The sequence below is a fragment of the Scyliorhinus torazame genome, chromosome 21 (assembly GCF_047496885.1).
Source record: "Scyliorhinus torazame isolate Kashiwa2021f chromosome 21, sScyTor2.1, whole genome shotgun sequence".
Lineage (NCBI taxonomy): Eukaryota > Metazoa > Chordata > Chondrichthyes > Carcharhiniformes > Scyliorhinidae > Scyliorhinus > Scyliorhinus torazame.
The window spans coordinates 90,830,087-90,974,265 of NC_092727.1; the positions used below are offsets into that span (position 1 = coordinate 90,830,087).

Here is a 144,179-nt window from a genome sequence, read left to right on the forward strand (position 1 = left end):
AGTGCAATTGCCAGCGGCTCTATGGCTAATGTGAACAACAGTGGGGAGAGGGGGCATCCCTGTCTCGTTCCCTGATGCAGCCAGAAATAATCCGATGTTATCATAGAATTTACAGTGCAGAAGGAGGCCATTTGGCCCATCGAGTCTGCACCGGCTCTTGGAAAGAGCAACCTACCCAAGGTCCACACCCCCACCTTATCCCCATAACCCAGTAACCTCACCTAACACTAAGGGCAATTTTGGACACTAAGGGCAATTTAGCATGGCCAATCCACCTAACCTGCACATCTTTGGACTGTGAGAGGAAGCCGGAGCACCCGGAGGAAACCCACGCACACACGGGGAGAATGTGCAGACTCCGCACAGACAGTGACCCAAGCCGGGAATCGAACCTGGGACCCTGGAGCTGTGAAGCAATTGTGCTATCCACAATGCTACCGTGCTGCCCAATGTTGTCCTATTTATCCTTACGCTTGCAACAGGAGCCTGATACAGCAACCTGACCCAATCAATAAAGCCCTGCCCAAATCAGAACCATCGCAGTACCTCCCACAGATATTCCCATTCTACCTGATCAAAAGCCTTTTCTGCATCCATTGCGGCCACTACCTCCACCTCCCTACCTTCCGGGGGCATCGTGATCACATTTAACAACCTTCTTACATTGGTCACCAACTGCCTTCCCTTAACAAACCCTGTCTGGTCCTCCCCAATAACGTCCGGCACACAATCCTCAATCCAAGAGGACAACATTTTGACCAGCAGTTTGGCATCCACATTCAATAGGGATATCGGCCTGTAGGACCCACACAGCTCAGGGTTCTTGTCCCGCTTCAAGATCAACAAAATCGTGGCCTGTGACATCGTCGGGAGAAGCACCCCACGCTCCCTTGTCTCATTGAATGTCTTCATCAACAGCAGCCCCAATATCCCAGAGAACTTTTTATAGAACCCCGCTGGGTACCCGTCCGGCCCTGGGGCCTTACCTGACTGCATGGCCTTCTGCCCCTCAGCTATCTCTTCGATCCCAATCGGTGCCCCCAGCCCTTCTACCAGCTCCCCATCCACCTTCTGGAAATTCAGCCCCCCCGAGAAAGTGCCTCATCCCCTCCGGCCCAGCTGAGGGTTCCGATCCAAACAGTCTACAATAACACTCCTGGAATGCCTTATTCACCCCTGCTGAGTCTCCCACCAGGCTCCCATACCCATCCTTTACTTTCCCTATCTCCCTGGCAGCCTCCCTCTTTCTAAGCTGCTGTGCAAGCATTCTGCTTGCTTTCTCTCCATGCTCATAAATCGCCCCCCTCGCCTTTCTCAGCTGCTCTACCGCCCTCCCTGTGGCTAACAAGCCGGACTCCGCCTGTAGCCTCTGCCGTTCCCTTGAAAGCCCTACCTCTAGGGTCTCCGCATACCTCCTGGCGACCTGTAGTATCTCCTTTACCAGTCGATCCGTCTCTGCCCTGTCTACCTTCTCCCTATTGACCCGTATCGAGATCAGCTCCCCTCTAATCACCGCCTTCAATGCTTCCCAGACCACCGCTGCCAAAATATCCCCTGTGTCGTTGACTTCCAGGTAGTTCTGAATACATTTCCTCAGCCGCCCGCACACCACTTTGTCAGCTAAAAGTCCCATGTCTAACCTCCAGTGCAAGCGCTGGTGACTGTCTTTACTAACCTGTAGGCCAACCCAGTGCGGGGCATGGTCTGAGATTGTGATCGCCGAGTACCCCGTGTCCACCACCCCCGTCAGTAGAGCCCTGCTCAGAATAAAGAAATCAATCCGGGAGTACACTTTATGCAGGTGTGAGTAGAAGGAGAACTCCTTCACTCTCGGCTGCCCAAATGTCCATGGGTCTACCCCCCCCCCCCCCCCCCCACCCCCCCATCTGCTCCATGAACCCTTTTAGTTCCTTTGCCATTGCTGGCACCCTGCCCATTTTTGAGTTTGAACGGTCTAAACCAGGATCAATAACTGTACTGAAGTCCCCTCCCATGACCAACCTGTGCGAATCCAGGTCCGGTATCTTCTCCAGCATCCCCTTTATAAACTCCACATCGTCCCAGTTTGACGCATATACATTTACTAGTACCACCTGCACCCCCTCCAGTTTCCCACTGACCATTATGTACCGGCCTCCCACATCCGTAACTATTCTTCCCGCCTCAAACACCACTCGCTTGTTGATCAGGATCGTGGCCCCTCTAGTCTTCGAGTCCAGTCTCGAGTGAAAAACCTGTCTGACCCATCACTTCCTTAATCTGATCTGGTCAGCTACTCTAAGGTGCGTCTCCTGTAGCATTACCACGTCCACCTCCAGTCCTCTCAAATGCGCGAACACGCGTGCCCTCTTGACCGACCCATTTAGCCCTCGTACATTCCAGGTGATCAACCTAGTTGGGGGGGGGGGGCTCATCAGTCCCCCCCACTTCGCTGATCAGCCATCACATTTCTTGGTCCAGTCTCCAGCCCGTGCCCCACACCTCTACCGGCCCGCCCCCAGGCAGCCTCCGCCCCCAACCTCCTCTCTGTCCGTCAGCAAAAGTCCCTCCCTCATCAGCAGAACATTTCCCCCCCACCCCTAATAACAGCACAATGTAAATCGACTCCTTCGATAAGCCTAACATCTACTCACCCTCCACTGTGCTTCCGTGAGCTAGCCTGCCCAGCTAGCTTGGTGGCCCCCACCCCTGGCGCCAGACATTCTCTTACCTATTGTTCCCCCCCCACCGGCTCATACACACATATTCAAATGAAAAACAATCTCAACACAATTGCCCGACAAAAAAAAACGCTAATCAAAGAAAAGATCAAGCAAAAGATCCAGCATCTAACAAACACACCTCCATCCCCCAACAGTGCAAATGCAAACATTAACTCACCCAGCTCTGCAACTGGTCCCAAATCAATACAGAAGGCATTCCAAATAACATCAACAAAATGAAAAACGAGAAACTTTTTTAAACATAAACATTGCAGCAAAGTTCAAAGTTCTCAGTCCGCCACCAGTCCTTTCCTTTTCGTGAAGTCCAGCACTTACTCAGGCGACTCGAAATAAAAATGTTGTTCCTCGTACACGGCCCAGAGACGGGCGGATACAGCAGCCTGAACTTCACCTTTTTCTGAAAAAGGGTCGACCTTATCTGGTTGAACCCCGCTTTTCTCCTGGCCACCTCTGCACTCAGGTCCTGATAGATCCGCAGGATGCTGTTCTCCCAGTTACAGTTCCGTTTCTGCTTGGCCTACTGTAAAATACGCTCCTTGTCCAAATAGCTGTGGAATCTCACCGCCATTCCCCTGGGGGGGGTCTCCCATTCACGGTTCCTCACGAGTGCTCTGTGAGCCCTGTCCACCTCCAAGGGTCGGGGGAATGCCCATCCCCCAGCAGCTTCCCGAACATGCCCGCTATGTGTGCCCCAGCAGCCGCTCCTTCAGACCCCTCCGGGAGTCCAACGTTTCTCACATTTTGCCGGCGGGACCTATTTGCTAGGTCCTCCACCTTCTTCAGGAGCCTTTTCTGTTGGTCTCTCAGCAGCCCCACTTCCATCTCCACCGCAGTTTGCTGTTCCTCCTGCTTAGCCAGCGCCTTCTCTCCTTTCTGGATCGCCCGATCTTGGGCATCCAATCTAACCTCCAGCCGCGCAATTGACTTGTTAATCGGGTCCAAGCAGTCCTGCTTTTGTTTGGCGAAGCCCTCCTGGATAACTTGCATCAGCTGCCCCGTTGACCGCTGGGTCGACAAGCCAGGGCTCCGGTCATCCGCCATGCTGTCTCCTGCTGCAGCTTCAGCCCAAGCCTTCTCTGTTCATCTGTTTCTGCCTTTGTGAGCGCTTCTAGTCCGCTTCTCCATGCACCGATGTGGGAATCAGTACACAATTGTCTCTATCATCGATTTTCCAGTTCAAGTCCGGTACAAAATCGGGGGAAAGGTCCAAAGTCCGACCCGAGCGGGAGTCACCAAATGTGCGACTTACTCCTTCATAGCCGCCACCGGGAGTCGGAGAGCAGGGTTTTACCTGGGGCTTTATGGATAATTGTAATACTCTGAGATAGATGGGTAACTGCGGTGCAGTTCTCACAGTTGGCATGCTGCATTACTGCACATCATGCTTTAGTGAAGGATGTTTTCATAGTTCAAAATCTCATGGTATTAGTGAACACACTGCCCTGTACAGCTTCACAAAGTGGAGGACCAAAGGGAGGTAGGTGAAGAGGAGATAGTGACTGCAGAAAGACTGAGGCTGACGGAGGTGCATGAAAGGGACCAGAAAGAAAAATATGAAAGTGAGCAGGTGAGCAAGAGTGGATAAAAAGAGAATTAGGGAAAAACATGCTGTTGAATTGAAAGGAGTTAATGTTTCAATTCAACATTTAATATCAGGATACGTTACTGTATTTTGCTTGTCCCCCCTCCCCATCTTAGGATCCGATGCCTCAGGATGCTGCAGATGTACCGAGTCAGGAGAATAAACAGTGTCTGTTAAAGCTGTAAGTCCCCATTCTTAGGTGTTCCATTTACTAGCATAATGAACAAAGGGGCTCGCAACTGTGTGTACATGATTGTTCTTTTGATTATAACTGTATTCCATTTGATAACATTCATTTAATCAACTCTGAGATGTTATTCATGCGCCCTGTGTGAAAGTGTGCTCATGGGTTTGGCCATCACGTCCACACGAGTAAGGATGGGCTGAAAGCTCAATAAAATGGACCACTCCATGCTTCTCGACAGTGACCACAGACTTTCTGGCAGGTCTTCCAATACACCAGGCATTTCAGTCTGCATGGCCATGAGTATTTTCCTTTATATCTCTCCCTCAAAGTCCTTACTGGGTACTCTGCAGAACATGTGTGTGATCCTGACCTCCCAGCACACGGGCTCTCCCCCAATTCTGGCTACAGGCTAACCTTGCCCAGTGTCTTAATGTTTGCAGAACCGTAGTGGCTGTGAGTCTGAGATCAAATGGCGGTGTTTCTTCATCATCAGGATCTTCCTGCTCCCCTACCTCCCTCCCTTCATGTCCACATTGCAGTTCATGGCTCCCTGAAAGAAGAAAGACACACGTGTGAGGTTGTGGTGAGGGTTGATGGTGGGAGAGCAAACAGTAAAGACACCTTCTGCAGCTTGTAAATCAGGAGAGATGGTGAGATGATGAGAAAGTGTGATGTGAAAAGGAGGTTTGAGCATGAGGATATCTTCTTCTTTGCTGAGTCTCAGCTCTGCTGCTGCTCAAGGCCTCAATCATGGCCACGCCAGTCATGGTGAACACCATCTCCTCCGTGGAGGTTAGGGCCTGCAGCCTCACATGTCCTCTTACTTCTTGCCTCTGGCACCACCTTGTTCTACAGGAGAGCTGGAAGTGTGGCAGTGAATGGGCGCAACATCTTCGTTTGAAGTGGTTGTCATGGTGAAGGGCTGGCAGTGTGTGCAAGCTGTGAAGTGCGGCTGTTGGGCTTGTAGCAATGCTAGGTTTGTGAGGGTGAGGTGAAAGCGATGAAGGTTAGGTACAAGCGCTGGCTGATAGAGATTTTTGGAAACTGAGTGAGGGGGCTGTGATGCACTGAACAGTGCGTGAGGCTGATGGTGCACTCCTGGGCTATGCATTTGACAATACATTTACTTGACCATTCGGGTGAAGTCATTCAGTTTCTTGTCGCACATATCCAGGTTCTCAGAGCTGAACTTCTGGCATTGACAGTCGCAGTTATTTGTTCCCACTGCCTTCAGAAGGTTTGACTGAAGTGCCTCTTAATACCCTGTGGAAAGGTAACATCTATCCTTCCTACGCTTCCTCCACCAAAGCTCCAATGCTGTGGTGGTATGCATGCACACATAAATGTACATAGTTGTATAAATGTATAGTGGCATAGGACTATCGGTATGACCTCCGGCCAGCAGGTGGCGTCAGACATCCATCACATGATTGGAGTGACCTGCAATTGGTAGTAGGACGTACAACTGGACAGTAGCTCCAGGAGAATTCAAGTAACTTTGTCTGTATAGTAATCTGTTAGTTATCTTTCCATGTGTTTGCCAATAAATCAGCGTTCAGTTAAACCACCAGATGTTCTGGGCGGGATTCTCTGATCTGAGGCTAAGTGTTGACGCCGTCGTAAACGCCGTCGCGTTCTCGACGGCGTCAACATGGCCTCAGGAGCAGCGATTCTGACCCCTACAGGGGCCAGCCAGCGACTCACGTCGCTCCAGCTGCCGATCCTCGGCGTCAGACGGGCGCCGCAGGTCTGCGCGTGTGCAGTGGGACTGGTGCCAATGCGTTACCTCATACTCAATTCCCATGATTCCCTTTCCAAACGCATGCAGGCACTCAATTTAATAATAATCTTTATTGTCACAAATAGACTTACATTAACATTGCAATGAAGGTTACTGTGAAAATCCCCTCGTCGCCACACTCCAGCGCCTGTTCGGGTACACTGTGGGAGAATTCAGAATGTCCAATTCACCGAACAACAAGTCTTTTGGGACGAAATTGGAGGAAACCTACGCAGAAATGGGGAGAACGTTCGGACTCCGCACTGACAGTACCCAAGCCGGGAATCGAGCCTGGGACTCTGGCGCTGTGAAGCAACAGTGCTAACCACTGTGCTACTTTGCCGAGTGCTGGCTGCCAGCTATAATAATCTAAATGAGAAAACAGCACAATGTTTACATGCTGCTTGCATTGGAAACAATCAACAAGGATTAGTCGTGCATTGTGATCACTGTGACTGTTTATTGGGCCTCTTCAAATTTTGCAGTCAAACTGTCTTAGTGATGTCAATCAAAGGATAAATTTTGGCCAGGACACTGAGGAAGACTCCTGTGTTGCTCTTCAAATAGTGCCATAAGACCTTTTGTATCCGCCTGAGTGGAAACCTTGATTTAATGGGTGCGGTTTAACAAAATGAAACAGAGTCCCATGTAGAGGGAGTTTAGCCAGGCTGGCAGAGCAAGAAGGGCCCCACTATTAAATGGGACTCTGCTTCCTTTCGGGGCCCTGCCGAGACCACACTTAGTCCATTTTGGCGCTGAGTGGAGCAGGGGCTCTTCTCGCTAATGCAGAATGAGATTGGTGGCGCCTCGATCTCTAGACCCCCCCCCCACCGCAGCCTTCGGACCCCGCAAGGCCCCAACCTGCCAATGAGGGGGTCCTCAATTTCCCGCATCCCACCTCATAGGGCAGGGCAACCCCCGGACCCGATCCCCAGTGCGGGCAAAATGCCCCCCAGCAGTGCCAAGGTGCCCAGGTGGCATCAGCAGTGCAGGGTACCACCTTGACCAGAGGCTGGCCACCCAGGGGCTGCGATCGCTTGGGAGACCCCCACACATGCCGTTCCACCTAGTCCACGTTGGTGGAAACCAGTGCTGAACACCGCTCGATCGGGGTCTCCGAGGCACGGTGGTTAGATCCCACGCCTTGGATAAATCCGGCGAGACCATATTCAAGTGAGACTGATGGGCGGGACCCAGATCACAACGCCTCATGAGATCCCGTTAGATCTCACGAGGTATAACGAGCCGGGCAAATCCCCATCGCGTTCCCAGTCAGGCACGGCATTTGATCACGCCCAATATCTCACCCGAAAGACAGCACTACCGGCAGTACAAGCTCTCCCTCAGTGCTTCACTGGAGCTCAGCGAGGTTTTTGTGCTCATGTCACTGGAGTAGGTCTTGCACCACCTAACCTTTTGGTGCTACTAATTGAGCCACGGCTGACTGAGTTAACAGTGCCTAACAGGGCTAAGGTCATAGAATCATAGAACACCTAGAGTGCAGAAGGAGGCCATTTGCCCATCAAGTTTGCACCAACCTTCTGAAAGAGCACTCCATCCAGGCCCACTCCCCTGTCCTACCCCCATAATCCCACTTAATGTTTAGATACCAATCCACCTACACAGCACATCTTTGGACTATGGAGGAAACGGGAGCACCCAGAGGAAACCCACACAGACACCAGGAGAAAGTGCAAACTCCACACAGATAGTCATCCAGGGTCAGAATCGAACCCAGGTCCTGGCACCGTGAGGCAGCAGTGCTAACTACTGTGCCACCGTGCCACCATTACTCCATTACTGGGGAAAGGAAGCTGTGCAGCACAATTGGTAAAACATTTCTGTTGAGTTTGTGGCTTTGCTCATCAATGTCAAGAGGAATGAAACATGTTTTACCGCTTTGGACCCAGGGAACGGAGAGACTCATAGCACTGCTGCCTCACGCCGTCAAGGACACGGTTCAATCCTGGCCCCGGGTCACTGTCCATGTGCAGTTTGCACATTCTCGCCGTGTTTGCGTGGGTCTCACCCCCACAAACCCAAAGGTGAGTAGGGTAGGTGGTTCGGCCAGGCTAAATTGCCTTTAATTGGAAAAAAACTGAATTGGGTACTTCAAATTTATATTTACAAAATGATTGAACCTCCCCAGGCTTCACAGGTAGAGAATTCTCTGACTGAAGAAAGTACTCCTCATCTTGGCCCTAAATAGCCTACTCTTTATTGTGAGACTGTATCCTCTGATTCTAACCTTCCCCCACCCGCCTCCCAGAAACCAAGGGAAATACCCTTCCTGCATCAACCTTATTGACCCTGCAAGAATTTTGTGCACGTCAATGAGATCGCCTCTCATTTCTCTAAACTCCAGAGATACAGGCCCACTCCCTCAACCTTGCCTCATGGAACACTCTCTGGGATTAGTCTGGTGAATCTTCATTGCACTCCCTCTATGGCCATATGGCAATACATTCTTCCTTAGGTAAGGAGTCCAAAACTGTACACAATACTCCAGGTGTTGTATCACCATCCATGTAACTGCAGCAAGACTTCCTTATTTCTGCACTCAAATCCCTTGCAATAAAGGCGAACACACTATTTACCATCCGAATTATTTCTTGCACCAAGTCACTTCAAACTGCAAATTACAACTGCCCCCACCTTTGGCTCTCCAGTTGCATTGTAATCTCTTCGCCTGTTGATTTGTTAAACCACATCTCCACTTTGATACCCTTTCACCTCTCCCAAAACACTCTTCATTTCCTCCAGTGCAGGTGACGCATCTATTGCTCAGTAACCTTAATCGAGCTAATCATACCTTGTTGATCCTAAATATCCTCTGCCAATCTCTGCCAAACTATGGACGAATGTGGAATCTTCGTGGAGAACATACTTAGCCATATTTTCGTTCCTTCGCTGTCAATTGCCCACTTAAACAATTTATAAGGAGCTCTTGTCACAAGGTAGAGATTAATTTTAAAAAATAAATTTAGAGTACCCAATTATTAATTTTTTCCAATTAATGGGCAATTTAGCGTGGCCAATCCACTAACCAGCACATCTTTGGGTTGTGGGGGTGAAACCCAAGCAGACACGGGGAGAATATGCAAACTCCACACGGACAGTGACCCAGGGCCGGGATTCAAACCCAGGTCCTCAGCGCCGTAGTCCCAGTGCTAACCACTGCGCCACTATGCTGCCCAGAGATTCATTTAAAATGTTTCTGCAGCTTCCTTCCTCTCACCAAACAACTCCATAGAATTCCTACAGTGCAGGAGGAGGCCTTTGGTGCATCGAGTCTGCACCGACCTCTGAAAAAACACTCCACCTAGGCCCACTCCCCCCGCCCTAACCCCACCTAACCTGCACATCTTTGGACTGTGGGAAGAAACAGGATCACCCAGAGGAAACCCATGTAGACACGCAGATAATGTGCAAACCCCACACAGACACCAAGGCTGGAATCGAAGCCAGTTCCCTGGCGCTGTGAGGCAGCAGTGCGGACCAGCGTGTTGCCCCACTCCTGAGGTTGCCCCTACCCAACACTGAACTCACCTCTTTCTAGTGCCTTTTTCACTACCTGTGCCTATCACGGCATGTGTGGGGGTCTCCAAGCGATTGCAGCCCCCTGGGTGGTCAGCCTCTGGTCAAGGTGGTACCCTGCACTGCTGATGCCACCTGGGCACCTTGGCACTGCTGGGGGGCATTTTGCCCGCACTGGGGATCGGGTCCGGGGGTTGCCCTGCCCTATGAGGTGGGATGCGGGAAATTGAGGACCCCCTCATTGGCAGGTTGGGGCCTTGTGGGGTCTGAAGGCTGCGGTGGGGGGGGGGGGTGGGGGGGGGGGGGGGGGTGGGGGGGGTCTAGAGTTCAGGGTGCCACCGATCTCATTCTGCATTAGCGAGGAGAGCCCCTGCTCCACTCAGCGTCCAAAATGGACTAAGTGTGGTCTCGGCAGGGCCCCGAAAGGAAGCAGAGTCCCATTTAATAGTGGGGCCCTTCTTGGCTCTGCCAGCCTGGCTAAACTCCCTCTACATGGGACTCTGTTTCATTTTGTTAAACCATTAAATCAAGGTTTCCATTCAGTGGATACAAAAGATCTTATGGCACTATTTTGAAGAGCAACAGAGGAGTCTTCCTCAGTGTCCTGGCCAAAATTTAACCTTTGATTGACATCACTAAGACAGTTTGACTGCAAAATTTGAAGAGGCCCAATAAACAGTCGCAGTGATCACAATGCACGACTAATCCTTGTCGAGTGTTTCCAATGCAAGCAGCATGTAAACCTTGTGCTGTTTTCTCATTTAGATTATTATAGCTGGCAGCCAGCACTCGGCAAAGTAGCACAGTGGTTAGCACTGTTGCTTCACAGCGCCAGAATCCCAGGCTTGATTCCCGGCTTGGGTCACTGTCAGTGCGGAGTCCGAACGTTCTCCCCATTTCTGCGTAGGTTTCCTCCAATTTCGTTCCCAAAAGACTTGTTGTTCGGTGAATTGGACATTCTGAATTCTCCCTCAGTGTACCCGAACAGGCGCTGGAGTGTGGCGACGAGGGGATTTTCACAGTAACTTCATTGCTAAGTCTATTTGTGAAAATAAGATTATTATTAATTTAGTGCCTGCATGCGTTTGGAAAGGGAATCATGGGAATTGAGTATGAGGTAACGCATTGGCACCAGTCCCACTTCACATGCGCAGACCCGCGGCGCCCATCTGACGCCGAGGATCGGCAGCTGGAGCGGCGTGAGTCGCTGGCTGGCCCCCTGTAGGGGTCAGAATCGCTGGCTCCTCAGGCCATGTTGTCGCCGTCGAGAAACGCAACGGTGTTTACGACGGCGTCAACACTTAGCCTCAGGATCAGAGAATCCCGCCCAGAACATCTGGTTGTTTAACTGGAACGCTGATTTATTGGCAAACACATGGAAAGATAACTAACAGATTACTATGCAGACAAAGTTACTTGAATTCTCCTGGAGGTAACTGCCCAGGTGTACGTCCTACTACCAATTGGCAGGTCACTCCAATCATGTGATGGATGTCTGACACCACCTGCTGGCCGGAGGTCATACCGATAGTCCTATGCCACTATACATTTATACAACTATGTACATTTATGTGTGCATGCATACCACCACAGTATTGGAGGCTTTGGTGGAGGAAGCGTAGGAAGGATTGACTGTTACCTTTCCACAGGGTATTAAGAGGCCTTCAGTCAAACCTTCTGAAGGCAGTGGGAACAAATAACTGCGACTGTCAATGCCAGAAGTTCAGCTCTGAGAACCTGGATATGTGCGACAAGAAACTGAATGACTTCACCCGAATGGTCAAGTAAATGTATTGTCAAATGCATAGCCCAGGAGTGCACCATCAGCCTCACGCACTGTTCAGTGCATCACAGCCCCCTCACTCAGTTTCCAAAAATCTCTATCAGCCAGCGCTTGTACCTAACCTTCATCGCTTCACCTCACCCTCACAAACCTAGCATGCTACAAGCCCAACAGCCGCACTTCACAGCTTGCACACACTGCCAGCCCTTCACCATGGCAACCACTTCAAACGAAGATGTTGCGCCACATTCACTGCCACACTGCCAGCTCTCCTGTAGAACAAGGTGGTGCCAGAGGCAGCAGGAGGTAAGAAGTAAGAGGACATGTGAGGCTGCAGGCCCTAACCTCCATGGAGGAGATGGTGTTCACCATGACTGGAGCGGCCATGACTGAGGTATGAAGCAGCAGCAGAGCTTTTTAAAAATATATGTTTATTTAAAATGTTCAACAAAAATTTTCAACCATTCAAACCCCCCCCCCACCCCCCCCCCCCACCCCCGCCGTAACAAAAAAGAAAAGAAAAGTAACAGAACATGACATAAACATATCAATGCAACAAGGGGCTGTTTAGCACAGGGCTAAATTGCTGGCTTTGGAAGCAGACCAAGGCAGGCCAGCAGCACGGTTCAATTCCTGTAACAGCCTCCCCGAACAAGTGCTGGAATGTGGCGACTAGGGGCTTTTCACAGTAACGTCATTTGAAGCCTACTTGTTGCAATAAGCAATTTTCATTTTCATTTTTCAGAACTTGTACAATGGGTACCTCCAACTATGTTGCACACATTGACTTTCCCATATGTTTCTGTTTTTCCTTTTTCAAGTGCCCCTACGAAAACCACCTTCCCCGCTCACCCATATACCCCCCCCGAGAGAAACACCCCCCCTCCCCTCCCTGGGTTGCTGCTGCTGCTGACCGACCTCCATCTAACGCTCCGCGAGATAGTCTAGGAACGATTGCCACCGCTTGAAGAACCCCTGCGCAGACCCTCTCAAGGCAAACTTTATCCCCGCCAGCTTGATGAACCCTGCCATGTCATTTATCCAGGCTTCCACACTGGGGGGCTTCGCGTCTTTCCATAGTAGCAAAATCCTCCGCCGGGCTACCAGGGACGCAAAGGCCAGGATACCGACCTCTTTCGCTTCCTGCACTCCCGGCTTGTCCTCCACCCCAAATAATACCAGCCCCCAATTTGGCTTGACCTGGACTTTCACCACCTTGGACATAGTCTTCGCAAAACCCCTCCAGAACCCATCCAGTGCCGGGCACGACCAGAACATATGGGCGTGATTTGCTGGGCTTCCTGAGCACCTCCCACATCTGTCCTCCACCCCAAAGAACCTACTCAGCCTCGCCCCTGTCATATGCGCTCTGTGAATAACCTTAAACTGTATCAGGCTAAGCCTGGCACATGAGGAAGAGGAATTAACCCTACTCAGGGCATCAGCCCACAGTCCCTCTTCAATCTCCTCCCCCAACTCCTCCTCCCATTTTCCCTTCAGCTCCTCTACCAAAGCCTCCTCCTCTTCTTTCATCTCCTGATATATCGCCGACACCTTGCCCTCTCCGACCCATACACCCAAAATCACCCTGTCCTGAATCCCCTGTGCCGGGAGCAACGGGAATTCCCTCACCTGTCGCCTCACAAACGCCCTCACTTGCATGTACCTGAAAGCGTTTCCCGGGGGTAGCCCAAACGTCTCCTCCAGCGCCCCTAGGCTCGCAAACGTCCCATCGATGAACAGGTCCCCCATTCTTCTAATCCCTGCCCGATACCAGCTCTGAAACCCCCCGTCCATCCTTCCTGGGACAAACCGATGGTTATCTCTGATCGGGGACCACACCGAGGCTCCCATCGCACCCCTGTGTCGTCTCCACTGACCCAGATCTTTAGCGTTGCCGCCACCACCGGACTCGTGGTATACCTTGTTGGCGGGAGCGGCAGCGGTGCCGTCACCAGCGCCCCCAGGCTCTTTCCTTTGCAGGACGCCATCTCCAACCTCTTCCATGCCATCCCCCCTCCCTCCATCGCCCACTTACGGATCATCGCCACGTTGGCTGCCCAATAGTAGCCACCCAGATTCGGCAACGCCAGCCCTCCTCTGTCCCTACTACGCTCCAGAAACCCCCTCCTAACCCTCAGGGTCTTGTTTGCCCACACAAAACCCATAAAGCTCCTGCCTTCCCTCTTACAAAAGGCCTTGGTGATCATAATAGGAAGGCACTGGAACACAAAAAGAAACCTCGGGAGGACCATCATTTTAATCGACTGTACCCTGCCCGCTCGCGAGAGTGGCAACATATCCCATCGTTTGAAGTCCTCCTCCATCTGCTCCACCAGCCACGTCAAATTAAGTTTATGCAGGGTCCCCCAACTCCTAGCTACTTGGATCCCCAAGTACCGAAAGCTCCTTTCCGCCCTCCTCAATGGTAGGTCGTCTATCCCTCTTCCCTGGTCCCCTGGATGCACCACGAAGAGCTCACTTTTCCCTACATTGAGCTTATAGCCCGAGAAGTCCCCAAACTCCCTGAGGATCTGCATGACCTCCACCATCCCCTCCACTGGATCCGCCACATACAGCAACAGGTCGTCTGCATACAGCGACACTCGATGCTCCTCTCCCCCTCGGACCACCCCCCTCCATTTCCTGGACTCCCTTAATGCCATGGCCAAAGGTTCAATTGCTAATGCAAACAACAGGGGGGACAGGGGGCACCCCTCCCTCGTCCCTCGATACAGCCGAAAATACTCCGACCTCCGCCGATTCGTAACCACACTCGCCATCGGGGCTCTATATAGGAGCTTAACCCAACTGATAAACCCCTCCCCAAGCCCAAAGCTCTGCAACACTTCCCAGAGATACTCCCACTCTACTCGGTCAAAGACCTTCTCCGCGTCCATAGCTGCCACTATCTCCACCTCTCCCTCCACCGATGGCATCATAATCACGTTTAGGAGCCTCCGCACATTGGTGTTTAGCTGCCTGCCTTTACAAATCCCGTCTGGTCCTCGTGAATCACCCCCGGGACACAGTCCTCAATCCTCGTAGCCAGCACTTTTGCCAGCAACTTAGCATCCACATTAAGGAGCGAAATCGGCCTATACGACCCACATTGCAGTAGGTCCTTCTCCCGCTTCAGAATCAAAGAGATCATCGCCCCGGACATTGTCGAGGGCAGGGTCCCCCCTCCCTTGCCTCATTGAAAGTCCTCACCAGCAACGGGGCTAACAGGTCTGCGTACTTCCTGTAAAACTCAACCGGGAACCCATCTGGTCCCGGGGCCTTCCCCGCCTGCATGCTCCCCAGTCCTTTAATCAGCTCCTCCAACCCAATTGCACCCTCAAACCAGCCACCTCCTGCTCCTCCACCCTCGGGAACCTCAGTTGGTCCAGAAATCGTCGCATCCCCTCTTCCCCCGCTGGGGGCTGAGATCTGTACAGCTCCTCATAGAAGGCTTAAATGCCTCATTTACTTTCACCGCACTCCGCATCGTAGTTCCCCTGCCATCCTTGATTCCACCTATCTCCCTCGCTGCCATCCTCTTACGGAGCTGATGTGCCAGCATCCGGCTCGCCTTCTCCCCATACTCATACATCGCCCCCTGTGCTTTCCTCCACTGTGCCTCTGCCTTCCTGTGGTCAACAGGTCGAATTCCGTCTGGAGACTTCGCCTCTCCCTGAGTAGTCCCTCTTCAGGGGCCTCTGCATATCTCCTGTCCACCCCTAAAATCTCCCACACTAACCTCTCCCTTTCCCTGCCCTCTCTCTTCTCCCTGTGAGCCCTGATGGAGATGAACTCTCCCCTGACCACCGCCTTCAGCGCCTCCCATACTACCCCCACCTGCACCTCCCTGTTGTCGTTCGCCTCCAAATACCTTTCAATGCACCCCCGTACCCGCTCGCACAACTCCTCATCTGCCAGTAATCCCACATCCAAACGCCACAGTGGGCGTTGGTCCCTCTCCTCTCCCAACTCCAGTTCCACCCAGTGCAGGGCGTGGTCTGAGATGGCTATGGCTGAATACTCTGTTCCCTCCACCTTCGGGATCAGCGCCCTGCTCAGAACAAAAAAATCTATCTGGGAGTAGGCTTTGTGTACGTGGGAGAAAAAAGAAAATTCCCTGGCCAGGGGCCTGGCAAATCTCCACGGATCCACTCCCCCCATCTGGTCCATAAACCCCCTAAGCACCTTGGCCGCAGCCGGCCTCTTCCCCGTCCTAGATCTGGAACGATCTAATGCTGGGTCCAACACCGTGTTAAAATCCCCCCCCCCCATTATCAAGCTTCCTACCTCCAGGTCCGGAATGCGCCCCAACATACGCTTCATAAATCCAGCACCGTCCCAGTTCGGGGCATATACGTTTACTAACACCCCCTGCAGCCTTCTGCTCACCATCACGTATCGACCTCCATTGTCCACTACTATATTCTTGGCTTCAAACGACACCCGCTTCCCCACCAGTATTGCCACCCCTCTATTCTTCGCATCCAGCCCCGAATGGAACACCTGTCCTACCCATCCCTTTCTTAACCTGACCTGGTCCGCCACCTTCAAATGTGTCTCCTGAAGCATGACCACTTCTGCCTTCAGTCCCCTTAAGTGCGCGAACACTCGGGCCCTCTTAACCGGCCCATTCAAGCCCCTCACATTCCATGTTATCAGCCGGAGTTGTCATTCGTCTCAAGAGGCTTGGAATATAAAAGCAGGGATGTACTTCTGAAGCTTTATAAAGCATTAGTTAGGCCCCATTTAGAATACTGTGAGCAATTCTGGGCCCCACACCTCAGGAAGGACATACTGACACTGGAGCGGGTCCAGCGGAGATTCACATGGATGATCCCAGGAATGGTAGGCCTAACATCCGATGAACGTCTGAGGATCCTGGGATTATATTCATTGGAGTTTAGGAGGTTGAGGGGAGATCTAATAGAAACTTACAAGATAATGAATGGCTTAGATAGGGTGGATGTAGGGAAGTTGTTTCCATTAGCAGGGGAGACTAGGACCCGGGGGCACAACCTTAGAATAAAAGGGAGTCACTTTAGAACAGAGATGAGGAGAAATTTCTTCAGCCAGAGAGTGGTGGGTCTGTGGAATTCATTGCCACAGAGGGCGGTGGAGGCCGGGACGTTGAGTGTCTTTAAGACAGAAGTTGATAAATTCTTGATTTCTCAAGGAATTAAGGGCTATGGAGAGAGAGCGGGTAAATGGAGTTGAAATCAGCCATGATTGAATGGTGGAGTGGACTCGATGGGCTGAATGGCCTTACTTCCGCTCCTATGTCTTATGGTCTTAAGACAAAGGACATTTTGGTCCTGAAAAAGAGCAACAGATTTTGCATAAACTAGTCCCATTGTACCTCACCTGAGCGTGTAACCTGAAGAGGAAGTTCACTCAGTAACTAATGTGTAACTCCCATGGGTTGGATCACATTGCACGTTCTGAATGGAAAGAGCAAATAGCTGACCAAAGTGGCTGCCTGTCTGGAAGAGAAAATTGCAGAAAGCGATCATTTGCAATTCCATGGTGTTATCTGAAAACGAGACACATTTTCAATCTAGGCCGGTGTTTATCCAGTTTTCCCCAACCTTTCCATCTCTCGCCCAGCTTTTGAGAGCGTTCTCACAAGCCTTCTCTTTGACATGGCCTTTGCTTCCCCATTTTAGCCCTAACCCTACTTCTTGTCCCACTCACTAATATGTAAATCGTTATGTAAACCATTTGCCTTGTGGGAACTTTGCCTGCTAAAGTTGACATCTGTCTGGCATTATTTCACAATGGGAATTATTCCGTACAATGAAAACAAAAAAAAAATGCTTGATTTTAACAGAGAGGGCCGTAATGGTAAACTCACAAAAGCTCTAAAAATCTTAACTTTGAAATTCCAGATGGCTGGGCGAACAAATCGCTTGTTTTCTTCAAGGGGACTGAAAGGTTTGAAATATGTCTGCTCCGAGAGCTCATGAACTGCAAAAAGAGTTAACCTGCAATTGTTTTTGAGAAACACAATTGACACCAATCCTTCCTCAAATACACCCCAGAAACAACAGGGCAACTGGTGTTTTCACATTCCAATATCCTTGCGATAGAGCTGGGAAAGTGAACATGATCAAAGTGCTTTGGCAGACCTGCTTTTCTTTCTGCATTGATTAGGCGGGCGCCTGTTGCTTTCGAGTGCATCTAGCTGCAATGGGTAATGGATGAGTGAATGCTAATGAAAACTAGCCAGAGCAGCTCCCCACAGATAAGGTTTCCTATTAGACTGACCCATTAGTGGATGGCTGATTCTGTTAAAATTGTGATGGGAAAAGAACAAATGGCTTAGTTTCCCAGTGCCAACACCCTACCACCACCACCCCCCCCCCCCTTCCCCCCCCCACCACCACCAAATCAAATTACAGTAGCAATTCTTCATCTCCTCCTTGTAGAAAAATGCATTAGTTAAGCTTTATGATAGCATAACTTAGTCTCTTGAGGAAATAATATTCCCCCCCAAAAAATGCATTGTGAAAGAATTCTGGGGCAGCCTCACAACCGGAAAGTAATGAATTAAATTTTGGAACTTTCTGCCCCTTGAGTCTACTTAGCTCAGTCAACTGACTCTGATTTGGCTCGGCTTATATGGAGGAAATCCCCATGTGGCCACAAGATTCAGAGGAAAGAATAGCACCGTGCACACTGCCCACTCGTTCAACCAACTGTTGTCCGACCAAAGAAAAATCATACTGAAGGCACAGGGTGAGGGGGAGAGAGATTATTAGCATGGATTGATGATCTCTTAACTGGTAATTAATTTTTATCGTGATTAGAACAACACTAATTCACATTTATGTGATCCTTTTAAACATAGCAAAACGTCCAAAGGCAATTTGCAAGAGCATTATCAAACAAAAATTCGACACTGCACCACATGGGCCGATATCAGGCAGGTGACATAAAGCTTTGTGGAAGTGGTATGTTTTAATGAGGGTCTTACATAGAAACACAGAAATATAGAGAAGATTAAGGTTCAGAAGGAAGTCTTTTGGCTGCGTCTGTGCAGGGTGAAAAAGATTTAGGTCAGGATTTTCCAGCCACATTGTGGCGTGAAATTTGTCGGCCCAGTCAAAAGTCTCTTGACCTTCGGCGGGACCGGATAATCCCAGCCGGGGCTGGAGAATCCCACCTTTCATCAGCATATTCCTACCTTCCATGTCTTGGCCCATAGCTTTGCAGGTTAGGGCACCTCTACTGCACATTGAAGTAATGGGTGCGATCTAACAAAACGGGAGCGGAGTCCCGTAACCAGCGCGTTTACCTGGGTGTTTTCTGGCGCTCGCAGTGCCGAGAAACACCATGCTATCTACTGGGATTCTGGTTCTATTTGGGCCTCAGTGGGGAATGCCCTGCCTAGGACGCACTTAATCCTATTTCCTGCACTGAGGAGCACCGTTCGCCGGAACTCCTCAGGGCCGGAGGACATTGGGATGCCATTTTTTAATTATGTAAGTCCCGACCACCCCCCCCCCCCTCCCAAAATCCACAATCCACCTTTAATAGGTTACTTGGGCACCTCCTTACGCCACTGCATCCATACAGGGCACCCCCAGGCCCGATCCCCATCACGGGAAAGATGCCAGCTTGGCACCTTGGCACCACCAGCCTGGCACTGCCCCTGCCAGCTGGCAATTACAGGCTGACACCCAGGTGGCAGTGCCAAGGTGCCAAGGTTGCACCAGCAGTGCCATGATGCTACCCAACCCAGAAGGCAAGCACCTGGGGGTCTTTGATTGCCTGGGAGACCCCCATGAGTGCTGCTCCGTCTGGTCCACGCTTGTGGAGACCAGCGCTGAACGTCGCTCACCCGAGGTCTCCAAAGTGAAGGGGTTAGTTCCCAATGCCTTTGGGAGTGCATATTAGACTCTAATGTGCAGATTGGCAAAATAGTGATCTGCCCACAATGGACAGGATTCAGATTGCGACGTGTTGTGAGATTGCATTAGATTTGCGAGGCGTGGTGCGCCGGGCAGATCCCAGAAGAAGGATCTCCCGGCCAGGCCGCTCCGCCTTGCAGGCGCAATGCGGCGGGGAGATTGAGCCCTTCTTTTCTTAGTTTCTGCCTCTACCATCATTCCACCCAATGAATTCTAGACTCCACCACTTCCTACTCTTTGATCCTTTGACCAATTATTTTGAATATCTGTAAGAAGTCTGACAACACCAGGTTAAAGTCCAACAGGTTTGTTTCAAACACTAGCTTTCGGAGCACTGCTCCTTCCTCAGGTGAATGAAGAGGTAGGTTCCAGAAACATATATATAGACAAATTCAAAGATGCATGACAATGCTTAGAATGCGAGCATTTGCAGTTAATTAAGTGTTTACATATCCAGAGATAGGGTAACCCCAGGTTAAAGAGGTGTGAATTGTCTCAAGCCAGGACAGTTGGTCGGGTTTTGCAAGCCCAGGCCAGATGGCGGGGGGTGAATGTAATGTGACATGAATCCCAGGTCCCGGTTGAGGCCGCACTCATATGTGCGGAACTTGGCTATAAGTTTCTGCTCGGCGATTCTGCGTTGTTACCCGGAGATCAGAGGCTGAATGCCCCTGACTGCTGAAGTGTTCCCCGACTGGAAGGGAACATTCCTGCCTGGTGATTGTCCCCTTAATATCTGTCCCCTTTTAAATATCTGTCCCCTAGTTAATGACCTCTCTGTTAACAGAAATAACCGATTTTCCTATCTGTCCTATTTAGGCCCCTCATACTTTTACACACCTGAATTAAATTTCTGATTAGCCTCCTCAAGTCTAAAGAAAACAATGTCAGCCTATTTAATTCTCCCTCCCAGAAACAATTCTCCATTCCTGGCAACATCTTTGTAAATCTCCTCTGTGCCTTCCCTACAGTGCTTTTGAATCCTAGCTTTTATTGCAAAGACCTTACAATATATGAGTAAAGAAGTCTTCCTACAATTGTATAGGGCCTTAATGAGACCTTCTGGAATACGATGTACATTTTGGTCTCCTTACCTAAGGAAAGCGGTATTTGCCCAGAGGGAGTGCAGCAAAGGTTCACTGGACTGATTCCTGGAATGAGGGGATTGTCCTAGGAGGAGCAATTGAGTACACCAAGCCTCCCTTATTTACAGTTCAGAGGAATGAGACATGTTGAAACATATACAATCCTTAAGGATGTATAAAACAGCACTGATATTGAGGGGGTGCTCCCCCTGGCCAGCGTGTCTGGAACCAGGGGTCACAGTCTCAGGATAAAGGAAAAAAACACTTTGGGTTGAGAGTTGTGAAGCTTTGGAATTCTCTGCTGTAGCGAACTGTAGCTGCTCATTTTTTGAGTGTATTCAAGTCAGAGATTGATAAATCTTTTGATACTTCGAGGATCAAGGGAGTTGAGGACAGTGAAAGAAATTGTAATGGAGGTAAAAGATCCTGCTGCATTACAGAGCAGGAGCTTGGAGCTGTTCCGATTCATTACATTCTAATGTTCCTGACCAGTATCCAGTGCCACATGTCAGAAGGTGTGTGTGGAGTTCAGGTGAAGACAGGTTTGAGTAATCTGCTGACATTTCTGTCCATCTGTATTCATGAAGAATGGCCTCCTGGATGATGTACTGGGGGGTGATTGGTGCTGCTGTCCTCCTGGATGATGTACTGGCGGGTGATTGGTGCTGCTGAGCTGGACTTTATTATGTAGCAGTGCCTTGGGGGGAAGAGAGAGAAAAGCATCAGCAGGAGAGATGAAAGGAAAGCCTTCCTGTGTGGAAGGTGCCTTCTCAATGCATTATTTTCCCCATCTTTTGGGTTTCTTTACCTCCATGTCATCCTCTGAGTAGCAGAGTTCCTCATTTTAATTGGTGTTGCTGTGTAGCGAGTTGGCATTAATTGGTTTACAAATGACACTATCATATCTTCCAGAAACCAACAAGAATCCACTTTTGTCTTTTTCCTTTACTCCCATGTCTCATGAAAACATTGATTCATGCTCGGTTATAGTTCAATGGGCAGCTCCCTCACGGGTGCACTGTGCAGCTATGAAAGTATTTTTTTGGTAGCTGTGCAGAGCATTTCCCTTTCAAATGTTTTTCATTAAAACAACGTTTGGTGCCTTTTGAAATGCACTTCTAATAGACAAATTTATTTTCTGTTCTCTACAGCTTGACATCAGAATATACTGCACTGTTCTCTACAGCAAACTACTGTAATGGTGAAGTGAATCGTATGCACTGTGGCAACAAATGTTACTTGTTTCTTGAGGCGCCACAGTTACAGTAAGAACAATTACTCACCACATACTGCTCACCAGACATCAAATACCTGCAACAGAATGCAAGTGTTCCTTATGGATGCTCACTGCTGTGGAAGCTTTGAGCTTCAAACTACATCAGGGTGTTTGGTCAAACTACAACATGGTGGGACAATGTACTGAGATTCAGCTTGCTGCTAGTATTACTACCCAATGATTGTCTGCCGCATAGACAGAAGGGCATGTTGACAGACTGCTCAGAAGCATGGGGCAAGGCTGGAGTAGGCAGGGGCACAACACTGTCATCTCCTTGGGGGATGGCACATAAATTAGATTCAGTTTCCTCTGCTCAAACTGTAACAAAAGTGTCAGAAACGAATCAGAACCAGCACACCATCAGATCTGACCGAGCTGGTTGTAGAGGAGAAGAACAAAGGAAATAGGAGTGGGAGTAGGCTGTATGATCCCTCAGGACTGCTCTGGCATTCTGTAAAATCATGGCTGATATTCTATCTCAAATTTACCATACTGCCCGATCCTGCATCCCTTAATTCCCAAGCCAACAATGATTTGGAGGTGGTGGTTGTAGTGTTGGGTGTTCTGATGTACAGATGAACCAACACGGTTGTATTTGGTACAACGCTGTTTTATTTCAACTTGTTATTTACAGTTCTGTCTTGATACTCTGCACGTGGTGACTCCCTGTGTGTGTTGTTTATCAGGTCCTGTCCTTGTCCTGGTCTCCAGATCTACTGGCCACCAGGTGTCGTGTTTCTTCTCTTATACTGTCTTTGTCCCTGTCTATGATTGATTGTTGTGTTGTGTGTGCTGATTTGTCTGTTGGTGTGTCTATCATGATGTGTGTGTTTGAATATCATGACATCCCCCTTTTTTACAAAATTATGTGCCTACGTGGTTATAAATACGAATGTGTCGTGAGTGCATCTAAAAGTGTGTGTGCGTGATATTTACAGCAGGTGCATGTGGCGTAACTATATACATGGGGCGATGTCGGGTGTGTCATGCTAACGAGGTTGTACCATAACAAAACAGGAAGACGAAAAACTTTGAAGTGTGGTCCGGTCAAACGATATCTGGAATGATAAAACAGTAACATGTTACAATACAATAGTGTTTCAACTTTAACGGGTGAACAGTCTCATAAGTCCAATCTAGTAGGTGTGCGACGAATTCGGGTTGACCGTCTCAAGGGTGGGTCGAGAACCACCGGCTGAGGTGCGAGCCTGGCCACGGGTGGCGATGGAAGGGGCATGATCTGTGGCAGCTCCACGAAGTCATCCTCGGGAACAGTGGAGGACCCGGCGTGTGTGCACTGTTCGGTTGCGAGCGTGGAAGGTGGCGAAGGGCTCGCCGATTGCGGCGACGCACTGATCCATCCGGCATGCGTACCAGGAACGAGCGGGGAGCCACACGTCGGAGAACTTCGGCAGGTGCTGACCAGCCACCATTTGGCAGATGAATGTGGACTTTATCCCCGGAGGACAGGGGGGGAAGATCAATCGCCCTTGTATCGTACAGACTCTTCTGGCGATCACGCTGCAGTTGCATCTTGTGCAGTACCTTAGCATGGTCCGTTGCTGGTGTCAGGATGGAAGGCACAGTTGTCCTGAGGGTGCGACCCATCAGTAGCTGTGCTGGCGAGAGACCCGTGGCTAGCGGGGCCGATCGATAGGCCAGCAGGGCGAGGTGAAAGTCCAATCCGGCAGGAGCAGCCTTGCAGAGGAGCCGCTTGGCAATGTGAACGCCCTTTTCCGCCTTTCCATTTGGCTGTGGATGTAGAGGGCTGGATGTTACGTGTGTGAAACCATATGATGCGGCAAAGGACGACCATTCACGGCTGGCGAAACAGGGCCCATTGTCCGACATGACAGTCATCGGAATGCCGTGGCGAGCAAAGGTGTCCTTGCAGGCCCTGATGACTGCAGAAAACGTCAGATCGTGTAGGGGTATGACTTCTGGGTAATTGGAGAAGTAGTCTATGATGATAATGTAGTCCATGCCAAGCGCGTGAAATAGGTCGACACCCACCTTCGCCCAGGGGGACGTCACCAGCTCATGGGTCAGAAGCGTCTCAGGAGGTTGCGCCGGCTGAAACCTCTGGCAGGTTGTGCAATTGAGTACCATGTTGGCAATATCATCATTAATGCCCGGCCAATATACCGCCTCTCGGGCCCTCCGTCTGCACTTCTCGACTCCCAAGTGGCCTTCGTGTATTTGATTGAGAATCATCTGGCGCATACTGTGCGGAATGACGATCCTGTCTAGCTTCAGAAGGATCCCATCAATGGTGGTTAGGTCATCTCGCACATTATAGAACTGCGGGCACTGCCCTTTGTGCCAACCTTCCGTCATGGGGCGCATCACTCGCTGTAGAAAGGGGTCGGCCACTGTCTCTGCACGTATGCGGGCCAGACTGGGGTCGTTAGCCGGCAGATTTGCCGCTGTCAAAGCCACGTCTGCCTCAACTTGACATACGATCCCCTCCGCATCTGGTGGTGTACTCACTGCTCGGGATAGGGTATCCGCCACGATGAGGTCCTTCCCTGGAGTGTAGATCAGTTGGAAATCATACCTCCTGAGTTTAAGTAAGATGCGCTGGAGGCGAGGGGTCATGTCGTTCAGGTCCTTGTTTATTATGTTGACCAGGGGGCGGTGGTCAGTTTCGACCGTGAATCGTGGAAGACCATATGCATAATCGGGGAACTTGTCCAAACCAGTTAGCAAGCCCAGGCATTCTTTTTCAATTTGCGCGTAGCGCATTTCCGTAGGGGTCATGGCCCGTGATGCATAGGCAACCGGGGCCCATGACGACGTGTCATCCCTCTGCAGGAGCACTGCTCCAATACCAGATTGGCTGGCATCAGTTGAGATTTTGGTGGGACGAGACGTGTCGAAGAACGCCAACACTGGTGCCGTGGCCAGTTTGTGTTTGAGCTTCTCCCATTCCAGCTGGTGTGCATGTTGCCACTGGAACTCTGTAGATTTCTTTACGAGATGGCGCAGAGCCGTTGTGTGGGAAGCAAGGTTGGGAATGAATTTCCCGAGGAAGTTGACCATGCCAAGGAATCGTAGGACAGCCTTCTTGTCGGCCGGCCGGGGCATGGCTGTGATGGCGCTCACCTTGTCCGCATCGGAACGGACCCCTGATCGGGAGATGTGGTCCCCCAGGAACTTCAATTCGGTCTGGCCAAAGGCACATTTGGCACGGTTGAGGCGCAGGCCATTGTTTCGTATGCGGGCGAAAACGCGTTGGAGACGATGTATGTGCTCCTGCGGAGTGGTGGACCAGATGATGATATCGTCCACATATACGCGTACCCCTTCGATGCCTTCCATCATCTGCTCCATTATTCTGTGGAAGACCTCGGATACCGAGATGATGCCAAATGGCATCCGGTTGTAGCAGAATCTGCCAAAAGGGGTGTTAAAAGTACATAGCTTTCGGCTGGACGGGTCCAATTGGATCTGCCAAAATCCTTTGGAAGCATCCAGTTTGGTGAATATTTTGGCTTGGGCCATCTCACTGGTGATTTCCTCTCGTTTAGGTATGGGATAGTGTTCCCGCATAATGTTATTATTTAGGTCTTTGGGGTCTATACAGATGCGGAGCTCGCCAGAGGGCTTCTTGACACACACCATGGAGCTGACCCATGGCGTGGGCTCCGTGACCCTGGATAGGACCCCTTGGTCCTGGAGATCCTGCAGCTGCAACTTGAGGCGGTCTTTAAGTGGCGCAGGAACCCTGCGAGGTGCGTGAACGACCGGGATGGCGTCCGGTTTGAGGCGAATTTTGTATGTGTATGGCAGTGTCCCCATGCCTTCAAATACCTCCTGGTTGTGAGCAAGGCGGGATTGGAGATTTGCGTTGAAGTCAGCATCCAGGAAGTCGGATGTGTCGTCTGGAGAGAGAGACATAATTCGCTGTACAAGGTGAAGAGCCTTGCATGCCCAGGAATCGTAGTACAGCTTTCTTGTCGGCCGGCCGGGGCATGGCTGTGATGGCGCTTACCTTGTCCGCATCGGGACGGACCCCTGATCGGGAGATGTGGTCCCCCAGGAACTTCAATTCGGTCTGGCCAAAGGCACATTTGGCACGGTTGAGGCGCAGGCCATTGTTTCGTATGCGGGCGAAATGTACTCGTTGGCTCGCATGTACAGTTCAAATCGCTGCGTGAAAAGCTTCCAATTGGTGCCAAGGTTCCCAGCGACTTGCAACGGCTGCGGTTTGTTGGTGATGTCCATATCTCAAGATGGCAGGTTTGTCGGCAGGTATCGATCCACTCCTGTACCATGTAGTGTTGGGTGTTCTGATGTACAGATGAACCAACAAGGTTGTATTTGGTACAACGCTGTTTTATTTCAACTTGTTATTTACAGTTCTGTCTTGATACTCTGCACGTGGTGACTCCCTGTGTGTGTTGTTTATCAGGTCCTGCCCTTGTCCTGGTCTCCAGATCTACTGGCCACCAGGTGTCGTATTTCTTCTCTTATACTGTCTCTGTCCTTGTCTATGATTGGTTGTCGTGTTGTGTGTTCTGATTTGTCTGTTGGTGTGTCTATCATGATGTGTGTGTTTGAATATCATGACAGTGGTGAGGCTGCAGTATTCGCTGACTCTGCTGCCTATTTATAGGAAATGTGATGTTGTTTCCCATTCAGGCAAAAGGGTCATCTGTCACATGTTTGATACATTGCAGATTGTTTGATGTCCCCACATGTGGCAATTTAGACATACATTAGAGTGAATGTTGTGCTGCCATTAACTGCCAGTGGTTATGTTCTCTCGATGGAAAATTCAGCTTCTGGTATAGGGCATAACTATCTCTTAAATGATTGGCTACAAAGAGAGAGCTCCTTGCATAGATTGAAGTAAATGCTCCTCTGCTTTGGTAGTCAGGTTCTACGGTAATGGTAACTGTTGTCCATTTGGCCCCAGTACCTCCAGCATGGACTCCTTCCTTTACCTTCTTCCTTTTCTCCCTCCAAATAGCAAATTTGAAGGTGTTCCCATGGTGGAAATTTGAATTGAAGGAACTAAAAAAAGAAAGTACAAACTCTTGGCACAAAATCTATCAAAATGAAGGTCTGTCAAAACCAAACATCCAAAAATAACCGTGAACTGCAATGGATAATGAAGTGCAGATTCAAACACTGCAGTGAAAACAAGCTGGAGTCTCACTTTAAATGCTGACTTCCTGTCAGCATGAGACATCCAAATAAGTGGCTGAGATGTATGCAGTGTGAACTCCTGGCATGAATCCTGCAAAATGTATTTACACTGGATTATAATATTTCAATTAAGCACATGTCTGCTGTTTGTGAAAGCTTACTGTCTCCACATCCTGCTGGACTGAAAGTTCTTCAATCATGGGTGGTGACTGACCTACTCGAAGAAGCCCCCTACCCACTGAATGTATACTACCACGAGTGGTGTAAAAGCATACAAAAATATCTCGAGTATTTCATCCCAATTTTATGTCTCAGCCTCCAGTGGTTAAAGGTGGGTTGTCTCGTGTACTTATCTTAGTCTTCCTTGTACACACAACCAAAAGGTGGGCTTTCCAAAAAGTGTCCTGAACTGTAACCCCAACAAATTTTTTTTAATCAATGTGTACCTTTTGACAATACACCATCTGTCAATTGTGTACTGTGATAATGAGCATCAGCCAGTCATTTGACTCCCTTTTGATTTGATAGAGCTGTTCTCTGACTTAAACTTGTCACTGACAGCAGCTTAATGACTCTCTTTAATAAATTCCCGATGCAAAACATCTTCAAGCTTAACAGGATTCAATTAAAGTGACAGAATCGAGAGAGTATATAAACAGATTTACACAACTTCAAAATCTTTTTTACTTGTTAATATCCTTTCCCCTTATCAGGTTATTCTTTACATCACAAACGTATCTTAAATTCTGCTTGGAAACTGCTGGGGCATGGAGATCTACTATCTCACTCTTTCTCACGTTACACAATTAGTAAGGGATTTGGAGGACCAAAGATCTCAGGTGAAAAATGCGCCATGTGTTGTGGCACTAACCAGGCAATGACCATCTCCCCGGCAAGAGAGAATCTAACCATCATCCCTTGAAATGTCATTGCATTACCATCTTGAATCCCCCACTATATCATCCTGGGGATTATCATTGACCAGAAACTGAACAGGACTAACCATATAATTACTGTGACTACCAGAGCAGGTTAGAGGCTAGGAGTCCTATGGCGAATAATTCACTTCCTGACTCCCCAAACCATGTCCACCACCTACAAGGTACAAGTCAAAAGTGTGATAAAATACTCTCCACTTGCCTGGATGAGTGCAGTTCAAACAACACTCAAGAAGGACAAAGCAACCCGTTTGATTGGCGCCCCTTCCACAAGCATTCACTGCCTCCACCACTCATGCATAGTGGCAGCAGTGTGTAGCATCTTCAAGATGCACTGCAGGAACTCACCAAGACTCCAACCATCACTGTCACCTCGAAGGACAAGGACAGTAGATGCATGGGAGCACCTGAAGGTTCCTCTCCAAGCCACTCACCATCCTGACTTGGAAATACCTCACTGTTCCTTCACTGTCACTGGGACAAAGTCCTGGAACTCCCTCCTTAGCAGCACTGAGGGTACACCGACACCATAAATACTGCAGAAGTTCAAGAAGGCAGCTCACCACGACTTTAGGGGTGGGGAAAACTGCTGGCCTAACCAGTGACACCCACATCCACATGAATGGACATTAAAAAAAAAAAATGGTGGAGAAGTGACCTTATCAAAAGTTATATATTATATGGACTTTTTACTGAAAGGCTACAAGAGAATGCAGGATCAAAGCTTGAAAAAGTAAATTCGGGATTGATGTCAGAAAATTCATCATACAAAAAGTGACCAATACAAGAAACAGATTTGTGATAAGGATTGTGGAGACAATAATCCTGGAAACCTTCAAGAGATTTGCTGCTGAGGTCGGGAGCAATCTTTCTGGTCTTCTCTTCTTTCTTTGGTCAAGATCAGTGAAATATCTTTTCTTGTAGAATCTTCTGGGCAGTATTTAATGGAGCGTGTCTTGACTATCGGCTGGGAAGTTTGAAGAAGCTCCGTGTAGCCTCCTTTGGGGAGGGCCCACTGAATTAAGTGCCACTCAAACACTTGGAAAGCCATCAGCGGGTCTTCACCTGGGTCTAGGGCCCTGGTGGCAGAGGCCCAACCTACCAAGAGCTGCTGGCCAATCAGAGGCCAGGAACTCTATTAAATGGCAGTGCCACTGGGGAGGCAGTGGCGGCTGATGTTGCAGCATCTACAAGGTGCCAAGGATTGTGGATGGACCCAAGAACACAGGTGAGTGATGGCACTAGCAGGGGGTTTGTGGAGTAGCGGTCACAATGGAGGGGGGGGGGGAGAAGGTCAGCAGCAGGTCAGGGTGGCTCTTAGTGGCTTCCCCTCTTCCGAAGGCTGAGCCCCTAGATCGGGTACTGTCTTTGAACGCGGCATCACACATACACCCCTCCCCACCCTGGACGTTGCAAGTAAACACTCCAGAGTTTGTTTGTCGTGCCCCCTACATGGCAAACTCCCTCCCCACTCCCCCACCCCAACCCCCTCCTCTCCCACCACAATCCCCACACGATTAATACCAGTGGCGGCAGGATGAGGCACTTAAGTGGGCCTGAATTGTTCCCTGTCACCAAACTAATCGCGGAGGAGAGCATTAAATTCTGCCTCCAGAAACTAAGAAGAACTGAAATTTGTCACTGTTAGTTGTGGGAAAGGGGATTAATGGTCATATTATGGCGAGCCCAGTGAAGTCAATGAAAGAAAGATCTGTCATGGTGTAAAGTGAATTCATGATCAGCCCATTTTGAGCTACCAGAATTTTACAAGACAAAAACAAGCCATTTAATCCATCAGGTCTTCTCCACAAAGTCTAATCCACTTCTGTGCTTATTCTTCATGCCCTTTATTATTCCTTATTTTCAATTAACTGTCTAAAATTCTTTGAAAATGATTCACAGAATCACAGAATTATTACAGTGCAAAAGGAGGCCATTTGGCCCAACATGTTCTCTCTGGCTCTCTGAATGATCAATTTGCTTACTGTCATTCTCCCTCCTTTTCTCTTTAATGCTGCGCATTCTTCCTTTCCAGGTAATCAGTCTAATTCCACTTCGTAAGCTTTGAGTGAACGTGCCTCCGCTACACTCCCAGGATTGATGGATACTGCTTCCGTCATGTGAGGTTTCACCATCAGCAGGGAACAAGTCAAAAGAAAATGTGGAAAAAGAAACGATTTGCAGATTGTGAAGGAGGTGCATGAAAAAGTCTAGGGCAGCACGGTGGCGCAGTGGGTTAGCCCTGCTGCCTCATGGCACCGAGGTCCCAGGTTCGATCCCGGCTCTGGGTCACTGTCCGTGTGGAGTTTGCACATTCTCCCCGTATTTGCGTGGGTTTCGCCCCCACAACCCAAATATGTGCAGGTTAGGTGGATTGGCCACGCCAAATTGCCCCTTACTTGGAAAAAATTAATTGGGTACTCTAAATTTATTTAAAAAAAGAAAAAGTCCAAGAAAAATCATAGGCCTGGATTTTCCGGGTTTTCCACCGTGGAGGCAGCTCGACATTAGCGGCTGGAGTGATTTTCCAGTCCCGTCGAAGTCAATGGTGCTCGCCGGTCCCCGTCGCCGGGGAACACACCGCAAGGTGGGACCAGAAGATCTCACTCAGTGAAATGAGAGAAGGTTGTTTGTCAATTCCATTCTCTTCCCCTGTATTCAAGATCTCCCAGCCCGAACATTTAGCTCTATTTTTCATCTATCTCACCGGGTTGACATTATTATAGACATTCATCACTCTTTATGTAGGGCAGCCGGTAATTATGCATTCAGAAATAAAATGCATAAAAAGCCCAGATGGCCCATTGAGCCTGCTCCACACCATGGTCACTACAACAATTTGCCTCCCTCATTTGCCCCCCAAACACTGCTGGCCTTGGGCGACTGTCTGTGTGGAGTTTGCACTTTCTCCACTTGTCTGCGTGGGTTTCCTCCCACAGTTCAAAGATGTGCAGGTTAGGTGGCGTGGTGAGGTTACAGGGATGGGGTAGGGGAGTGGGCCTGATGACTAGGGTCATATCACCGTGACACAGAGGCACATGTTTCACCTCTCCTGATCTTACGGCCTCCTTTGTGAGCTGTACCCTTGAGGTTCAGTGTACGGGAGGCTGAGGCATATGGGATAGGGGCCAGCGGCAGCTCAAAGGTGAAGAGAACACACATTGACAATTATTCGAATGAGTGACGCTGGCCCTGGAGATTGAGGGAGACATCCTCATTCCCTATGAGAAACAGGCATGATTGATGTGTTCAGTCACAAAGCACATGGAGGTAGACTTGGACTGAGCAGAAACCTATCTGTGCAGGAATCAGGTTTTCAGTTCAGAATTGCAGGAACACAGCTCACCAGAACAAGGAGTCATAAAAAGTGGGTGTTATTAGAGAGGCTTATTTGCAGAGGCGAAAGTTATTATAAGGGCTTAACAACCATGCCCATGCTGTGCAACTAGGGTTTCTTAACTTTTCTAACCCTGCCGTTACATCTTGCTGCACCCCCAACATCGACAGTGGAGGTGGAGGCAGCTTGCTGTCTGCCATGTTCTGTTGTCTGTGATGACTGCGGCAGGCATCCTCTGGAGGGCTGAGGCTAGGGGAGCCCCGGATTGCTTTTGGGGTCCTGTTTGTGGCAGTGCCACCCTCCTCGACCTGTAGAACTGGAGCTGACTTGGTAACAGGAAGAGGGGATTTGGAGGGGCAGGACTGTCCCGGAGTCACCTGGGTGGATGGACCAATGCAGGGCACCAGATGGTCCTCCATATAGGTGCCTAGGTGCCCCTGGCTTCCTATGGCTGGAGGGGCAGTTGCAGCGAGGCCGAGAAGCCCCTCCATCCTCTGGCGTTGGCACTGTTGGATGCCAGCAAGTGCCTGCACCATGGAGTACATGCCCTGAAGTAGTGCAGGATGAAAGTATTGGACTAATGTTTCCATGGCGGCCACCACCCTGTGTTGACTGCGGTGCAGTGGAGTGTCAACACAATCACCTCAAACATAAGCAGATGGACTCCTCAATGCAACCTTTCAATCCGAGGTGTGTACTAAGGATCGCTTCCTGATTTTCCCGAGTTTGTCTTTGGAGGTCCAGCAACTAAAGCACCACCGAGTCCAGAGGCTCGTCACCTGACTGCGACTCAGCAGATTCCTGCTCTCCAACAATCCAACAAATAGGGAATGTCGGCTCCCTGGGATTATCTCTGCCTCCACCTGCTGTGGATCTGGAAGTGTGATGTGGTTACCAGATTGATACCCCAAGGCTGTTCTAAAACCAGGTTCCACCAAGGTGTGTGTCTCCATGCTGGTTGAGGGGGTGGGTGAGTGCTCTGACGGATCTTCAATGTCGGGGTCTATAAATCCACTTTCTGCATTGTTCTCGGGGCTGGAGTTGAAGACCTCGCTGGTGGACCTCCTGAGCCGCCTCTTAGATATGCCTGCAACAGAAAGGAGATATCATGAGTGCACAGCATGGACCTTTAGAAACAGGAGGCATGATTCCCAGCATTGTTATCTGGTGGATGGTGCAGTGCTGGACCCTCACTTGGTTTATCTCTGCTGACCTCACTCTCAGGACAGGAGCGGTCGACGCTCTCCCCACCAGCTGGATGGCTCTGTCCTCGAAGTTCGCGAGGACGTTCAGCTCTGGCATCCTTCCACTTATCTGGGATCTCTCCTCTTATTGTGAGACAACTTATATTACATAAAAACAGATGGAGAGAGCGTAAGCAGGACGCGTGCCAGGGCAGATGATAAGGTTTCCTGGCATGTGCGGATGGTGAATGGGAGAAGTGAGGTGATGAGGGCACAACCCACAGGGGAGGTGAAGGTGTGTGTGGGAGAGCGAGTGGTGGTGTCCCTTGAGCTGGCAGTGAGTGAGATCTCTGTGGACGTGTGTTGGGAGTGTGAGTGTGTGAGCTGAGAGTGATCAGAAGAGTGACTTACCCTGTCAGAACGGAGGAGGTCATTCATCCTCTTCCTTCACTAAATGGCTGTCCTCTTCTGCAAGGTGTTGGCGCTGAGCACTGCTGCTGCCCCCCCTCCCCCCCACCCCCCCATGCTGGGTTTATTAGCTTGCTGATTTGGTTTTCTGACTGAGGGCTGGAAGTACACATCACGGCGGGTCTCCACCACATCGAGCAGCCTCTCCAGGGAGGTGTCGGGGATCTTTGGGGCAGATCTCCTGGTGACCTGTGAAGTGTGTACGCTAGGGCAGTCTTTAAATGTGGCACCCTGATTATTGCAGCATCGAGATGATGACATGGCGGGCGAATCACAGACCGTCCACCAGCCGTACAGCATGGAATCCATGCATTAACGCTTTGTTGTCTACGTGACGCACTCTATGGTGGGAAAAGCCACCATTGCCGTCACCGATTTTCCTACCATTGGCTTTTTGCCACGGACTGTGTTTTTGTGTAAAGACATTTACCTTTCTAATGATTCAGCTTCTGCCCCAGCCAAAAGTATTCAACATGATCCCACTTCTACTTCTAAAACATGATACATTGAGAATTGTGATGAATATATAAATTGTTATATCTCATATATATAGGCAGTGTGTCTACTAAAGCTGCAATTAAGGTGAGTTAATTATTGATTTTAATCACTTACCTGGTTACTGAGGAAGGGCTAATGGAATCGTGCTTTGATTGCTTGAGATTCCCTGGAGTGCAGATAATTTATGAGGGATTGTATTTAGTCCTAGCTAAGCAGGTCGTGGAACTTAATGGCATACAGAAAATGTACTTAATGGGAGCAGCCAGGTCTGTCCGCAGTTTTGAGTTTGTTACAGGGTTTTAAGTTGAACAGCTGTATTGTCAAAAATGAGCAGAAGTGTACTGGATCTGCTCTTGGAAGGAATTCTTTCCAAGAGTCTCTGCACAGGTAAACAAGTAACCTGTTTTGTAAACTTTATTTATCAGTGACATTTGAACTGTTGTTTAATCGGAATTAGTGGCAGGTGTAGATAGTAAGTTCAAGTTTTTCCTTTTATTTAAGAACATTTAACTGATAATTGTAAAGCTATTTCTTTGATGTAAATTAATGTTTACTTTAACATAAAAGTTGCTTATTGGTCAGAGCTATCACTCCTGTGGTGAAGTATTCTTTCCTCACAGTTTTACAAACTGAAAAATTGCTTGACGTTCTCGTCTGGTATCCTAATAAACGTTGGGGTCTGTCCTAACAGAATCAGTATGACACCAAGCCCAAATGGCAACTTCAGAGACTCACTACTCTGGAGATAGGAGTGCGGCCTAACTTCCAGTCTATTATTATCAAAACGCATGCGTCCTGGTCTTGCTTAACCTGTTAAACTGCAATAATTTATCAATTGGGCAGGTTATCTAGACCTTTGATTCTTTTATCAGCTTCTATCATGTCACCGCGAAGTCTATGCTGCTCTAAAATAAATAAACCAATGTCCTTTAGTCTGTGTAATTATCAGCTCTACATTTAGTCCCCTACCCATGTTTATAGTGATCATTTCCTTTCGTAGTATCCTGTCTTATTTTAAAACGATATTCAGGATTTATTTTAGCTAAGCCATTTAATATTTTCTATATTTGCGGCGCGATTCATCCACAAAATTCCAAGGTGTCATTTTGGGCGAGTTTGACGGGGTGTTTCGCATTGGTGAGATCGCGGCCTGTATTCACCCGCACTTAGTCCCAAAAATGAGCACCCATGTAAATCTTGCCATGCCTGGCTCCCTCGGCGTCTTATTCACTCAGATGCTCGGCACTAACAAGGGGGAGCTGCTTTTAAACGTTCTCTGAGCACCCACTCTCAGTCATGAGGATGGCAGCGCGGAGGCCTACTCCTCGCTTTGGTGATGCAGACCTGGCCAGGCTTCTCAATGCAGTGGATGAGAGGAGGGGCGCCCCGTTTCCCCGAGGGTATCAGAGAACCAGAAGCAGGATGAATAATGCCACCTGGGAGGCAGTGGCAGCTACAGTAAATGTGGGCAGCATGACCAGAAGGACCACCATCCAATGTCGGAAGATGACGAATGACCCCCAGTGAGCAGCCAGAATAACTTATCACTTCTCTCATGGTATCAGTCATGCCTGCCACCCTTCAATTTCCCAACCCTCCCTCCCTCCCGCCCCGCTCTTCTCCCCAAATTCACTGCTTGACACCTCGCACATCCCATCTTCAAGCTTGTACCCCAGAGTCCCCTGGCACCCACCAGCACAACCTCTTCATGTCCAAGTGCGGTGCCCACACATGCCACCTACGATACACCCCCCGACATATCAAGCGTGCAGCTCACAATGCCCTTCTTTGTTCCAGCAGGAGAAGATAGCCCATAATAAGAAGAAAAGGGCGGATGGGAGGGTTGGGATGTCAGAGATCTGAGTCCTCACCTCTTATGAGGAACAGGCCCTGGATATCGCAGGGTTGCCCAAGGAGAGAGCAGAGACTAACAGCCAGGTCGGCCTGCGCTAGAAAGGTGAGGATCTATTGTCCCTTCACCCAGGTGACCTGAGTAGTTGATGTCTGACAGAATTATTCTTCCTATTCACTGACCACATGTCCATTATCTTGAAGGATGAAGCCGGGCCATCTGGAGTAATGACCCCCCCCAATCCCCCCGACACCCAAAAGAACGCCTCAAAGGAGAGCTCTGAGGAGAACACCATTGAGGTGTCACAGCTGTCACCCCACCTTCCACCAGCGCAGAGACACACACACCTCAGTGGGAAATGTTAGTGGACAGGCTGCGGGGCCTGATGAGCAATCTGATGAGCACCACACAGTTGCTGATGCACATCTGATGCAGGCAGGAAGATCCAAGGGAGACAACAGTCGGAGGTCTGCTGGATCCCAGGATTCAGCTGGGTCCCAGCCAGGTGCCGAGCATTTGGACAAGGTTCTCCCAGAGCTGATGCAGATGATAGGCCACAGCCGTGACATTCAGGAGGGAGTGTCAGCGACATTCTAGCAACTGCAAGGCCGATCGGAGCAGTCACAAACCCTTCGGCTGCAGGAGATGGTGCTGGCACCAAGGCCAACACTGTTCGGGTGGCGACCACAGTGGACCTTGATATCATGTCCCAGTCGATGAGGAACATGTCCCAGACACAGTTGGTCATTGTCAAGGCTCTCCAGTGCATGGCTGAGTCACTGAGGAGAATCATTGAAGGCGTCACCACGATGGAGCTCACTCCAGCAGACTCTCCATCCCATGGAGTCACCCAGGGCCCTATTGGCACCCTCAGAGGGGGAGAAACGCTGGGGCTCACTCTGAGGACTTCCACCAAGGAAGTCTCCGGTTCTTCTGAATACCCCCCCCCCACCCCCCCCCACCCCCATCCCTCCTGGCGGCAGCACATCTCAAGGGCAGCAGGCAGAACAGGGTGGCACGGAGAAGTCTGTGACACCGCTAAGTCGTCCGGGGCCCTCCAGCTCCAGGCCCTTCAGAAGATGTCCACCAAGGGGATCAAAGGCCACAGGGTGTGGAAAGCAGCAGACTGCCTCCATCTCTGATGCGCATCCAGGGGACACACCTTTACACAGCGCTAGATCAAGAAGAGTGAGAAACACTGAGTGGGCACTGGTGAGGTCACTGTCGACAGCTAGGGGGAATGGAAATCTTTCTCACTAAAATGTTCACCATTAAAACAGGTCACAGCTGATAGATACAGGTGTAACCTCTGTCACATTAGTCTTCACAACGGGCTTGGCCGCACCTCAACCCCTGTTCCCAACGCTCCCCCTTTCTCCCTTCCCCCTCGGCACAGTGGTCCAAGATCAAAAGCCCCCGATGCAGAAGCTGTCATGAGGATAGGTGTGAGCGCGCTGTCAGCAGAAAGACAGAAGTCAGAATGAATCAGATCCTGAGGAGCACCAGAGCTTTCCTCACAGCAAGTGGTAATCATTCTCCCGCTGACATTGCCAACACAGGCCCATCACCCTGGGGTGTTGTTACATAGACCCTTAGAGGTTCATTCAGACATTCAGCGTGGGCCTTGTTTAATTGTGCAGTGTTTTTATTGAATCTGGGTGGACAGGGTGGTCAGGGAGCAGGTGGAGTCAATGATTGGGAGGGAGGTTGTTGGGGTGGGAGGGGGATGGTGTTGGGCTGACAGATAGAGCCTCGTCCTCGGAGAACTTAGAGACAACGACGAGCTCTCAGGTTCTCCTGGCACATCGGACTCATGCCCCCACCTGTCCTCTGGCTTCTCATTGGGCTCATCCTCCAGCTCAGAAGAGGCCACATGTCTATCTGCCTCCTCCTCCTCCAGCATGCCGTTTTGCTGTCAGATTGTGGAAGGCACAGTAGACCACCAGAAAGCGGGAGACCATCTCGGTGTGTACTGTCGGACCCCACCAGAGCAGTCCAGTCACTGGACCACATCTGGATCAGTCCGATGCATCGTTCAATGACAGCACGGGTGGCAATGTGAGCCTGATTATATCGGGTCTCCACCTCGGTCTCAGGCCTCCGCACCGGCATCATTAGCCATGACCTCAACGTGAATTCTTGTTCCCCCATGAGCTGGGACACTGGGAATCTCCACAGGCCGCAGGATGTACCTGTCATGCACCCTCCCAGGGTAGTGTGCATACACATGCATGATCCTGAGGTGGTCCACACACAATATTTAGGGACTGGAACCCCTTCCTGTTAATATAGGGATGCCCCAGTGCTCACAGCGCGACATACATGCCATCGATGGCCCACTGCACCTGGGGCATCCCGGGAAGGCAGCGAATCCTGCCAGCTTGGGCATCTTGGTGGGCCTGGCCCAGGTCAAAGGTGACATAGTCTGATGCCCGGGCATACAGAGCATCCATTATTCCCGGATGCACCTGTGGACTGATGACTGTGATATGCAATACAGGACCCCGCTCGAGCTCTGGAATGACCCAGTGGCATAGATGTTTAGTGCAGCAATGACCTTCGCAGCCACTGGGGGTGGATGTACTCCTCCTTCACTGTGGTTACCCCTGTTATGAGTCTCCACAATATTTAAAAATGGCTTGAAGGCCTCACAGACGTAAAGCCCACCACACTCCCCCAAGCCCAGGGGCGACCCCTGACCTGGACCCCTCCAGGCCCCTGAACAATCCCAAACCCCTGAAAGTCACTCACTTCCCTCCCCCAGCCCACTGAGCACTGGGGCAGCAGTTCCGATATCCTTGAGGTGCATATTGGTAAATGGACTAACTCAATTCCCCTCGGCAGCCACTGCGCCAGCTTCACGTTTTGTAGAGAAGCACTAAACAACACCCGCGTGATTTTACACTGGGGATTCAGGTGACACCCGGGAGGCCGCTGCATTTGATTTCAACCTCGCTGATGAGATTGAAATGAATTAGGGTCAATGATATTCTTGTCATTTTTGGGTGAGATTGGATCTCGCCATTGGGAGCGGGCCGGGTGAATTGCAAAATTGGATTAGATTTGTTTATTATCACGTGTACCAAGGTACGGTGAAAAGTATTTTTTTACGAGCAGCTCAAACAGATCATTAAGTACATGAAAATAAAATAAAATAAAAAGAAAAGAAATGAAAGGGCAACACAATGTAAATACATAGACACCAGCATCGGGTGAAGGATACAAGAGTGTAGTATTAAGCAAGTCAGTCCATAAGAGGGTCATTAAGGAGCCTGGTAACAGCGTGGAAGAAGCTGTTTTTGAATCTGTTCATGCGTGTTCTCAGACTTTTGTATCTCCTGCCCGATGGAAGAAGTTGGAAGAGTGAGTAAGTCGGGTGGGAGGGGTCTTTGATTATGCTGCCTGCTTTCCCCAGGCAGCGAGAGGTGTAGATGGAGTCAATGGATGGGAGGCAGGTTTGTGTGATGGACTGGGCTGTGATCTCGACTCTCTGAAGTTTCTTGCGGTCTGGGGCCAAGCAGTTGCCATACCAGGCTGTGATGCAGCCAGATAGGATGCTTTCTATGGTGCATCTGTAAAATTTGGTAAGAGTTAATGTGCACATGCCAAATTTCCTTAGTTTCCTGAGAAAGTATAGGCGCTGTTGTGCTTTCTTGGTGGTAGCGTCGATGTGGGTGGACCAGGCCAGATTTTTCGTAATGTGTACCCCTAGAAATTTGAAGTTGCGAACCATCTCCACCATGACCCTGTTGATGCTGACAGGGATGTGTACAGTACTTTGCTTCCTGAAGTCAATGACCAGCTCTTTAGTTTTGCTGGCATTAGTACGTAGATTGTTGTCGCTGCACCACTCCACTGGGTTCTCAATCTCCCTCCTGTCTTCTGACTCGTCGTTATTCGAGATCCGACCCATTATGGTTGTGTCGTCAGCAAACTTGTAGATGGAGTTGGAACCAAATTTTGCCACACAGTCGTGTGTGTACAGGGAGTATAGTTGGGGGATAAGTACGCAGCCTTGTGGGGCCCTGTTTTGAAGACTATTGTGGAGGAGGTGTTGTTGTTTATTCTTACTGATTCTGGTCTGTGGGTCAGAAAGTCGAGGATCCAGTTGCAGAGCGGGGAGCCAAGTCCTAGGTTTTGGAGCTTTGATATGAGCTTGGCTGGGATTATGGTGTTGAAGGCGGAGCTGTAGTCAATAAATAGGTGTCTGATGTAGGTGTCCTTGTTGTTGAGATGCTCTCGGGATGAGTGTAGTGCCAGGGAGATGCCATCTGCTGTGGACCGGTTGCAGGGGAATGCGAATTGCAGTGGATCAAGGCGTTCTGGGAGTATGGAGTTGATGCGCTTCATGACCAACCTCTCGAAGCACTTCACCACCGAACGGTAATCATGGAGGCACATTGCCTGGTTCTTCTTTGGCTCTTTGGCACCGGTATGATGGTGGTCTTCTTGAAGCAGGTGGGGACCTTGCAGCGGAGTAGGGAAAGGGTAAAGAAGTCTGCGAACACATCTGCCAGCTGGTCCGCACAGGCTGAGTGCACGACCAGGGATCCTGTCCCGCCCCGTCGCCTTCCGAGGGTTCACTTTCATGAAGGCCGATATGACTTTGGAAGCTGCGACAGTAGGTATGGGTGTGTTATGTGCTGCTGGGACACTCAACAGCAGATCATTGGTTTCCTGCTCGAACAGAGCACAGAATGCATTGTGTTCATTGGGGAGGGGTCTGCTGCTGCTGGAGATACTGCTCGGCTTCACTTTGTAGCCTGTTATGTTGTTTAGGCCTTGCCACAACCACCGAGAGTCTGTAACGTTCGTCTGTGACTCTAGCTTGGTCAGATATTCTCTCTTGGCATCCCAGATGGCTTTGCGGAGATCGTACCTGGATTTCTTGTACAGTTCAGGGTCATCGACTTGAGCGCCTCATACCTGTCCTTCAGTAGGGAGTCAATCTCGCGATTGAGCCATGGTTTCCGGTTGGGGAACGTACATACTGCTTTCTTTGGCATGCAGTCATCCACACATCTGCTGATGACGGTGGTGGCAAACTCATTTAAATTGGTTGCTGAGTACTTAAATATGTCCAGTCCACTGTCTCCAAGCAATTACGTAGGAGCTCTTCTGTTTTCTCAGACCAGCACTGCACGACCTTCTTCGCTGGATTCTCCCACATGCGTTTCTGCTTGTATGCCAGGAGAAGGAGCCCGTTTAATAGTTTGTGCCCGGCACAAATCTCGATTTGAGCCTCTCTCGCAATTCACCCAGCGAGGTTGGATCGGTGCCTGATATAACACAGTGGGAAAATCGTGCCCTTGAACTCTCTCTCTGGGCGCAACTTAACTAAATGGGAATGAAGTCCCATTGCAGTGCCAAGAAACACAAGGCTATAAAATATGACTCGCATTTGATAAGTGGCCTCAATGGAGAATTCGTGGCCGAGGCTGCACATAACTCCCTTTTGTACACAGAGGATCTCCGCTCGGCAGAACTCCTTAGTGTAGCAAATGATCGGGATGCCATTTTTATATGATGTCCCAATCTCCGAGGTCCCTGAAGCGACCTCCGACCCCTGCCCAAGCCCCAACGCACTATGGGAGTGTCCCGGGCCACCCATGCACTCCCCCAATCACCCATGTAAGTCACGCCCAACCCGATCACACACACACAAAGTGCCAGCTTAGCACCTTGGTAGTACCAACCTGGCATCCTGGCAGTACTCATGCCAGCTGGCAGGGCCACCTGTGCACCTTGGCAGTGCTAGGTTGGCACCTAGGTGTCACTGTCAGTGAGCCTGGGTGGCATCAGTCATGCCAGGGTACCACCCTGCCCAAACATCGTGCACCAGGGAGCCTCTGATCCTCTGGAAAACCCCCACGAGTTCCATGCCGTTTGTGGAGACCAGTACTGAACAGCGCTCTCCTACAGTCTCCGAGGCAAAGGAGGTTGATCACATGCTGTGACGAGCTGCTTTTCGGGCGTGAATGGCAGTTGGATCACGCCCTCTCTCTCCATTTAATTGCATTTCCGCCAGGCCTCAGACACCCGGCTTCTAGGAATTTCCTTGTAGGTTATATCTCCTTTCTGCCTGGAATTAACCTTGCTCTCCTCTACACCTTCTTCAATACATCCATACCCCCTGAATGGTGTGGCAACCAGAGTTATACACGGTATTCTAAATGTGGTCTGCCAAGTGCAAGTCAGCTTCAACATCACCTCAGTATCTTGCTCGAGCAATATATTTGTTTGTGAATTTAGTCACTTTGTCACATTATCGATACATTGCCAAAGGCGAGTACACATACTCTTGGGTTCTTCTTTCATTACGCCACTCAGCCCTAATTTAGGCCACAATGTAAAAATAAATATGTTTGTATTTGTGTTGTAATTCTGTCACATGTTGGCCGGAATTCTCCGGCTGTTGAGATTCTCTTTTCCCGCTGGCTGTGTAACCCCATCCGTGGTTTCCTGGCGGCGTGGGGTGGCTTCAATGGGAAATCCCATTGACAAGCGGCGGGAAGAGAGAATCCCGCTGCCAGCGAACAGCGTACCGCTGAGAAACACGCGGCTGGGGGAACAGAGAATCCAGCCCATAAGTTAATCTTGTGAGGTAACACTTTGCCCTCATTATTACTAAATTTAAGCTGCCATTTGTATTGTGATCAAAATCCATCTGCAAATTACCAGCTGGATCTTTGGGATTTTATTCATTACAAACTTTGGTGTCTTCCACACACTGTGGACAGTCTTTTATTTGATCTCAGAATCCAAGCTATTGGTGTCATTCCAAACCATTAATGGTTCAAGCAGCAACCCCTAGCCCAGTCTGACCAACTAACTCACAATCACTTCATTTTCTTATTCCTTATCCAACTTCTCAACCAAGATCTGGATTCTTATGTTTATTACTTGGTTGAAAGTCTTTTATGGAGCACGAAAGCAAAAAGGCTTTCTGAAAGTCAAAGTCAATTATTAAAGTGAAATGTCACTGTGTACTTTCTTGTGATGCCCACAAGGAAGACAAGAACATTTTTCCCGTCAAATGCCTGTCAACTATTTGAATCAGGTTTGCACTCCAAAACCAAACCTTCAATTAATTCCTTCAACCCATCTTTTATTTCTTTACTTTCTAATTGCTAGGGCCGGGATTCTTCGATCTGATTCCGCCCCACCAGCCTAAACTCCATTCACTGCAGCGGGAATGGAGAATCCCGCCGGCGCAAACGGACGGGGAATTCCAGCCTATATCCTTTTTCCTTGCACCATCATTTCCTTCTATCCTACCACAGACCTTCCCTTTCGTTCTTTGCATACACCCCTAACCCCCATACTCCCAGTTTCTAGATTTGCTTAAAATCCAGTTGCGCATCAAACTTTTTCTGACAAAATTCTAACCAGTTCTTCAAAAGGTCATGGACCTGAAAAGTTATGTGGAATTTAATGCAACACCCGCATGCCACCCCCCACCCCCCCCCCCCCCCACCCCCCGCCGTCAACCACAAGCAGGTTGAGAGTCGGGGTGGGAGGGTGGGGACTTCATCACGTGAGAAGGTGTCGGGTGGAGAGTCTGTCACCTTCCTGACTTCTCCTAGTTAAGCCTAGGGCAGGGTGGATCAAAGCCGGCCCTCCCACCACCACCCCAGGCTAATTGAGGCCTGTTTAAGGGCTGATCACAATGCCATTCTGTTCAATACGTGGCTAGGGCACCCACCTCACAAGGCAGGTATTCTGCAAGCTTGAGGGTGGGGGGGGGGGGGGGGGGGGGTGGACTGAGCTCTCCCACTCATACATCCTGTACCCAATGAAGCACCCATCAATGGCAAGGGATTCTCCTCTGGGAAGGCACCCCTGCCTACCCAAACAACACCCACCGCACCCCCTCCCCCCCTCAAACTGAGCCTCCGTTCCCCCAAGCAAGGCCATCCCACTCTATGGGCCTCCTTCACTCCCAACAATGGCTGTCACTTCAGTAGCATTGCATACAAACAGCCACTAGCCTCTTGATTTGCCAGCAGATCTTGGAGGCGGGATCTTTCACCAGCAGGCCCTGGGAACCCCACCGGCCGGCAGGTACATGCTTGATTGGGATTTATTCCCATTGGGGCTCCCATAAATGGCTGCAGTAGGGTGGCCACGGGGTTATTAAATTGAGCCAGTTAACCCTGTTTCCCTCTGCTAAGTATTTATTACATTTTTGTTTATCATTTCAGGTTTTCAGTAGAGTCAGAATCATAAGCTGACATTTTCCAGTCCCACCGATGGTTTCCCCCAGGGGCGGGACTGGAGGATCCTGCTGCTGGCCAATAGCAGGTTGCCTCCACAAAACAGGTTGCGGTGGGGAGGTGGGAAAATCCTGTCCCTAGAGTTCTGTACGATGCAAAGGGAGCCATGTGGCCTGTTGCGTCTGCAACTACAGAATGTTGTTTTTTTTAAACCTTAAAATGGTTTTCATTGCTTGGTCTATTTATGGTGAAGGATACTCAATTATCACTTCAGCCCATTGCATCCGAGTCAGTATACTGGGCGATTCAAGAACCTCTCCAGAGACAGTAGGTTACGTTATTACAGAGGCACATTCCTTTGGATGAGACATTTAACCAAGGTACATTTGTGTTTTTAGGGACGATGGGATTCTACATTACTGTTCAAAGAAAAGCAGGGTAGTTCTCCCAGTGTCCTGACCAGCATTTACCTCTCAATCAACATCTCCAAGAACAGATGAACTGTGATTTTTTTTATTTTGATGTTTGAGGAACCTTGTTGTTTGTTCATCGATTGTTGTGTTTGATGACAAAATGATACAGACCACACATCAAAAGCAATAATTTGGCTGCTAAACGCTAGTGAATGTTTTGAGGATGTGAAAGGTTCTATATCAATGCAAGTTTCTCCCTTCTGCTCCCAATCCTGTGGTCACCATTGCTTAGACCAGTGATTTCTCTCCTGAGATTAGCCAGTGTCTTATAAATCTGTTTCTTCCACTTCCTTTGCATTCCGCGTATGAATTCCTTTCGGCCCAAGGATAGCTTTATCTTCAGTCCATTTAGTTTGTCTAGTGTCTCTACCAGACTGATCTCAAAACATTTGATATACCTTAACATCTGTACAACAAATAAGAGCCACCTTTTTTCAGCGAAGACCTTCCAGTAAATAATTGCTTTATGGTTTGACTGTTTCTGCTCTCTTCAACCTCTGCTTCATTTTGTGTATTAGTTTCTTGGATAACTGCTCTTGGTGTTGGAAGATGTTTTATTATTCCTGGTTTCCTGAGCTGTTCTCTGGGGCTCTCTTTGCCCCTCTAATATGTCTTTTAAGCTCTTTTTGTATATCCCTGTACTCCTCCCAAAGTTGCCTACTCCCTATCCCCTACAGAATTTTTATATTAATTTTTTTTAGACTTCCTCATTAGGGATTGCTTGTTTTGCTTGCATTTATTTATCTTGGTTCTATATTAACCCTACACCTTCACATTTTAATTTCAAATGGGTTTCATATTTTCTTTTCCTCAGCTTAGGCATACATTTAGAGGCACTGCCCAGTCAATCCTTTTTTTGAGCTTCTCTCAAACAGTTTTGTCTAGATCCCTTACTGATTTCCCCCTTATCTTCACATTATGCTAACTGGTTTCAAACGTTCTGCTTCTAAAATTGTCAATGCTGTTTTGTTTGCTGACTAGAACTGATTCAAGATGCAGGTTAACCCTAGTTGGGTTCCTAATGCACCGGGTCAAAGAACAATTGACGACTTCTGGTTCTCATTCCCTATTACCACTGGACAGTCACATCTTAGGTTGGATTGATTGAAAGCACCCATGATAATCATATTATTGCCATTACATACCCTTCTTATTTTATCAAAGGAAATGTTACCTTCATCCTTATCCTTCCCTAGGGGTCTGTAACAGATCTCTATCGCTCACTCTATCCTACGCGTGCTTTTTTATTCAAGCCAGATTATTTCATTTTGTGACCTTTCTGAGGATATCAATTCAGCTTCCTTTAGTTCCAGTTGATCCTGAACAAATGAAGTTACGCTTCTTCCTTTCCTTCCATTCCCATCCTTCCTGAACAATCTGCGTCGACCAATATCAAATTCACTGCTGTCTTCTAGGGTAAGCCAGCTTTTAATAATCATAATTTCCTGCCACTAACTAAGCTTCGCACGCGAGCGTTTAATTTTTGAATGTTTCACAATGGAGGTGAAATTTGTTCAAGTAGCAGCACGCATTTCAGAACACAGGACTCAGGAGTAGGCCGTGCAGCCCTTCGAGCCTGCTCCGCCGTTCAATGGGATCATGGCGGATTTGGTTGTGGTCTCATCTTCATTTTTAATTTAGAGTACCCAATTCATTTTTTCCAATTAAGGGTCAATTTAGCGTAGTCAATCCACCTTGCCTGCACATCTTTGGGTTATGGGGGCGAAACCCACGCAAACACGGGGAGAATGTGCAAACTCCAGACGGACAGTGACCCAGTGCCGAGATTGAACCTGGGATCTCGGCACCGTGAGGCAGCAGGGCTAACCCACTGCGCCACCGTGCTGCCCTGTCTCATCTTCATGATCTCATTAGCGAACACCACACAGACTGAGCAGATAGCAGCCCATGGGGGAATTGCATATATATTATAATAGATATGAAAATATCATTTCGCATTTGTCTTACTGTGCATGCTTAGATTTGTTTGATATTTATTGCAACTGATTTAACGTCACTTTAACTCAATCTCCTTTTTCACTCTCCCATCTCCATTTCTGCTATGTTATGATAGGGACATCGGAATCACTGGATGAGATGAGGTCCCTGTAGTTTTCCTTCTAGTATCCTAACAGTCACACGATACAACCATAATTGAGCTGTTGACTAACTGGTGATCAACCTCTATCAATTAGTCTACAGCAGCAGCAGACATGACATGAGGTAAACCCTGTGGTTGGAGAGATTTGGGATTTCCAAACTAACGTGTTCCTCACAAACAGGCTACACTGGTCACATGTCAGATTTCAAATTATTCTTTCTAAAATTATCTCATAGCCTCTCCCTATTTATGCTGCTTTGAACTTTGGTTTATTCCTCTATATCTATAGCCAAATTCTCCAGATCCTGCCTGACCAAGAAGGGACCATCCCGAATTCACCTGATTTTACCCTCCCCAACAATTCCAACTTTGAACCACCACTTATTTTCTCTGCACCAATTGATCGACCATTCATTACGCTTCCATCTCTAGATTGGAAGCTTTCATCTCTATCAACAGCCAGAAGTTGGGCAGGAAACACAACTTCAGAGCTTTAACCATTCAATTGTTATGTCCCACTCCTCTCCTCTTTGCAGAAAACAACAATAAAATCAGAGGACTGCATTTCCAAGGCCTCACTGATTGGCAGCTCTATCTGAGGGAGCGCTAAAACAGAGTAATACTGTGGAACAGAAAATCTTTCGGGATGGGGCATAAAATGTGTTTCCAGATTTAAAAACAGGTGCTGATTCATGATCATTCATTTTGTGCTTCTGCCCAAGAGTGGGGTTCGAATCCCACCACGGCAGATGGTGAAATTTGAATTCAATAAAAATCTGGATTTAATGATGGCGATGAAACCATTATCAATTGTCAGAAAAGCTAATGTACTTGAGGGAACTAAATCTGCCACCCTTACTTGATCTGACCTACATGTGATTCCAGATTCACAACAATGTGATTGCCTCTTAAATGGCCGAACAAGCCACTTAAAGGCAATTAGGGACGGGCAACAATGATTTTTTTTTTTTAAATTACCACTAAGACCATTTCTCTCCCTTCATCTGAGGTTCACATGCATGTACCCTTGTTGCTGGGTCACAATTCGATGGAGAGACCCCCCCCCTCTAAAGATTCCCTGCATACCACAGTACTGTTGAGTCCATTTGTAGTATCTGTGCAATCAGCCTAGCAGATATAGATTAACGCAAAACAGAGCACTAACCAAAGTCTGGGTCTATTAGATGGTGCATTTACTTACTAGGCTATCAAGGCATGTGGGTGTTGGATACATATGGACTCAGTAAAAATTATGCTAATCTTTTCCAGCATTGTAAGGCATTTGAGTTATGCAGGAAATGCTAAAACACTCAGGGCTTCAAAGCAAGAAAGGCTCGGGCACAGACAAAATATAATCTCGCTATATTTGTGCAATAACACTGCTCCACTCTGTCCTTAGAGGGTTAATGCATCTCTACTTGATTTCCTGTTATTTTTCTGACAACATGTCTGATATCATCGGTGATTTATATTCAGTGCTTGTTTGCTTATTTCGCAGAATTAATAACATTGGGATTAATTTTGCGAATAATAATGAGGCCCAAGGGCTTGTTTCATCTCCATTAATATAAGACTTTCTTTCTAACTGTACAGTCTTACAGCTCAGGGCTGCAAACAAGCAACATACATTCATCAGTTATGACATTTTCACTTCAGGCAATAAAAAATACATCAAATACGTAGATTTCCCCAAGAAAAAAAAACTCTTCAATTATATTCATTCTAACTATATAACCTTCCTGTCATGATATTTTATCTGTCAGAAATATCCATGAAAGAATGAGTATGCACATAATATATCAATGCTTTGTATTATGCAGCAGATAAAACTATATAATTAATACAGGCACTCTTTATAAATCACTGGCTGTTCCATTAATGGTACCTAATTTATGAGAAAGCTTAAAATATCAGGTAGATTGATTGTATTTTCACATATCAAAAGTTGGATAAGATAGGGTTGGACTGGGACTGTGTCCTGAATTCAGTTATTTGTTTTGTTCCCGATGAAAAAATTCAGAAAATGTTAATGCTCGACATTTCCTTGGATTGGATTGGAGTGGATTTGTTTATTGTCACGTGTACCGAGGTACAGTGAAAATTATTTTTCTACGAGCAGTTCAACAGATCATTAAGTACATGAGAAGAAAAGGGAATAAAATAAAATATATAATAGGGCAACACAGGGTATACAAAGTAATTACATAAGCACCAGCATCAGATGAAGCATACAGGGTGTAGTGTTAATGAGGTCAGTCCATAAGAGGGTCATTTAGGAGTCTGGTAACAGCGGGGAAGAAGCTGTTTTTGAGTCTGTTCGTGCGTGTTCTCAGACTTCTTGACCTAATGTAGGTGGAAAATAGCACTTTTCTCTTCAGTAAAAACAAATGCACGCCCACACTCTAGTTTCCATGTTTAGAAATTCCAGGCTAAATGCCTCCCCCAACAGACGGATCATGAGGCTCCCCGATTGGTGAGGATAAACATAGAACGTCGGATGAATGGCATCAAATTTTTGGAGTACCTCAAGGAATTTCAGGGATACATTAAACAGTGTAGTCCCTGTACATAACAAAATGAGTAACAATCACACAGTTTACTGTAAATTATTTACAAATTCAGTATATTAGGTTTTCTTCTTCTTCTCGTTGATCATCTTAATGTACGAGGAGGTGACGATGTTTTTACAGTTCTTTGCGTGTCATCACAACTTGAGTGTTGGTTAACATATCTTGAAAGATTGTTTCATTAAGCTGCAGGTCTGGAAAATTTTTGTGTGTAGCCTAATTTTTTGAAGTGCTCCACGATTTCTTCTAAGTATGTTTCCTTCAGCTGTCTTAACTATGTATGAACGTGGTGCTGCTTGTCCGATGATTATGGCAGGAGCAGACCAACCTCCATCAGGTACCTTGGGCGAGATTCTCCGCAATCGATGCGATGTCCGCCGACCGCCACCAAAAACGGCGCAAATCAGTCCGGCATCGCGCTGCCCCAAAGGTGCGGAATTCTCCGCATCTTGAGGGGCCGAGCCCTCACCTTGAGGGGCTAGGCCCGCACCGGAGTGATTTACGCCCCGCCGACTGGCGAGAAAGGCCTTTGGCGCCCCGCCAGCTGGCGCGGAAATGACTTTGGCGTGCGACACATGCGCGGGAGCGTCAGTGGCCGCTCACGGCATCCCCGCGCATGCGCAGTGGAGGGGGTCTCTTCCGCCTCCACGATAGTGAAGACCATCGCGAAGGCGGAAGGAAAAGTGTGCCCCCATGGCACAGGCCCGCCCGCGGATCGGTGGGCCCCGATCGCGGGCCAGGCCATCGTGGGGGCACCCCCCGGGGCCAGATCGCCCCGCGCCCCCTCTAGGACCCCGGAATCCGCCCGTGCCGCCTTGTCCCGCCGTTTGAAAGGTTGTTCAATCCACGCCGGCTGCCGTGGATTGACAGCGGCGGGACTTCGGCCCATCGCGGACCGGAGAATCGCCGGGCTGGGCCCGTCGACCGGCGCGATTTCCGCCGACCGGCGCGGCGCGATTCCCGCCCCTGCCGAATCTCCGGTGGTGGAGAATTCGGGACACGGCGGGGTGGGATTCACGCCGGCCCCCGGCGATTCTCCGACCCGGTGGGGGGTCGGAGAATCGCGCCCCTGGATCCTGATGGTGTCACCTGGAATAATGAGTCCAGTGTGGTTGTATGCATGTTATAGTACATTCTTTGACGAGCTTGTTGCTGTTTCATGTTCTGTATCACTGGCAGATGATCTGGATTTGGAAGTTGTATCGATGGTAATGTTGTTCTCAAATCGCTGTTCATTAATATCTATGCAGGTGATAGTTCAGTTGATAAAGGAGTTGCTCTGTAGGATAGCAGCGCAAGATGGATGTCTGACACGGAATCCAAAGCTTTATTTATGAGTTGTTTTACTATGTGTACTCCTTTTTCTCCCTTCCCGTTCGACCGTGGTTAATGTGGACTTGATGTGATGTGTTTAAAATTGTAAAGTCGTGAAAACCCGGCCCAGTTGCTGCTGTCGAAACACGGTCCATTGTCTGACATGACATTGGTAGGTATTCCATGACGTTGCTTGCTTTGGTGACAGATTTAGATGTCAGATCTGGCAACTTTAAAACTTCAAAACCTCCGGATAATTTGAATAATAGTCGATTATCAGAACATAATCATGACCATTGGAGAAATAGGTCTATCCCACCTTTGGCCCAAGGAGAGGTATCCAACTCATGTTGCTGTAGTTTTTCCTTGCACTGCACAGGCTGAAACTTCTGACACATCTCACATCCAAGTACCAGGTCAGTGATGTCCCTATTGATACCTGGCCAGTATACTGCTTGTCTCGCCCTTCGCTTACACTTCTCATTGTCGAGGTGACCCTCATGAATTTGACTGAGTATCATGGGTCTGAGACACAGTGGTATGACTATCCGGCCGAGTCAAAGAAGTCGTCCATCCACGATTGTCAAATCTGCTTGACCATTTCTAAATTGAGGACACTGCCCTTTCGGCCATCCATTATTGATATGGTGTATGACGCGTTACAGCATTGCATCCTTCTTTGTTTCCTGTCGGATTAGGTTGATCTTTTCATGCGAGGCCGGAAGATTTTCTGCACATAGCTGTACTTGAGATTCAACATGCTGTATGAACTCAAAGGGTTTGCTTTCGGAAGTGATGGAGCGTGATAACGCATCTGCTGTGATCAGATCTTTTCCTGGTGTGTAGATGAGGACAAAGTCGTATCTTCTGAGCTTCATCAAAATTCTTTGGAGTCATGGAGCCATGTCGTTGAGATCCTGCTGTATTATATGCACCATCAGTCTGTGATCCGTCTCTACAGTGAAAGTGGGGAGTCCATAGACATAGTCATGGAGCTTCAATATGCCGGTTAGTAGTCCAAGACGTTCTTTTTCAATTTGAGCATATCGACATTCTGTTGGTGTCATCGCTATGTATGCATATGCAACAGGAACCCAAGACGAACTGTCATCTTTTTGCAACAGTACTGCTCCTATTCCGTCCTAACTCGCATCAGTCAAAATTTTTGTCTCCCTGTTTGGATCGAAAAATGCCAATATAAGTACAGTCATTAACTGTGATTTCAATTCAAGCCACTCTCTTTGATGATCACTTGTCCATTTGAAGGAGGTTGATTTTTTGATAGGTTTCTAAGAGCTGTTGGTCTGGTTGATAGATTAGGTATAAATTTGCCAAAGACGTTTTCAAGGCCGAGAAAATATAGAACTTCTTTTTTGTCGTCTGGGACGTTCATTCCCTGAACGGCTTCAATCTTGTCAGTGTCAGGTCGCACACCATGGGCGGGATTCACCGATAATGTGGGTAGTGTTGACGCCGGCGTAAACATCGGAGCGTTTTACGCCTGCGTCAACGGGCCCCATAGCCTAGCGATTCTGCGGCCCACAAAGGGCCAACACGGATGCCACGAGAATCGCGGGAGAGCAGTCCCAGACCGGCATCCAATACGCGTGCCGCGTCATTGATGCAGCACCGCGGCGCACTGAAATAACATGACCCCCCAAACACAGCCGACACTGGGAAGATGGGTTCCGGGATGCCGACCTGGACATGCTCCTGGACGCCGTGGAGCAGAGAAGGGAGTCTCTGTACCCCGGACCCGGCTGCAGGACCCACGTACGTGGAGGGAGGTGGGCGAAGCCGTCAGCGCCGTCGGGCCGACACCCAGGACAGGCGACCAGTGTCGCAAGAAGCTGAACGACCTACTCCGGGCAGCCAGGCTGAGTACCCAGCACTGTGCCCCTGGAACCACCTCCCTACCCACCACACATGTGACATGCCTCCCCCCCCTTCCCCAAGGGGATGGTACAACCCGCCCTGACCCACATGGTCACACCCACCCATGCCAGCCGCACCTCCCCCACCACCGACCACCTGCAGATCACAGCGGCGCTCATCACCGTGGCCCAGTCTCAGCAGGCCTTCGCTGAGAGCATCGGCGGCATTGCCCAGGTGATGGCCCAGTCTCAGCAGGCCATCGCTGAGGGCATCGGCACCATTGCCCAGGCGCTGGCTGGCGTTACACAGACCCAGGCAGGAATGGCCCACTCCCTGAGCTCCATTGCTGCTAACCTGGTTGATACCAGAACGGGCCTCCAGGACTGGCAGCGCCAGGTGCCAGGGGTGCCTCAGGGGTTGGCTCAGCTCGCACCCCCATCCCATAGAGAAGCCCGAGGGCCACCGGGCACTCCGAGGGAGGAGGAGGTGCTGCGGCCCGTTCTGGGTCCCCTGCAGGGGAGGTCCCAGAACACCGCGGCACCTTGGACACCCTCCCCCCCCCCCCCCCCTACCGTCCCTAGTGCACCTGGTGGGCAACGGGCAGAACAGGATAGCAGCACGCCATCCTGGTCGCCCGAGGCACAGCCTGGCCCATCCAGGCCGGGCCGCCCCAAGATATGACCGCCAACGGGGACCCTAGTCACAGTCAGGAGTCACAGCAGTCCACCTCCACTTCTGCTGTACCGTCTGGGGAAGCACCGAGACGTAGTCATAGGGTCCTTAAGGCCAGAAAGGTAGACACTTAGTAAGTTGGCACGGGTGCAGGGCACTGCTTAATAATAGGGGCTAGGGTTGGTGTACAGAACTTCTGTTATTAAACACACTGTAACATCTATGAAAGCTGCTCTGTTCGATGGGGTGGAACGGATACTGAGTGCCACTGTGGGTGAGGGGCGATGGGACGTAGCCCCTAGCGAGACGACAGGGCCATGCGATGCAGTGTCCAGCCCGCATACAGGGACCACTAAGGTGGAGGGTCTTACTGTAGCCATGAGTCAGATATTGTCTAACGATGTGGAGCTCAGAGCTCATCGTAGAGCGGGTTGTCATCATCCTGCATGCCATGGACCACACCCGCTTTGCCTAGTGAGATACCCTCAATTACGACTCAGGAGAGGAGTTCGATAATACAAAGGCTTTAATAACCAGAAAACCAGACAGCTGCCGAGAAGTGTGCTCACTGCACATTGCCTTCTGAACGTAACCTTATATACAGCTTCCTGGGGGCGGAGCCGGAAGCGGAGTCCCCCAGGGTTCCAAACCCGGTCTTAAAGGGGCCTACGCATTAAAGGTACATATGTATACAGATATCATTCATCATATTCACCCCCTGTTTAAAAAAAACGCATAGTCCGTCGGGGGTGAAATGGAATTACAAGTTCAGTCTTTTGGGTGGTTTGATTGCCTGTACCGACCTTCTCAGCTCCGGCGGTGGTGCGGCGGATACGGTCATCCTCGGTGGTGGTATATCCGGGGGCACGGTTGTCTGAGCCTTTGCCCGCATTGGAGCAGGGGGGGTATCCAGGCTGACTAGGGTGATTGGTGCCAGCGTCGGCTGGGGGGCGCTGTCGGAGTCGACCGCCGGTGCGGGGAGGGGAGCGCGGTGGAAAGGGGGGCGTCGGTGGGCGAGCCAGCGGGTGTCAGGTCTCGCAGGGAAACGGTGTCCTGCCTGCCGTCGGGGTGCTCGACGTAGGCGTATTGAGGGTTTGCGTGTAATAGTTGGACCCTCTCGACCAGTGGATCAGTCTTATGGCTCCTCACGTGCCTCGGGAGTAGAACTGGTCCCGGAGTCGTCAGCCAATGTGGAAGCGAGACCCCAGAGGTGGACTTCCTGGGGAAGACAAACAAACGGTTGTGAGGGGTCTCGTTCGTGACCGTACAGAGGAGCGACCTAATGGAGTGTAGGGCATCGGGTAGGACCTCCTGCCGGCAGGCAATTGGGAGACTTCTTGACCATAGGGCTAGAAGAACAGCCTTCCAAACTGTTGCGTTCTCCCTCTCCACCTGCCCGTTTCCCCGCGGGTTATAGCCGGTCGTTCTGCTTGAGGCGATGCCCTTGTTGAGCAGATACTGACGCAGTTCATCGCTCATGAATGATGTACCCCGGTCGCTGTGGATAGAAGCGGGGAAACCAAACAGGGTAAAGATGCTGTGCAGTGCCGTGATTACGGAGGCCGAGGTCATATTGGGGCAGGGGACAGCAAATGGGAAGCGGGAGAATTCGTCGATGACAGTGAGGAAGTAGGTGTTGCGGTTGGTGGATGGGAGGGGCCCTTTGAAGTCCACGCTTAGTCGCTCAAAGGGCCCAGAGGCCTTTACCAGGCGAGCCTTGTCTGGTCGATAGAAGTGCGGTTTGCACTCCGCACAGATCTGGCAAGCCTTGGTCATGGCCTTGACCTCCTCGGTGGGTAAGGTAGGTTGCGGGACTTGATGAAATGGGCAAGCCGGGTGACCCCCGGGTGGCAGAGGTCATCGTGGATGGCCCGCAGATGCTCTTTCTGTGCGTTGGCGCACGTGCCGCGGGGCAGGACATCTGGGGACTCGTTGAGCTTCCACGGACGATATGTGTAGGTGGAGAGTTCGATCCTCCACCTCAGAATTTTAGCATTCTTTATTTTGTCCCGTTGTACGTTATCGTACATCAAGGCGACCGACCGTTGGTCGGTGACGAGGGCGAACCTCCTACCGGCTAGGTAGTGCCTCCAGTGCCGCACGGCCTCCACTATGGCTTGTGCCTCCTTCTCGACTGCAGAGTGTCGAATTTCCGAGGCGGTGAGGGTTTGGGAGAAGAACGCTACCGGTCTGCCCGCCTGGTTGAGGGTAGCAGCCAGGGCGACGTCTGATGCGTCGCTTTCTACCTGGAAGGGAATGGTTTCGTCCACCGCGTGCATGGTGGCCTTGATGATATTGGACTTGATACGACTGAAGGCCGACTGAGCCTCAGCCGTCAGGGGAAAAACCGTGGTCTTAATGAATGGATGGGCTTTGTCTGCATATCTGGGGACCCACTGGGCATAATAGGAAAAGAGCCCCAGGCACCGTTTGAGTGCCTTGAGGCTACGGGGGAGGGGAAGTTCCTTAAGGGGGCGCATGCGGTCGGGGTCTGGGCCTAGGACCCCGTTTTCCATGACGTAGCCGAGGATGGCTAGCCGGGTTGTATGGAACACACATTTCTCTTTGTTGTAGGTCAGATTGAGGGCCCGAGCGGTCTGGAGGAACTTCCTCAGGTTTTCGTCATGGTCCTGCTGGTCATGGCCGCAGATGGTGATGTTGTCCAAGTATGGGTATGTAGCCCGTAAGCCGTACTGGTCCACCATTTGATCCATTGCCCTTTGGAAAACTGAGACTCCGTTTGTGACACCGAAAGGGACCCTGAGGAAGTGGAAGAGCCGACCGGCTGCTTCGAAGGCTGTATAGGGGCGGTCCTCTGGGCGGATAGGGAGTTGATGATAGGCCGATTTTAGGTCAACCGTGGAGAATACTCGATACTGGGCGATTTGGTTCACCATTTCTGCTATGCGGGGAAGTGGGTAGGCATCGAGTTGCGTAAAGCAGGTTATGGTCTGGCTATAGTCCACCACCATACGTTGTTTTCCCCCGGAGCGGGCTACCAGAACTTGTGCCCTCCAAGGGCTGTTGCTAGCCTCTATGACCCCTTCTTTTAGCAGCCGCTGAACCTCTGACTTGATGAAAGTCATGTCTTGGGCACTGTACCGCCGACTCCCGGTGGCGACGGGCTTACAGTCGGGGGTGAGGTTCGCGAAGAGGGGGGGCGGTGCAACTTTGAGTGTCGCCAGGCTACATACCGTGAGCGGGGGCAGGGGTCCGGCGAACTTCAGGGTCAGGCTTCGGTGGCTGCACTGAAAGTCCAGACCGAGCAGCAGGGGGGCGCAGAGGTGAGGGAGGACATAAAGTTTAAAACGGGCGTATTTGGCGCCTTGGATAGCGAGGTTCGCGACACAATGCCCCGTGATTTGCACCGAATGAGACCTAGATGCGAGGGCGATAGTTTGGGAGGCGGGATAGGTGCGCAGGGAGCAGCGTCTTACCGTGACTGGATGGATAAAACTCTCCGTGCTCCCAGTGTCAAAAAGGCAGGGGGTGTCGCGGCCGTTGATTTGAACCTGCATCATTGAGTTTCGCAGGTGCTTCGGCTGAGATTGATCGAGCATGATCGCTCCTAATTGCGGGCAATCAGAGTCCTCGGTTGAATCGGACTCGCAAAATGGCCGCCGCCGTCGGTCGCACGTGTTGAGTTTTGAAGATGGCCACCGCCAAGATGGCCGCCCCCATGACTCGCACGAGGCCGATGACATGTCGGAAGTAGGCGTGCCTGGCCACCGCGTGGCCGTGTTGCGGGGCATGTGGTCCCGGGATTTCTATTTCTGGGCCCGATGAGACTTTTGTTTCTGGCCTTTGGGCCCAGCCAGGCAGGTCGAGAGCACATGTCTGGCGTGTACCTCGTTTATCGGCTTTACAAAGCGCTTCTGTAGGATTTCGACCGCTGTTTCGTACGTCGTAGCTTTCTCGATCACGGAGGATAGTCGGTGGCCCACCCGGGCATGTAGTAAGCTCAGCGTGCGAAGTCCGTCAACTTCAGTTTCTGAGGAATTCAGATAGGCCTCAAAGCACCGGAGCCAGTATTTAAAAATTTCAGTGGGTTCCGGCGACCGAGCGCCCAAATTGAGCTTCTCCGGCTTTAGACCGCTGACCATCATGATGCAGTCTGGTTATTAAATTGCGATACCCTCAATTATGACTCAGGAGAGGAGTTTGATAATACAAAGGCTTTAATAACCAGAAAACCAGACAGCTGCCGAGAAGTGTGCTCACTGCACGTTGCCTACTGAACGTAACCTTATATACAGCTTCCTGGGGACGGAGCCGGAGGCGGAGTCCCCCAAGGTTCCAAACCCGGTCTTAAAGGTCGGTGGTGGGGGAGGTGAGGGTGGTCGGTGGTGGGGGAGGTGAGGGTGGTCGGTGGTGGGGGAGGTGAGGGTGGTCGGTGGTGGGGGAGGTGAGGGTGGTTGGTGGTGGGGGAGGTGAGGATGGTTGGTGGTGGGGGAGGTGAGGGTGGTCGGTGGTGGGGGAGGTGAGGGTGGTCGGTGGTGGGGAGGTGAGGGTGGTCGGTGGTGGGGAGGTGAGGGTGGTCGGTGGTGGGGAGGTGAGGGTGGTCGGTGGTGGGGAGGTGAGGGTGGTCGGTGGTGGGGAGGTGAGGGTGGTCGGTGGTGGAGGAGGTGAGTCTCATGGGTGTTGTGGGAGGTGAGGGTGATGGATGGCGAGGTGGTGCCGTAATATGGTGTCCATGCCCCTACTCAGCAAACATCAACCCCCCTAGTTGGTGAAACATCTGGCTACCAACGCGTCCCATGCTCGCTGGCCCAAACAGTGGAGTAGTGCAGCCTCCCGTCCATGTGAAATGAAATGAAAATCGCTTATTGTCACAAGTAGGCTTCAAATGAAGTTACTGTGAAAAGCCCCTAGTCGCCATATTCCGGCGCCTGTTCGGGGACGCTGGTACGCTGGCGTTGGTCTGCTTTACATGCCAGCTATTTAGCCCACTGTGCTAAACCAGTTCCTGCAATGTCCAGTCTCCATGTCCCGTATATTGCCCCCCCCACCCTCTCCCCCTCATCTGGAGAGGCGTGCCCTTCATCGTGATCCCCCCCCTCCGCCCCCCCCCCCCCTCCTCCAGCACATCGCCCCTCTGTTGGGCCATATTGTGGAGGACGCAGCATACCACAATGATGCGGCCGACCCTTTCCGACGGGCACCGGAGGGTCCCTCCAGAGCTGTCCAGGAACCTGAAGCGCATCTTCAACTGCCCAAAGCACCTCTCGACCACACCCCTAGTCGCACAATGCGATGCTCCACGTCGGTCTGTGGCCTCCGTATAGGTGTCATCAGCCACGATAGCAACGGGTAACCCCTGGCGCCCAGCAACCAGCCCCGCAGCCAGGAGGTTCGTCCCTCAAACATGCCGGGGATGAATAATTGGGTCAGGATGAACGAGTTGTGTACACTGCACGGGTACCAGGCGCAGACGTGCAGGATCTTCATCTGTTGGTCACAGATAACCTGCACGTTCATGGAGTAGGACCCCTTCCTGTTCATGAACATCGGCCTGTTATGCGATAGTGGCCGAATGGCGACGTGCACCCCGTCGATGACGCCCTGGACCATGGGTATCCTGGCAACTGCAGTGAAAGCTGTTGCCCGGGCATCCTGGTGGGCGCGGTCCACGGGGAACTGTACGTACCGGTCCGCAAGGTCATATAGGGTGTCAGTCACTGCACGGATGCACCTGTGCACCGACGCCTGGGTAATGCCGGACAGGTCCCCACTCAGCGACTGGAAAGACCCCATCGCGTAGAGATTGAGCGCGACCGTCACCTTGACGGCCACAGGGAAGGGGTGTCCACCCCCAGTTCCACGCGGTGCCAGGTGTGCCATCAGGTGGCAGATGTGGGCAACGGTCTCCCTGCTCATCCGGAGTTTTCTTCTGCATGCCCTGTCCAGGAGGTCCTGGAAGGACAAGCCGCGCCAGTACACACGAGGCCTCATCAGGTGCCTCCATGACACCACCTCCTCCTCCTCATCGGCATCCTCATCCAGTGGCTCCCCCTGGTCGTGGGCCTTCTCCTCCTCCTCCTCCTCCGTCTGTCGGGTGGGCGGCCCTCCAGCCTGAGTGTCTGCCTCCTGCCCCTCTGCGGCCCGCTCCTCTGCTGCAGCCTCTGCCGTCTCCCTGTGACGCCCCTGCTCCAGCTCCCACAGGGCTTCATGCAGAGCAGCGGCCCATACCACAGCGGCCAACAATCCTGGAAGGTGCCCAAACATTATGATCTACAGGGGGTGGGGGTAGACAAAGTTCCATCGTGGCACATACCCCCCTCCACAACCAGGTGCCATGGGCTACATGGTCGCCTCAGGGCAGCTTACGCCCCAGCCATGTATGCCTCTAAACCCCGCCTCCCTCTCGGTGCCCCGACACCTGACACCCGTTCCTCCTGCCAGGGCCACCATTTAATGGCACTGCCCCCACCAGGGGCTGCCATGGGTGCAACCCTGGAACTACCCACCAGTGAGTGCCGCCGGCTGATTCGGGGGGGGGTGGGGTGCCCGTGGGGGGGAGGGCTGGTCCGGCACCCATCCGAGCGGCCCAGGGGCCTGGGTTGAGCCAACGACCGGGGTGGGTGCCGACCAGCCTGATCACCGTAATGGCATCTGTGGCATTGGCACTGCCCTGTCATGGGCCATTCCCGGCCGCCGCGGCTGTCTTCCCCATCGCCCCCCCCCCTCCTCCTCAGCCACGGCCATATCCGTTTTGCCAGCCCGAGGTCCCCCCTTGGTGAGCCTTATGAGATGCTCTCATGCTTTTTTGAAGCAGATTAGAACCTCGGGTCACGCCGGCAGGACTTCAGCCAAGCTGGGCCGCAGTAGCGTTGGGGGCCTGGAGAATCGCACGTCGGGCCACCTCTCGCGATTCTCCGGGCCGCGCGGCACCCACCGTATTCGTGCGGTTTTCGGATGTTCGCGTCCCGCCGTTGGAACGGCATCGCAACCGTCTCGGCGTAAACATCTATTCTCCAAGCCTGTGTCAAACTACACTTGGATTGATTCAGTTTAAGACCATACTTGTGTCTGTGCTGAAAAACGTTTTTCAATCTTGGACATATGCTCTTCCTTTGTTGATGACCATATGATAATGACATCGACGTAGACACAAACACCCTCTATTCCCTCAGTCCATAATGTTCCATAATGAGGTAGAAGATTTCAGACAGAGATTATTTCAAAAGGCATTCTGTTGAAGCAAAATCTGCCAAAAGGTATATTGAAGGTGCAGAGCTTTCTGCTTGAATCATCCAATTGCATTTGCCAGAAACCTTGCGATGCATCTAATTTGGTGAAGATGCGTGCATTTGCCATCTTGCTGGTGATTTCCTCTTGTTTTGGAATGGGATAGTGTTCCCTCATAATGTTCTTGTTGAGACCTTGGAGTCTATACATATCCGCAGATCACCTGACAGTTTCTTCACGCAAACCATCGAACTGTCCCAGTCAGTCGGTTCAGTGACTTTTGAAATTATTCCTTGTTCTTGTAGCCTTTTTAATTCTAGTTTTAATCTTTCTCTTAGTGGAGCAGGAATTCTCCCAGGAGGATAAATCACAGGTTTGGCATTCGTCCTTAACAAGATCTTGTACTTGAATGGGAGCGTGCCCATGCCTTTCAAGGCACCTGGATATTGGTTAAGGGTGCTTTGGATGTCAGCATGCAGTATGGGTTGAGACGAAGTTGCAGTATATATTTGCTGTATTAGATGTGACTCCTTGCAGACTTGTGCACCTAAGAGTGATGATTTACCTGACTTGACCATCTCAAATCTTAGTGTTGTTTCAAAATCCTTGTTGGAAACTATCAAATAGCATGATCCAATTGATGAGATTGAATTGCCATTGTAGTCTTTTAATCTACAGGCTGCTGGAAGTATCTTAGGGGGTTGTTGCAGCTTAGTGAGATCAAGCTTTGAAACAAAATTAGCTGAAGCGCCTGTATCCAACTTGAATTTAATTGGACAGTCGTTAATTTTTAATACTGTGTTCCATTCTGTGTCCGAATTAATGGAGTTTATTAATTTAAGAGGTGATGTCAATTCAGTGGAGTTGTCATATTCTTCAATGATTACTACAAAGAAAGTATTTTCCAGAGAGTAACTATCTGAATCTGTTGAAAAATGTGGTTCTAAATCATCCTTGGATTCAACACTACATACATTAATCTGTTTTGAAATCGGTTTAGCAGATTTAAATGTGAGTGAGGATCTGCACTGTGCAGCATAATGATTTAATTTGCCACATTGTGAGCATTGTTTTCCTTTGGCAGGGCATTTTTTTTTGAAAGTGGGAGGTTCCACACCTTGAACACGTCATGACGTTGACGTCATTATGCACAACACTGCTTTGCGCATGCGCAGATCGGCTTTCGTCCATCTCGCATCTTTTGATGAAGTGCGCATATTCAGGGTTAGAATGCGCACGCATAAGATGGCTGCCATCCGAAACGTGCATCTTCTTCACCTGCGACACTGCTTTAACACACTCTACCTCGTGGTGAATTTTCGCACCTTTTCACGGAGAAAATACTCTTGGTACTGATTTTTTTGATTGTTGATGAACAAGATACATTTCTATCATGATTTCTAGAGTTAGATCCTTTTGCCTAGTAATCTTTCTCCGAGGTGTTCATCATTAATGCCAAACACAATTTGGTCACGAATCATAGAATCATTCAGTGCATAAAAGTTACAGCATTGTGCTAGCAGTCTCAGATCAGTAACAAAGCTGTTAAACGATTCACCCTTATTTTGCAATCTTTTCTTAAATATAAAACGCTCAACCATTTCATTATTTTGGACTTTACAATGGCTATCAGATCATTCAAGAGTTACATCAAACCTTGTTTTGTCTTGACCCATTGTGTACTGAAAAGAATTGTAAATCTCCATTGCATGTGAACCAGCCATAGTTAGTAGCAGATTAATTTTACGAGCATCGGATGCATTATTCAGATCGGAAGCTTCTAAATAAATTTGGAATTGCTGTTTGAACAAACGGCAGTTTACATTTAGGTTACCGGTGATCCTTAGATGTCGAGGAGCTTGAGCTTTATCAATCGATCTGGGATTCGTTGAACTTCTGCAGTCGGAAGATGATGCTTCGCAAGTCAAATAGCTTCTTCATTTTTTTATTTTTTCTTATCTTACTAGCTGGTCCATGTTATATTACTTTTTGGTAATATATCTCATTACTCTTTGCTTCGTTAGCCAGAATGGTCCAATGGTGTGATTCTGAAGAAATCACTAATCTTCAACTTAAAGTAAAACTGATTTATAAAGTAACGATTGATTAACATTGAGTTTGCACACTCCACAGAACTATAACTAGTAATCAAGTAATCTAAATTAAAGTATTAACTAATTTAAACTATACATTCTAAACTGTTGTGATCTATCTCTCTAACACTCTACTGTCAAGAAGAGACCAAGATCCTCTGAGTTCTCATATTTATAGTGGGATCTAGTGGTGCCCTCTAGTGGTTGTGATACACTGAGATGTTATAATTAACCCTTTACTTATCTTTATGTATACATATCATTATGCCCCCGATGGTTAGTGCCTATTTGCGTTGCTCGCTGGCCATGCCCCTGAAGACCCATCATGAGGGGTCGCCTTTAGCAGGACCAGATGATCAACCAGCGGGAAAGGCTGGAAAATCACAGCCTGTTTTTCCCTCTCCACAGATGCTACCAGACCTGCTGAGCTTTTCCAAGACTTTTAGTTTTTATTTCAGTGTTCTAGAATCCGCAGTATTTTGCTTTTAATCTTGCATATTAAATTTGGTGAGCCGAACATCTGTTTACATGCAGAAACCTAAATTCTTGAGAAATCTATGCGAGTAGGAATATTGGCCGGGATTCTCCAATCCCGCGGCCAAGTTCTGACGCCGGCATGAAAAGCGGCGCGAGCCATCCGGCGACACCAGGCCACAATTGGCAGGGATTCACCCCTTCCTAGGGGGCTAGTATGGCGCCAGAGTGATGTCCGCAGCTCCGGCGCCTGAAAGCCAGCGCGCCACGGCCGGTGCCAGTCCGCGCATGGGTTCCCGTCTCCGAGCTGACCCCCCAGGCAATATGGTGGAGCCCTACCGGGGCCCGGCGCGGAAGAACATTGCCCCCCCATGGAACTAGGCCACCCGCCGATCGGTAGGCCCCGATCGCAGGCCAGGCCACCGTTGAGGGCCCCCACCGGGGTCGGATCCCCCCCCCCCCCCCACCCTCCCCACCACCACCATCACCAGGACAGCCCCCGCAGCCAGAACTCCGAGGCCCCGCCGGGTGGGACCATACATAACCCACACCGGTGGGCCTCGACGGGCACTCAGCCCTTCGGGGCCCGGAGAATCGCCGGGGGGCTGCTTTTAACGGCCCCCAACCGGCACGGCGGCGATCCTGCGGGCCCCCGAGAATCGTTGCCAGAGAATCTGCGGGCCGGCGTCGAATCCCTTCCCTTATAAAAAGACGCCCCACTTGAAATGCTAGAGCTGAGGGTTCTATCCCTATATGGGAAGGGGAAATCAGTTGGTTTCTCTTGCAGAATAAAAGAAAGGAAATGCTGAAGCACATGGGTTGAACGCAACAATAAACAGAGGTTAATTAGATGGTTGGTAACAGTAATGAATGCAACTGCACCATTTCGAGATTTCCTTTATATTGGGTTCAGTTGAACGTTGGTGTCGTAGCTAAATTTACTGGGTTTGCTAAAATCAGTTGGTAACTGGGATTATCTTATTTTTGATCAGAGACCTGTGCACAGTTTACGAATGGTAGTGACACCTCACCAGTAGAAGTAGCCAAATGCTGTAATGCTCCACAAGCTGGCCTTTTATATAGTGTTGTGAAAGTGCCCATTGACCCCTTGCCATTCACAACAAATTGTTTGTTTTGAAACATCTCCAATCTTGGGCCTTAACGAGGCCAGCTGGCACTGGCGATAGATTAGTGGTTTTCTGTAGGATTATGTTAATTTATTTTGTCATTGTGTCAATTATCGTAGACAGTGCTGGTCTAATGCTGTGGACTGCCGTCCAATGGGAACTGGGTTGAGAGGCTGCGAATGCTTACTTTATTCACAGATTGAGGTACTGTCAGCGACAGCATATCTTCATTCAATCTGTCTTCATGAATGTAGATAGAATTAAACCTTCAAAATATCTAATGACCAAAGGTGCCGGGGGCGGGGGGGGGGGTTGATGCATTGGCATCTGAAGAGTTAAGCGTTAAAGGATAATTGGAATCCATTGCAGATATACTGCTAAAGTTACAGCACAAAACTAAACAGATCTGAAAAGATGGAGTCTCATTTGCAGTCGATGTCACATTTGTTGATTGGAGTTGGACTGAGGAATCCAGGGGGAATCTTTGTCAGACATACAGTGACTCTAAATGGAAAATTGCGTACATTTGAAATTTGGGGTGTGGTTGAAATTAGGCTCAGAAATCCGTAAGCAAAATCTCCTGTGGGAATAGACCATTGGGCGAAATGCCTCAGAAATTGTTGGTACATTTAGAATCACTGAATGTCTGACAGAGATTGGGGGCAGCACGGTAGCACAGTGGTTAGCACAGTTGCTTCACAGCTCCAGGGTCCTTAATTCGATTCCCAGCTTGGGTCAGAGTCTGCACGTTCTCCCCGTGTCTGCGTGGGTTTCCTCCGGGTGCTCCGGTTTTCTCTCACAGTCCAAAGATGTGCAGGTTAGGTGGATTGGCCATTCTAAATTGCCCTTCGTGTCCAAAAAGGTTAGGTAGGGTTACTGGGTTACGAGGATAGGATGGCGGCGTGGGCTTACGTAGGGTGCTTTTCCAAAGGCCGGTGCAGAATTGATGGGCTGAATGGCTTCCTTCTGCACTGTAAATTCTATGATGCTATGTGGAACCAACCATATTGCAGGAAGTGGGCTCTAACAAGAGACGGGGAGGGGTGGGTGGGGGGGGGGGGGCGCAAAGGGAGTATTAGAAGGTGGAAACTAGATTGAAAGTCTCTGTATCAGCTCCAAAATCAACTTGGAGCCTGTTTCTAAATACACCTACAGGAGGGATGTCATTGTGAGCCTTCTCGTGGAGCAGACGGTTCATCAGCATCGACCGTACTGGCTGCTGTTGGCATAAATGGGCCAAATCAGATTAAATTGCTCACAGATTGAAACAGTGTGTTCATTATAAATAATAGCAGATACAGGAGATGACAGCAAGCCTGTAATTGGATCTCAGGGTTCACATTTCAGTTGCGAACCACTTAAGCTTTCCTGTTACAGTGTGATATTTGAACCCCTCAATTAGATTTTGTGTAATATTACCTTTCAATGTTCTTTTTATCATTAAGGCAAAGTCAAAGGTCATATTTCGAAACGAGAGCACTTTGTGTGCAACAAAAAGAGAGAACTGCTTGCTGATTCACTGGTTCCCATCTCTCACAGCTGATGCTATATCTACATATATTTCAGTACAAATAATGGATCTGTATATAAATTCCTACAACAGCACCATCGAATGCAAGTTAGATGCTCCAACAAAACAAGTCACCTTGACACGTTCTTAAATGAAACATCCTGCTGGATTCTCCGTTGGCGGGATCCTCCACTTTGCCGGCAGTGCACCCACGCCCGTGAGTTTCCCGAAGCGTGGAGTGGCCACAATGGGGAACTCCATTGGCCAGCTGCGGGAACGGAGAATCCCGCTGCCGGCCGGGCTTTGCCGCGTTGGAAAACGGGGCTGGCGGGACCAGGAATCCCGAATCAGATGAGATAATGTGTTCTTTATCAACTTGAGATTAATCAAAAAAGTAGCAACACCTTATAGACGATCTGGTCTCTCAACACTTGTGCCAGGCTCCTTGTGATCTTGGTTATTCATCAATTCTGGAACAAATATCACAATAACCTCTTCACTGTTGCGTCTATGCTTGATGAGATATGGAGCATCTAATCTTGGTCACCATTTTATTGTTGATGATGGTGAGAAAAGCAATTCTGCCTTTTGTTCTGCAGATGATAATTTTCTGAATATCCATCCACGCTTCTGCAGGAACTACAGAGGAGCTGATGCTGCTTGACCTCTGCTTTCCCTCTGACCTCGGGTTGCTTCCAGTCTTTCTCATGACGCATCAACAACTCGTGCCACATCACCCTTCCTCCAAGGTGAAAGAACTTTGGCCCCTCTCTTAAACCTGTGGTTTAATCTCTCAAATTCCTCACTCACTTTTGATTGCTGTTGTAGAGATTTGGGTTCTTCTGTACATTTTCACTGAACTGTTAAATTGCCCTTGTCCATTTGAAGCTCTTTGATTTTAGGTGAAATTAGTGTCGGCTGGATTACGTTGGTAGTCTCTGAGTCAGCAATTTGTCTATTCAGGGACCTATTCCATCTCTTGACATAATCTGAACTGGTCCTTCAATGCAGTTCGGAGAGTGGCGCATTGTCAGAGATGGTTTTTCTTTCGGCTGAGACAATAAACCAATGTATTATTTACCTGGTGCAATTGGTGTAAACAATCCCAAGTCACAAGGGGTGGAATGGTGGCACAGTGGTTAGCACTGCTGCCTCACAGTGCCAGGGAGCCGGGTTCGATTCCGGTCTTGGGTGACTGTCTGAGTGGAGTTTGCAAGTTCTCCGTGTCTGCGTGGGTTTCCTCTGGGTGCTCTGGTTTCCTCTCACAGTCCAAAGATGTGTAGGTTAGGTAGATTGGCCATGCTAAATTGCTTCTCAGTGTCCAAAAGGTTAGGTGGGTTACGAAGATAGGGTGGGAGCGTGGGCCTAAGTAGGGTGCTCGTTCAGAGGGTCGGTGCAGACTCGATGGGCCAAATGGCCTCCTTCTGCACTGTAGTGATTCTATGATTCTATTATTTGAAGAAGAGCAGGACAGTTCAGACCGACATTCTTCACTCCATGAATGTGACCGAGCCAAAAATTAACTTAATAGCCAATTCAATGTATTTAGCATAATAGATGATCCTCGTCCTGTCCTCATCTGGGAGTGGTACTCCGGAACAGTCAGAAAGAATCATTGGTCAGCAATTAGGAGCACAGGGCCAAGTTGATGTAACCACAGCCGAGGGTTGCTGAACACTGTGCAATGAGCCAACAGCTGCCAAGCCTGAGGTCAACCAACAACCCAGACAGGGAAAGAAACTTTGGTTTCTCCTGCCCACTGTTCCTTATCACTGCACAGCACAGTGAAGCATTGGGGGCTTTATTGCTTCCCCTTTCAACTGAGAATTTTCATTTTGACAAGCTGGGTAAAAATCTATATTGGCCAATGCTGGCTCAAATTCTACTTAGACAGAATTCTTCTGAGGTAATTTATAAATAAATAAGCACTTAATTAACATCTAACAACTCTGCCACAATCAGCTCATTTACGTCAAGAAATATTCAGACCTTTCACACAGCTCTATCTCTTCCCTCCCCAGATTTTCTCAGTCTCCGGATTGTCGGAGACAGGAAAGTTTGAACTACTGATGCGAATCACTGCCTCTCCCAGGATCCACCGATAAAGTCTTCAACTCTAAGTTAGAGTTGGAGGCTAGGATTTTCCAGCCCTGCCCGCCGTCGGGATCTTCCGGTCCCGCCGCGAGTCAAAGGACTTCTGGCCGACTTGCCGTATCTTCCTTGTGGGTCATGCTATGAACATTACAGCGCAGTACAGGCCCTTCGGCCCTCGATGGTGAGGCCAGAATATCCTGGCCTGTGACTTCAAACTGTTCCAAGGAACTTACCAGAATAGTTACCCGAGAATTATGTTTTTTCATGTATTGAACGATCTTTCTGGACAGCATGCAGAACAATGGGCGGCATTCTCTCGTCCCACGCCGGACCGGAGAATCGCCGGGCCGGGCGCGAATCGCGTGACGCGGCCCCGACGGCGGTCCACCGATTCTCCGGAGAGCAGACAATCGGCGCCATCGGCACCGGCGCAGTCCCGGTCGGGGGCCGCCCTACACGTCCTCCCCCGGCGATTCTTCACCCTGGATGGGCCAAGTGGCCGCAAAAGAAATCCAAGTCCCGCCGGCGCCGTCCACGTGTGGTCTTACCCGGCGGGACCTCGGCATGCAACCTTTCGGGGGTGGCCTGGTGGGGGAGGGGGTCGCGCCGGTCGCAGTGCGCATGCGAGGACCCGCGGCGCCCAATTGAGGCCGGTACCGGCAGCTGGAGTGGCGTGAGTCACTCCAGTGCCGCGCTGGCCTCCTGTAGGGCTTGGAATAGCTGCTCCTGAGGGCCTGTTGAAGCCGTTGTAAAAGGCGACGGCGTTTACCACGGAGTCAACACGTAGCCTCAGGATCAGAGAATCCCGCCCAATACTTTTCATTGTACCTCGGTGCATGTGACAATAAATCAAATCCAAATCCAGCATTAGACAGAAAAATTCTCGTCTAACACCTGGGTAATTACAGATCAGAGCCCACAATCACTTACAGTGACTCCAACTCCCCTTTGACCCCCCCTGGCTACCCCACACCCTCCAACTACCACTATTGACACACTCCAACTGAGCCACCAACCCCCTGACTGCCCCTGAGACCCCAATCAATCCCTTGATTCAACTTGACTATCCCCTGACCAGACCTGGCTATCTCTGACCACCCGACTACCACCCGAGACCCGGCCTGACTAGTCCTCGACTCAACTATCACTCCCAACCCGACCTGACTACCCTCCGACCCACCTCACCCACCTACCTCCTCGCCCTTCTACACCTTACCTGCTACCCACTTGCCTCACCCACCTACCCAGTCATCAACTAACCCTTTCATCTATTCATGAACATTCACACTGGAGATTTAGACTTACCTCACTGCAGCTTGTACTATTAAGGTCTTCTCTCTGACATTACTTTGTGGCGATGGATCTCTCCAATGGACAATTCGCTCCAGACATTTTTGGAGAAGCTGTGTGACAAAGGGTCACCTGGACTCAAAACGTTAGCTCTTTTCTCTCCCTACAGATGCTGCCAGACCTGCTGAGATTTTCCAGCATTTTCTCTTTGGTCTCAGAAGATCTGGCCAGATGCATAAAGCTGCGTTGAGATGCAGGAAAGTCACATCGGAGCAGCAATCTGACATTGATTGCTGTTTAGTGGACGATCTGGACAGGTAGTAAAATGGCCAAAAACACTTCAGAGGAATATTATTGATTTGAGATATATCACGATGTTGGAAGAGGTGACCTAAAACTTGGTGAAAGAGAGAAGTTTTGAGGAGCTGGTATGGGGTTAGGGTTGCGGGGGTGGGTGGTTGGTGGTGGCGGTGGTAGGGTATTTCAGAATATTACGGTCTGGAAAGGTGAAAGCATGGTCGTCATTGTAGGGCGTTGGAAACTGAGGATGCTCCAGAGGTCAGGTTTGGAGGAACACAGCGTTCTCAAATGGTGGGAGGGCTAGAGGATGTTACAGTGACAGGGAGGGATGGATCTTTGGAGGACTATGATCACAGGGAGGAGAACATAAAATTTATGGAATTGTTGGGCCAGGAGCCAATGTAAACTCTCTTCTTGGATAATTTCTTGCGAAAACATATTTTAACCAATATTTCACAATTCTAAAAAAAAATTAATGAATAACTTGACTATTTTTCCAAAGTATATTCGCCAAGTACAGGCAGTAGGCTGAGACACTAACAAGGCCTTCTAGCAGTTTGCCTACAAATGTTAGTGGAATTTTGTAGTGCATTATAAAGAGTAGTCTACGAAACAATAAAGAAATTAATATGAGTTGATTCACACAGACTCAGGAGCTGAATATAATGTGTGATGTGGGACACCAGGAAGGTTCATTTCCCTCATCGGCATTGAATTCAGGTGGGGTGGTTAACCTTTCTGTGCTTTTAATTAGTGCTTTGCATTGAATGCACCTGACATTAATACCAGCCTCACAGCATAGAGTAGAATAGAGAAAGGTAAAGATATCTTTGGCCCTGCTTTTGATCACTGAACCTGCTGGGAAATGCCCAAATGCATGAGTATCACATTGGGATGGCGGTCATGGTTGGTAGTGACACCTCTCTACCATCAATCCTATCCGCTGCCTGGTTCCACACTTGATGGATGGTCACTTCGGGCCAATGCAGGATAGCTACCACTACACGAAGAACCTCCTAGACAACAGATATTGGAAGAGTGCTACATGTATCAGATATAAATTTCTTTCTACTGACTGATAATTTAATTGAATTTCCCCATAATTATATGTAAGGACTGGATATCCTACATGGGTTTTGCAAGAATATAGTTTCTATTTGATAAATAATGGAAATTCTGAAGTTTAAATTAAATTCTTAATTTTAAATTAAAGTTAAAATTTTCCAATCACTTCTTAAATGGACAGTCACCTTCCTTTAGGACCCTGTATTGAGCTTTTAACTGGTGCTGCGAATTAAACAGATGTCTATCAACAGTAATCTTAGGCCAGGAGCAATTTAACAGCGTTCTCAAAGATACAAACTCCAGTGGTTTTCCAAATAAGGATGGATTATAATTTGCCTTCACATTTCAGTCAGGGGTAATATAAATTAAGAAGTTTCTTGCTTTTATTATATATAATAGCTACAACTCTATATTATAACATTCAGCCTGAAACACTGACAAACTGATTTCTGCAAATACCTGAAAGAAACCAGAATATTTTACTTTTCAATGGTTTAGGAAACGGTGGAGAACGCCTCATGGGAAAGGTTGTTTGTGTGAATGATATGCATATTTTTCCTCATTTTAAATTAGAACCTGGCTATAGGTAGTAATTTGAGACAAGAAAGATTATACTGTCCAGCTTCTAATATACAGGCATCAATATTTTTAAACCAACCAAAACGAAACCTTTTTTTGCGATGCCTAATCACAAATATTTCTGAGTTTCACTCCACAAATCAGTTTTCACATTTATTCAGAGCCCCGTCTCCTTCGAAATGCACTTTCTTGAAATCTGGCAAAGCTGGTGAGCCCTTCAACGCACATATTGAAAATAGCTGCCGAATGTGCATGAGTCCCAAAGGGCCTGCCCTTGTTGTATACAAGCAGTTCTTTGAAGCCCTGCTTTTCATCTGGTGAGAAGGGCCTGTTTGTACAAAGATGGGAATGCTTGGGGGGGCGGGGAGCTACTGGTAAATGAGGCCTGTGTGCTGGGGCCAGCTAGTCTATTGATGGGACTTGGAAGGTGTTGCAGCATTTTCACATCCATGCACCTAAGTTTGGGTTCAGTGGAGCTCAGAAATAGTTAACATTGGATTCTACTTCACTGAGCTAACTTCCTAGGTGCAATGTTCCTGGGGAATCCTTGGTTTTGCTGTTTGTCCCTGGTTTTGCTGTTTGTTCGATGAGGGCAAACCAGGCCCTTATGTTGTCACATTGCATCAGTAATAAATCTAAAACCTCTGATTAAATTTTATAGACTTGAGAATAATGCTTTGAAACAGGATCTTCTCCAGGAGACGACCCTCGTTGAAAAGGGCAAACTTTGTATGACAACATTAAGAAAGGGCAAACTTTGTAATAATAATAATCTTTATTGTCCAAGTGGGCTTATATTAACACTGCAATGAAGTTACTGTGAAAAGCCCCTAGTCGCCACATTCCGGTGCCTGTTTGGGTACACAGAAGGAGAATTCAGAATGTCCAAATTACCTAACAGCACGTCTTTCGGGACTTGTGGGAGGAAACCGGAGTACCCGGAGGGAAAACACGCAGACACGGGGAGAACGTGCAGACTCCACATAGACATTAACTGCAATAAGTTCACAGAGGCAGAAGTCCCCTCACCAGAATTCCTTTATTTACAAAACCAACAGCTGAACAACCAGGTGCATTCGGCTTGCTGTCTACACTGGGAGTGCAGAGGATCTGACACTCCCTCTTATATCCAGAGAAAGGGGTTCCCTGATTGGGCCACTAATGAACTCCTATTCAAATTAGCCAATCTCAAAGGCCTGACCTAAGTCATTACACATCTCCCCTCCAAAATCCGAGGAACTCCCCTGGTCCTCGTGATTCACAGGTCTCCTGCTTCATTTCTGCGCCAGGCCCGGATCCTCCACTTCGGCCTCCAACGTAGGGGGGGGGGGGGGTATAACAGCTAGGCGCCCGTCTTTTCCAATGAGAGTGCCTGAGGGGCGGTTTGCGCACTTCCTCCAGCGGCAGGGGGACAGCTGCGGCGGCGTCCATTGTGTCCATTTCAGAGTCCGATGTCCTCACCAGTGGTGCCGGAGGGGCGTGAATAGTTTGTCGGGGAGGGCTCTCCATGGTCCTCGGTATGCTGGTCTGAGTCAGCTCCGGGGGAGGAAACGAATATGAGGCCTGCACCTGGTCCAGGTGCTTTTTTACTACATGTTCTCCCACACGTATCTCATACAACACAGCTCCTGTCCTGGCCTTGACCGTTCCTGCTACCCATGTGGGGCCATTTCATAATGTCTGACCCATACATTTTCATCCGCGTTGAACTGCCTTTCTCGGCGAGTGTTGTCACGGCCCCTGCATTGGGCCTCTTGGTGTCGTTCTACTCTTCCGCCTAAATTTGGGAATAGTAGACTCAGCCTGGTTCAGAGTCGTCTGCCCATGAGTAGCTCTGCTAGTGCTATTCCCATTGTGGCGTGTGGGGTTGTCCTATAGTCGAATAGCCAGCGCGACAGTTTAGTCTCTACTGATGCTGCTGTTTTTTCAACCCGCCTTTTAGTGTCTGGATGGTTCTCTCAGACAGCCCATTTGGATGGTTCTCTCAGACAGCCAGGAGGTATGGTGCCATCCTTATGTGCCAAATATAATTTGACTTCATGAATTTTGTGAATTACCGGCTGGAGAAAACCGATCCATTACCTGAAACTAACGCCTCCAGGATAGCATGTGTTGTAAACGAGGTGCAAAGTTTTTCGATGGTTGCTGTTGTGTTTGCGGAGTTCATTTTGTAGACATCCAGCCATTTGGAATGAGCGTCTACTATCACAAACAACATTGAACCCATAAACGGGCCTGCAAAATCGACATGAAGTCGCGACCATGGTTTAACCGGCCATTCCCATTGGTGCAGGGGGGTTGCCGGTGGCACCTTCTGCCCTTGTTAGCATTCTTGGCACCGACCTACCAATGCCGCTATGTCTGTGTCCAGGACCAGTCACCAGACATAGCTCCTGGCCAGCATGTAGTTCAGCCAGAATGGCTCGACGGCCTGATGCACTGTCAATTACGACGAGACGAGAGTAGAATGTAATCGAGGCTTTATTACACAGAGATGTGTGGCCTCCTACAGTACCTGACGAAATGGCTGCTGTACTGAGAGCCCACACATTTATACTCCGCCTACTGGACGGAGCCATCAGGCAGGGATCTACCCTCGTACATGTAGTACAGGGGCCTTACCGTAAAACCCATATATATATATACAGTATAATACATCAGTGATGACTACCACATTCACCCACTGTTAAAAATGAGTCCAGAGGGGGTGGTGGAGAACTATATACAGACAAGTTGCTTTTAAAAATCATAGAGAATATTGCAAATTTAGGCGGTCCGGTGCCTTGATCTGTCGTCGAGAGCGGCGCAGTGCTGGTGACGACTCAGGCGTCGGCTTGGTATTCGGTGTCTCCGGGAGCATGTCGAAGTCCTCTTCATCCCCGGGTGCGAGCAAGGGGAGGACGGATTGTCCTGGAGCGGGGGCTGTAGTGGGGTGCGCCAGGGGAGGAGAGGGTGGCGTCGGGGCAGGGGGGGGGGGGGGGCGGGAGGGATGTGGAGACCCAGCTGGTGCCATGTCCCTGAGTGAGACTGTGTCTTGGCGGCCAGCGGGGTATGCTACGTAAGCGTACTGCGGGTTGGCGTGGAGTAGTTGTACTCTCTCTACCAATGGGTCCGCCTTGTGGAGTCACACGTGTCTACGGAGGAGAACGGGTCCTGGAGCTGCCAGCCACGTTGGGAGCGAAACTCCAGAGGTGGACTTCCTGGGGAAGGCAAAGAGATGTTCATGGGGGGTTTCGTTAGTCGCGGAGCACAGGAGCGACCGAATGGAGTGAAGTGCGTCGGGGAGGACCTCCTGGCAGCAGGAGGCCGGGAGATTTCTGGACCGCAGGGCCAGCTGGACGGCCCTCCAGACCGTCACATTCTGTCGCTCCACCTGCCCGTTTCCCCTGGGGTTGTAGCTGGCCGTCCTGCTAGAGGCAATGCCCCTGTTGAGCAGGTACTGGCGCAGCTCATCGCTCATAAATGAGGATCTCCGGTCGCTGTGGACGTAGGCGGGGAAACCGAACAGAGCGAAGATGGTGTTGAGGGCTTTGATGATGGTGGCAGACGTCATGTCAGGGCATGGGACGTCATGCCGGGGCATGGGACGGCAAAGGGGAATCGGGAATATTCCTCTACAACACTGAGGATGTACGTGTTGTGGTCGGTGGAGGGGAGGGGCCCTTTGAAGTCCACACTGAGGTGTTCAAAGGGGCGGGAGGCCTTTACCAGGCACGCACGGTCTGGCCGGTAGAAGTGCGGTTTACACTTCCCGCAGACCTGGCAGTCTCTGGTGATAGCCCTGACTTCCTCGATGGAGTAGGGCAGATTGCGGGCCTTAATGATGTGGTACAAATGGGTGACTCCTGGGTGACAGAGATTGTAGTGCAGGGTCCTGAGTCGGTCCACTTGTGCGCTGGCACATGTGTCTCGGGATAGGGCATCGGAGGGCTCGTTGAGCTTACCGGGACGATACAAAATCTCGTAGTTGTAGGTGGAGTGCTCGATCCTCCACCTCAAGATTTTATCGTTTTTGATCTTGCCCCGCTGTGTGTTATCAAACATGAAGGCAACCGGCCGTTGGTCAGTGAGGAGAGTGAATCTCCTGCCGGCCAGGTAATGCCTCCAATGCCGCACAGCTTCAACGATGGCTTGGGCCTCCTTTTCGACGATGGAGTGCTGAATTTCGGAGGCATGGAGGGTGCGGGAAAAGAATGCCATGGGCCTGCCTGTCTGGTTGAGGGTGACGGCCAGTGCGACGTCTGATGCATCGCTCTCGACTTGGAAGGGGAGCGTCTCGCCGACTGCGTGCATCGCGGCCTTGGCGACGTCGGCCTTGATATGGTCGAAGGCCTGGTGAGCCTCAGCCGTCAGTGGGAAAACGATGGATTGAATGAGTGGGCAGGCCTTGTCCGCATGGTTTGGGACCCACTGAGCGTAATACGAAAAGAACCCCAGGCATCGTTTGAGGGCCTTGGGCAGTTGGGAAGGGGGAGATCCATGAGGGGGCGCATGCGATCGGGGTCGGGCCCCAGAGCTCCGTTCTGGACCACATAGCCGAGGATGGCTAATCGGTTCGTGCTGAACACACACTTCTCCTTGTTGTAAGTTAGGTTGAGGAGTGTGGCGGTGTGGAGAAATTTGGAAAGGTTAGCGTCGTGGTCCTGCTGATCGTGGCTGCAGATGGTGACGTTATCCAGATACGGGAAGGTGGCCCGCAGTCCGTACCGGTCAATCATTCAGTCCATTTCCCGTTGGAAGACCGAGACTCCGTTGGTGACGCCAAAGGGAACCCTAAGAAAGTGGTAAAGGCGGCCGTCTGCTTCGAACGCAGTGTATGGGGGGTCCACCTTGCGAATGGGGAGCTGGTGTTAGGCAGATTTCAGGTCCACTGTCAAGAAGACCCGGTATTGTGCAATCTGATTGACAATATCAGATATGCGCGGGAGGGGGTACTCGTCGAGCCGTGTGTACCGGTTGATGGTCTGACTGTAGTCAACGACCATCCTGTTTTTCTCCCCAGTTTTCACCACTACCACTTGGGCTCTCCAGGGGCTGTTGCTGGCCTCGATGATACCTTCCCGCAGCAGCCGCTGGACCTCAGACCTGATGAAGGTCCTGTCCTGGGCGTTGTACCGTCTGCTCCTGGTGGAGACGGGTTTGCAATCTGAGGTTAGGTTTGCAAAAAGGGAAGGCGGGTCGGCCTTAAGGGTCGCGAAGCCGCAAACGGTAAGGGGTGGTAAGGGCCCACCAAATTTCAGGGTTAGGCTCTGGAGGTTGCACTGGAAGTCCAGGCCGAGTAGCAAGGCAGCGCAGAGGTTGGGGAGGATGTAGAGGTGGATGCCGCTGAACTCCACCCCCTGGACGGTGAGGGTGGCGATGCAGTACCCCCAGATCACCACGGAGTGGGATCCAGAGGCCAGGGAAATTCTCTGATTAGTGGAGTGTACCGCGAGGGAGCAGTGCCTTACTGTATCGGGGTGGATGAAGCTCTCAGTGCTCCCGGAGTCCAGAAGGCAGGAGATCTTGTGCCTGTCGACCTTCACCTTTGTCGAAGCGGTCGCGAGGTTGTGCGGTCGAGACTGGTCAATCGTGACTGAGGCGAGACGCAGCTGGTCGGCGGCGGTTGCAGGCGATGAGTGGCCTGAGGTGCCTGACGGGCAGGGGGTCCTGAGGCGGGTAAGATGGCGGCGACCATGGGCCGCACGTGTCCTGGGGGAGGCAAATTGGCGGCACCCACGGGCTGCACATCTTGTGAGTAGAGCAAGATGGCGGCGCCCATGGGCCACACGTGGGGGCTGCCAGGACAATAGCGGCGATTGAGTGGGCCTGGCATACTGCAGCGAAATGTCCCTTCTTGCCACAGGCTTTGCAGAGGGCGCTCCGCGCCGGGCAGCACTCCCTGGGGTGTTTTGACTGTCCACCGAAGTAGCATTTGGGTCCCCGGGGTTGTTTGGCTGCCGCGCGGCGCAGGCGTGGGGTTGGCTGGGGGCTGTCGCTGATGGGGTGGCCATCAGCGGGGTCCACGATGCACAGAGAGGGTGGGCCACGCGGTCGGGGGCATAGGCCTGAATGTGGCGTGATGCGATCGTAAGCGAGAGTGCTAGTTTTTTGGTCGCTGCGAGGTCAAGCGCGGCCCCTTCTAAGAGGCGTGGCGAATGTAGTCAGGCCCTATGCGCGTAATGAACGAGTCTCTCATCAGTAGGTTTGAGTGTTCAGTGGCCGGAACGGCCTGGCAGTCAGTTTCTCACTGGGGCGAGCAGGGCACGCCAGAAATCTTCCACAGACTCACCCGGAAGTTGGCGCTGCGTGGGTAGGAGATGCCTGGCATAGATTTTGTTGGTCCGTTAAGCGTAATTTTCCTTCAGTAGCGCCATGGCTTCTGCGTAGGTCGGCGCGTCCTGGACGAGGAGAAAAACGTTGGAGCTCAGCCGCTTGTACAGAATCTGGAGCTTCTGCGCTTCTGGGATTGGGTCTGGCACAGACCCGATGTAAGCTTCAAAACAGGCTAGCCAATGTTCAAAGTCTTTTTTGCCGTTGTCTGCTTGAGGATGCCGCTGCAGGCGATCCGGCTTGATGCGGAGGTCCATCTCTGAACAATCTCTATGTAATAAATTGATGCACTATCAATTACGACGAGACGAGAGAAGAATGTAATCGTGGCTTTATTACACAGATGTGTGGACTCCTACAGTAGCTGACAAAATGGCTGCTGTACTGAGCGCACACATATTTATACTCCACCTACTGGGCAGAACCAGCAGGCAGGGATCTACCACCGTACCTGTCGTACAGGGGCCTTACCATAAAACCCATATATATACACGGTATAATACATCAGTGGTGACTACCACACGGCCTTGACTTGGAACTATTACCCGAGCTCCCCAAAGCAGTATTCTCTCTTCTGCTCCAATAGGGGTGGGATTCCGCCTGGACCGGTCTTTCCACCTCCCCCGTTAGCACCATGTGTTTTAATTTCGTTAAACGCGGGTCCCTTTGTGTCCACAAACAAATGTTTTGTCCGGCCACTGGAAGGGTGTCCAGCAAATGTTGTGTCATCACCGTTTGTTCTATTCTGGGTACCAATGGCAGGGTGTCTGGTAATGGCAGCCGGCTTAGTGCATCGGTATTTGCCACCCAGGTTCCTGGCCGCTGCTCCAGTTGATATTGGTACGCTGCCAGTAGTAGGGCCCAGCGTTGAATCCGGGCCGAAGCTATTGGTGGCACCGCTTTGTCTTCTTTCAGTAAGCCCAGCAACGGCTTGTGGTCTGTGATTATTGTGAATTTCCGCCCATACAAGTACTGCTGAAATTTCTTCACCGCAAAGATCACAGCCAGTCCTTCTTTTTCAATTTGGGCGTACTTTCGCTCTGCTGCTGCTAACGTCCTGGAAGCAAGCACGATAGGCCGTTCCTGTCCGTTTTGCCCTCCATGTGCCAGAACTGCCCCAACGCCATATGGAGACACCAACTCTTTCCTGGGGTCGTAGTGTGCCAAGATGTTTTCTGAGGAGAGCTATTGTTTTATCTTCTTGAAAGCCCAGTCTTGGTGGGCAGACCACTCCCAGGGTTGTCCCTTTTTTAGTAATTGGGGTAGGGGGTCCAGGATGGAAGCCCTGTTCTGTATGAACTTTCCGTAGTTCGTCACCAGTCCTAAAAAAGACCTTAACTCCTTGATTGTGGTGGGGGAGGGGCATCATCGCCCTCACCCGATCCTCCAAAGGGTGTAGCCTGACTTGTCAACCTTGTACCCCAGAAAAGTTATTTGAAGTGCTAGAAAAACACATTTTTCCCTCTTTAGGCGCACGTCTGCTGCTGAAAACCTCTGAAGGACGTCCTCCAGCTTCGCAGGTGTTCTGCCCTTGTTTCTCCCGTAATGAGGACGTCGTCTAGGTAAATGGCGACCTGTGGTAACCCGAGTAATATATTCTCCATTGTCCTCTGGAATATCGCACAGGCTGACGATACCCCGAAGGGTAATCTTGTGTACTGAAAAAGGCCCTTCAGGGTGTTTATCGTTGAGAATTTTTGCAACTCTTCATCCAGCTTCAGCTGGAGATACACATGGCTCATATCCAGCTTTGAGAATAAGAGTCCTCCAGCCAGCTGTGCATACAAATACTCAATCCGGCGAATTGGGTATTTGTCCAGTTGTGAGTAGCGATTAATCGTCTGTTTGAAATTGCTACAAAGACGGACCGAGCCATCCGGCTTAAGGACAGGCACCACGGATGCCGCCCTTCTGCAAACTGGACCAGTTTTATTATTCCTTCCCGCTCCAATCTTTTGATTTCCATATCAACTTTCTGCCCAAATGGGTACTAGTCGGGTCTTGTAGAATTTTGGGACTGCCTCAGGTTCTAAGTGTAATGTTGCCTTTGCTCCCTTTATTGTTCCGAACCCTTCTCGGAGAACCTCTGGGTATCTGCACAGGCGTTCGCTCAGGGACCATTTTCCAGCTGGAAAATGTTTACCCGATCCAGCTGGATCTCTTATAGCTAGTTTAGTCCCAATAAGCTCGGTTCCGCACCTTTCACTACCGTTAAAGGCAGCCTAACCAGTTGCTCTCCATAAGCCACAGGTACATATATTGTGCCCAACACTCTCAGTGGTTCCCCTGAGTATGTCCTCAGTTTTGCTGAGGTCCTGGTTAGGGATAAGGGTTGGAGTCCAGTGCGAATTTTATGAAATATTGTTTCCCCTATCACTGATACAGCTGCTCCTGTGTCGACTTCCATTAATGTAGGACGTCCATTCAACCTTATGGTTAATTTAATGGGTTTTGATTTAACCATCGCTCACAATTTAGTTGTTCCTCGTCGGAGGTAGGTGGGGCTTCTGGGGTGTGCATTTCCCTGTACCCCAGCCGTCATGTCCTTCTCCAAGATGTTAGTTTTGGGCTTCTATTTCTCCTCTCTGGCTCCGATCTCTGGTAACAACTACAATATCTTGCCGGGCAAAAAGCTGCAGGGGCTGCCGTCTGTCTGGTCCTAATGTTCCCTTGCTTGGGAGCAGTTCTGCGAGTGGGCCTGGGTTCCTTAGTATCCGAGTCGTTCCTGAGGGTAGCTATGCAGTTGCTTATCCCCCAGCGGTAGTCCCGTAACTCAGTTTCACTGGTGTGGGCGTCTACCTCCATCTGAGTTCCCTGTAACTCATGCGCTCCGCTTGCCGCTTTTTCTAAGGACAAAGCCAGCTGCAATGCTTGTTTGCAATCTAGCTCGGCCTCTGCTAGCAGACGTTTTTGTATTACCAAATTATTTATTCCACACACCAACCAGTCTCAAAGCATCTCATTTAGCGTCAGGGCAAATTCACAAGCCTCGGCTAATCGCCTTAATCTTGTTAAAAAGTTAGAGACTGACTCCCCCAGTGTCTCGGAATGCTGAGTAAAACCGGTACCTTCGCAGGATCAGAGGTGGCTTCGGGTCATAGTACTCTTTTACTAAGTCCGTCAATTCCTGGAAAGTTTTCGTGCCCGGTGCCTCCGGAAAAGTGAGACTGCGCAAAATGACAAAGGCTTCTGGCCCACATGCGGTCAACAAAATGACCCATTGCTTTCCATCCGGAACTATATAATGTGCTCTAAAGAAGTACTTCATCCACCCTACATATTTGGCACAGTCTTCCACTGCTGGGTCAAAAGAGTCCAACTTCGCAAATAAAGGTATCTTGCCTCTCAGCGACTTACCCTCAATATGTGGCGGCTGCTAATGAGCAGGTTCCTTCGAGTCATTCCGTTTTCCTCATCGCCACGGTAATAAGTTCACAGAGGCAGAAGTCCCTTCACCAGAATCCCTTTTATTTACAAAACCAACAGCCGAACAACCAGGTGCACTCAGCTTTCTGTCTACACTGGGAGTGCAGTGGATCTGACACTCCCTCTTATATACAGACAAAGGGGTTCCCTGATTGGGCCACTAATCAGAGAACTCGTATTCTAATTGGCCAATCTCAAAGGCCTGGCCTAAGTCATTACAGTGACCCAAGCTGGGAATCGAACCTGGGACCCTGGAGCTGTGAAGCAACAGTGCTACCCACTATGAAAACGTTCAGGAAAAAAAGGGCAAACTTTGTATGAAAACATTAAGAAAAAAAGGGGGATAAAACATAATAATAATAATAAGTAGGCTTCAATGAAGTTACTGTGAAATTCCCCTAGTCGCCACATTCCGGCGCCTGTTCGGGGAATTGGCCGGTACGGGAATTGAACCCGCGCTGCTGGCATTGTTCTGCTTTGCAAGTCAGCTGTTTAGCCCACTGTGCTAAACCAGCCCCTGATAAATGGATGTCTATGAGATATTCCTAAAAGATTTTCATTTTACATGTCTCTTACGGTTATAATACAAATCTTTTCAGTGGATCATTGGTGTAATAAACTTTATCAGGCTTATATGCTGCTTTTTATGGTGGAGCAAATACAGACTGACACACAGATAAAAGGCAATTTTGCAGTTAATAAAAGGGCCTCTATTTAGATTGCCTTCGCCTATCAAATTATCTCCCTCTACATGGTTCAGTTTTTTTGCTTCTCCCTGTGTACATCAAGAGGTTCATAAAAAGCCACTGAGGAGAGACAAATGTACACGCTGCTTGCCAAAGTCACACAGGACAAAATTCAAAGTTTGGAGCTTAACCCGTTCAATGTCAGGAAATTGCATCGTGAAGTTGATCGGTTGAAGTCTTTGTAAAAGTGAACACAAGCGTGAGGCAGGTTTACAAACAAAAATAAGAACTACTGTGCAAACTGCAACTGTTTTCAGCCTCTGCTGTGTGACTGCAGCGCTGACCTCCCTATTATTTCATACATTGTAGGCCATAAGAATTTTGATGGAGCAAGAGGAAGCCCAGTCTGCATATCTATACCCCCCACCCTCCACCTCCCACGTCCCAGAAACACAGGGTAATACTCTACGGTCTCAGGTTTGAATCCCACACTGGCAGATGGTGACATTTGAATCCAATTAAAAGTCTAATGATGACCATGAAACAGTTGTCGATTGTCGTAACAACCCATCTGGTTCATCAATGCCCTTTTGGGAAGGAAATCTGTCGCCCTTACCTGTTCTGACCACAGCACTGTGGTTGATTCTTAAATGGCCTAGCACAGGGGTTTTCGAACTCAGGGTCGTGACCCGCGGGTTCGTCGCGGCAGGTTTCGGGAGGGTTGCGTCCCTCGTTCACAGCATTCCCGATTGCGGAAGGAATGGCCAAAGGCCATGACCGGCTTCTAAAAATGCCAGCTGTAACGGAATTTTGAGATGTCGACCATCCCGCACATGTGTGCCGGATCAAGCGGTGCGCGGGCTCAGAGGCCAGTGGGGTGAGTCGCCTCCTCCTGACGTTAGCGCGCTGTCCAGGGCCAGTTTTTTCAGAAAACAATGGAAACGTCCCACCGGAGGTGGAGTCAGCGAGCAGGTCACGCTGACGTCTCGTGTTCTGGGCGCAGGAGAGATTCTCCATTCTGCAGCTGCAGCAGTGCTGGTGTGAACTCCAGGGCCTCTGCCGAACAACCCATGAACAAGAAGCTGAAAACAGGAAAGAAACAGCATAAAGATAGTTACATGAGGTATGGGTTATTAATTGTTCCACTGCAAATCAGGATTCAATGTTTATGTGTGTTATATGCAGGGAAACACTGGCAAATGAAAGTTCAAAGCTCTCAGAACTTCAAAGACATTTGAAGACTAAACATGGTGAGTTTGAGGACAAACCTCTTTACTTTTTTCAACGGATGCATCAGCAGAAGTCATTATCAGAAATGTAACATTGAATAACAAAGCAAGTGGCACCATGAGGACCAAGCAGGCTCGTCTGTCACGCTAAAGGTAAGTGAAAATGGTGGGTCGCGAATGTCGGCCGGTGTGGGTCACAAAGGTCGGGCAGCAGGTGTGGTGAATGTTGGCCGCTGTGGTCTCGAACGATGGCCATTTGGTAAAAAAGGGTCCCAGGCAAAAAACAACCTCTAGCCCAGCAAGCCATTTGGTTCAAGGGGCAAACAGGGATGGACAATACTTTTCACTGTACCTCGGAACACATGACAATAAACAAATCCAATTCAAATGCTGACTGACAGACATCAATTCAGACGAGTCGCTGAGAAGCAGTGAACCGATGCTTTAATAAGCTAAATATGTGCCGACCTGTAGCTCCTCCCGCACTGCAGGGCTGACCCAGGTCAACAGGCTTTATACCTCCACAGCTGGGCGGAGCCACAGGCGGAGCCAACAGCAGCACCAATAATAACATTCCAACACTACAACAGCAACAACCAATAACAGAACAGTAATAACAATATGTATATACAACAGAGATAACAATACTAATAGAACAGTAGACAGTAGTACAACAGCCTTACGTAGCCATACGTGGCTCACCACACAGACCCAGCCAGCGAAGACCACCACACATGAATCAATTTTAAACAAAGAATGTCCAGGGATAGAAATTTTGTTCCTATGGTCAGCAGTGTGGGAATTTCCCTCTAAGGAGGTAAATGGAGTATATCACTGAACCGCAACCTCGCATTTTTAAACTTGTCCATCTAGCACTTGTTCTCGTCCTCATAGTTAACAATTTGTTTGGGTCTGGTTTCGCAATTCCGTTCAGAACCGTGAAGAGTTCGGTGCCATCAGCTTGAAACTTTCTTCTTTGTAGAGAAAACAAGCTCAACTTCCATAAGTTTCCCTCAGAATTTAAAAATTCTGATGCTCAGAATCATCTTTGTGGATCATCTCTGTATCCCACTGTGGGGAACAATACCCTTCCTGTGATTAGGTGCCCAGAACTTCACACTATCCTCCATCTGGAGCATAACAAATGCCCCCCTACAGCTCCCATGCAGCTCCTTTTGATTTGTACTCTACTCTCTCAAATGGTGTACCAGCCAACAGAAGGGAGACTTTCATCCCACCAGCCTGTGATACACTAAAGCCCAGCTCCCAGAGGTGAAAGATAGTTGGGTATAAATTGTTCTTGGGCAACGGACAAATTAATAGCCTCTTTTGCACTCTTGATGATTTTTTTTTCCAATTCAATGGACTAACTGGTTATGTAAAGACCTTTACACACAGGCCCCACACATGCACCATTGTCCCCTGCCACAAATGCACACACACATTCACAGCCATGTGCACACAAACACACACATGCTAACACAGTCCCACATAACAGACAGACACGCGCAATGGACAGACACACCATTCTCTCACTTCGACCCAAATGTTTTTGGAGCACAATTTCAGTTGACTATTGTGAACATTTTGTCACATTCCATTTTCATTTGTAATTCATTCCTTGAATTGAAAGAGCTTTTTGTTTTAATTGTGGCCTAACCAAGGTTGTTTTTTTTTTTTAATGCTTTTTTTTGTAACTGAATTCACTTTTGGCAGCATTTTAAAGCATTTTTTAAAAAAAAAATACTCTCCTGTTCTGGTGCTGGGTTAACTGTATATTGGGAAAGCTGGCTGGAAATTGGATTAAAAATGCTGAAAATATTAGGCAAAATCTGAATAATAAAGAAATAATAAATAATAGAGAAATTATGTAAGTAAGACTTCTGTTCAGAATTTGGCTGTGAGTCAAATGTGAACAATATTAATAATTAGTGTGCAACTCCTCTAAAAATAATATTGTGCTTCATTATTATCTTAAAATAGTAGGATTGTTCTCGAAAAGAAACACTTGAGGTTGAATAATAGATTAATAGTTCAGATTGAGTTACAGAGACGCATTGAGCTCATTGGTTTAGGGCCAGCTTGTATATGAAAGCACTACAACTCACATCCACATAAAATCCAAATTCACCCGAGGATCCCGTGCCTGTATGTTTTTAAAATATGAATTTAAGGGATGTGGGCGTCGCAGGCAAGGTCAGCATGTGTTACCCATCCTAATTGCCCTCAAACTGAGTGGCATTTTAAGAGTCAACCACATTGCTGGAGTCACAGACCAGGTAAGGACAACAGATTTCCTTCCCGAAAGGACATGAGTGAACCAGGTGTTTTTGTTATGACAATCAACAACTGTTTCATGGTCAACATTATACTTGTAATTGCAGATTTTTATTGAATTCAAATTTCACCATCTGCTGTGGCAGGAACCCACGTCCCCAGAGAATTACCCTAAGTGTCTGGATTACTAGTCCAGTGACAAAACCACTATTCCGCCACTTCCCCAATAATTGCCCTTCAGAAGGTGGTGATAAGCTGCCTTTTTGAACCGCTGCAGTCCCTGAGGTGTAGGTGCACCCTCAGTGCTGTTACGGAGGGAATTCCAAGATTTTTACCCAGCAAGTGAAGGAATGGCGATATATTTCCAAGTCAGGATGGTGTGCGTCTTAGAGGGGAACCTCCAAGTGGTGGTGTTCCCAGGTATCTGCTGCTCCTGACCTTCTAGATGCCAATGGTTTTTTGATGATGCTGCCGAAGGAACATTAGTGAGCTCCTGCCATGCATCTTGTAGATGGTACACGTGGTTGCCACTGTTTGTCAGGGGTTGAACATTTGTGGAAGGGATAGCAATCAAGTGGGTTGCTTTGCCCTGGATGGTGTTGAGCTTCTTGAGTGTTGTTGGAGCTGCGCTCATCCAGGCAAGTGGAGAGTATTCCATTACACTCTAGATTTGCGCCTTGTAGATGATGGACAGGCTTTACGGGGTCAGGAGATTAGTTACTCGCTGCAGGATTCCTAACCTTTGACCTGCTCAGGCAGCCAACGTATGTGATCTCGTGAGCATCTTATAATGCATTTGATCCAAATGTTTGATTAGTAATTTTACAGATTCAGTCTTGATAGAAGCTGCTTTCGCGCATGGGACATGTTAGCCAACCAACAATCGTCAGCATGTCACCTGCAGCAGAAAAGTATCTGCAACTGTTTGAACTTGAGGCAGCAAAACAAAATCAAAACAATTTAGTGGATCCGAATGGTGGTAGAAACTGTGTTGGAACACTAATAATGGGCTTTGATTGGACCAGGAATTAATGAAAGGGTGGTTAACCTGGAGGACAAGATCATACTTGAGTACTTTAATCAATCTATGGACTTCATTGTCTGAGCAAGGTACATGTCCGCATCCATTATTGATGAACAATATATTCTCTCCAGCAACTGCCCCCCGATAACCCTACCCTTATCTCCTCAGAAACTATGTTGGGTTACCTAATATTACAACGTGTGGCTTCACTACACATGTGTGTGGATAGTGAAGGAGATGTGATATCATGTGGGCCCTGATAGCAGAATGCAACAGTACAGCACAATGTGAAATGTACCCAAATGCAATTCTCCAAACAGAGTTTAATGCAATGATTACCCATTAAAATGCTGGGGTTTCTGTATATATTCCAGCTCTATTTTAGATGTAGACTTTCCTGACATCCCCGAAAATCTGCTGTCATGACGTCAGGAATTCCTTTAATTTCCTTCTATCGACGTCACATGACACACGACTGTCAGCCCCTGGTTTGCTACAGATGTGATGCTGACAAGGAACGAAGAAAATGACACCTCAGGAATGCAAGCGCCAAACATGATTTATAAATTCCTCAGCTCCTGTCAGCCTTGTTTGATCACTGCTACTAATGAGGAGAGATATTCTCATCCACCATCAGGAGAACTGCAGTATTATAAGGAATAGGGAACAGCTTCACGACAAGAACATTCTCCACTGTCTTTGGATGCAAGATCATGTACAGACAATAGTGATGGTTAGAGTATAACGGATGATGTCCAGCAATTATTATAAATATTAACAGAAACAAACAAGGAGTTTCAAAATTGTGATTAATTTCAAGTTTCCAATGGCATTCATTTGGGTGTCAGGCTCACGGTTTCTAATTTCAATTCCATCTATTACAGGAAAGTTTTTTACTACTCCCTGCGATCTATAACTTAAATAATTTTAGTCTTTGAAAATACTGCGGTGTGCCAGACATTTATCAGAAACAGGCAAAGGTACCCATTAGAAGGCATTATGAGGTCTTAGTGCTACGGTGAGAATGATAAAAGACGTGGGGCAGGATTCTCCGGCCCCCTGTCGGGTCGGTGAATCGCCGGGGGTCGGCGTGAATCCCACCCCCGCCGTCCTCCAAATTCTTCGGCCCCCCAAAAATTGGCCCAGCGTGAGTCACGCCGCCCGCCTCGGAGAATGGCGGGGTCCGGCGCGACTCAATGGGCCCCGGGGCTGCCCGAATCCTCTGGCCCGCGATGGGCCGAAGTCCTGCCCATCTTTTGCCAGTCCCGCCAGCGTAAATTGGAGTAGGTCCTTACCGGCGGGACCTGGTGCCCCCACAGTGGCCTGGCCTGCGATGGGGGCCCACCGATCCACGGGCAGGCCTGTGCCATGGGGGCACTCTACCCTTCCGTAACGGAGGCTGTACCGGTCTGCCATTCCCGGTGCGGAAACGAAGCCTTCTGCGCGTTCGCGGGGATGGTGCTGGCGCTCCTGCGCATACGCCAACTCGCGCCGGCCAGCGGAGGCCCTTCAGCGCCGGTTGGCGTGGTGCCAAGCCCCTTCCCCACTGGCCGGCGGGGCGCACCTGTGGGGCGGCCCGACGCCGGAGTGGTTCACACCACTCCTTCTTTTCGTCCTCACTGTCAACAGGGGTGGTACCAGGGGATTGGAGAGTGGCGAATGTCATGCCCCTGTTCAAAAAAGGAACTAGGGATAACCCTGGGAATTATAGGCCAGTTAGTCCTACTTTGCTGGTAGGCAAAGTCATGGAAAGGGTACTGAAGGATAGGATTTCTGAGCATCTGGAAAGACACTGCTTGATTAGGGATAGTCAGCACGGATTTGTGAGGGGTAGGTCTTGCCTTACAAGTCTTATTGAATTCTTTGAGGAGGTGACCAAGCATGTGGATGAAGGTAAAGCAGTGGATGTAGTGTACATGGATTTTAGTAAGGCATTTGATAAAGTTCCCCATGGTAGGCTTATGCAGAAAGTAAGGAGGCATGGGATAGTGGGAAATTTGGCCAGTTGGATAACGAACTGGCTAACCGATAGAAGTCAGAGAGTGGTGGTGGATGGCAAATATTCAGCCTGGATCCCAGTTACCAGTGGCGTACCGCAGGGATCAGTTCTGGGTCCTCTGCTGTTTGTGATTTTCATTAATGACTTGGATGAGGGAGTTGAAGGGTGGGTCAGTAAATTTGCAGACGATACGAAGATTGGTGGAGTTGTGGATAGTAAGGAGGGCTGTTGTCGGCTGCAAAGAGACATAGATAGGATGCAGAGCTGGGCTGAGAAGTGGCAGATGGAGTTTAACCCTGAAAAGTGTGAGGTTATCCATTTTGGAAGGACAAATATGATGCGGAATACAGGGTTAACGGTAGAGTTCTTGGCAATGTGGAGGAGCAGAGAGATCTTGGGGTCTATGTTCATACATCTTTGAAAGTTGCCACTCAAGTGGCTAGAGTTGTGAAGAAGGCCTATGGTGTGCTCGCGTTCATTAACAGAGGGATTGAATTTAAGAGCCGTGAGGTGATGATGCAGCTGTACAAAACTTTGGTAAGGCCACATTTGGAGTACTGTGTACAGTTCTGGTCGCCTCATTTTAGGAAGGATGTGGAAGCTTTGGAAAAGGTGCAAAGAAGATTTACCAGGATGTTGCCTGGAATGGAGAGTAGGTCTTACGAGGAAAGGTTCAGGGTGCTAGGCCTTTTCTCATTAGAACGGAGAAGGATGAGGGGCGACTTGATAGAGGTTTATAAGATGATCAGGGGAATAGATAGAGTAGACAGTCAGAGACTTTTTTTCCGGGTGGAACAAACCATTACAAGGGGACATAAATTTAAGGTGAAAGGTGGAAGATATAGGAGGGATATCAGAGGTAGGTTCTTTACCCAGAGAGTAGTGGGGGCATGGAATGCACTGCCTGTGGAAGTAGTTGAGTCGGAAACATTAGGGACCTTCAAGCAGCTATTGGATAGGTACATGGATTACGATAAAATGATATAGTGTAGACTTAGTTGTTCTTAAGGGCAGCACGGTAGCATTGTGGATAGCACAATTGCTTCACAGCTCCAGGGTCCCAGGTTCGATTCCGGCTTGGGTCACTGTCTGTGCGGAGTCTGCACGTCCTCCCCGTGTCTGCGTGGGTTTCCTCCGGGTGCTCCGGTTTCCTCCCACAGTCCAAAGATGTGCGGGTTAGGTGAATTGGCCAATGATAAATTGCCCTTAATGTCCAAATTGCCCTTGGTGTTGGGTGGAGGTGTTGAGTTTGGGTAGGGTGCTCTTTCCAAGAGCCGGTGCAGACTCAAAGGGCCGAATGGCTTCCTTCTGCACTGTAAATTCAATGATAATCTATGATTAATCTAGGACAAAGGTTCGGCACAACATCGTGGGCCGAAGGGCCTGTTCTGTGCTGTATTTTCTATGTTCTATGTTCCCGCCGGAGTTGCCCGCCCCGCCGATTACGGAAGAATCCCGCCCGTGCTGTTTAAAGTTTGCTGTGGCGAATCACAGAGAATGGGTAACAAGGACTGTGCTCCAGGCCTGTTAACTTAACTTGAGATTCCCTACAGTGCAAAAGGAGGCCATTCGGCCCTTCAAGTCTGCACCAAACCTCTGAAAGAGCGCTCTATCCCCTGCCCTATCCCCGTAATCCCACCTAGAGGGTGAATTTAGCATGGCCAATCCACCTAACCTACATATCTTTGAACTGTGGGAGAAAACCGGAGCACCCAGAGGAAACCCACACAGACACGGGAAGAATGTGAAAACTCCACACAGATAGTCACCCAAGGTCAGAATCGAACCTGGGTCTCTGGCGCTGTGAGGCAGCAGTGCTAACCACTGTGCCACTCCAGTACCCTTCAGTTAAACTCTTGATCTCCCCGATTCGGCCACCAATACCTTTGAGTCATGCCTCGTGTCCCCTGATATCTGTGAGTCAAGCCTCGTGTCCCCTGAGTCAGACCCCAGTACCCAGAGTCAGACCTCAGCACCCAGAGTCAGACCCCAGTACCCAGAGTCAGACCCCAGTACCCAGAGTCAGACCCCAGTACCCGTGGAGCAGCTCCACAATCACTTCGCTGACCTCCGAGCTCCCCTTGGAGGTCCGCTTGACAGATACACACTTTTAGAAGCTGGTCGACATTCACGCTATTCTTAAATCACGCTATTGCGGATGTGTGTTTTGACTGGTCGACATTTCTTAAAATTCATATTTTATAATACTAATTTATTACTATATTCTATTTTATGATTGATTGAGTACAAAATTCTGGATTATTTTGGTGAAAATTGGGTATTGGGCCTTAGTTCAGGAATCAATCCCAGATTTCTGGATTATTTTGGTGAAAATTGGCTATTGGGCCTTGGTTCAGGAATCAATCCCAGATTGTTACTGGTTCCGCATCAAAACATTTCAACTCAAATCCTTCTCGAGACTCCTGTGATTATAATACTAGCGACGGGGATGGGATTCCTGTGCCCTCAACAACAGAGAGACTTGCGGACTTTGGGGGGGGGGGGGGGAGCGATATAATAACCCCCATGAGACCCACCGGGACGATCTGATTGATCTCCCCATGGGACTCGTGGAATACTCTCCTACTGAGGGGCTAAGGCCTAATAGCAGTGCTCATTAAAAAAGACCAATAAAAGCCGGCCAGGAAGGGAATCGACATCTTTGGATGTACTGCCCACCACTATGTGGCCTTGCATTTATTTACTAAATAAACAATTGGGGTTAAATCCTCCTCGAGTCTTCAGTGATTATAATAAAAAACATTTCACATACTTCCAGATCTTTCATGTGTCATTGTTGCCAACGCATTTGAACATTAAAATCCAGGCCCTAATCATTTTCTTTCTTCCCATTTTCTATATTTCTGTCCTGATGGGTGGGGTTTTCTACCCCCACCCGCAGGGTGCTTTGCGGCATTGGAAGCGGCCTGCCATTGGCCGATGGCGTGATCTTCCGGTCAGGGAACCTATGGTAGGAAATCGCCACCAATGGGACTGGAAGGTCCCACTGCGGGGAATGTTTGGAAATCCTGCCCACTAATAACTTCTCGTAAACCTCACCTTGCAATGCTTCTTCATACCCAAGTTGAGAAGGTGAATGTTGTCTGGCTAATTGACTTTGCAAGGCATCATCGTTGAGCCTAATACTGCCCTCAAGCCCGCACTAGTCTATATCCTAGCAAGAATTGTTAGTTGGTATTTAGGAGCAGAGGAGGTCTTGTTGCACACTAGGTGGCATCCCTGCCTCTGAGCCAGAAGCTTTGGGTTTGACTCCTATCCCAGAACTTTACGGCCAAGGAAAGTGCGTTCATAACGCAGTCAAACAGGTTGCGTATGTCAACCTGTAAATCCTTTCAAACACTCCAGTGGCTGGCAATAAAAGCAGGAGACACTCCTGGTCAGCCACACTTGATGTGGAGTGGTGCCTGGCAAGCTATAAGCCCTGGTGACAGGATAACGATCTGTTCTGGGAATTAATAGTGCTCCACAGGTGTGCAAAGAGAATTGGAATTAGGAACAGGAATCCCTGTTTTTCCTTCATTTGCAGCACCCCGTCCCACGTTCTCTGTCTGGTCCAGGGGTTGGCATTATATGTATCAAGTCACTTCCGAATACATTTCAGGAAAGCAGAGTAACTAAATTCATTACTGTTACCACCCTCAAGAGTTTTATCCTTCAGCAGTTTGTTTCTGTTTTAAAAAAAATCCAATTAAGAGGCAATTTAGCGTGGCTAATCCACCTACCCTGCACATCTTTTGGGTTGTGGGGGTGAGGCCCACGCAGACATGGGAGAATATGCAAACTCTACACAGACAGTGATCCAGGGCTGGGGTTGAACCTGGGTCCTCAGCGCCATGAGGTAGCAGTGCTAAACACTGAGCCGCTCCTAGCAGTCCTTTTGTTAAGAATCTCCTGGAAGAGCTGGCAAGTGTCATGTGATGACTTAACCACTATTGAAATTGTAACAGGCTTTGTCAGAGCGATGATGCTAAACCTGCCTTGAGGAACCGTCACATGACACCGTTTATTTTAGGCATCGATAAACGAGGCAACAACAATCAGTGATTGTTTTGGTGCCCGAAGGGTATATATTCATGCCATTTGATACCATTTCCTGTTAGCTGTTCTGCAATTTTACAGTCTAATTTTTCTCATTCTAAGCACAAATCGGGTGGGATGTTTTCCTCACTCCATCCGAATGCACATTTCCCCTAATACTTTGCCAGTTATGGGCAGTCTTCGCCCTCGATACTCCACATAAGTGTACAATCAATGAACACAGCCTTTTTCTTGCCTAATACTATCTGCTGAAGCTTAACTCATCACCCTCAAAACTGCCTGCAGTTTTGATGGAGCTTAAAGGGCCTTGATTCATCGGAAATATAGAGCTCGTGGTGTTGCCTTGCGAGGTTGCTGTGTTATTCCCATCTGAGCTAACTTCCTAAGGCAGACAATTAGACATTTTCATTTCTGCAGCAGACTTGTCTTGGTGCCTTCATTACAGTTTTTCCCTTAATGTTCATAACATCAATTACTACAAGGCAATCCACGTCAAAAAATTTTATCTCATGATTCTTTCACCTGCCTATATGCCATTTTAGCTTGGATTCATGTCGGCCATCTTGGATTCAATTGGGCCAATGGTTTCTTCAGATCTATTTTTAGGTTAAGTGTCCCGAGGTTACCCTTCTAAGTATTGTTTATCATCACTTACACAAAATTGATGAATACTCAATGTATGGCAGCCTCTCTAATTACTGTATCTCCTTGTCTTTGAGCTGTCACAGGTCCTAAATGGCTTCTTCTCAACACCAAACTTTGCGCACAGATAACTCACTTCAAAGACTTGGGCCTTGATTTAACCCCCACCCACCCAACCACCGACTCGCTCCCACACTTCAGGAGGGTGTCAGATAAGCAGCCAACTCCACGCTTGCTAAGCTGAAATGCCCACTAAGAAACCTGTGGCCTGCGCAGGCCCGATTACTTACCTCACCCCACCACTCCCAATTCTAGCACTGAGTCATATCCACTGACTGTCAAGGTCTATTTCCACACACATCTGGCTGTTAGTTTCTGTTCCCACCCACCAGCCAATCTGTCCAGATGCCAGGCAGTAGTCTGCCTAACACTGGAGCTCCGACCCTGGGACTTTGTGGTTGCTGCCACAATCATTTTGAGTGTGATATCAAGGAGATATGTAAAACTAGTTCACCCACTTATATGCTCTCGCTTCCTTCAGTTGGTACGTGCCCTCTGGCACCTTGCCTGAGTGATAGTTATTTAGCACCTTGTCAGGCTTTTCTCAGGCAGCACAACCCCACTGTCTTCAACCAAATCTTCCCATAGAGAAAAAATGAAAGTCTTGCATTTACATGGAATCTTTTACTGGACGTCCCAAACACTTAACAGCCAATCAAGTACTTTTGCAGTGTAGTGACCATTGGAATGGAGGAAAATATAGCATTGTCACTGGATAGCAATGAAGAGATAGAACCTGACTCTATCGAAGGTATGCTCAAAGCAATCAGTGCCCTACTGGCTAACTAGGCACTGACCAAGGAGTTTTACTGGCATTGTCCTGGTCACTATGGGCCAAGTGTTTATTGAATATATTTACTGGACTATGGTGGGCAAGTGATGAAAAGATTTTTCTGTCTTTAACCGATTCCAATGTTTCACAATCTATTTAAATATAACTCACCTCATTCACATAACCATTGACAGTAATTCCCAGTGCTCATAATCGTATTGCTTCACCCAAATGCCTTATCAGCTGATGGGATTGGAAGCTTTCCTAAAATCAATATGGCATAATCAGAAAATTTACAGTGCAGAAGGAGGCTATTCGGCCTATCGAGTCTGCACCGGCCCTTGGAAAGAGCACCCCACCTAAGCCCACACCTCCACCCTATTCCTGTAACCCAGTAACCCCACCTAACCTTTTAATAATAATAGATATTTCTACACTTCATGATAAGCTTTAGGCGAAAATCTGCTCTGAATGTGTTCCTTAGTCTTGAAACCCAGCCTCTACTTCACATGGTAGTCAATCAGTTTCCAACCTGTGTTATGGGCCAGGGCTTAGAAACTCATAAGTATGCTATGAAGTTCAACTGACCTATAAGTTTTATGTTGAATTTGGCTAGGATGAGTACAAGAGTGTTCACTTCAGGTGTGATTCATCAGACTTTTATCAAAAACAAAGTTTATTATAAGAATGTAGTTAACATATATAGAAAACACTTAGCAATGATGTTATTAATTACAAACATGGAAAAAACACAACAGCTAAAGTAATCTATGTATATAACTCTTAATGAATCCCCCTTAGCTGTTCCAATCCAATACAAAATCCATTAAAACCAAAACCACTTTCAAGGGCGTGGCCCAGCACACTGTAATCTCACTTGAATGGGACTGGTCCTTTCCCTGTGTGATGAACGGTTACTGCCTTATCATCATGTAAGGTGATGTCCTCTTTAAGACCGGGCTTGGAACCCTGGGACTCCGCCTCTGGCTCTGCCCATCTGTGAGCCATATATAAAGGGCTGCCTCATGGGCTGTGTAGCAATCAGCACTTGTCTCAGCTCTAACATAGTTCTTAGTCTAATCAAGCCTTCTTTACAGTTTAATCTCTAAGCTTCATTATTGAGGGTATCTCAATTTATTAGACTAAACTAGATTCAGGATGGACGCAGGCCTAAAACCAGAGAAGCTCAATCTGGAACCACGGACACCGGAGGCGAAGGAAATTTTAAATACTGGCTGCGGTGCTTCGAGGCCGACCTGGACTCCACAGAGACTCCCATCCTGGGGCCATGCAAACTGCGTCTACTCCACGCCCGGGTGATTCACAGAATCTCCGACACGCTCGAAAAGGCAACGACTTATGATGAGGCGGTCGAGTTACTCCGCAAGCGGTTTGTCAAACTCATCAATGAGGTGCACGCCCAGCATCTGCTCTCTACCTGCCGGCAGCACTCGGGGGAATCGCTAGACGAGTTTGTTGAGAAACTCACCACGATTGCCAGGGACTGTGACCATCAGGATGTGACAGGGGAAGTCCATATGAACCTACACATCAGAGACGCTTTCGTGTCTGGCATCTGCTCGACCTACATCGGCAGCGGCTGCTCGAAAACAGGGCAAATGACCTCCAGGACATGCTAACGCTCACCTCCTCGCTGGAGGTGGCCTGACATAACTTGGGTACGTACCCCGCGAGCCCCCCCCGGACTTCCTCCGACTCAGCCGTATTCCAGGCCTGCGCCACTCGGTGACCTGCTCACCATAGGGGCACACCGTGCTACTTCTGCGGACAGGGCCAGCACCCACGACCACGCTGCCCAGCCAGCTCCGCGATCTGCAGCGACTGCGGGACGAAAGGGCATTTTGCGAGGGTCTGCCTGGCCAGACCCAGGGGCCAGAAAAACAAAGAACAGTCGGCCCGAAAATCAGGCTCTCAGGCCCGCAGGCCTCGCAATGCTGCTGCGCACCGACCCAGCACGCCCCCTTCTGACGCGTCATCAGCCTCGTGCGAATCATGGGGGCGGCCATCTTGTCGGTGGCCACCTTCTCAACCCGACACGTGCTACCGACGGCGGCGGCCATTTTACGAGTCCGACTTGGCTGACGACTCCGACTACCCACGAGTGGGTGAGATCACCCTCACCAAACTCGGCCAAAACACCTGCAGAACTCCATGATGCAGGTCCAGGTCAACGGGCGCAACACTGCATGCCTCGTCGACTCCGGGAGCACGGAGAGCTTTATCCACCCTGAAACGGTAAGGCGCTGCTCCCTACGCACCCATCCCGCATCCCAAACCAGAGCCCTCGCATCTGGGTCCCACTCGGTGCAAATCAAGGAGTACTGTATTGCGGATCTCTCGATCCAGGGCGCCAAATACACCCGTTTCAAATTTTATATCCTCCCTCACCTCTGTGCCCCCCTGCTGCTCGGACTGGATTTCCAGTGCAGCCACCGAAGCCTGACACTGACGTTCGGCAGACCCTTGCCCCCCCTCACGGTGTGCTGCCTTGCGACACTGAAAGTCGCACCCCCCTCGCTATTCGCGAACCTCACTCCTGACTGTAAGCCCATCGCCACCAGGAGCCGGCGCTACAGTGCCCAAAATATGGCTTTTATCAAGTCAGAGGTCCAGCGTTTACTGGGAGAGGGGGTCATCGAGGCTAGCAACAGCCCTTGGAGAGCGCAAGTGGTGGTAGTCCGGTCCGGGGAGAAGAAACGGATGGTCGTGGATTATAGCCAGACCATAAACCGATTCACGCAGCTTGATGCGTACCCCCTTCCTCGCATCGCGGAAATGGTAAATCGGATCGCCCAATACCGAGTCTTTTCCACGGTCAACCTCAAATCCACCTACCACCAGATCCCCATCCGACCAAAAGACCGCCCCTATACTGCCTTCGAAGCAGCCGGCCGGCTCTTCCACTTCCTCAGGGTCCCCTTTGGTGTCACAAATGGGGTCTCCGTCTTTCAAAGGGCGATGGACCAAATGGTGGACCAGTACGGTTTGCGGGCTACATACCCGTACTTGGACAATGTCACCATCTGCGGCCATGACCAGCAGGACCATGACGCTAACCTCAAAAAGTTCCTCCAGACCGCCAGGGCCCTTAACCTGACCTATAACGAGGGCAAATGCGTTTTCCACACCACCCGGCTGTCCATCCTCGGCTATGCCGTGGAAGACGGGGTCCTAGGTCCCGACCCCGACTGCATGCGCCCCCTTAAGGAACTCCCTCTCCCCCGCAGCCTCAAGGCCCTCAAACGGTGCTTGGGGCTTTTCTCCTATTACGCCCAGTGGGTCCCCAAGTATGCGGACAAAGCCCGCCCACTCCTAAAGACCACCATTTTTCCCCTCTCGGCTGAGGCTCAATTGGCCTTCAACCGCATCAAGGCCGACATCATCAAGGCCGCTATGCACGCGGTGGACGAAACCATTCCTTTCCAGGTAGAGAGCAATGCATCAGACATCGCACTGGCTGCTACCCTCAACCAGGCAGGCAGACCAGTAACGTTCTTCTCCCGAACCCTCACCACCTCCGAGGTTCGACAATCTGCAGTCGAAAAGGAGGCACAAGCCATTCTGGAGGCTGTGCGGCGCTGGAGACACTACCTCGCCGGTAGGAGGTTTTCCCTCGTCACCGACCAACGGTCAGTTCGATAACACGCAATGGGACAAAATAAAAAACGATAAAATTTTGAGGTGGAGGATCGAACTCTCCACCTACTCGTACGATATCAAGTATCGTCCAGGGGAGCTCAACGGGCCCCCCAATGCCTTGTCCCGCAGCACATGCGCCAACGCGCAGGAGGGCCGCCTGCAAGCCATCCACAATGACCTCTGCCACCCGGGGGTTACCCGGCTTGCCCATTTCATCAAGTCCCGCAACCTACCTTACTCAACCAAGGAGGTCAAGGCCATGGTCAGAGCCTGCCAAGTCTGTGCGGAGTGCAAACTGCACTTCTATCGGCCAGACAAGGTTCGGCTCGTGAAGGCCTCGGGTCCCTTTGAGCGACTGAGCATGGACTTCAAGGGGCCCCTCCCATCCACCAATCGTTATGCCTATTTCCTCACCGTGATCGATGAGTTCTCCCGTTTCCCATTCGCCATTCCCTGCCCCGACATGACCTCAGCCACTGTGATTAAGGCACTGCACAGCATCTTCACCCTGTTCGGTTTCCCCGCTTATAACCACAGCGACCGGGGTACATCGTTCATGAGCGATGAACTGCGTCAGTATCTGCTCAGCAAAGGCATCGCCTCGAGCAGAACGACCAGTTATAACCCGCGTGGAAACGGGCAGGTGGAGGGGGAGAACGCGACAGTGAGGAAGGCTGTCCTTCTGGCCCTACGGTCGAGAAGTCTCCCAACCACCCGCTGGCAGGAGGTCCTACCCGATGCCCTACACTCCATTAGGTCACTCCTCTGCATGGCCACGAATGAGACCCCTCACAACCGATTGTTTGTCTTCCCCAGGAAGTCTACCTCCGGGGTCTCGCTTCCACCTTGGCTGATGGCTCCGGGACCTGTTCTTCTCCGGAGGCAGGCGAGGAGCCATAAAACGGACCCCCTGGTCGAAAGGGTCCGGCTGCTCCACACCAACCCCAGTTACCCCTACGTTGAGTACCCCGACGGCAGGCAAGATATGGTTTCCCCCCGGGATCTGGCACCCGCTGGATCCCCCACCACAGACGCCCCTTCCCGCACCGCTCCCCTGCAGGACCCGGCGCCCCCTACAACACACCCCCTTCCGGCCTTCACGGTTGGTGAGCACCTACCGCGCCCCCCTTTACACACCCCGCCGGCGCCGGCACCGCTACCCCCGGCCCTGCCTAGTCCCCCTGCCCTGATCCGGACCGAAGCTCCGACCACTGTGCTCCCGGATGTGCCGTCAACCGGGACGTCCGTGCCCGCCGCACCACCGCCTGAATTGAGGAGGTCACTGAGGACGATCTGGCCACCGAGACAGATGGACCTATGATGGCACTTCACCCCTGCCGGACTCTTTTTAAACAAGGGGTGAATGTGATGATCGGTTACTGCCTTATCATCATGTAAGGTGATGTCCCCTTTAAGACCGGGCTTGGAACCCTGGGGACTCCGCCTCTGGCTCCGTCCATCTGTGAGCCATATATAAAGGGCTGCCTCATGGGCTGTGTAGCAGTCAGCACATGTCTCAGCTCTAACATAGTTCTTAGTCTAATAAAGCCTTCTTTACAATTTAATCTCTAAGCTTCGTTATTGAGGGTACCTCACACTGAGATTCTGGTCCAGTCTCCAACCAGCAGATTCAAAACTCCTTCCGGAAAGCAACTCTCGCTTTAAGGTTACAAAGGCAGCTGGCCACACCATTGTTCTTTCAGTTCACTGGAACAGCTTTTAAAGTAAAACAGGGAAACTTCCTGCAGTCCAAACGAACAAACTGAAAATGAAACCAAAACACTAAACCCCCTCTCACCTGACAGCCACAGCCCAGCTCCACCCACAAATGACATCACTGAAGCTGTGCTACAAGCCATGCGGTAAAACAAAATCTTTCTTAAAGGGACACTCACCTGACACAGCGAGGGGACTCCAAGACAATTTGTGCATACGACTTTCCTCTTAATCAGTATGATTAATTACTTTATGCTAATTGGGAAGAAGCTACTTGTGTTTTCCAGAGTTGCGAGCTCTGAATATTTTGTACATCCAGCTCGACAACAGCAATAACATGAGCCTGATGAACCATCCCCTCAATGGGTCCTTTGCTGCTGTCTTTATTCCCACTTCTCACAATGCCTGGCTTTTGTCTCTCATTCGTCTTTCAAATCATTGAACAGAATTCATTTGACAGAATTTTATTTGTTTTGTGCTTTCCTTTCAGTTCACTGACTGGGAAAGGTCATTCCGCCCATCTCAGTAAAAAGTACATTCCGTCTTCATATCACCACATTTAATTGGTTCATTGCTTCTAAAGAGGCACATAACTTTTGATTACACAGAACTTGCTTCTCTTATTGTGGTTTTACTCAATCCATTCTCCAGATACTGGGCCCAATCGAACGGCCTCATCCTGCCTGACTCGGTGTGCGTGAGGCCATTAAAGCTCGCGAGTGGCTTCTCGCGAGATTTGTGAGGATCGGGAAGCCTCACAAGATGTCGCTATCTGGACCTCGCCCTCACTGGGCGGGATCCAGGTTTGCACATTTAAGTGAGCAGTTAGCCTCACCTATAGTCTGTACCAGGGTCTCCCGAAGCACAGGATCAAACGGCCACAGCTGGGCGACCTTGCTGTGACGCCATATAATAATAATAATCTTTATTATTGTCACAAGTAGGCTTACATTAACACTGCAATGCAGTTACTGTGAAAATTCTCTAGTCGCCACATTCCGGCACCTGTTCAGGTACACTGAGGGAGAATTCAGAATGTCCAATTCACCTAACTAGCAGGTCTTTCGGGACTTGTGAGAGGAACCGGAGCATCCGGAGGAAACCCACGCAGACACGGGGAGAACGTGCAGACTCCTCGTGCAGACAGTGACCCAAGCCAGGAATCAAACTCAGGTCCCTGGCCCTGTGAAGCAACGTGGATCAGGCATAATGACACCTGGGGGAGGGGGGGCCTCCCAGACCATCTGAGGCTCCCAGGTGGTCAGGCTCTGGGTACGGTGATACCCTGGCACTCCTGCTGGCACCTGGGCACATTGGCACTGCCAACCTTACACCTTGACACTGTCAGCCTTGCACCTTGACAGTGCCACTGGACACGCTGGCAATGCCACTTTGGTGCTGCCAGGATACCAGCTCACCTTGTCAGTGCAGGAAATGATGCTTAGTGCGGCCTTTGTGGGACATTGCTTGTTGAGGCAGTAAAATAAAACTTTTTGAGGCACTACAGGCGCTGAGAAACAACCTGCTAAACGCGCCCAAAACGGGACTCTGGTTTTTTTCCCGTTAAATTGCGCCCATCTTTATTTAGTACCTGTCATAATATACACATCAGTATATGATGGTGCAGAGACACACACTGACTGACACACTGCAAGACCAATCAGCACACACAACACAGCAGCCAATCACCAGTTAGGGCACGGTCACGATAAAGACAGAGGGCACTAGTATTCCCGTTCATTCGGGATGCAGCCTCTGAGACAGACAGAGCCCTCAGTCAGTAGCACAAACATCCACCATGTGCTAGCAGTATAATTAGGCATAGGTCTTCAGTCAATCTAACATAGTGTCGACCCACAGTGCAAGTATGTTTAACAGCTCTTAGTTAAATAAAATAGAGTTGTACTATTACAAGTGTTGGTAGCCTGTCTTTGTTACTGCTAAGGTAAACGCAGTCTCCACAGATCCAGAGTACCCAACACATCAGTACCTTGGTTCAGGTAGCTAGATCAGTTCTTGCCTTTCCTTCTGGTTTGGGTTTGATCTTCTATCTTCCAGGACACACATTGATCCTGACACTGCTTTTCCTTACAGACCCTTGCACTGTGGTTCACCTTCATTCCTGCCATCCTCTCCAGGTTGTTCGAAGAGGGTGGCAGTCTGAAATGGGCGATTGAGCATCAACATTGAAAGGGAGATTAGTCAGAGGGCAACATGTGCGGCTGATGCCATATTTCGTGGTTCTGCCCAAGACAAATTTCGCCCCCCAAAACTGCTTTCTGCATTCTTCTGTTATTCCACTGAGCCTTTGCACTTTAATTGTTGTTACATTAATTTAATCCCAGGCATTTTAATGGTCAATCCAAGCTCATTGTATCATCATTCCTTTTCGCAAATGATCACAGTGTGTGCTGAAGCTCCATGAGATATGCTCGCAGTTTGATGAGTCAGTTTGGGTCAGTCAGCAGTACAAAATAAATTGCCGTTGTTAGTATTGATTAATTGGCTCATTACCAGTTATTGAACTCTTTCATTTTAATTATTATATCTTGATGCTATAAGCAGTAGCAATGCAATCATAAATTGGAGGAACACATTGGTTGCTAGATGAAAAGGACCATGGACCAGCTAGTTTGCCTGCTACCATGTGCCACGCCACATGACACAGCAATAATGGTGTTGTTCACTGATCACAGTAATTAGTTTCTATCAATCACTCTGCAGAAGGCCCAAACATGAAGCCAGGAAAACTCTCAGAAGCCTTTCGAAGTCATAGACTCAAAGTTACCTCTTCCTCCAAAGCATACTGCACTTGGCATATGTTATAGGTCGAATTACTGCATCCTAAAAGGTTATTCTCTGAAAGAAATCTATCCCCAATTTGCATTTGAATGGATCAATAGTATCTGCTTCCACTGCCATCCTAGGAAACCAGTTCCATAGGTCTATCATTCACTGACGTAATCTTTCCATAGGTTAGCTGCATATATACCCCCTTCAACAGCAGGAGGTATCCTCTTATCCTCTTGTATTCTTGTTCGGGGCAAGATAAAACAGGCTGTCATGGTCCATATTGTCAGAGCTCCTTTCGAACCCTAAAAACGGCAATCATACCATCTGTTTGCCTTCACTATTCTCGATGGAATATCCCAGTTTAGATAATCACTCTTCATAATCCAACCCCACCATCCCCTCAATCATTCTGTTTTTTAAAAAATTCATTCAAGGTGTGCGGGTCACATCCCCCATCGAGTCGAACAATCTGCTGAGGCCCTCAGCCCTGGCTGTCACCGACTGCGCGACGCCTTGGACACCTTCACTAATGCTGCCAACGTCGTGCACCAGGCTCTCCACTGCGGTCGCCACCCTAGCAGTGTTGGCCTTGGTGTCACACATTGTTGGCGACCTTTCCTGTGCCCCTAACCTCTGGGCCTCCTCCAATCGGCGATAGACCTACTGGAGTGTCGCTGACATCTCCCGCTGGATGTCCCGGACGCTCCCAAATGTCTCCATCAGCTCCGGGTAACCATGTTCCAGAGGCTCAGCATCAGGCTGCTGTCTCGCCTGGGCATTACTGACTCCACCTGATGTACATCAGCGACTGTGTGGTGCTCACCAGATTGTGCTCCAGAAACCTGTCCACTTATTTCCCACCGAGGTGCGTGTGCCTGCGCTGGTGGAGGGTGGGGAGGACAGCTGTGATGTATCAACTGTGGCATCATCGAAGTTCTCCTCCGAGGTGGTCTCATGGGAGGCAGAGGAGGGGGGCCACCCCGGATGGTCCGGCATCGTCGCCTGGAGGACCTGCGGGAGAATGAACATGTGGTCAGTGGGAGGGGTGGGTCAGTTTGTATGGCAATAACAAATCATGTGTGACAGTCCATCCAGGTGGGGCCCAGTGGATCCTCACCTTTGCGGTGTGCGCCGGCCTCCACATTGGTGACCGCTCAGTCCTCGGCCACCCCCCGGCAGCTCCAGGGCCCGTTCCTTGAATATCGTGAGGATTCTTTTGTCCGGCACCCCTTCACCAATCTGGGCCCTCTCCTGACGATTGTGGGAGAGTTTCTCCGGTGGAGGCATAGAGAGGGCATTGTTAGAAACAGGCGTGGCTCACAGTGCTGGGGATGGGGGGTGTGAAGGGAGGGTTGGGGTGAAGGAAGGGTGGGTGAAGGGTGTGTTGGGGGCAAATGGAGGATTGCCGGGGGCCTTGTCATGTTTCGGGGGTGAGAATGTGCTGGAGGGGGGGGTGCGGGTAGTGATGTTAATTAACCTGTGTTGCCCAGTGTAGGTCATGGACCTTCTTGCGGCACTGGAGGCCAGTCCTCCTGAGCTTACAGCTGCTGCCATTTCATCCTAGGCGGCACTGGCTGCCCTGTGGCTCACCCTCCAGGACCCTCAGGAGAGCAGGACACCTCTCCTGGCCTCCACCGCACCTGGGAGCCTCCCCAGGTCCGAGTCTCCAAACCTTAGGGCCGGTCCTCTTGGCAGCATGGCTGCAAGCTGAGTGGGGTTGGTGCTGTTTATGTGCTGCCCGACCTTGTTAGCAGGGGGCTGGCGAGCGCGGTCCCAGAGAATCTGCTGGTGAGCCTTTATTTGTGGCGAGAAGCCCGTGAGATCTCGTTAAGTGGATCAATTAACATTGCCAGCCTCGCCAGGCCGAGCGCCGGGAAGCTCGCGGCAGTTTCCACTCGCTGCCACACTTCAAAATCTTTCCGGAGAATTGCGCCCATGGTTTTGACTGTTGTGCCAATTCAAATCAGGATGCAGAGACTATGTGGATTATATGCAGGGAAGTACTGGTGAATGAGAAGAGGTTTCAGATTTTGAAAGAGAAGTGGTGGGTGAAAATTTTATTTTGAGGTTGAGACCCCAGAGTCAGTCATTAACTTATTAGCTGACTCCAAATGAAAATACAATGCTGCTGTACCTGACCCATGACAGCACAGTAAAAACATACCAAAAGTCCATCAGGCTGTCATCATTCTGGAGTGGCATCTCCCAGAAGTATCCAGTGCTGGGTAAAACAAGCATTTTGTTGCTACTGCCCTTCACGACAACCTACATGTGCAAGGTTGGATTTTCCATTCTCACAAAGATGAAGACAGCACAAAAGGAACTGGCTGAAGTCTACACCTGATAGTTGCAATCCCTCTCCTCCGGTGAACCTGATTGGAGTGAGATTGTGTGGACCAGGCAGGCTCCCCTTTCTCATTTGAGGAGGTGAATGTGACACGTGTTGCAAAGTTTGGCTGGCGTACGTTGTGTAGGTCCGCCGACAGGAGTCACAAAGGTCCACCGGTTGGCAAAAGCGGACCTGGGGGAAAAATGTTTGAAAAATGCTGTCCGACGCAATAAATGTATTCTGAACAAGTATAATAGCAGCTTATCACTCGCATGTGACTTGTACTTCAACTTAATTTCATAGGCTCTTTAACCCTGCAGTATCCACTGAGTTCCCAGTCCCAGTGAGTGGAGTCTGGTGGACACTTTCCAAACAGGAAACAATGGAAATCAGATCATCCCTCTCACATGTTACCTTGAGGTCAATAACAATTGATTTTTCCATCAGTGTAAGCTGGTCAGGTGCCCCCAGTCCCTTGGTCATTACTCTATTCGCAAAGGGCTAATGAGGCTACAATATCCCGCACCAGACTTACGGGTTGAGAATGATTATCTTCCCCATGGTTCTCAGGGAGTATGAGCTCCCCCGCTGAGGGGGGCGTGAACTCCATTTCGCTATATATAAAAGGTTGGCCAATAAGGTATCGACCGTGGAGATACCCGATAGGGATCTACCGGGGAGTTGTGTATAACGTAACTGTAAATAAACCAAAGTTCTGATTTCTCATTCTACATGGACTCCGCGTGCCCTTATTAAATCAGCAAAAGGAGATAATGGGGGAGGAGGGAGACGCGCATATCGAGGGTGCACAATCTTAAAAATTAGGATAGCTTTGCGCAGTGGATAGCAGAAATAATTTGAAAGGGCTGTAATTTTGTAGACTGTGGTTGTACTGAGTCACATTCAGACTCGGCCTGTGAGTCACTCAGGAACAAGGAGAGGAGTTTGTGAATTGAGCACTTAAAACTCTCACTTAAAGAATTTCAAAATGGAAGGTGGCTACTGTTGAAAAGAGGTTTTCGTGCATGATAAACGTTCCGCACATTCCACACCATCTCCATTATAACTCCGTTCAATGGCATTAAAGAAACCAATCATCAGTCACATGTTGTTGTAGAAACACTGGGCGGGATTCTCCACTTCCGCGCCGAAGTGGCCGCGCCGTCGTGAACGCCGTCGAGGTTCACGACGGTGCGGAACGGCCCCGGTCCCGACCGATTCAGGCCCTGACAATGGGCCAGTATCGGGGCCGTGTCATCTAGGCCTTGTCGCCCGCGTAAAAGCGGCGCCGAATAGATGACGCGGCCGGCGCATGCGTGGTTGCCGTCCTGTCCAAATCCGCCCCGCAAGAAGATGGGGGACGGATCTTGCGGGGCCGCGGAAGGAAGGAGGTCCTCCTTCAGAGAGGATGGCCCGACGATCGGTGGGCACCGATCGCGGGCCACCCCACATTCAAGGTGAAGCCCGCCCGGTGCAGGATCCCCCCTCGCCCCCCCACAGGCCGCCCCCCCAGCGTTCACGCACCGCCCACGACTGCAGCGACCAGGTGTGGACGGCGCCGGGGGGAACCCGCCGTTTTGGCCTGGCCGCTCGGCCCATCCGGGCCTCAGAATCGCGGGGGTGCCCGAGAATCGCCATTTTGGGTATCTCCGGCGATTCTCCGGCCTGCGGCCCGCGAAACTCAACCGGCCTGTTCCCGCCGCTTGGGAGAATCGCCGGAGGACGTCGGACCAGCGTCCCCGGAAATTTCGGCGGCCCAGGTGATTCTCCCAACCGGCGTGGGAGTGGAGAAATTGCGCCCCTTATCTGTAATCGAGAACAATACAACACCATAACCACATTTCTCACATTGAATAGTCAGCTGTCTCACATGTCTGTTACTTGCGTCGGTTCCAGGATTTTTTTTTGCAAGGAAACATCCTGCTGCAATCACAGCAAGATAAAAAAAAAACTGGGATTAGGCACAGTCCGAGCCAACTCAGTGATGCAAATACCGAATGCATTTGGCGAGGAGAAATATAGAATGTTTCTGCGTCTGTACTGGGAAGGAATGCTGCATCACTCAGTTTCCTAAAGGCAATTAGCTCCAGTAAGTAGGCATCTCTGCTGCGGGACAATCAGGTCTGGGTTAAAGATTGAGACTGGAACTGTCCAGTAATTGGGAATATTACTAGTTTGCAGTAGCTTGAATGTTTTGCAGTCACTCATGAGCAAGAGAGGTTGACCGCAGCATTTGAGAGAAATTGTGGCATTTGAGGTAGGGCAGGGCAACAGAATGACAATTGCAAGGCTGATTTATCAGTCATTTTGGAAACAGTGATGTTGGTGAAGGTTGCCCACTTCTGGCCTCTTGCACATCTCTGATTTTAATCACCCCATTATTGGCAGCCGTGTCCTCAGCTTCCTAGACCTTAACTATGGAACTCCATTCTTACACCTCCTCAGCTCTCTGTGTCCGCCTTTCAGACACTCCTTCAAATCCAGCTCCTTTTTAAAAATGTGTTCATGGGACGTGGGCGTCGCAGGCTGTGCAGCATTTATTGCCCATCCCTAATTGCCATTGAGGGGGCAGTTATGAGTCAACCACATTGCTGTGGGTCTGGAGTCACATGTAGGCCAGACCAGGGAAGGATGGCAGATTTCCTTCCCAAAAGGACCAGGTGAGCTTTTACGACAATGGTTTCATAGTCATCATTAGACTTTTAATTCCAGATTTTTATTGAATTCAATTTTCACCATCTGCAGTGGTGGGAGCTGAACCTGGGTCCCCAGAGCATTACTCTGAGTCTCTGGTTTACTAGTCCACTGACAATACCACTGCGCCAACACCTCCCCTTGATCAAACCCTGCCCTGATATCTCTTTAGGTGGCACAGTCAGATTTTTGCTTGACAATCACCCTTGCCTCGGGACGTTTATAGAATCCATAGAATCGCTGTAGTGCAGAAGGGAGACCATTCGGCCCATCGAGAAAGTTGCTTTTCTTGTTTACCTCTTCATTTTCTTTTCTCTCTTTGTGTTTAGTGTGTGTTCTGAGACTCGAGGCTTACTGAATGGTAAATGGGAATAAACAATTGCCTGTAAATAAGCTTGCTGGTATTCGGGGCTATTAAAATATTATTTAAAACATTTGTCCTGAACAAGTTGTCGCCTTCCAAGATTTCAAGTCTGAAACTTCTACAGGAAGGATCTACTCGCTATTCAGCTACATGTGGCATCACCATTGGGCCTGATACAATCTCAACTGAGCATCCATATGCAATAAATTTCAGCAGGTTTAGCTGATAACATTTGAGAAGCCAGTCTTTTTTTTAAAAGAAAGCTTTTCATCAACAAGGATACCTGCATCCAGTTGCTAGACTGAAGGGGAAGAGGCCAAACCTGGAACCTTCCTGGTCTACTTGACTCAGTCACTGATTGGCAGTACAATCACGGGTGTGGGGGTGTGCAATATTCAGAGCAAAATTGTAAACAAATAAAACCGGACGCTCTTTTTATTTAAAACACCGCCTTCTCCCTTCTCAGCCGGCACTCTCCCTTCTCAGGCAGCCTGGTGTCCATGTTTACTGACCACAAGCAGAGTTTGGATCAGCTGAGGACTAAGAATCGAACACATTGCTCTCTCTGTCAGGGTGGCCCATATATAACACATGCACACCCAGAAATTGCTGAAAAGGAAAAAACGTGAAACCCTCATCAGTGAAAAACAAAACAAATAGGGGCGGCACAGTAGCACAGTGGTTAGCACTGTTACTTCACAGCATCAGGGTACCTGGTTCGATTCCGGCTTGAGTCACTGTCTGTGCGGAGTCTGCATGTTCTCCCCGTGTCTGCGTGGGTTTCCTCTGGGTGCTCCGGTTTCCTCCCACAAGTCCCGAAAGACGTGCTGTTAGGTAATTTGGAATGTGGCGAAAAGGGGCTTTTCACAGTAACTTCATTGCAGTGTTAATGTAAACCTACTTGTGACAATAATAAAGATTGTTATTAGTATTATAAATCTGGCAAAAGGACACTGATAGATGAAAGGTCTTGAAGAGAAATATAAATACAGAAAGAGGCACAAATCAGAGTATAGAAAAGTCTTCACTCATAGATCAGTGATCACTTGAGGTCGCGAGAAATGCTCGCCATTCAATCAGTGGCCTTTTGCAAGATCGCGTAGAGCAGTTCCAATGATCTGCTGGAGTCAGAGAGAAATTTTCTACATTTCTATTCTCCTTCTTGTCCCTTCTGCCCCCCCCCCCCCCCCCCCCCCCCCCCCCCCCGTTTCATTTTCCTTCTTTGGAGATTGCACGCTTGTGGGGGGTTGATGTTGTAGGCAGTGTCAAGTCCTAATGCTCCAGTCATCATGACTGAGGGACAGGCTTGTTGGACCAGTTTGTCCTTTCCTGCTCATCACTTTCATGTGTGGTATGTTCACTGAGCTTGATGGAGGCAGTGGGGAACACTGCGATTGGATTTAACGATTCTTGACTTGTGAACGGGTACTCATGTGGACTTTGCATGTGATGATCCATGTGGTTGGAAAGCCTGCTTATACTCACTGTCTAAGTTTTATACATGGCATTTTATTATATTGCCATCGTCCTAGAGGACCATGGGCTGATATCCATGGGAGGGGTCCTGCGAACCATGTTTTGGTTCTATCCGAAGCTGGAAAGGTTTTGGATGATGGTCTTACATCTGCGTGTGGGAGCCAGAACCCCTAGAAGCCATATTCCAGGTGTCGGACCGGCCTGAGTTGCAGACAGGTGCGGGAGCGAATGTTTTAGGCTTCGCCTTGCAGGCGGATCTTGTTGCTGTGGAGGACAGCTTCTCCATCCTGTGCCTTGCGTGGTGGGGGTATCTGCTGGTATTTTTGACTCTGGAGAAGGTGATGTTCGTGCTGAGGGGGCGAGTGATGGGTTCTACAATTGTTGGAGTTTGTTCATCATGCATTTTTGGGAGTTGGTTAAAAATAATAATAATCGCTTATTGTCACAAGTAGGCTTCAATGAAGTGACTGTGAAAAGCCCCTAGTCACCACATTCCAGCACCTGTCCAGGGAGACTTGTACGGGAATTGAACCTGTGCTGCTGGCCTTGTTCTGCATCATAAGCCAACTGTTTAGCTCACTCTGCTAAACCAGTCCATTGTTTTACCATTGACCACTGACTACTGAGGGGGGTGGTGTCGGGGGGGGGGGGGGGGGGGGGGGTTGTTTGGGGTTGTTTTGTATTGTGAAATTGTCGAATTTTATAAAACATTCCCATCTTGAAGGATAAGGGGAGAATGGTCACATTAAAAAAGTCGAAGGATCTTTCATGCCCTTGGACCAAACCTTCAAGTTTCATAGTTGTTATACTTGTGTTGTTGCGTTTCTTGGGTAGACGATGTGAGATGGAGGAAAGAAATATCAAAGTACTGGTGAATGGCAAAATTAATGTGGGAAGCACTTACCTAATTGCATTTTTTTGTGATCTGGGGTATTATAAGAAAGTTGCAATGTATTTTAATTTGAGAAAATATTCTGTTTTCATACAAACATTATAATGCTGCAGTCAATGTTTGTAAAATGTATGTTCATGTCACATGATAGATGTGTGCATCTTCTGCACAGTAAAGTACATGGTTCATTTGAATTGACTTCATGTACCTGCATTTACAAGGCAAACTGATTAAATAGTTAGTGAATGTGGTTATTCTCTGAGAATAGGCTGGGTACACGCTTATGGTCAAAACATTCCCTTCCAGGACTAGGTTCTTATCCAGGTCACTGATACCAGATGTGATCCGTGCATGGAATGAGTTTTACACTGGGCCACTGGGATAAGAAGAATTTATTCTAGAAGCAAATAGAGTGAGGTGGTCATGGTCATGGCAGAGGAACATCCTTCAGACATCATGTTGTAATTTGTTTATGTTCAGATTATAAATTGAAGCAGTTAAAAATCCACCTCCTGCCTTTCACAGCAAATCTTTCCATGTGCTTGCACCTGCAAGGAAGTCGACCCAGAGGTGTTATAATCATTGAGATATCTTACTGCAGCACACCAGGCCATGATTGTAGCATGAATTGTTATGAATAGCAGAGACCAATTACCTTTGTGACCATTTTTCCTGATTTACTCTGTGTGAATAATAGTGAATTTCATTGAACCATGCTGGTTGCTGAAGCATCTCGCAGTGATCTGATGACAGCTGGATGTCTTCTGACATTCATCTTTAGCCTGAAACAGCAATCCAGAGGAGCAAGAATGTAGATCTGTTAGCAGCTTGTGGCTTTATCCAAGGAGTGCAATTACTTAACTTTCTATCTCCTTTCTATCCCTTCATCTGTGTCTGTAACTGAAGCTGGGGATAATGTTTGAGAAGTGGAAAGCTTTGTAACTTCTTCGGGCAAATATCAAGCAAGTGTGCAGTGCGCTGGCGTAGACCAGGCTCCTCTCACACCACCTCGGGTCTCAGTGTCAGCCTGAGAACAATGTTATTGCAACCTGGAGCAATACATGTTTGCAACATTTTGTCCATTTAGCCAGCAGGATGCAAACTTGCCAAGTTTAAGATGAAATGTGTCAGATATTCTGCATTGTGGTTTCATATTTGTCATGAGGCAAATGGTTCATGCCAAGCCTGCTTCTTAGACTCTGGCTGTATCACTCGTTGGAAATTCAAGCAGCTGTGAGATTGGTTCAACTCCACATTCCGATGTGCAATATGATCATTATGGGTTGTTCTTGAAAGTGGAACAAAGGGAACCGGAGTCTCTCGCTGGCTCGTGTTTGATTTTCTTTGAAGTTGGTTTCAGCATATCTGCAAGTCAGTTCCTGTCCTGGGTTCAAAACTAGAGGAAAGAGGAAATGACTCCGAAGAAATGCAGACCCCAGAAATCACAGTTGGAGGTCTGGGGTGGGGGGGATGTTATCTCTTCACCCTACGGAAACGAGGGCAACCATCTCGTCTTATCATCCACCTCTCAGTAAGTCCTTCACATTTTGGCAACTTTGCAACCTCGTTGAGTATTGCATTCTTTGTCAAATTAACTTGTTGACAGGAAACAACTGGAAAAGGCTGACACTGCACGTTGGCAATTTGCACTTTTAGGTTTTAGGTTTATAATTCCCAATACCAGAAGTTTGAGTAATGCCCTCCTACTCCAAATGTGTAGCTAGATGAAGTGCCCTAATTTGGCCAAATCTGTTTTTGGGAGATGTGGAAGATTCCAACACAATCAGAAACACCCTGGAATCTGCTACTGGAGGGTAGCGTATTTGTAATATTAATCATCAGCAAGAGAATGTCTCCCAAACATATTTCGAGCAGCAGGGATAAAGCTAGTGGTGGTTTTACATTGGAGAGGATGGCCTTCCTGAGGCATTTATTTTGTTGTTTTACGTGATTGAATTATTCATTATCTGTTTTTATTACACGGAAATCGCGGGCAATTTCTGCCAGCGTTTTCTAGATCATATTCCATGATCCTGTCCAGCCAACATTAAGCAAGTTTATGGCAAGCGAGTTTATCAGATTTCATTTTTATTACGAGATTACGGGCTTTTCAAAGATTTCAAATGGTGTTTTGGGTTCAATGATTTTGCACACACCTCTTGAACTGAAAACTAAAGGTTTTGATTGAGATGTCTTTGTGTGTAATTAAAAAGGGAAGTGATTACATTTCAGAGTGTTTATTCTTATTGCCTTCGCCAATGGGACACACAACACAAGTATCAAGGAGAAGTATCTCCAATAATGATCTATGCGCGTTGTGTTTGAAATTAAGTCCCCATTAGACCCTTTGTTCTGTGCATGGATACTCATATAACCTTAGACAGTTACTGTAGGTAACTCTGTTTTTATCACAGCTTCCTGTTGAAATGCCTGCGGCACTTTAATACATACTGTCATCTACACACAGCTCGGGCTTGAGATGAAGACTGGTCTGCTATTTCGCAAGAGGATGCTACCTGGGTCTCAGTGTGGTACCCTACGTCTATGGAACTGATTGCATTAACACACTGGAAGAAAAGTGTCCCAAACTCTTTGCCAGCACATTCTGTGGTCGATTGCCCAGGAATTATTCTAATAGTTTACAGCATTTGGAATATCTACAAGCTCGCATAACAAAATGATGTATCAGAGGAAAATGGTTTGGAGGTTCGCAATGACGTGCCTTTAACACCAATGGTTTAGTCTGCTTTGGGACTTTGCTGTCATGAAAATAGATCACAATGTCCTTCACTGAAAGCAAAGAATTGTGTCCAGGTTGGCCTTCGTATCAATTAGGACCTTAAAATGTACTCATCCATCAAGACTTTTTGTACCTTTCAATAAGCACCCACTTTGAGATGTACATTGAACCATGCAAAGCTGTAATAAATGTTGCGAGAAATATCCATTATTTTCCCTTTTTATAGATGATATTGTGACATCAGCAAGTTCACCTGAGGACCCACTGCGCACCATCTTGAATAATGGGCCAATGATTTCATCAAACAATTTACCTCGATTGAAAATGCACTGATGCACCTTATCAAACTGTTTCCCTCCTCCAACAACTAATTACTGAGTCTTCACTTCCTTCTGAAAAAAATTGAAGAAAATTCTCATTCCAGTCGATTAGGCTTCTTGCACACAGAAAGGTATGTTCATTTATTTTAAATTATTTCATGGAATGTGATGTTTGCTGGCAAAGCCAGCATCCTTTGTGAACGCTAATTGCCCTGGAGAAAGTGGTGGTGAGCTGCCTTCTTGAACTGCTGTACTCCAGGAGGTTGTGTAGGTGCACCCACAGTGATGTTAGGGAGGGAGTTCCAGGATTTTGACCTAGCGACAGTGAAGGAATGGTGATATATTTCCAAATCAAGGCTGTGAGTGACTGGGAGGGGAACTTCCAAGTGGTGGTGTTCCCAGGTATATACTGGCCTTGTCCTTCTAGGAGTCTTGATGAGTTCTTGCAGTGCATCTTGTAGGTGGTACGCATGGCTGCCACTGTGCGTCGGTGGTGGAGGGAGTGAATATTTATGGAAGAGATACCAATCAAGCGGGCTGCTTTGTCCTGGATGGTGTCGAGCGTCCTGAGTGTTTTGGGGCTGCACTCACCTAGGTAAGTGGAGAGTATTCCATCACACTCCTGACTTGTGCCTTCTCGATGATGGACAGGCTATGGGGAATCAGGAAATGTGTTATTCAATGCCACAGAATTCCCAGTTGACCTGCTCTTGCAGTCACAGGGCACGAGCTATCCGAATGGGGACAGAGTCCCACAGCACGAGATTAGCCGAGTGTTTACCCACACTCGCAGTACCGAAACACATCCCATTGTCTGCGCCCATCTGGGTAGATCAGGGATCTCGGTGGGGAATTCCTCGACGAGGCAGCACTTCGCCCCGTTTTTTGCATTGGAGAGCTTGTGACATGACCTCCAAATCCACCCCAAGCCTAACTCACTATAAAGAAGTCTCCGGGCCCCCATAGATCTGCGCAGGGCACACGCCAGCCCAATCACTGTCACGCAAAAAGTGCCAGCTTGCACCTTGACAGTGGGAGGCAGAGTATCTCGCCCAATGTTTTTTCATTCTTTCCAGGGATGGGGACATCACTGGCAAGGCCAGCATTTCTTGCCCTTCGCTAATTGCTCCAGCTAATTTACACTTAGCAATGTTCCCCAAACAGTAATGAGATAAATATCTGCTTTTGATGGCAGCAGTTAAAAGAGAAATATTCTCCAGGGCATCACAAGGGACTCCCCTGGCTCTACTTCAAGAGCAGTATCCAAATTTTTAATTGTTCTCTGGCCACGGGAGAGGAGCCAGAGGACTGGAGAACCGCAAATGTTCTATTTAAGAAAGGCTGTAGGGATAAGCCAGGGACCTGCAGACCAGTGAGTCTCACATCAGTGGTGGGGAAACTAATGGAAAAAATTCTGAAGGAGAGAATCTATCTCCACTTGGAGAGGCAAGGTTTGATCAGGAATAGTCAGCATGGCTTTGGCAGAGGGAGGTCATGCCTAACAAATTTGATTGAATTTTTTGAGCATGTGACTGTTGACAAGGTTCCACATATAAAGAAAACTAATGCACATGGATACAGGGGAACTTGATAAGGTGGATTCAAAGCTGGCTGAGCTGTATAAAACAGAGGGTGATGACAGACTGCTGCTTTAGTGACTGGATGCCAGTGTCCAGTGACGTACCACATGGATCTGTGCTGGGTCCCCTATTATTTGTCATTTATCAGTAAGCTCGCGGATGATACAAAGATAGGCCAGGTGGTTAACAGTGAGGCTGTGGATCTTGGGTTACAGGAAGATATAGACGAGGTGGTCAAATGAGCAGAAAAGTGGCTGATGGAACTTAATGCTGCAAAGTGTGAGGTGTTACACTTTGGAAGCAACAATTTGACAAGGAAATATTCAATGAATGGCACCACACTGGGAGGTCCTGAGGAACAAAGTGACCGTGGTGCATTTGTAACTAGATCTCTGAAGGCAGAAGAGCAGGTTGATAGGGTGGTGAAAAAGGCATATGGTACACTTGCCTTTATCAATTGTGGCAGAGATTACAAAAGCAAGGAAGTCATGTTTGAGTTATATCGAATATTAATGGGGCCACAGCTGGAGTACTGTGTGCAGTTCTGGTCGCCACATTATAGGAAGAATGTGATTGCACTGGAGCGGGTGCAGAGGCGTTGTTTGGGATGGAACATTTTAGGTAGGAAGAGAGGTTGGATAGGCTTGGATTGTTTTCGCTGGAGCAGAGAAGACAGGGGCGACCTTATCGAGCTGTACAAGATTATGAGGGGCATGGACAGGGTGGATAGTGAACAGCTATTTCCCTTAGTTGAAGGGTCGGTTACAAGGAGACACAAGTTCAAGGTGAGGGGCGGGAGGTTCCGGGGGGATTTGAGGAAAAAAACATTTTTACCCAGAGGGTGGTGACGGTCTGGAACGTACTGCCTGGGAGGGTGGTAGAGGCAGGTTGCCTCACATTCTTTAAAAAGTACCTGGGTGAGCACTTGGCATGTCTTAACAATCAAGGCTATGGGTCACGTGCTGGCAAATGGGATTAGGATCGGCAGATCAGGTGCCTTTCATGTGGTGGTGCAAATTCAATGGGCCAAAGGGCACTGTATTTTTCTGTGATTCTGTGAGTATGAGATATTTTATGGCACACGCGGCCTCGGTTTAACATGTCATCCTAAAAGGATTCACTTGAGGAAGGAGCAGTGCTCCGAAAGCTAGTGTTTGAAACAAACCTGTTGGACTTTAACCTGGTGTTGTAAGACTTCTTACTGTGCTCACCCCAGTCCAACGCCGGCATCTCCACATCATCCTAAAAGGTGACACCTCTGACATTGCAGCAGTCTTCTGGTAGCGCATTGAAATGGTAACCTAGTGCTAAACCTTTGGAGTGGTGTTTGAACCCATAGCCTGACAGAGAAGCATTAGCGCCACCAAGTACTGAGAACATTAGTATCCATCAAATCAATTGTCAGGTTTGCTTACAATCCAACAGGAATTGTCAGAGAATGGCTTGTTTCAAGCATAGCAAGCAAAGGGGCCTAAAATAATGCATTGTGTTGTGGTTTTATAGGACTTAAATGAAATCAATTCAGGACAAATTACATTTCCAAACCGAACAGTAAACTTTGTACATTTTTTAATTCCAGTTTTTAGAGAAACTAACAGTTGGTTCTAATTTTTCTAGAACAAATAGCTCTAATACTGGGATCATTTAGACCAAATTTCCAACTCCTTAATGATAAATTCTTCTCCTTCACTGTCTGGCTAAAAGGCAGAATGCCACCAAAAACATTCATCCCGACTCTAGAGATTTGGCTACCACGATTTCAGAAAATTTGAGCTGTTCAGGCAGGAACTTGCTTTAAATATTGGCTTGGTTGATGCAGAGTGACCTTTAAAATATGCTGAAAATATTTGATTTTGACAGCCTCGAACTACATTAAGAAAAGGAATACTCTCCTTTCAAAGTTAAAAGAGTTCATGTACATTTGCTGTTTTCATGGATTCCTTATGAATATTAAAAATAAAAATGCCTTTACTGTGCAGGCACCGGTCCTTTCTCTGACTTTTCCGCAGAAGAGTTTTCAAACTTCCTTTCATCATTTTAATGGCAGCACTGCCAGATGTCTCCAGGCCATCACTGACTACAAACCAGGGAACCGTCTCTCCCACAGAACAGCTTCCTGGGCTGCACCTTGCATTAAGTGGAGGTACTGCACGGACTCAACAAAACAAGCCTTACATCCACCGAACAGAATATCAAACACAGAGTCAGCGTGGATTGGGCAAGGATTAACATATATTGCGGCAATGATAGGACAAAGCACTAAATGCTTGAGCTTGGTGCAGCGAACAGCGTTGCTGCATGGTGCCTTACGAATTGGACACAGCAACACCGAGCGGTGGCCTGTAGACAGCACCGCATTAGATGCAGCTCCAGGGACCCGACTGAGAACTCAAGATAAAACTACAAAGTAGGCCCAGAAATTTGTGTGGGAATCATGAAAGTGCCATGAGGACCTTAGAAAGTCAAGATTGAATAATTTAGATGGAAACGTTGCATTGATGTCCCGGAGTTACGCTTGATTTATGTTTAGAGGGTGGGAGAAAGGAAGGGTTTGGGAATATAATCTTTTCACACAAGCTGTACTATAAACCTCTCACAGGTCCTGAAATAATACTAGTGAATGAATGTTTAATGCAGTCATAGATTATCATAGATTTTACAGTGCAGAAGGAGGCCATTCGGCCCATCGAGTCTGCACCGGCTCTTGGAAGGAGCACCCTACCCAAGGTCAACACCTCCACTCTATCCCCATAACCCAGTAACCCCACCCAACACTAAGGGCAATTTTGGACACTAAGGGCAATTTACCATGGCCAATCCACCTAATCTGCACATCTTTGGACTGTGGGAGGAAACTGGAGCACACGGAGGAAACCCACGCACACACGGGGAGGATGTGCAGACTCCGCACAGACAGTGACCCAAGCCGGAATCGAACCTGGGACCCTGGAGCTGTGAAGCAATTGTGCTATCCACAATGCTACCGTGTTGCCCGATGCCCAGTCATATGAAATTGCTTTGCCACCCACCTTTAAAGTAGGTAATAACCTAATTTGAATAGCTCGTTGTATTTTCATCAAGTAAACCAATCTGTTGAAGTAATAAAGTGTTTTCATTGGGATCTTTTAAGTGTTTGTATTTTAATGTTTGTGCAAAGTATTTTAAGGCCTAATAGGTTTAAGCAGTTGGGAAAGACCATGGGCAGGATTTTTTTTCTATGAAGGGTTTCGGAGCCTGACATCAGGGTCAATTGGGGATCCAAGGCCCACATTGTGGGACAGCTGTGATCTCCTCCAAATTGGCCAAGTATTAGCCAGAGGGTGGCTTCACCATCAAACTCAGGATCGCAGGCAGGCTCTCAAAGCTGGAGGACCAATAGGAGGACCTTTAACATTGAAATGCCCTTTCTTCAACTTTTTAAACTCTTAAAATAATAATTTAAATATGCCTTAGCAGCTGGGTTACCATTGTAGAAGTGAAATAGATGATCTGCCAGTGCAGCTGAAGCCAGGGAGGTAGGGAGGGCCTCAAAGCCTGTATGGAGCAGTGTCCCTTCCCACCCTGGTCTGCAGCTGGGTGGCTGCTTCCAGGCAGCTGAGCTGTTCCTTGGTTCCCCCAGGGCCTTGACGTCAACTGAAAAATTCCAGTTGGCCTGCAACAATAGCCTTTAATAGGTATTCAAAACAACTTTATCTGGCTACAGCTCTGTGCTCTCCCTTATCGGGGTCTAAAGATTCAGTCCTATGACGGTGTGAATTTTACACTATTTAATAAGGTAGTGTCAGTTAGGGAGAGAGTGCTGGAACACTTTAGTTATTAATACACAATCAGATACTCAACGAAATAGGAACCACCGCTGGACCATGTCCTTGGGAATGAGGTGGGCAGAGTTGATCAAATGTCAGCAGGCGAAGATTTTGGGGACGGTGGTCATTATATCATAACATAGAACATACAGTGCAGAAGAAGGCCATTTGGCCCATCGAGTTTGCACCGACCCAATTAAGTCTTCACTTCCACCCTATCCCTGTAAACCAATAACCGCATCTAAACTTTTTGGGCACTAAGGACAATTTAGCATGGCCAATCCACCTAATCTGCATGTCTTGGGACTTTGGGAGGAAACCAGAGCACCCGGAGGAAACCCACGCAGACACGGGGAGAACGTGCAGACTCCGCACAGACAGTGACCCAGCGGGGAATCAAACCTGGGACCCTGGCGCTGTGAAGCCACAGTGCCAATCACTTGTGCTACCGTGCTGCCCATGGCTGAAGTTGGTTATGAAAAAGGACAAGGAACAAACAAGAGTAAGAATAATTAATTGGGAGGAAAGCCTGGGAGGAATGGATTAGACCCAGATAATTGGAATCAAATGTTGGCAGGCAAATCGATATCTGAACAACGGGCTCCCTTTAGAGGGGGAATAGTTCAGACATGGACAGGTGTAAGGGTCTTCCCTGCTGATTCCCTTATTTCCCCTTTCGTTATTTTTGCTGTTATCATTTTGATCCATGAACAGTTAACGGGCATATATCCTTAGGTCAAGCAGTAGAGAGAAGGAGGAATTCAAGCAGATTAAACATAGTATATGGTGCTGCTAGCTTTGGACAGCAAGACCCAGACTTCCCAGCACCAAAGAGATGGGGTGGGACTCAATTTGATTGCTTGGCTGGTGGCCAATGAATTGGCCAAAAGGCCACATTTTGCCCAGTAACGTGGTGATTGGATCCTGCCTGAGTGGAATGATTGCCAGAGACCTAAGGAAATCAGAGTTTGAATCCTGGACACTCAGGGTGAAAGGACCTCCTCTCTCTGCTCTCTCTTTCCAGAAAGGCTGTGAGTTGCTGTATTTATGAAACTGCGGACACCTGAATGAATCTACAATGAAACCAATTACAGACTGCAAACAGAGAGCTGGATCAGAAAGCTTACTTTGAAGGAACTTAAAGACAACCATCTGAAACAAAGACTCTTCTCCTTTTACTTATTATTTTCACCCCCCCCCTCTGTGTTTGTCTGTCATGTGTGTGTGTGTGTGTATATGTGTGTGTGTGCGTAGAGGGTGGCGGAAAGTCAAAGTAGGGGATTAGGAATTACATAATAGTTAATCAGTTGTGTTTGCTGCATATTTCATCATAGTTCTTGTTGTAAATAAAAAGCAATTGTGTTTAAATTTACAAACCTAGTTATTGCAATTATTGGGCAGCCAAGGGCCAAACGCTTCATGTATTTTTCCAAGAATTGTTGGTTAATGCAATTGTGTGGGACTCCGGGTCAAGTGGGGTTGGAAGTGACCACACACTAGCCCAGGATGTCTAACACAAGGTCCATTCCCACTAAGTGGAAAGGCAGGGCAAAAGAAATCCAGAGCTCCTTGGATGACAAAAGAGATAGAAATTAAGATGAAGAAGAAAGAATGAGTTTATGAGAGATGCGGATGGGCAATACAACCAAATATCAGGTTGAATATAAAAGGTTCAGAGCGAAAGTGTAAAATGATATGAGAAACAAAGAGAGGGTAGAAAAAGAGACTGATAGCTGACATAAAAAGGAATCCAAAAGTCTTCTATAGGTATACACAAAGTTAAATGGTGGTAAAAGGTGGAGTGGGGCTGATTAGGGAGCAAAAAGGGGATTTAAGCATGGGGGCAGAGGGCATGGTTGAGTTATTAAATGAATGCTTGTATCTGTCTTTGCCAAAAAACAAGATACTGTACAGGCAATGGAGAAAACTAAGGTAATTCAGACATAAAAAGTTTAAAATTGGTAAGGAGGAGGTATTGGACAGGCTATCTGTACTTAAAGTTGATAAGGCACAAGGATGGAATGAGATGCACCTGAGGATACTGAGGCAAATGAGTGTGAATATTGCAGGGGCACTGGCCATAATTCTTCGGACTTCCTTAGATTCAGGGATAGTGCCAGGAGATTGGAGAGTTGCCAATATTACACCCTTGTTCAAAATAAGGTGCAACAATATGCCCAGTCAATTTAACTGCAGTAGTCGGGAAGATTTTGGAAATGATCATTTGAGACAAATTCATGACCTAACATCAAAATTTCCATAATGTTTTGCCAAAATCGGCAGTTTCAATGGAGCTGCAGCATTACACTTGCGGGAGAATGCCAGTCCATCAATTGATCCACCATCATTTAAAGATAAATTAATGGCCAAACCAAACAAAATGGATAAAGATGGGCCATTGAGAGTGCCTTGATCCATGCCATTTGAACACAATTTGAAACGTTGTCCTTACTAAATACTCACATTAGAATAGTTAACTCTGAGATTTGCAGGTGCAAAATTCTTCTCGAAGCTTGATGCTAATCAGAGCTACACATCAGCACATCACAGAGAGAAATCCAAGAGCTTTTTATACTGCATTGGGATGGTACGGGTTTCAGTGCCTTCCTTTCGGGCTTTCTGTAAACCAGAGTCTCTTTCAGGCTCACATGGACCGTATTAATTGCACTGTGTCGGGATGCATCTGAATCACAAATGACATTGCAGTTGTGGGAAGAACAAAGCAAGAATTTGGCCATAATCTGCACTTATTGAAGCAAGCTGCACATAACAAAGGATTGGTGTTCAACAGTCTGAAATATTTAATCAGTGTGCAGCGCATCAATTTCTTCATTCTATTAGGTCCAGTGCTGGCACATTTCCCAACCCAAAGAAAATAATAATAATCGCTTATTGTCACAAGTAGGCTTCAATGAAGTGACTGTGAAAAGCCCCTAGTCGCCACATTCCGGCGCCTGTTCGGGGAGGCCGGTACGGGAATTGAACCCGTGCTGCTGCCATTGTTCTGCATTGCAAACCAGCTATTTAGCGCACTGTGCTAAACCAGCCCCTATACAATATACAAGATATTAAAGCACTGCTAACTCCTCAAGATAAGGGCGATCGTTGAAGTTGTCTAGGTCTCTTTAACTTCCTGTCTTCATACATTCCCAATTTCAATCAAAATTCTTCATCACTAGGGGAATTGTTGAGAAAGGATGTGCCTTTCCTGTGGCATGAAGATCACTAACACCTCTTTCAAGCACTGAAACAGTCATCATAAGAAGCATTGATATTGTACTTTTATGATCCTCGGGAAATCACTATACTGGAGATACGTGCCTCACTGAAAGATCTGGCGGGCATGCATAGTATAAAAAGGAAAACAGATTGCATTTGTTCCAAAATCTCTGTCCGTAACACATTGCAACTACTCCAACTTCTAATTGGAAACATCACTTTAGTGTTTGGAATCATGCATTTTCATACCTATTTATTTGGAAAAAAAATTGTGATGGAGACTGACCACAAGCCACTGGAGAAAATTTGGTGAAAACCATTGACCAGTGCACCACCAAGACTGCAATGTCTCCTGATGAAGATTTAAGGTTATAACTGTGAGATCAGGTACAAGCCAGGTAACTTGATAATCACATTAGATACACTAAGCAGGCTGTTTGACCTAGTGAAGGTATATCCTGGGATCTATAAGTGCCTCTATTGGCCTCAAACTTGAAGGTCTTCTCCAGATTGATCTGATTCATATTGTGCAACACAAATGTCAGCAGCTACGAGAAGAAACAGTGAAAGATTCAATACTTTGGAATGATTGAAGAGTGGTCTGGTTCAATTCTGCATGTCTACAAACACATAAGACCATTGGGATGATCTAGGCATATCCGGGGAGTCATTTTAAAGGCAGGCAGGACATCATATCTGAATCTTTGTGACCTGACATTCTTAAACAACATGGTACACATGCATCAATCGGACAAGAAGACTCACAATAGAGATTGTCTATTGGCCGGGTCTGAACAATGACATTGAAACCGTCATCAAGAAGTGAGAGGCATGTTAAAAGCAGATGCCAAGTCAGCACAGAGAACCACTCCTTCCACTTGAAGTTTCTACACATTCTATCTGACCTCTTTCGTGTCCATAGCACTAACTTCATCATCATCGTCCATTACTTTACCAAGGACCCCATTGTTAGAGAGATTATTACAAATAGCCATCTGCAATTTGTTGGTAAGCCATTTCAGGATGTCCACAAACACACAAGACCATATGTATGAGAAGTGAATATCAATCACACCACTTCTTCTCATTATTCTGGATGAATGAATGATTTGCACAGTGAAATCCCTAATTCTCAAATGTGGACAGCCAGATCTGAGAACAACATCATAAGTGCGACTGTTCCATCACCAGAAGAGCTCATGTTTGACAGAGCAGTGTGGCCAATTTATCTACTCTTCCCCATGATGGAATCGTAGAATCATAGAATTTACAGTGAAGAAGGAGGCCATTCGGCCATTCAGCCCATCGGGTCTGCACCAGTCCTTGGAAAGAGCACCCAACTTAATCCTACACCTCCGCCCTATCCTCGTAACCCAGTAACCTCACCTAACCTTTTGGGCACTAAGGTGCAATTTAGCATGGCCAATCCACCTAACCTACATATCTTTGGACTGGGGGAGGAAACCAGAGCACCCAGAGGAAACCCACGCCAACACGGGAAGAGCGTGCAAACTCCACAGTGATAGTCACCTGATGCCGGAATTGAACCCGGGTCCCTGGAACTATGAGGTAGCAGTGCTAACCACTGTGCAACTGTACCGCCCCATTTCTTTTGTTATAGATAATTTACTTAAATAAGAAATTTTATGTCCACACCCTGGTTTTCCCAAGACTGCATCTGGGTGCTTTTGCACTGTTTTGTGGCATTTTCAGCAGTTTTTGTTTAGTTCTTTCTTATCTGTTCTGTTTAGTACAAGCTCAGCTTGATTGATAGTCCTCTGCTTGTGGGTCAGAGGCTTTTTTACATGGAATACATGGCACAGAAGTAGTGACTGTTCAACCCAACTAGTCATTGCCAGTGTTTATACTCTGCACAAGTCCCTTCTCATTCCATCCGGCTAATCTCAGCCTTGCAGTCTATTTTTTAAATCCCTTTGCTCTTCTGTGTATTACACATCAGAAAGTCAGTTAGTGAAGTATAGAACTGGAATCAATCTTGACACACTTCCATATTTATTTACAGGTATTCATCTCCTCACCCCCTACTCTTTCAAGAGAAACTAGAGAACAACTTTTAAAACTGCAAGAGAAGTTGACCAACTTGCACAATAACAATTCAGGTGCAGAATTGCCAAAGTTTACCATTGGGACAAATAGTTTGGATCCCACAAAGGTATGTGGCAATCAACCTAGGTGATAAAGATTTTGTCAGAACCAAGGTTCTGTGAAGTCATGCACAAAAATACATAATAGTGAGGTGTAACTGAAGACAGATCAGATGCATTCCAGTTGCTCAATCATTATAAGGTGCTGTTGCACAGAGGACAATATTCAAGAATGTCAATCCCATAGATCTCAATCCCACAGATCATTGTGAGTGTGAGTAATTAAAGAAACCTCCGATAGGTTACAAGATCTGGGCATACCAGTAGATTATCGCTACACTTTAGAGACTCTTAGGTTAATCAGTTCTTTATACTATGTAATGGTAACTAACCATTAGTTAGTATAGTTAGTATAGTATAGAACCTTAGTTAGCTGTATAGAACCTTAGTTAGGCCACACTTGGAGTATAGTGTTCAATTCTGGTCGCCACACTACCAGAAGGATGTGGAGGCTTTAGAGAGGGTGCAGAAGAGATTTACCAGAATGTTGCCTGGTATGGAGGGCATAAGCTATGAGGAGCGATTGAATAAACTCGGTTTGTTCTCACTGGAACGAAGGAGGTTGAGGGGCGACCTGATAGAGGTATACAAAATTATGAGGGGCATAGACAGAGTGGATAGTCAGAGGCTTTTCCCCAGGGTAGAGGGGTCAATTACTAGGGGGCATAGGTTTAAGGTGAGAGGGGCAAGGTTTAGAGTAGATGTACGAGGCAAGTTTTTTACGCAGAGGGTAGTGGGTGCCTGGAACTCACTACCGGAGGTGGTAGTGGAGGCAGGGACGATAGGGACATTTAAGGGGCATCTTGACAAATATATGAATAGGATGGGAATAGAAGGATACGGACCCAGGAAGTGTAGAAGATTGTAGTTTAGTCGGGCAGTATGGTCGGCACGGGCTTGGAGGGCCGAAGGGCCTGTTCCTGTGCTGTACATTTCTTTGTTCTTTGTTCTTTGTTGTTCATAAATATATATATTATAAATAGCTATGCTTCTTTGGAAGGGGGAAAGTATCTTTGAAAAGAAAGGATGATGTTGTAATTTGCCTTTAAGAAGTAGCGTCATGACATCACCAGAAAGGGCGGGGGGGGGTTGTAATTTGCCTTTAAGAAGTAGCGTCATGACATCACCAGAAAGGGCGGGGGAGGGGGGGGGGGGGTGTCATGCGATCCAGTCTCAGTTTCACTTTGGCCTGTGAGCATGAGACAACACTCACAGATTGTGTGACTCTGAGATGACATGGAGCTGGATTTAACGATTCCCCGCAAGTGGGTTTGAAGGCGGGGGGGGAGATGAGCCATGTCTGTCGTCACCCCGCCGCAATTTTACCATCAGCGTAATGACTTCACCAAGGCGAGTCTAACAATAACTCCCTTTATTGTAGCAACAAATAGGACCATTACTGTGGCATACAGCACTTGTGTTCCAACCCGGGAGCCGACGGAGATTCTTCTCATCTGGGCAGCATGGTAGCACAAGTGGATAGCACTGTGGTTTCACAGCGCTGGGGTCCCTGGTTCAATTCCCTGCTGGGTCACTGTCTGTGCGGAGTCTGCACAGTCTCCCTGGGGCTGCGTGGATTTCCTCCGGGTGCTCCGGTTTCCTCCCACAGTCCAAAGACGTGCAGGCTGGGTGGATTGGCCATGATAAATTGCCCTTAGTGACCAGAAAGGTTAGGAAGGGTTATTGGGTAACGAGGATAGGGTGGAAGTGAGGGCTTAAGTGGGTCGGTGCAGACTCGAAGGCCGAATGGCCTCCTTCTGCACTGTATGTTCTATGTTAAATGTTATCCCCCACAATATTATTAGCCCGGAAGAAATAACGCATGTGCTCCACGTATTGGAACCAGTCTTCTTCGTTAATGTCATAAGGTTCAAGCTTACCGAAGAGAGGCATTTTGTTTCTTACTGGAGAAGCTGCACATACTCAACTCTGGAGACTTCTTGGAAAAAATTGTTTTATTCCACATCGTCAATGGAGTGACTTCCCCAAGGCCAGTTTATGAACAACAACTCCCTTTCTTGAAGCGACAAAAAAGAGCCTCAACCACGACATAGAACACTTACGTCCCAGCCCAGGAACCCACAGAGATGTCGGTCCAGGTCGGAACTGTGGGTTTTAAACTCACACCATGCATCTCCTATTGGGCAAGCCTCTTTCTGCTGAATTGGGGAATTTGTACTCCACGCCGTCCACAGGGAGATCTATTGACAGTCCCCCATGTCCTTTGTAATCACCTTAAAAGCCAGTAAGGTGAGAATTGGGCAGCTTTCCCACTCTTGGACCAACTGAGGCCCTTAAGTGGGCACTAATTGTTCATATAAAGGCTTTATCCTGTCTTCACCAGGATTAAACCAGTGATGGGAGAAGCACATGCCAAGCACCAAGCCTGGTAGCTTTCCCTGTGCAGGCTTCCCTGCGCTGCTCCTCAGAGGGCCCATCAGAGGTCAACCCCCAAGTTGTCACCTTCCCTCCCCCCAATTTTCCTTCCACCTCTTGATTTTCTACCCTGGTCCCTATATTTCTTGTTTGGCCCTGATCAGGCTCCTTGCTTGGCCAAGGATTACTCGCCAGTTCAGATTCTGGACCGCATGCCACCTCTCAGCCTTATTGTAATACTGGCAGTGGCCACTGCCTTTGGTGGCTATGGACACAAAAGAGGTCAGATAGAATGTGTAGAAACTTCAAGTGGAAGGAGTGGTTCTCTGTGCTGACTTGGCATCTGCTTTTAACATGCCTCACACTTCTTGATGACGGCTTCAATGTCATTGTTCAGACCCGGCCAATAGACAGTCTCTATTGTAAGTCTTCTTGTCCGATTGATGCATGTGTACCATGTTGTTTAAGAATGTCAGGTCACAAAGATTCAGATATGATGTCCTGCCTGCCTTTAAAAATGACTCCCCGGATATGCCTAGATCATCCCAATGGTCTTATGTGTTTGTAGACATGCAGAATTGAACCAGACCACTCTTCAATCATTCCAAAGTATTGAATCTTTCACTGTTTCTTCTCGTAGCTGCTGACATTTGTGTTGCACAATATGAATCAGATCAATCTGTAGAAGACCTTCAAGTTTGAGGCCAATAGAGGCACTTATAGATCCCAGGATATACCTTCACTAGGTCAAACAACCTGCTAAGTGTATCTAATGTGATTATCAAGTTACCTGGCTTGTACCTGATCTCACAGTTATAACCTTAAATCTTCATCAGGAGACATTGCAGTCTTGGTGGTGCACTGGTCAATGGTTTTCACCAAATTTTCTACAGTGGCTTGTGGTCAGTCTCCATCACAATTTTTTTCCCAAATAAATAGGTATGAAAATGCATGATTCCAAACACTAAAGTGATGTTTCCTATTAGATGTTGGTGTAGTTGCAATGTGTTACGGACAGAGATTTTGGAACAAATGCAATCTGTTTTCCTTTTTATACTATGCATGCCCGCCAGATCTTTCAGTGAGGCACGTATCTCCAGTATAGTGATTTCCCGAGGATCATAAAAGTACAATATCAATGCTTCTTATGTTGACTGTTTCAGTGCTTGAAAGAGGTGTTAGTGATCTACATGCCACAGGAAAGGCACATCCTTTCTCAACAATTCCCCTAGTGATGAAGAATTTTGATTGAAATTGGGAATGTATGAAGACAGGAAATTAAAGAGACCTAGACAACTTCAACAATCGCCCTTATCTTGAGGAGTTGGCAGTGCTTTAATATCTTGTATATTGTATAGGGGCTGGTTTAGCACAGTGCGCTAAATAGCTGGTTTGCAATGCAGAACAATGGCAGCAGCACGGGTTCAATTCCCGTACTGGCCTCCCCGAACAGGCGCCGGAATGTGGTGACTAGGGGCTTTTCACAGTAACTTCATTGAAGCCTACTTGTGACAATAAGCGATTATTATTATTTTCTTTGGGTTGGGAAATGTGCCAGCACTGGACCTAATAGAATGAAGAAATTGATGCGCTGCACACTGATGAAATATTTCAGACTGTTGAACACCAATCCTTTGTTATGTGCAGCTTGCTTCAATAAGTGCAGATTATGGCCAAATACTGGAGAGTGTTCTGCCAATCAGAGGCTTCCGGTAGGGCTGCCATCTAGATCGGGTAGTGTGCTCCTTCCTGATTTGTTGGAGGGATGGGAGAAAGCGGGGGCAAGGGTCGGGGGAACAGATGGCAGGGCGGGGGGGGGGGAGGACTGTGGGGGCCATGGCACCTGTTACATCCAGTCCATAGGAACATCTATTTGAAAAATGAATACAGTCCCTCTAGCTTGTCGCCTACCATTCTGGTATTTCCATGAGACATGAAACAGAGATATTGATTCATGACAACCATTAATCTCTACCTTCAACATATCCAAAAATGAGGCATTAAACTCCTGCAATGGAAACTGTGGGAACCATTGGTTCAAACACATCTGTTCCTCCCAGGTCTGCCACACTCACCACCTGTCATGCCTTAAATTACTAATATACAGTATCCCAAAATGAAAAAATCTGTCTAACTTGCATTTGAATACAACAATATAAACTGCTTCCATCTTCTCCCGAGGGGGCCTGTCCCACCCTCTGAAATAATGGATGAGATCTTAACTCACTCAAAACTCATCCTCTATTGGAGAATTAAAAGCGGACCCAATGTTTCTGCAGTATAGTTAAAAATGCATCCGCTTTGAGCACAAGTCCTATCATCTCATTCTGTTAGAATTGTAGAATCCCTGCCGTGCAGAAGGAGGCCATTCAACCCATAGCGTCAGCACTGCCCCTTGGAAAGAGCACCCTATCTAGGCCAACGCCCCCGCCCTATCTATTGGGTGGGATTTTCCAAACTCGCAGTGGCTGGGGCTTCCCTTTACCTGATTCGTCAAATTTTCTGTCCCGCCCACAACAATTCCTATGGTAGGTGGAGCTGAATTGGTCCAAACATTGGTGGGATTTTCTGTGCCCCGCCCCCGTGGCATGTTTCCCTGCAGCAGAAGCGACTCGCCATCCGCCGGTATCTATGGCATTGTGCGTGGCTTGCCCGTCCTGTCACCAGGGAACCTGCCATTGGGATGGGCACCTTTGATGGGACCGGAAGATCCTGCCAGTGGCAAGGGCTGGGAAATATCGAAGATGAAATAACTTGTCATGGCTTACGTTATCTAGTTATTATAGAATCCAACAACCCAGTGTGTTCATGTGTGTTCAAATTCCACCATGGCAGCTGGTGGAACTTAAATTTAGTTAAAAAGAGCCGGAATTCCTTTTCTCACTGACAGCGCATCCCTGCCCGTTGGTTTCCCAGTGGCATGGGGTGGCTTCAATGGGAAATCCTATTGGCGTGTGGCAGGAGTAGTGAGTCCCGCCGCCAGTGAATGGCGCACCATCAAGAAAAATGTGGCTGGGGGACAGGGGAATCTCACCCAAAATCCGGAATTGAAAAGCTAGTCTCAGTCATGGTGACTATGAAACTGTGGAATCCAACGAACGAGATGCAGGAACGCACAGTAGGATAAAATGAAATACATGTTTATTTAAGTCACACTATTAACACCACAAACAAACTCTTCTACCCAAAGGGACATCCTGTTCGACCTGCACCCAGGTCCAGGTTTTTATACAGAGAGGATTCCTAAGGGGAAACCCCACTCCTTTTTGCTGGAGGAGTTTATACTCAGACATAATTACAGGGAACTGGGTGGAGCATAGTCTATGGCCCCCAAGGGGGTTGTCACAGAAACTATGATCGATTGTTGTAAAAGCCCATCTGTTGCACTAATGCCCTTTAGGGAAGGAAATCGGCTGTCCTTATTTGGTCTGGACTACAATTGACTCCAGATCCAAAACAATGTGATTGGCTCTGCCCTCTGGAAAGGCCAAACTCATCACACAGTTCAAAGGCAATTAGGGATGGGCAACAAATGCTGGCCTTGCAAATGATGCGCACATCCACAAAAGAATAAAGAAACAAAAATCCTAAAGACAGCAGTCTCCCCTTTTGCAGTGAGAAAATGCCCAAATGTCATAATATTAAGAATATTACATGGCAGAATGTATTGAAACAGGAGACACTAATAAAGTCAGTGGGAAAAGAAAAAATTCTTGTCCTTCAGATGTTTAGTCTGTTAATCCAATTATGAACAGACCACTTAACCGGGCAGCATGGTAGCAGTGGTTAGCACTGTTGCTTCACAGTGCCAGGGTCCCAGGTTCGATTCAAGGCTGTGGTAAACCACTGTTACATCTTTATTAGGTGATGTAAGGTATACAGGTTCGCCGGTAGTCCCTGCCTGCTGCCTCCGCCCAGTAGGCAGAGTATAAATATGCGTGTCCTCCATTCAGCAGCCATTTCGCCAGCTGCTGTGGGAGGCCACACATCTTAGAGCAATAAAGCCTCAGTTGTATCCAACTCTAGTCTTTGTTCAATTGATCGTGCCTCAAAGGCTTGGGTCACTGCCTGTGCGGAATCTGCACGTTCTCCCTGTGTCTGCGTGGGTTTCCTCCGGGCGCTCCGGTTTCCTCCCACAAGTCCCGAAAGACATGCTTGTTAGGTGAATTGGACATCCTGAATTCTCCCTCTGTGTACCTGAACAGGCACCAGGATTTGGCGACTAGGGGCTTTTCACAGTTACTTCATTGCAGTGTTAATGTAAGCCTACTTGTGACAATAAAGATTATTCTTAAATAGTATGGATTGAAAAGAGAAACAAAACAAACCTTTCTGCTGCAAAAATACAATATCAAAATAGAAAATGGGCGCACAGTCAAACCATGGTGAAACCTGTTTTCCTTCGCAAAGACAAAGGTAGTCTTGTGAGAAAGGGGATTTTTATCAGGGTGAAAACAGTCTTATAAGTAATAGATGTTGAATATCAGCACATCCCGTGTTCTTATAAAAGATGGTCTTAAATAGGATGAGTTCCCTGTGAATTACATCTCCATTTTTTTGCATGTGATTATTATAATTTCTATTCAGTCTTATCGGGGACAAAAGCATAGTAATGAAGCCATGTCTCTCATTGTATTACTCACCCTTCTGTCCACTTAGTAGTGCAAATTTTTTCCCAGTGCTTCATCTAATGCAAGGGCATTCATAGTTAGGTCACCTTGATAGGGATGCCATGTCTATTGTGCACAGATCTTGGAGCACAATGCCTCAATGGGTAAAAACAACTATGTGCAGTAGTGCTGAGCTGTACTGACTAAAACTTCATAGGTCTGATCCCCAGATATTTTCAAGAGATAGCTATCTCATCCGGCTCTATACAATTATGATGCACTTTCAGAGGCTTCATTATGGAACAAAAAGGGATTTATTTAGAGACCTTCAAGAGCAGCCGCATGTTTGTAGTTAATTCCAAAATACTTCTGCCCGGGAGAAATCCTCCCCCTGGGATGATTCCCCACTCTGAGTTCCGATTGGTCATCCAGGCCAGCTAACTCTTACTCTGCTGTGTTGCCCTGAAAGGGACAATCACCACACAATTGGCTTCTGGTTCCAGAGCCACAGGAAAAGGACTTTTCTGACTTGACAACAAACTAATGGCCACTGCTGCAAAATATACCAATGTAGATTCCAGCAGGCAAGGGTCCTGTGGAGTCGGCTGTAATAAGAACATACATAAGAACTAGGAACAGGAGTAGGCCATCTGGCCCCTCGAGCCTGCTCCGCCATTTAATGAGATCATGGCTCATCCTTGTGGACTCAGCTCCACTCTCCGGCCCATACACCATATCCCCGAATCCCTTTATTCTTTAGAAAGGTATCTATCTTTTTCTTAAAAACGTTTAAAGAAGGAGCCTCAACTGCTTCACTGGGCAAGGAATTCCAGAGATTCACAACCCTTTGGGTGAAGAAGTTCCTCCTACACTCCGTCCTAAATCTACTTCCCCTTATTTTGAGGCTATGCCCCCTAGTTCTGCTTTCCCCGACCAGTGGAAACAACCTGCCCGCATCTATCCTATCTATTCCCTTCATAATTTTATATGTTTCAATAAGATCCCCCCGCATCCTTCTAAACTCCAATGAGTACAGTCCCAGTCTACTCAACCTCTCGTCATAATCTAATCCCCTCAACTCTGGGATCAACCTAGTGAATCTCCTCTGCACTCCCTCCAGTGCCAATATGTCCTTTCTCAAGTAAGGAGACCAAAATTGAACACAATACTCCAGATGCGGCCTCACCAACACCCTACACAGTTGCAGCATAACCTCCCTAGTCTTGAACTCCATCCCGCTAGCAACGAAAGACAAAACTCGATTAGCCTTCTTAATCACCTGTTGCACCTGCACACCAACTTTTTGCGACTCGTGCACCAGTACACCCAGGTCCCTCTGCACAGCAGCATGTTTTAACATCTTACCGTTTAAATAATAATCCATTCTGCTGTTATTCCTCCCAAAATGGATAGCCTCACACTTGGCAACATTGAATTCCATCAGCCAGACCCTAGCCCATTCACCCAACCTATCCAAATCCTTCTGCAGACTTCCGGTATTCTCTGCACTTTTTGCTTTACCACTCATCTTAGTGTCGTCTGCAAACTTTGCCACATTGCACTTGGTCCCCAACTCCAAATCATCGATGTAAATTGTGAACAACTGGCCGTCCAACACTGATCCTTGAGGGACCCCACTAGTTACAGGTTGCCAACCAGAGAAACACCCATTTATCCCCACTCTCTGCTTTCTGTTAGTTAACCAATCCTCTACCCATGCTGCCACTTTACCCTCAATACCATGCATCTTTAGTTTATGCAGCAACCTTTTGTGTGGCACCTTGTCAAAAGCTTTCTGGAAATCCAGATATACCACATCCATTGGCTCCCCGTTATCTACTGCACTGGTAACGTCCTCAAAAAATTCTACCAAATTAGTCAGACACGACCTACCCTTTGTGAACCCATGCTGCGTCTGCCCAATGGGACAATTTCCCTCCAGGTGCCCCGCTATTTCCTCCTTAATGCTAGATTCCAGCATTTTCCCTGCAACCGAAGTTAAGCTTACCGGCCTATAATTACCTGCTTTCTGCCGACCTCCTTTTTTAAACAGTGGTGTCACGTTTGCTACTTTCCAATCCTGTGGGACCACCCCAGAGTCTAGTGAATTTTGATAAATTATCACTAGTGCGTTTACAATTTCCCTAGCCATCTCTTTTAACACTCTGGGATGCATCCCATCAGGGCCAGCAGACTTGGCCATTAGCTTGCCCAATACTGCCTCCTTAGTGATTACAATCATCTCAAGGTCCTCACCTATCATATCTTTATTTCCATCAGTCACTGGCATGTTATTTGTGTCCTCCACTGTGAAGACTGACCCAAAAAACCTGTTCAGCTCCTCAGCCATTTCCCCGTCTCCTATTATTAAATCTCCCTTCTCATCTTCCAAAGGACCAATATTTACCTTAGTCACTCTTTTTTGTCTTATATATTTGTAGACGTTTTTACTATCTGCTTTTATGTTCTGAGCCAGTTTACTTTCATAGTCTCCCTTACTCTTCTTTATAGCTTTTTTAGTAGCTTTCTGTTGTCCCCTAAAGACTTCCCAGTCCTCTAGTCTCCCACTAATTTTTGCCACTTTGTTTGTTTTTTCCTTCAATTTGATACTCTCGCACACCTCCTTAGATATCCACGGTCAATCTTTCCCCTTTCTACCGTCTTTCTTTTTTGTCGGTATGAACCTTTTCTGAACACTGTGAAAGATCGCTCAGAAGGATCTCCACTGTTCCTCAACTGCTTCACCATGAAGTCTTTGCTCCCAATCTACCTTAGCTAGTTCTTCTCTCATCCCATTGTAATCGCCTTTGTTTAAGCACAAAACACTAGTGTTTGATTTTACCTTGTCATCCTCCAACTGTATTTTAAATTCCACCATGTTGTGGTCGCTCCTTCCAAGAGGATCCCGAACTATGAGATCATTAATCAATCCTGCCTCATTACACAGAACCAGATCTAGGACCGCTTGTTCCCTTGTTGGTTCCATTACATACTGTTCCAGGAAATTATCCCGGGCACATTCTATAAACTCCTCCTCAAGGCTGCCTTTACCAACCTGGTTAAACCAATCGATATGCAGATTAAAATCTCCCATGATAACCGCTGTACCATTTCTACATGCATCTGTTATTTCTTTGCTTATTGCCTGCCCTACCAGCCTGTTACTATTTGGTGACCTATAGACTACTCCTATCAGTGGCCTTTTCGCCTTACTATTCCTGATTTCCACCCAAATTGATTCAACCTTGTCCTCCATAGCACCAATATCATCCCTTACTATTGCCCGGATGCCATCCTTAAACAACAAAGCTACACCACCGCCCTTACCGTCCATTCTATCCTTTTGTATAGTCTGATACCCTTGGATATTTAACTCCCAGTCGTGACCATCTTTTAACCATGTTTCAGTAATGGCCACTAAATCACAGTCATTCACGATGATTTGCGCCATCAACTCATTTACCTCATATACTACGAGCATTCAGGTAAAGTACACTTATGCTGTTTTTTATGTCTTTGTTATGAATCCTAACACCTTGATCAGTAACTTTTCGCAATTTATTTTTCCTCTTACCCTTTCTCCTAATTTTCCTTGTCTTTGAACCCATATCTCTACACAATAACCTGTCACGTAACCTGCTGCCTTGCTTTCCATTAACCATTATACTGTCCATAGCTTTACCCTTCCCTTCCCCCCAACTTGCTAGTTTAAAGTCCTTGTGACCAACCTATTTATCCTATTCGCTAGCACGCTCCAGTACTCTTGTGACACCCTCACGTGACCAGTGGCTACATCTGCAATGCATCCAGCACCCCTGCAATGGGTCCATCATGAGATGATTGGAAACAAGAGAGACAAAGGATCAGGACTAAATGAGATAATACATACTCAACTATTACATTGAATCCTTGCACAGTGAAAAGTATTATTCAGCGTACAGTCTAGGCAGATCATTCCATACATGAAAAACATAGGACATACGATAAATACACAATCTAAGTCCATAGACATAGACATCGGGTGAAGCATATGATTATAACGCTACTCAGTGGAGAAGATACGTGGAGAGATCGGTTCAGTCCATAAGAAGGTCATTCAGGAGTCTGGTAACAATGGGGAAGAAGCTGTTTTTGAATCTGTTAGTGTGTGTTCTCAGACTTTTGTATCTCCTGTCTGATGGAACAGGTTGGAAGAGAGAATAACCCATGTGGAAGGGGTCTTTGATTATGCTGCCCGCTTTCCCAAGGCAGCGGGAAGTGTAGACAGAGTCAATGGATGGGAGCGGGGTTCTCATGATGGACTGGGCTGTGTTCATGACTCTCTGTAGTTTCTTACAGTCTTGGGCCGAGCAGTTACCACACCAGCTGTGATGCAGCAAGATAGGATGCTTTCTGGGCAGCACGGTGGCGCAGTGGATAGCCCTGCTGCCTCACGGCGCCGAGGTCCCAGGTTCGATCCCAGCTCTGGGTCACTATCCGTGTGGAGTTTGCACATTCTTCCCGTGTTTGCGTCGGTTTCGCCCCCACAACCCAAAGATGTGCAGAATAGGTGGATTGGCCACACTAAATTGCCCCTTAATTGGAAAAAATGAATTGGGTACTTTAAATTTTTTTTAAGGAGATAGAATGCTTTCTATGGTGCATCTGTAAAAATTGGTAAGAGTCAATGTGGACATGCCGAATTTTCTTAGTTTCCTGAGGAAGTAAAGGCGCTGTTGTACTTTCTTGTCGTAGCGTCGACATGTGTGGACCGGGACAAATTGTTGGTGATACACACTGTAGCCATCTCAGATGGCCACCTGCAAAGGACCATGGGAATTATGGCCAACACAGGACTCAGACAGACCCAGAGCTTGTGTCTGTATTTGCAACCCAGATAGCTAGACGCGATCGAAATCCCCGCTCGTTTGCATTCTAATGGCCCATTTCCCCAGAACAAAAGAACTGTACTCAGGTAACCGATACAGATACAGACTAATCGGCACCACTCCCTTTACTCAGGGAGCCCAAACAGCCAAGGTCAATGACCACTAAGGACACTCCCAGCCATCAAGGCACCCGCCCCTTTATTGGCCAAAATCGAAGGCAGTGATCGAAGCCTGTTGAATTATTTGGTCCAAGTTGAGGGCCGCCCCAAAGAGCACAAAATCCCAGAGGGATAAGAAGAGACACAGCCATGTGCTCGGTCTCTCTTGGATCCGGCCTATGCCATCCCAAGTGCAGCATAATGACCAGACAGACAAGTTCAAGACCAATGATCGCTACCAGACGGATGAGCCCAGCAGAAACAGAGCCACTTCTTCCACCCAGCCACGCAAGACCCGGACAAAGGCCTTGTCCATCTGCATAGAGCCGGTTGCCCTGAAGTTAAGTATAGCTAATTGTAGTTGTTAGGTGTAGTTTAACTTGTCGTGTTTTGTGTTGCATGTCGAAGTAATCCTTGTGTGTAAATAAACCACCTTTGAACTTGAACTGACTAACTGGTTGTGTGGTCCTTTGATCGATATCCGGTAAAGCCTTTTGGTGGTATCATCTCATACCTGGCGACTCCAAAGAGCATCATTATTAATTGGCAACATTATTGGTGACTCTGGTGGCGATTGGCAACATTATTGGCGACATCTGACGGGACTCGAATTAGAAGTGATTTTGTCACTCCGAGAGAACCCACAAACTTTGAAATCCAATTGCGTGAAAGAGAAAGAACCACAAGTGCAAGCCCATATCGACCAAATCACCGAATTTTGGAAGTGTGTACTAACCTGCATGCGTACTAACAGGGATATAAGGCAATCTCGTTAGATTGTGTCAAAACTATCGAGGGAATTGTGAACCAGAAAATAGCTTAGGCCATACCCGCAGTTCAAATCGCCGCCTTATCCCCCTGTCCCAAATTGACGATAGGAAACAGAGATTAACAGTAGGAAAAGAGATATTAGAAGCAATGGCCACAAAAGCGATGGAACGTTTAATGAACCCACAGGAACCCGAGGTCGCAGCGACCAAAAGAGCAGAGCAGTGCCCCATATGGGAAGAAGAGTTGAGGAAGTATTTAAATGTTCAAATGAAGAGTCAGGTCCAGGAATCATAGGACAAACTTGGTGGGACAACCTAACCGAGGTGCATAAGAAAAATGCAGCGAAAGTGCGAAAGCCGATGGCAATAGTGTCCTGATTGGCACAGTTGCGAGGCACAGAGGAGGTCGTGAGGACGCTCCACAGGCAGCTAGTTGAGAAAGAAGAGAAGAATGAGGGAAATAATAGTGAAAGCGAAAAGATTATTGAGCAACTCCGGGATAAGTTGGCAGCTGAAGATAAAGAGATGGCTGATGTCAAACGGGCACACCAATCTTGTTTAGTTCACCTTAGCAGCTTTCAGACCCAGTACGATAAAGACTACCAAGTTACACAGCACACAGTCTTGGTACGAGAAGAGACTGAACAGCAGGTAGCACAGTTAACAAGTCAATGCACAGATTTAAAGGCATAGCTTCACTACAGAACAAAGACAGGGCACAGTAGACCACGCGAAATGTAGACAACAAATAGAGAAGTTGCAGTCACTACTGTCAGTGCAAAACGGATTTAGGTATACTTTTGGACAAAATTTAGATGAAAAAGGTGCCCCCAATTGGCAAGAACTAAATGAAACTGCCCAGAGATATGTGGAGGACACGGAAAATCACAATAGAGCCCCCCATGCCCCGAAAAGGAAAGCACCTGCACCACCGACTGCACTGGCAGCACACACCCCCATGAATCCGGTCACCACACAGCGCAAGTCATCGGATCGGGAGGAGCCCGATTGCATTTACACCACCCCATTATCCATCACCCAATTGAGAGATGCCTGCGCTAAAATTGATCCATTCGAACCCACCGCAGACCCGCATAATTTCTTTGAGAGAGTACGACAGCAAACGGTTATGTACGGTCTAGATGAAAGGGAGGAAGTTAAACTTATAGTAATGAGCCTTGACCAGTCTGTCAGCTCAGCTTTGCCAGAATCCCAGAATGTAGGAGGAGGAACCCTATAGGAGATGAAAACGGCCATTTTAGATGCGATCGGGTACAACAAGGGAGACCCAATAGAAGATTTAAACCGCAATATGCAAAAGAAGGGAGAGCATCCGACCGCATTTGCAGGTCGCCTTTGGATCCATTTTAAGGTAGTATTTGGGGATTTGAACTGTGCACACTTAAATGAGGATGACACCACTAAATGGTCCCGCACTTTAGTCTCCCACGCCACAGAAGCAGGTCAAAAGGCTTGTGTGAATTACAACCCCGCAGACCACACACACTATGAAGTGTTGGTATTAAAGAGACTCTCCAGAGCTTGGGAACAATCCCTACACAGGAAGGCAGATCAGGAACAGGTAGAAGTTTTTGACTTAGGGGAGGGTTACCAAAGTGACGAGGTTTCGAATAACAGAAGGTGTTGGTGGCTGAAATGTTCCATCCACAATGCGGTTGGTTGGATTTCAGCCCAACTGGTCCTTGCTAATAATTCATAGAATTTACATAGAATTTACAGTGCAGAAGAAGGCCCTTTGGCCCATGATAGAGTCTTGATCATAGCTTCCTGATGTGCTGTAAATTCTATAATTGCACCTGGATTTCTTTCAACCATTTTTTCAGATAAAGGAGTTGTAAAAAGTTACTTTGAGCACTGGTCTTTTAAAAGCAACATGTATTTTCCTGAGCTTAAAAAAGAGACACCTAAATAAAAGTTGGATAAAATGCCAAACGGATGTTGTTTCTCCCAGAGACTAAGTAATATGAGATCCATTATTTTGTCTGGGCATTTGATAGGCATACATTTTTAACTATTGCTGGACTGTGAGAAGGGCAGTTCTATTGATATGGTGAGTAGAAATATTTGAAAAGGGCGTTTGACAAAGTCCCGCATAAGAGATTATGGGGAAAATTAAAGCGCATGGGGTTGGGGTAAATGTATTGAGATGGATAGAAAACTGGTTGGCAGAGAGGAAAAAAAGAGTAGGGATTAACAGGTCCTTTTCAAATTGGCAGGCAGTAACTAGTGGGGTACCACAGGGATAGGTGCTGGGACCCCAGCTATTCACAATATATATTAATGATTTGGATGAGGGAAGAAAATGTAACATCTCAAAGTTTGCAGATGATACCAAATTAGGTGGGAGGGTGAATTATGACGAGGATGCCGGGATCCTACAGCAAGATCTGGACAGGTTGGGCGAGTGGGCAAATCAATGGCAGGTACAGTATAATTTGGATAAGTGTGAGGTTATTCATTTTGGAAGCAAAAACAGGAAGGCAGATTACTACCTGAATGGTTGTAAATTTGGGAGAGGGGAATGTGCAGCGGGACCTGGGTGTCCTTGTGCACCATTCGCTGAAGGTAAGCATGCAGGTGCAGCAGGTGGTAAAGAAGGCTAATGGTATGTTGGCCTTCATTGCAAGAGATTTTGAATATAGAAGCAGGGATGTGTTGCTGCAATTGTACAGGGCCTTGGTGAGGCCACACTTGGAGTATTGTGTGTAATTTTGGTCTCCTTCTCTGAGGAAGGATGTTCTTGCTCTCGAGGGAGTGCAGCGAAGGTTTACCAGACTGATTCCAGGGATGGCGGGACTGTCATATGAGGAAAGGTTGACTAGGTTAGGATTGTTCTCGCTGGAGTTCAGAAGAATGAGGGGGGATCTCACAGAGACTTATAAAATTCAAACAGGACTAGACAGGGTAGATGCAGGGAAGATGTTACCAATGATTGGTGTATCCAGAACCAGGGGTCACAGTCTGAGGATTCAGGGTGAACCATTTCGGACAGAGATAAGGAGACATTTCTTCACACAAAGAGTGGTGAGCCTGGGGAATTCATTACCATAGGAAGTAATTGATACTAAAACTTTGAATATATTCAGGAGGCGGCTGGATATAGCACTTGAGGAGAATGGGATCAAAGGCTATGGGGAGAAAGCAGGATTAGGCTGTTGAGTTGGATGATCAGCCACGATCGTGATGAATGGCAGAGCAGGCTCGACGGGCCAAAAGGCCTCCTCCTGCTCCTCTCTTCTATGTATCTATATATCTATGTATACATAAATAAAGGTAGTTGGTATTAATTCATTCTACCTTCAGAGAGATTGAATAAGCACATGTAAAAAAGTGTTTTCACTCTGGATTGCAAAGGGTATTTTTGTAACATCTCTGCAGCTCCAAGAGGAGGGTTAGGATAGTGTGAAGCGATTTCCATTAAAGCTCAGGTGTGTGCATTAATCACCACATTGCGCCCTGCGTGTATCTGGGTGCACCGGGTAAATAGCAGGAATGGCCAAAACCCATCAGGCTTGATCAGGGGGCTGAAGTGTTCTAGGATGGGTGCCACCCGTGTCCTGGGTGGATGAGGGGCTTTGCGAGGCCTTCAAGCCATTTTTAAATATTGTGGAGAGCTATAACAGGGGCAACCACAAAGATACCTGGGTCCTGGAACACCGGGCTCAGAGGGGCGTATGAGTCCAGAAAGCGATCTGGTTTGTAGCAAGAAGATGCTGTGCGACTTGATGCGCAACATTGATCCAAATGGGTCACCTGATAATGCTGTTGAAGAAATGCTTTCGCAGATTGCTGATACATTTGTTTCTGGTGTGGTGAGTGCTGCATGTAACTGGCACGTCACTGTGGGTTAAACATGCTGGAAATCAAGGATGTTCATCTTGAACTCCAGCGGTGTGGTAGTCATCACTCGTAGTATATTACATGTATTACGGCACTGCCCGTATAGTAGAGGTACATGGGTAAATCCCTGCCTGCTGGCTCCGCCCAGTAGGCGGCGTATAAATGTGAGTGCTCGCCGGTGCTGCAGCCATTCTGGTGGCAGCTACAGGAGGCACAACATCTTTGCTCAATAAAGCCTCAATTATTCCACTACTCTCGTCTTTGTGGTAATTGATAGTGCATCAATTTATTGAGCAAAGATTTTTTCAAATGATGGATCTCCGCATCAAGCCTGATCACCTGCAGCTGAGTCCTCAAGCAGCCAACGCTACATCCGCCTTTCACCACTGGCTAGCCTGCTTCGAAAGCTACCTCCGAACATCCGCTGAGGAACCCTAGGACTCGCAGAAGCTCCAAGTCCTCTATTCACGGGTGAGCCCTGACATTTTTCCTCTCATCCGGGATGCGCCCACTTATTCCGAAGCGATGGAGCTCCTGAATGGACACTACGTTCGACCAGTCAATCAAGTATACGCCAGGCACCTCCTGGCCACAAGACAGCAACTCCCCGGGGAGTCTCCGGACGATTTCTGGCGTGCCCTGCACATCCTAGCTAGGAACTGTGACTGCCAGACAGTTTCGGCAGTCCAGCACACCAAACTTTTAATTCGAGACGCTTACGTTACGGGCATGAAGTCTGTGTACATCCGCCAGTGGCTACTGGAAGGGGCCATTCTTGATCTTGCGGGAACTAGGCAGCTCGCTAATTCGTTAGAAGTGGCCTCCCATAACATCCAGTCCTATACCCCCGACCGCGCGGCGCCCTCGTGGGCATTGTGGGCCCCACCAGCTGCCGACTCCAGCTCAACGCAAACCTGCGCCGTGCAGCAGCCAGCCAACTCTGGGGGGCCCAAGTGCTATTTTTGTGGGGAAAACAAACACCCCAGGCAGCGCTGCCCGGCGAGGACCTGCAATGGCTGTGGGAAGAAGGAACACTTTGTTTCTGTTTGCCAGGCCTGGTTGGTCGCCACTGTTTCCAGGCCCGGCGTTCCTACACTCCCCACGTGCGACCCACGGGCGCCGCCATTTTCCCCTTTGCAAGCCACAGGCGGCCCATGGGCGCCGCCATCTTCTTCACAGCAAGCCACGTGCGCCCCGTGGGCGCCGCCATCTTCGCCGCCATTTTGGACGGCGTCTCAGGACCCCTGCTCGTCTGGCCGTTCATCGCCTGCTGCTACCTCCAGAACCGCTGACCAGCTCGGGACCTCCCCGCATCTGCCGCAGCTCGCCTCTATCACCTTGGATCAGTCCCGGCCCCGCAACCTCGCGACCGCGATGACGACGGTGAAGATCGATGGGCACGAGACGACCTGCCTTTTTGACTCCGGGAACACAGAGAGCTTCATCCACCCCACTATGGTAAGGCACTGCTCCCTCCCGGTACGCCCCGTATCCCAGAAAATCTCCCTGGCCTCCGGATCCCATTCTGTGGAAATCCGGGGGTACTACTTCGCAACCCTCACCGTCCAAGGCGTAGAGTTCAGCAACTTCCAGCTCTACATCCTCCCCCAGCTCTGCGCTGCCCTGCTACTCGGCCTGGACTTGCAGTGCCATCTCCAAAGCCTAACCTTAAAATTCGGCGGACCCCTAACCCCCTCACCGTATGCGGCCTCACGACCCTTAAGGTCGATTCACCTTCCCTGTTTGCGAACCTCACCCCGGATTGCAAAGCCGTCGCCACTAGGAGCAGACGGTACAGTGCCCAGGACACCTTCATCAGGTCTGAGGTCCAACGGCTTCTGCGGGAAGGATTGAGGCCAGCAGCAGCCCCTGGAGAGCTCAAGTGGTAGTAGTAAAGACTGGGGAGAAGCACAGGATGGTTATTGACTACAGTCAGACCATCAATCGGTACACGCAGCTTGACGCGTACACACTCCCACGCATATCTGACATGGTCAATCAGATTGCGCAGTATCGAGTCTTTTCCACAGTGGACCTGAAGTCTGCCTACCACTAGCTGCCCATCCCCCCGGAGGACCGGCCATACACTGCGTTCGAAGCAGATGGCCGCCTCTATCACTTCCTTAGGGTTCCCTTCGGCGTCACTACTGGGGTCTCGGTCTTCCAGCGAGAGATGGATCGAATGGTTGACCGGTACGGACTACAGGGCACCTTCCCGCACCGAGATAACGTCACCATCTGTGCCCATGATCAGCAGGACCACGACGCGTACCTCCAAAAAATCCTCCAGACTGGCAGACTCCTTAATCTCACATACAATAAGGAGAAATGCGTGTTCTGCACAAACCGCTTAGCCATCCTTGGCTATGTCGTGGAAAATGGAGTCCTAGGGCCCGGCCCTGACCGCATGCGCCCCCTCATGGAATTCCCTCTCCCCACTGCTCCAAGACCCTGAAACGATGCCTGGGGTTTTTCTCCGACTATACCCAGTGGGTCCCTAATTATGCGGCCAAGGTTCTCCCACTCATTCAGTCCACAGTTTGTCCCCTGATGGCTGAGGCCCGCCAGGCCTTCAACCACATCAAGGCAGACATCGGCAAGGCCACGATGCATGCGATCGACGAGTCCCTCCCCTTCCTGGTTGTGAGCGATGCATCGGACGTAGCTCTGGCCGCCACCCACAACCAGGCGGGCAGGCCCGTGGCCTTCTTTTCCCACACCCTCCATGCCTCCAAAATTCGACACTCCTCTGTCGAAAAGGAGGCCCAAGCCATAGTGGAAGCTGGCCGGCAGGAGATTCACTCTCCTCACTGACCAACGGCCGGTCACCTTTCTGGTTAATAATACACAGCGGGGGAAGATCAAAATTGACAAGATCTTGAGGTGGAAGATCAAGCTCTCTACCTATAATTATGAGATCTTGTAATGCCTGGGGAAGCTCAACAAGCCCCCTGATGCCCTATCCCACGGTACATGTGACAGCTCACAAGTGGACCGACTCCGGGCTCTCCACTATGACCTCTGCCACCCGGGGGTCACCCGGTTCTTCCATTTCATCAAGGCCCGCAACCTGCCCTACTCCATTGAGGAGGTCAGGACCGTCACCAGAGACTGCCAGTGCTGCGCAGAGTGCAAGCCGCACTTCTACCGGCCAGATCGAGCGCACCTGGTGAAGGCCTCCCGCTCCTTTTAGCGCCTCAGCATGGACTTCAAAGGGCCCCGCCCGTCCACCCACCGCAACACGTACTTTCTGAACGTGATTGCTGAGCACTCCCGGTTCCCTTTCGCCTTCCCATGCCCCGATATGACTTTTGCCACGGTCATTAAAGCCCTCCACAGCATCTTCACTCTGTTTGGTTTCCCCACCTACATCCAAAGCGATCGGGGATCCTCTTTTATGAGCGATGAGCTGCGTCAGTTCCTGCTCAGCAAAGGCATTGCCTCGAGCAGGATGACCAGCTACAACCCCCGGGGAAACGGGCAGGTGGAGAGGGAGAACGGGACGGTCTGGAAGGCCGTCCTGCTGGCCCTGCGGTCTAAAAATCTCCCTGTCTCCCCCTGGCAGGAGGTCCTCCCCGACGCGCTCCACTCCATTCCATCGCTCCTCTGCACCGCGACTAACAAGACCCCTCACGAACGTGTATTTCTCTTCCCCAGGAAGTCCATCTCCGGGGTCTCGCTCCCAACATGGCTGACAGTTCCTGGACCTGTCATACTTCGGAAGCATGTGTGGACCCATAAGTCGGATCCTGGTCGAAAAAGTCCGCCTCCTACATGCGAACCCGCAGTACGCCTACGTGGCACACCCTGACGGGCGCCAGGACACAGTCTCCCTCTGGGACCTGGCACCCACTGGATCCCCAACCACGACCCCCGACCTGACATCACCCCCCCCTCCCCCCAGTTGCCTCATTCAACCCTGCGCCATTCACCCTCCCTTCAGCGAACCTCACCGCAGCCCCCACCCCAGGAGGAACCGTCCTCCCACTGGCTCCACTCAGGGGTGACGAAGACGAGGACAACAGGCTCCCGGAGTCAGAGACAACCAAGTCGGCACCCACATCACCACCAGGACGGAGGCGATCGCAGAGGAGGGTCAAGGCCCCCGACAGACTTAACTTTTAATGTTTCCACCACCCCCGCCGGACTCTTTTTTTAACAGGGGGTGAATGTGGTAGTCACCACGAGTAATATTACATGTATTATGGCACTGCCTGTACAGTAGAGGTACATGGGTAATTCCCTGCCTGCTGGCTCTGCCCAGTAGGCGGCGTATAAATGTGTGTGCTCACTGGTGCTGCAGCCATTCTGGTGGGAGCTACAGGAGGCACAACATCTTTGCTCAATAAAACCTCGATTATTCCACTACTCTCGTCTTTGTGGTAATTGATAGTGCATCAAGCGGAACATGTGGATACCAGGATTTGGTTTCGGTGAGTGTGGGAGGGCCTGCACAGCTGCGGCTCCTGGACTGAGAATGGCACTGACACTTGGAGCAAGTAACAAATTGATGTTGAGATAAATTTCTACGACAAAGTTCTGGACGTGATAACACATTCTCAGGCTTATCCTCCATTGCTGTTGAGCAACCTGAGAGATTTGGGGCTTTTTTGTATTGGTACCAATATGCAACGGTGACATTTCCTTGTTGATTAATGGTTAGCGTGTTATGGGCTTAGGTTTAGAGAACCCCAAAGTGTATCATGGAGTTCACCTGACCCACAACTTTGAATAGATTGTGGTTATGGGGAGCACACGGGCCCACTCTGCAGGTGTGATGCACCAGATATCTACAGTACTTTTCAATTAAAACACTGTTTATTTATGAAACCAGTTAACACTTGATAAACCCACAGTAAACATCTTAACAACTATCAACACCAATAAATCCCCCCAAAGAATACAGTACTCTCTAAGTAACTCTTAATCTTTCATTGCAACATCCACAAGACAAAAAGAACCTTTTTTACAGAAAGACATCAGATTTAACTTCACTACTGAGAACAGTTACCACTTTGAAATCACCAAATGAACATTTATAAGCTTGCAGAGAATCATACA

The 144,179-nt window shown here is 48.6% G+C and overlaps 1 long non-coding RNA gene across 1 annotated transcript; it reads left to right on the forward strand.

Moving 5' to 3' along the window:
• The first annotated feature begins 21,742 nt into the window (after positions 1 to 21,742).
• On the forward strand, positions 21,743 to 116,535 carry LOC140398014 (uncharacterized). Its single transcript, XR_011937379.1, has 3 exons — positions 21,743 to 21,855; positions 111,612 to 111,836; positions 115,265 to 116,535. It is a non-coding gene; the product is annotated as an uncharacterized lncRNA (long non-coding RNA).
• The last annotated feature ends 27,644 nt before the right edge of the window (positions 116,536 to 144,179 follow it).